Consider the following 101,323-nt stretch of genomic DNA (forward strand, 5'->3'; position numbering starts at 1 on the left):
CCCTCAACAATCACTGTTCTAGATTTAAGTTGAGCTGGATTTAACTTAAGTTTAATTTAAGCTAGATATAGCTTAAAATTTCCTTTAGATTAAGCAGGGTTTATCTTACATTAGTAAGTTTAAGCTGAATTTAGAAAAGGTTAGATTTAAGTCAAGCTGGGTTTATACTAACTTAGATTTAAGTCAAATTAGACTTTTGGCAAAATATGTTTCAGAGAATACACAACTTTAAGTAAAATCAGGATTAAGTCACATTAGTTTAGTTACAAAGGTTCAGATCAGGTCAAATTTAGGTGAAATATCTTTGTTTTTGGGTAATTAAGTGAGAACTAGAAATAAATAGGTTAGTTTTAAGATAGGACTAAAGCTTGGGTTGGGTGAGGTTAGGTTCTGGTCATCCTCACTATCATTATTTATGACCATTTTCCTTGTTGAAGATTTTATACTTCCTCTAGAGTGCCATAAAGCACATACAGTATAGCCGTCAAATGTATTTACTTAGTGGTTTTGTCATAGTTACAGATTTTATGTACAGTACTGCACAAGAACAGAAGAGCATCTACCTTCACTTTTGCAACATTGTTCTTTACAACTACTGTACTACTTTGTAATTTATCCTCTTAACTACTAAACCAGTAAACAACTTCAAGTAGTTTTTAGTAAATACTGAAAAGTGAATTTATTACTTTTCATATCAAAGAACAGATGGCAAGATACAAATTTTATATTTTCTCAAGTAAACATGTCATTTGATTATTTTATATACAATACAGCATTATTTATTAGTGGCATGGCCTTCACCTTCCTACACTGCGTCAGTTCTGTAACTCCTGTAACTCCTAAACCTTAACTACTGTCTATGGTACATCAGTGAACTGCTAAAGCTAAATGTATTTTTTTTTAAGTTGAGGAGAAAGATGCAAGCCAAGCTAAACGCTTACAAACTGACAAAGGTGGGGATGTACAAGATCAGTCAAACTTACTGAAGGGATTAAATCTACATCAAAAATCTTCGAAAAGTTTGTCATGGATACTTGACCATTGTAAATTCTTGGCAGTTGTTTCTAGTGAAGTTAATAATACAGTTCAGTAAGAAAATATTAGTTAATGTGATAAAATACTTTTGGTGCAATTTATTATGCTACACAGTTTTCATAGGTCTTAAAATTGAGCCAACACCATTCCATAAACCTGCCACTGGTTATTAACAATAAACACTACAGTACTGTACAGTCTTTCAACCAATCAGAACCTCATTGACATTAACTGTTAAATAAGCTTTTGACTGGCATATGACACTGAAGGCACAGCATTCAATGACCCTGCAACAAGGTTTATCCAGTCAAAGCAAGGCAGTAATTAATTAAACGAATTCTGATTGGTGAGCAACATCCATATCAATGCCTCAACCAGTCAGAACCTGTGTACCTCAGATAATCTACTTCTACCACTATAAAATCTACCAAAACACTCTAACTAGGTAAAACACTAGGGATACTTACAACAGTGTTTCTGTGAATAGCCAAGTACAGCACTGAGTTGTGTCCACACTGGCTATCAATACTGTTATCCTGTGTAATATTCAAGAGATCATCCTTCCTGTAAAAATTCTATCTGCAATTAAAAAAAAATCCCGACTTATAAATGTATCTAATATCAAATTCAGACACTCTCATATACTGTACACTAATAAAAGCTTATATTAAATATTTTATTACTAATAATGACTATTTGGCCTCTATATTTTTCTTCAAAAAATTCATAAAGCAATACATTATTATCTAATCTGTTGCTGGTGTTTTGCCTTCTCTCCATACGAACAAACCTACACAATTTTGGCGGAGTTTATTAGAGCGGTCTACATGTGACCAGATTAGAGATTTCATAACTTTGTCTCAGTTCGGGGGTTGTGATGCCCCAAAGAATATTTACTTCTCAACCATGAGATGTCTGCAGAAGGAACCAATCATACCACGATCCCATGGTTTGTGTTACTGTGTAATATAGAAAGACTGTGTGTGTGTAGTATACAATTCTTGGTAGCTGTCAGTGTTGAAAACAAACACCTCGAGCACAACCAATGAACAGACATTCTTGACTCTTGTCCCATCTTGAACCAAATATACAATGCACAGTATATCAAGATTGTTGCCAGTAACACCATACAGTACCATCAGTGACCTGCCAAAGCATATCATATTCCTCATCACATTACTGTAAACCTCAACATGACGAGAATGTTTACAATGGTTTCAAACGACTTTTTTCCATATTCTTTATTTGCCACTTAAGACATAACTAAGAAAAAATATTGAAACCAGTGTAGTTATCCTCCAACACTCTATATATTCTAATTGTGAATTTTTTGCATGCTTGATTCTACACTCTCAGTATATAACAATATTTCAGTACAACACACACATTTTTACCTTGGTACAGTTATAATTGTTAGTAAAAACATCATATATACAGTAGTATTGTCTTCCATGGAACTGTACAATGCATTACACGCTTTCATAAAACATCTGTAGTATAATTGTTACATTTATAAACACTTGGTAATAAATGCAGTCAGGTATGTAATGAAAAAAAATATCCAGAAAGGAGCATTCAAGCCTCATAATATCTTAAGACATCAACAACCAATGACTACTTAGAGTTCTTGTAACATCTGACAGACTTTAAAATATGGTATCAATTCCCCCTTAAAAAGAAAAAAATCAAATACACAGGGAATATTATTATCCACACAACACCCTGTACATATAATGAACTACACGATAGTTAAGAGTACAGTAATAGATTCATCTTATATACACAGAACAGATGACAATTATGAAGCAAAAAACACCTTTTAACTGTATGATACCAGAGACACTATGCAGTAAAACAAACCATCGTATCCAATGGTAGAAGCTGTCATATCCTGCAGTCCCAACGAACATCCTCACCAACTGTCATGAACAGCACAGGTATAGCAATATAAGCCAATATCATCCTATCAGGCAATAAAAGCCATTCAATCCCACAATGATAACCATCACATCCTATCCTGCAATACAAATGATCCTAACTTACAACACATCATTCTCACTCTACAGCACAAATCATTCTCTTCTGCAACACAAACCATCCTATCCTGTACTACAAACCATCCTATCCTGTACTACAAACCATCCTATCCTGCACTACAAACCATCCTATCCTGCATACAAACCATCCTATCCTGCACTACAAACCATCCTATCCTGTACTACAAACCATCCTATCCTGTACTACAAACCATCCTATCCTGCATTACAAACCATCCTATCCTGCATTACAAACCATCCTATCCTGTACTACAAACCATCTCTGATTACAAACCATCCTATCCTGATTACAAACCATCCTACCCTGTACTACAAACCATCCTATCCTGATTACAAACCATCCTATCCTGATTACAAACCATCCTATCCTGTACTACAAACCATCCTATCCTGTACTACAAACCATCCTATCCTGATTACAAAACCATCCTATCCTGTACTACAAACCATCCTATCCTGCATTACAAACCATCCTATCCTGCACACAACCATCCTATCACCTGTTAAACCATCTATCCTGTACTACAAACCATCCTATCCTGCATTACAAACCATCCTATCCTGCATTACATACCATCCTATCCTGTACTACAAACCATCCTATCCTGATTACAAACCATCCTATCCTGATTACAAACCATCCTATCCTGATTACAAACCATCCTATCCTGATTACAAACCATCCTATCCTGACTACAAACCATCCTATCCTGAATACAAACCATCCTACCCTGTACTACAAACCATCCTACCCTTACTACAAACCATCCTACCCTGTACTACAAACCATCCTATCCTGATTACAAACCATCCTATCCTGATTACAAACCATCCTATCCTGTACTACAAACCATCCTATCCTGAATACAAACCATCCTACCCTGTACTACAAACCATCCTACCCTGTACTACAAACCATCCTATCCTGATTACAAACCATCCTACCCTGTACTACAAACCATCCTATCCTGTACTACAAACCATCCTATCCTGATTACAAACCATCCTATCCCACAATTCCTAATACTGTACTTCACACAACCTAACCTCCTCTCTCAGACTTCAGAAACTTTCAAATGACCAGAAGCCAACACTGCATATTCAGAATCTTGAAGATTTTTCAGTTAAAAGTGAGTACTGTACAGTGTGTATCAATAAACAGACACACAAACATGTTCACATACCAGTAATACTGTACATACAGACACACATACATATGCACACACAAAAACAGGCATATATCTCAATGTATAAATGGACACACACACACACACACACACACACACACACACACATCCATGCACAAATGTACAGTATGCCTGCACACACATGTATGTAAGTATGTATACCTGTACATACAAACATACAGGTGACTGACTAAGAATGAATATGGTTGAAAATGACATTCCTAAAGCTGATGACTCATTACAGTACTATACAGGCTGGCGGCCCTGACCAGACAGCGAACATAGACTCTGTAATGGTGGAGATAAATGACTCCTCGGGTGTGGCAACAAGTGACTCAGAAATAGTCTCCAGAATACTGAGTCAGAAACAGTAGTGAGTTGAGTACATGATAGAGGCTTAGGAACTCAAGAATAGTGACTTAAGTATTGTCTCTCAAATACTGTATATAGTCAGAAAATGACCCAATAATAGGGACTCAAGAACAATGAGTCAGGAATATTGACTCAGGAATGGTGATATATGAATAGTGACTCATGACTAGTGACTCAAAAAGAGTGACTTAGGAACAGTGACTCAAGGATAATGGCTCAAAAATTATGACCAAAGAAAAAATAACACCAAACAAGTGACTCAAACACTGACTCAACAGGGATGACTCAGAGAAACAGCTTAGTCATATTGTTGTGACTCACATGAAGAAATGAGTAAACAATGACTCATGGCAAAAGACTCACATGACTCACAAGAAGCACTACATGGCAAGTGACTCACACAGGCTAAGTCAGAACAAGGTAAAGTCAGCTTCCGACTCAAAATTTAACTTTTGCCAAATGACTGAGACAAAAATATAACCAATGTGATTGAAGCAAAATATATATAAGGATTACTATACACTCTTTTGTTAACACTTTGTAAACATGAGACCGAGTTCAGAAAAATACTAAAGTTGATAAACAAGTGACTATGTTTGGGAGTGTCTCCATAAAGCCACTGTTAGTGTCCAACTTTCAACAAGTGATCAAGTAAAACCATTGCTTGTGTTTAATGTATAACAACTGACTGGATAAAGACACTGTTTATGTATAATTTGCAACAAAAAGCTTTATACATTAGATCCATATTACAGAGCTGTGAGGTGCCATGGTTATTCCTACCAAGAGATTACAAGGAACAATAATTCTGTATTATTTTTAACCTGTACAAACAGATACAATACTGTAGTTAATTACTTATGTTCGACTTGCAAAAAGCAGATGCAAAGATCCACATCTAACATATATTTTACAAACAGGAACTACAAAGAACCAGAGTCAATATGATTTTTTCTCAAACTGTACAATCAAAGGTAAGATGAAATTCGTAGCCACAGACTATTTACAACAAGTAAAAAAACAAAAACGATAGAGGAAGAAAAGACTAGTACAGTAAACTAATGGGGAGAATTTTGATTATCTCTTCTTGATTCTAACTTTTTGTTCCAAAGTGATAAAAAAAAAACTTGTGATCATCATGGAGGAAGATGGACCCAGAAATTCACCCGTCACAGATATTTCAATGCAGTCACTGTTGGGTTCTACTTTGTAAAGAACCTTGATTCTCGGGTTGTGTAAAGGACCTCCACTATAGATGGGTTCTACTAGACTGTGTAAAGAACCATAATTACTGGGTGAAGGTGTTCAACCTCTGATGGGTCCTAAACTGGTTATTGCAATTTAAGGAAAAGAACACTAGTATTGAAATTGCGAGGTCATTCTCCTTGTATCATCAAAAGACAAATTAACTTCTGCTGACGGGTCATTTTTGAGTGAAAATCATTACCTGATCTTCCTCCCCCTCATGTCCCACTCTGGTATACCCTCCCATGCCCCACTCCCTCCCATGTCCCACTCCCTCCCTCCCATATACCACTACCTATACATATCCCTCCCCTCCCATATCCCACTCCCCCATCCCCACTCCCCCAAACCCCACTCCCCTATACACCATTACCTTAAGCCCACAGTATTTCTTTAGTTCCTTCTTTCCACGCCTCCTTTAGGAAGAACTCAATAATAAACACAAATCTTGAAGCAATGGAGAAGGTGTTTTTGATCGCCTGGGAACACCCTACACATGGAAGGAGGTCTCTGGGGGCGCTGGCCTGGGCGTTGGCCGAGGCAGGGACCGTGCCCCTCCAGAGAGACTTCTGCCGATGGTAGCATGGGCGATGGGTCGTGATGGGTGGGTGTAGGCATGGGCGTACTGCTGGTCAGTGGGCGCCGGGAGTGGGCGGGGGAGCGGGGCGCGACCTCAGACCTGCTCATATTTGGCCCTGTTGATGTTGCGGGCAAGGCAGCAAGCCAAGATCACCCCCACAAACTGTCCACAGAAAAGGAAATCTTTAATCACCAGAAAATATAGTTGTCTGGAACATCATAAATTAAATATAAGAATCTAGGTTCCATCTGACTTCCATTTTACAACAGACTTCTCTAAAGGTAAAACTGAACATTGTAATTATAGAAACATTTACCAGCTAATGTAAGCAAAAGCTCTTGTATCACTTGAACATGGTTATTGAAAGAGGCAAATTTCAACATTATTATAAGAACTTCAAAAACCTAATGTATAATAAATTTCTCATATCTATAATGAATACATTTATCACAAGAACATTAAACAGATAAAAACCGTTTCTCTGGTAGCTCAGGTGCCCTAAAGAACACCTGCACACTGACTCACCTGGAAGCTAGCAAAGCATAGGGAGCTGATGAGGATGACACCCATGCTAGACTCTAGGAAGTGCACCACAGTTGAGTAGCAGCCCTGCAGGGTATATATACTGTTGTATGGGACATACTTTGGTAGGAGGGAGGTAGAGTGGAATAGAGGGAGGGGATGATAAAGGGAGCAATTAACCCGTACACAATTAATACCAGTAGTTGATATGAAGGTAGTGAACATGTGCGCACCAAGATATTTGAGGACGGTAGAAGACTGCATGTGACAATATGCAGCCATAATAATAACAATTAATAATAATAAAATAATGATAATAATAATAAATAAAGTTGTCATTCAGGTTTACACCTACCTGAGGGTGAAGGGCAATACATGAGTTATCCTGAACCTCCCTACAGCAGGAGGCTGGGTAGGGAGGGTCGTGGTTCTGGCCGTAGGGCATAGCCACCCAGTCGCTCGCATTCTGTATCCCACAACACTGAAGCTGAAAAGAAATTGTCATATTAATTGGTGATCAAAGAAGCCACCTTATTGTGATGAAGTGTTTAAAAGCTTGTTGGTGACTGACATCTGCTTCTTGGGGACTTAAGGATGGAACTTTGTATTGTTCAGGGAGATAAATCTGCAACATAAGAAAATGAAAATCAATTGGAATTTTATTGGGCTTCACAGAGTTGTTACTTTTTCTTTACAATATGTAATCACGCTGTGGGTGTATCAGACTCCTCATAGTTGCAGTGTGAATCAGAAAGCATCCCTTCCTCTCCCCTTCATTATATTATTTTTTTTTTACTTTCAGCGTCATTGTAAGGAGTGAGCCTTCTTCTATTACCAGGCAGATAATTATCATAGAGATTGTCAACCAGGGATATTATAGAAGAATGGAAATGTTCTGGACTCACCATATTCTGGAGGCTGTTGACAGCGCTACTCATAGTGGGTGATCTCTCGTACTCGGTGAAGGCCCTGGTGAGCCCGTCCTCATAGCCTGTCTTCAGGTGCTTCCTGTAGGCCCAAGTGCTCACCCCAGATCCCACCATGATCACGAAGATCACCAACAGGAAGGCCGCATACTGATGAACAGGGAGGGGGATTAGTGATATCATAGATACAGGTTAAAATACAGTGCAGGTTACATGATAGAGTTCCTAGTGTGCAGAACAAGGAGTTATTGAAGTCATAGATATAGGTCATATGGTAGGCCTCCAATTGATGAAACTGTCTAAGAATCAGTGACTGTCATAGGTAGAAGTTAAAAGAATTGGTCATTTGTGTTTACCAGATAGAGGCCGCATACTGATGACAGGAGACATGGGCGGCCCATGATGGGCCAAAATTAAATCCCTGAATCCTGAGTTTTCATGCTAAAGCCAAGAAGAATAAGTTAGGTTGTGTTCGGAGTTAGTGAGGTTACTTTGTGGTAGGGGGTTGGCCTAGAATTACTCAGGCTAGGCTAGGTTGATGATGGGTACATCACTAATGTTAGGGATTAATTACATTAGGTCAGGTTAGGGGTTGATCAGATTAGGCTACGTATGTTAGGTGTAGGTTATGGTTGAGTTTGGTAAAATTAAGCTAGGTTTGGGGACGGCTAAACTAAGTACGAATATATTTAATACAGGTACATAAATTCAGTGAAATTCACTTTGGTTAAGGCCCAGGTCACGGTTCTAGCAAGTCCCAACAATACACAGACTTACAATAGCAGGTCATATGGGAAGGCCTCGGACTGAAAGAACGGGTCAAGGGTCATGGGAATTGTGAGAGGTCAAGGTCAGGGTCAATAGCAAATAGAGTTCTTCCCCCAACAAAAAAACAAAACACAGACAAACAGACTCACGATGTAGAGGAGTACAGGCTGGCCTTTCGCGGTGCAGCAACAAGCCAGCAGCCCAAGCAGGAGCATGAGGCCTCCTGTAGCCACCAGGACATAGGGTGCTGTGGCAGAGAACTCAGGTGACACCTCCACATACTTGTACACCTCCACCTTCACCAGGATCCCCGCCGCCACCATCAATGCTCCCATTATCTGTCAGGAGACACTATTAGTGGTATGGCACAGAGAGAGAGAGAGAGAGAGAGACAGAGAGAGAGAGAGAGAGAGACAGAGAGAGAGAGAGAGAGGGTTCTTGCCTCCCCCCTCGGTCTCCCCCATCTAGGTATTGCCCTGCACCGACCTAGTACCAGTTAATTACCGGATATGTGATCTGTATTGACCCTGGGATGGAAACAAGGTCAAAGTTTTCTTCCTCTTCATTAAAAGTGTAATTATAAGAGAGAGAGACAGTGCGTGTGTGTGTTTTATATTAAACGTGACGGAAGGAAGGAATCTCTCTCTCTCTCTCTCTCTCTCTCTCTCTCTCTCTCTCTCTCTTTCTCTGGGTGTGTATATTTGTAGCTAACTTTGTGTGTATACTTCTCCAGACCATCAATTACGCACATAATTAGGCAAGTATTGTAGACAATATGACATTTTCACCTGAAATTTCAATATCCATCGTAATGAGGGATTTAATAACGATGAATATAAGGATTCGGAAAACAGGTGCTTAAAATCTTCCCCGAAATTTCAATAACCCTATCCTATATTTAGCTTCGCATCCCAACCCGGAATTATTGATTAATATAGGAGGCTGCTGCTTGAACTTCACCCCACTGCCAGACGTACAATGAATAACTTTCTACGTTAAAATGCCCATATAAACACTTCATTGAATAATTTTCCTTTTCTAAAACAACCTTAATGTGTATAATTCAAATTCAATCTAGAAATAAACAGAAGACTTGATGATATGTATTAGTAAATTAAAATACCAGCGTTGTTTACAAACCCCTTTCCTTCACTCCATGTTTCGCGCCATTTGACGGAGAGTTTTCGCGGTTGCCGAACTGCACTGGTGATGGGAAGCAATGTTATATATAAATGACTTAATATGCGAAATGGTTGCTGAGTGTGAGAGTTCTGTAACCCTTGGGTGTGTGTATGTTATGGTCTAAGCTGGTGATCTTTACCATGTATAAATATGTCTTATATAGTCGTTGGTAACTGTTGCCCATCTAAATACCTGTACATAGAATGGTTTCCACATTCTCCTCTTCTTATTTATTTTAACATACTGTACACTTTCCTCCTCTGTTTTAATGTATGCTATCTCCTCCGAAGCAGAGTTTTAATGTCTTCTCCACCACTCTATTCTAATATTTGCCTTCTCATCCCAGGTTTAATAAATGCATATATCCACATTGGCAACACTCATCACTTGCTCCAACACACACACACACACACGAGAGAGAGGGGGTGCTTCAGGGGCAAATCACAAGATATTCAAGATTTTAAAACGTAATTAACACAGGACTAGAGGCTATCATACCTCCACAACTCTCGGGCTACCTGCGTCCACAGTCTCAGTGGCTCCTACGATGACTATTCCTGGTAAGGGAAGATTTAAGAATGCACCTAATATGGTTAACTTAAGCTAAAACACAAAATTAATATCACGCAGAGAAGTTAACTAGATACGTTTATTTACCATCAGTTATGAGACCAACTTAAACTATAGACTCAACTTTAATTAGCAGAGCAATATTAAGGTCCAGAATATTTGGGAAGAAACATTACGTTAACTTTGTCTCCTAAGGTGATATCTCAATGTAATTTATCTCCTAACTGATTTTAAGTGAACGTCTCTAGTTAAAAGTCAAAGGTTCCTACGTTAAATTTCCCTGCCGAGATTATTAAAGTTTGAACGCATCTAACATCAGGCAGCTAGTGTGACCAGGACGTCTTAACAAATACAACTGTAAACTGGGATTCTACCGTCGCTGAATTTACATTTTCTTGACTAGAGGTTGAGGGGAAAAATACACGGTACAAATCTCTGCAAATCTAGGCTCCCCGCTGAGCTATAATCGTTCATCTTGGGAACGGGTATGAGATATGGTATTAGGTGGACTTAACCCTGAGTTTATGGAGGCGGATTCACGTCTCGCGAACCATAACTGTGCGGATACCTGCCTCTGTATGATGCCTGAAACGGCCGCCTACCACGAGCATGTAATGTTGATAGTGATGATAACTGTGACGGGTGATGATGGTGATGATAGCTATGGCAAGAGTAACGATGATGATGATAACTGTAACAAGGGTAGTGATGATGATAATGATGACGATGATGATGATAACACAATGACGATATTAGTGTTAACAATATTGATATCATTCATGAGTAACTAGTACTACAATCGCCAAGACTACTACTGTTAAAAATACTTGTTATAATGAGAATACTTATGATAATGGTGGTAGTGGTGTGTGTGTGTAAAGTGCGCCGAGGGATAAAGAGGAGGAAGTGAGGGTAGGGCCTGAGGACAGAAGAGGAGCGGGAAGGGAGGAAATTAGGGGAAGGAGGGGAGAGTAAGGCGAGAGGGGAGGGAGGAATTAATGATAAGGAGGGGAGACTGAAGGAAAGGAGGGTGAGGGGACGCAGGGAGAGGAGAGTGAGTGATGGGAAAGAGAGGGAGGATGAGAGTGAAGGGTGGAAGGGTAAAGGGAGGGAAGTTGAGGAGAGGGGGGAGGGAGGTGAGAGAGTGAGGGAAGCAACAATCAAGAATGGCTCGGCCCAGCAAGGAAGGGGCGCCTCTTCCTGCCACCCAAGGACAGAAGGATATGAATGGCTCGGCCCAGCAAGGAAGGGGCGCCTCTTCCTGCCACCCAAGGACAGAAGGATATGTTGGTAGGATTATTGGATGTGTTGGTAGGATTATTCGCTTCCCTGTCAACCACCACAACCATCCATCGCCACCACCAATACCACCGCAACTACATACCACCATCATCACCATCACAAACACTCACCACCACCACCACTGTCATAACCTCAACCACCACTACTACCACCATCACCAACACCACCACTACCACCACCTTTACCATCACTACTACCACTACTATCACAATCACCACCATTACCATCACCACCACCCCTCCAATAACAATGACAAAACTACACCATTTCTATAGTTTTCCCTTACCAGAACAGTCGTCTTGTGGCAGTTTATTGACTTAATTGAATTACAGGTCCTGCAAGTTGACACAACACAGCCATTGTAAGGTGTGTGTGTGTGTGTGTGTGTGTGTGTGTGTGTGTGTGTGTGTGTGTGTGTCTTAATGACCTTCACAGTGTTGCCACGTATTAGCTTGGCGTCCGTCCAGAAAAAACAGAGATGTAGCGACGGTGTTGCCATAGAGAAGAGAGTGAATCATGACCAAAGTGAGTTGGATATATCTGTAGTGTGTGTTTTGTTTATGATAAAATGATGAAAACCTAACATGACGATGATGATGATGATGAACAACACCATACAGGATAAATTTATTACACAGAAGGTATACATGTGGGTGATGAGTGGTGATATTTTTACCAACCAGACAGGGGACAACATCACGTCCTAGAAACACCGACAATCACGAGGAATGTCTCACTGTCTTATTAAAAGAAACAAGAGAAAAAAAATAATATCTAGGTCTCTGTGTTTGTGGGCTCCCATCTTGTGATTAATTAAGGAACAACAGAAGTGATAATAAAGGTGAGATTAAAGAGAGTGTCACTGGGATGAACCTCTCTCTCCCTCTGATCAATGCACTGTACACACACACACACAGTCAGCTGATCGACGTATTGTGTCCTGTTATTCCTACTGGATTATCTGATGTATATTCTAGAGACTTCACGTTCTATCAATGTCTTGTCATTGATCGCAGGGTTCCACACACACACACACACACACACACACACACACACACACACACACACACACACACACACACACACACACACACACACACACATACACACACACACACACACACACACGTCACAACCTACTGGCAGAAACTAATTCTTGGTAGTGAAGAGCGAGAGTGTAGGCGGCGCGTGACTCTATGAATCAGTTAGTAGAATGTGGAGAACGACTACCGCAGAGTTTATTACTGCCGGTGCCTAGTGAGGTATTAACACCCTAGCACCTCACACCCTAACAAACACACGGAGCCAATAAAACCACTCGACCACTACCATCTTGCACTCCTTCCACCACCTAGCACCCCTTTCCCCCAACATAACAACTACCAACTCGAATGCACCACCACCACCAGGTAATAGGGGGTGAGGACCAGGCACCATCGACCGGTTGAGTGCCACCACTGGATCGAGCAGTGCCAAACACATATATCCTCAGTTACGTCATCATCCTTCCAAGCCTGTCACACACCTTCCACACCTGTCACACATCTTCTACACCTGTCACACATCTTCCTTCCCTGTCACAAATCTTCTACACGTGTCACACATCTTCTACACCTGTCACACACCTTCCAAACCTGTCTGTCATACACCTTCTCTACCTGTCACACGCTCCTACCTCTCACACGTTATTATCTACCTGTCACGCACCTTCCCTACCTGTTACACTTCTTCTTTGTCACACACTTCATATGACAACACACCGTGAGTTAATTACTAAATCACACCAATTTATACACACACACACACACACACACACACACACACACACACACACACACACACGCCACTTGTGAATCTGAGCCAAGTACCACACTCTTACTCCTGACCAAACTAATATCACACACTCACTCCAGATTTGAGGGGTCGAGTGTGTGGTCACGGAAGAGGGAGAGTGAGAGGAGAGTGTGAGGGAGGGAGGGAGAGGCAGAGAGAGGTAGAGTGAGAGAGAGAGAGGAAGAGTGAGTGAGGGATTAGAGGAAGAGAGAGAGAAAGCAACTCCCTCTTCCACTCTCTCGCCGTGTAAGTTGTGTTAAGGAAAGTGTGTTGGAGAGAAGTTGTTATCTTAAGCGACACGACGCGCGGGGGTCCACTACGGTCTTAAAGGGGATGATAGGGAGGGTAAGACGAAGACCCACTACTACTACTGGTGGCAGGGGTGATGGTAGTAGTGGTGGCAGGGGTGATGGTAGTAGTGGTGGCAGGGGTGGTGGTAGTAGTGGTGGCAGGGGTGGTGGTAGTAGTGGTGGCAAGGGATGATGGTAGTAGTGGTGGCAAAGGGTAGTAGTGGTGGCAGGGGTGATGGTAGTAGTGGTGGCAGGGGTGATGGTAGTAGTGGTGGCAGGGGTGGTGGTAGTAGTGGTGGCAGGGGTGATGGTAGTAGTGTTGGCAAGAGTAGTGACGGTGTAATGTTGGTGGTGGTGGAGTTGTACTTGGAATAAAAGTACAAAAACCTTCAACCTCCCTTAAAAATATATTAATTTCTTCTCGTATCCTAAAAATTCCTTTAAATCAAGTACAAGGTCCCCCCCCCTCCCCTAACCTACCCTTAAGAAATCCATAAAGTACAAGAGTGTTTAACCTACAGTAGACCTGACTCAAGGTACAGGAGGAGTGTGCAGGTTTGTTTACAAGACCATAGTTCCTGTTATGGCCGCCAGGGAGCTGTCTGTCTGGCGTATCTTCAAGGGGGAACACTCACTGCCCTGCCTGGTAGTACACACACACACACACACACACACACACACACACACACACACACAGGATAGAGGACAGCAAGGCAGCTAACTGGGGGGGGGTAACTAAAGCTGACAGCACGGGTGAGAGAACAGCTGCTGTTAATTAAAGAACCATGTCGAACACAGCAGTAACAGATCCCCTCCACACACACACCTTAACTTCCTCGACTCTACGGATAAGAGGTCAAATAAAGTATAAGAAGAGGTTAAATTAGGTCAGCAATGTCAGGAGAGGTCAAATGAGGAGGTTATGGAGAGAGAGGTTTTGGAAAGGTCGAATATGGTCAGGGATGTCAGGTTGAGGTCAAAAGAGGTCAGATGGGTAAAGTGCGGTGGTTAAAGAGGTTAAGGATGTCAAATAAGGTCAAGTAGGGTCAGCAAAGAGGCTATGAGAGATCAAGAGGGTTAAGAAGAGGTCAAATGAGTTTAGGGGGACATTAAGGAGAATTTAGGGAGAGGTCACATGAGACTAGGTCGCAATAAGTCATTATAGACCATTACAGGTCACTATAGGTCATTATAGGTTATTATTAAAATAAATACTGGGTAGACAGAAATACAAAAGAATTAAGGGAAAAATATACATCTGGTAACTCGAGGATAACAGGACACGGGGACGACCATGACGGAAGAGGGAGGTGGAGGAGGTACGATAATGATGGAGAGAGAGTAGTCCTGGTAGGGTCATAAGCGTCACAATAAGTCTCACTCGCGCGTATTTTACTCACCAACGCCAAGATTATATCCGGGTTAGTTTCCCGCCACGAAAATATTAACACTGAGAGAGTATTCCCCACCGGCCAATCAGCGAGCCGCTTACATACATACTGCAGTCTCTAAGCTAATGGACAGCCCACAGCGAGAGTACCAGCCAATCAGCAAGGCGTTTACATGCTGACAGCCAATCAGTGAGGAGCTTACGAGTGGAAAGCCAATCAGAGAGTAGTTTACACGCGCACAGACAATCAGCGAGGCGCTTACACATCCACAGCCAATCAGAGAGGCATTTACATGCGGACAGCCAATTGGCTAGGCGTTCACATATGGATACCCAATCAGAGGCGGTCGCTTACGTGTTGAGAGCCAATCACGATCTTAATAACTGTAATCCTAAAATTAAAAGCGCGGTTTACCACTGATCACAAACTCTACCGAACGATAATAACTAAGATATATTCAATAATGTATAAGAAGGCCATCAACAAACTGTACTAAGGTAACTCAAACCTCACGAGAACACACCGAGAATCCACATTATACATCTATATTACCTTAAAGACATTCTCAATCATCCTGATCAAAAGGTCAACAAACTCACGATGTATTTAAATTACTCCTTCCCAGCGGCGGCCATTTGTTACCCAGGTCATAATTATTTAATCGTGTTTGCTTCCTCGACCAATTGATGGCTGCCACTCCACATTAACCGTCTTCATTACCATACTAAGGTGATGGGGCTAATTAAACGTGGGATTTATATACCTGCCGATTACAGGTGAACTAAGGCAGATGTGTGAGAGAGAGAGAGAGAGATGGTAGTTAGTTTAAAGATGAAATAGAGGGAGATAGGGATAGCAGGAGAGAATAAAGAGATAATAAAAAGAGAGGAAAAGATTAACAAAAAATTAGGACGAACAGGAAATAACAAGAAAGGTGGCAGGGAAGACCGAAGAAGAAGTCAATGAAAGTAAAAGAAGAGAGATGGAAAGAGACAGATAAAGCGGAAACAAGATAAAGAAAGAAGTGGTCCTCGTGACGTCACCCCCCCCCCCCCCTTGAGAGACTCCAAATGACCATGTTAGTAAATCGAACATTATACCGTATGTAATATTAAGACGATATATTTTCTTTTGGGGGGGGGGGTTGATTTACGATTACAAGCAATATAAAAAGACGCATTATGATTACAACGTGATTACAGCTTTTTTTAAATGTGGGATTATGATTAGATTTAGACTACATAGATATAAATTATTTTGATTACAGCTACGATTATTTAACACACATTAATCATAATTAATTAAGATTACAAGAATATAATCAACCCCATATGTCATAAATACCACTAATACTAGTAATTAATACACAAAGCACCGCCATCACCACAACTACCATCATCAACATCACTACTATCCTCATCACCATCACCATCTCTCACCACCACTACACTACTACCATCACCAATACGACCTATCATCACTACCACAATCACCACCCGCCCGAGGAAAGAGTGACACGACCACTTTAAGGTAAGGATCCGACACGTACAAATTTCTCAAGCCTCCCTTGCCTAACCTAACCCTAACCTACTTTACCTTCCCTTATCCTACCCACACAAACGTCAATGACAAACACCAAAACACTAAACATTAGTACATGAGGTCAAGTCCCCCCCACCCCCCTCACCACACCATAACGTTCAACAGCACAATGTCCCCAAAACACGTATCGTTGACATCTTCTTTCATCATGACTTATCTACTGTGCACGCCAAGTTTGGCTACAATATGGCCTGAATTAGCCCCTGGGGAATCTTTTTTGGCTATATCTGGACACTACTGAAAATAGCACCGTTTAGCAACGGATGAAAAATAAAATACATTGGTTTTATTTCAGCCCTGGGATGGTAGATTATTTAAGGACGGTTAGGTTAGGTTCTTTTCCTCTCTGCTTGACCTTAACAATGTACCTGTACTCAGGAACTAGCAACTGTACATCCTGACTGCCACAGTTCGTCGGAGTTGACGGGTTGCTGACCGTATACCCATCCAGTCTTACTCCTAACAGTCAATATGCAGAGAAACACCCAGTCACCAGAAGGTCAACAAACATTATCACCTTTAAGACCGACTGACTGTTTGCTCTCTCTTAGACTGATTGAGTGACTGTTTGCACTTTCATAACCCGAAGAGCTTTCCGAAAGTCTCCTTTAAGTACTTAACAGTGCGAGTCATGCAGAAGGTGAGAACCAACCGAGTGTCTTAAATTAATGAAATTTTTCTTCTCTGCCACGATTTGTGAGAACCTTTAAAGCTTATGTTGGGGAGTACGTTAACAGTATACGTCAACATAACAGTATAACATCAACATAACAGTATAACGTCAACATAACAGTAATACGTCAACATAACAGTAATACGTCAACATAACAGTAATACGTCAACATAACAGTAATACGTCAACATAACAGTAATACGTCAACATAACAGTAATACGTCAACATAGCAACAGTATAACGTCAACATAACAACAGTATAACGTCAACATAACAATATTCCCTGTAATATATATAGAGCAGTGAGGGAGAGATGAAGCAAGCGTCACATATTATACACAGTGGTCGGCCCCGCGTCATAGGACCAATTGCAAGAACTGCCGAGGTGTGCACCACGTTGTGGTATCCCATAGATTGAAGATTTGAAAAAGTCAACATGGATACACACCACACCCCACACCCTACACCGCACTCTACACCCCACACACCCTACACCCCACACACTCTACACCCCACACACCCTACACCCTCCACACTGCACAACACACACACCACACACTCCATCAAAGTCACCCAGTTATTTGTGGTGCGTGAGAAGTGCACACAATGTATTATACGTATTAAGGGGGCTCATATGAAGGGGTTCAGGGTAGACACTAAACTGTTTGTGACTCACCTAGGTTGACAAAACACGTACAGTATATCTAACCATACAGGTATATATTGCATACTCTTTAGGGGTTCACAGCTGATATAAGTCATTTTTGGTTACTTACACACACACACACGCGGTACTCTCCCCCGTCAGTACGTGTGTGTTAAGTGGTTTACTCACCCAGAAGATCACGTTGAAGATCATGAGTAAAGTCTTCATGCAGGCCACAGCGGCCCTCGTCTGCAGTCGTTTACCCATCTGGCCGCCTCGTAGCAGATGGTCTGTGTGGTGAGGAGGTGGTGGTGGTTAGTGTCTCTCTCTCTCTCTCTCTACATAACTATATAAAGATAAATGTACAAATATACCCAGGACCAACACCACAGGTCTGGTCCATCACCCAGGACCAACACCACAGGTCTGGTCCATCACCCAGGACCAACACCACTGGTCTGGTCCATCACCCAGGACCAACACCACAGGTCTGGTCCATCACCCAGGACCAACACCACAGGTCTGGTCCATCACCCAGGACCAACACCACAAGTCTGGTCCATCACCCAGGACCAACACCACAGGTCTGGTCCATCACCCAGGACCAACACCACAGGTCTGGTCCAACACCCAGGACCAACACCACAGGTCTGGTCCATCACCCAGGACCAACACCACAGGTCTGGTCTGGTCCATCACCCAGACCAACACCACAAGTCTGGTCCATCACCCAGGACCAACACCACAGGTCTGGTCCATCACCCAGGACCAACACCACAGGTCTGGTCCATCACCCAGGACCAACACCACAGGTCTGGTCCATCACCCAGGACCAACACCACAGGTCTGGTCCATCACCCAGGACCAACACCACAGGTCTGGTCCATCACCCAGGACCAACACCACAGGTCTGGTCCATCACCCAGGACCAACACCACAGGTCTGGTCCATCACCCAGGACCAACACCACAGGTCTGGTCCATCACCCAGGACCAACACCACAGGTCTGGTCCATCACCCAGGACCAACACCACAGGTCTGGTCCACCTACACTACATACACACATATACAATATTAATATAACAATTATCGTGTCCATTCACACAAATAAAATAATTTCCTGTAATTAATTCTTCCAAAACAAAACACAATTATTTTTCATGACTATATTAATAACAGTGAACTGAAATATAAACTACACGATTTACACAAAATGATGGCGTAGTTTCCTAACTGTTTTCGTTGCGTTACGGTTTGGTGACGCAGTTAGTTACTTGTGTCAGTGGAATATTTAAAGTAGGAAGTGGGTTAATTAGTGTGTGGTGTTACCTAGTGTTTACCTGCTGGGGGTCGACTGAGAGCAGAGGCCAACACTCCTCCCCCGGCGACAGAGCGACGCACACTGACGCTCCTTGCAGGCTACTGGCTAGCATTCCCAGTTCCCACACCCCCCCCCCCATCTCTCTCTCTCTCTCTCTCTCTCTGCCTCCTCCACCACCACCTTCCATCATCTTCCTATTCATATTCCTCTTCTTCATTTTTTATTTATTATATTCTTCACCAACTTCCTCGTCTCCTTTACATCATCCTCCCCCTTGAACCGCCTGAAGTACCAACACCACCACCCATATAAGCGGTGGCAGCGGCAGTTAACATTACCGGGTGAAAGTTTTGAGAGAGTAAGTTTTAAAGGCGAGGATCTGAGCGAGTGGCCGCACTACTCCACCAGATGAACGAACGGACAGCTCTCCAGAATATTGACCTACGAGACACAAGCAATCCAGAGTTCAGTATACTGTACATGTCAAGGCAGTCAGCCAATCTGCTCGCTCAGTACAGTACCTCCTGTTGTTGTGGACGATAGCGAAGATATACAGACCAGGTGTAACACTAGATAATTATTATAACACAAGAGTTAAAAGGTCACCAGGAAAAAATAAAAGTTATATATATATATATATATATATATATATATATATATATATATATATATATATATATATATATATATATATATATAGGTCAAAGGTTATAGTTCAGCCACTGTTAAATGTCAGTGAGTGGCCCTAGATTCCTAAAGGGTAAGTGGGCCTAGTGGTTGAGCGGGCCTAGCGGGTGAGTGAGCCTAGCGGGTGAGTGAGCCTAGCGGGTGAGTGGGCCTATATTCCTCAAGAGTGAGTGGCCCTAGAGGGTGAGTGGGTCTAGAACAGGGGTTCTTAACCTGGGGTCCATGGATGAGCTTCAGGGGGTCCGTGAAGGTCAGATAAAAATTTTACATTTATATTCACTATACTTTGTGTATGTCATACACTGTATGAGACAATGTATTTTCAATAAAATAAAGTATATTCATTGCATGCAAAGTTGTGTTTATGTGCTTATGTGCATTTTTCTAGGGAGGCGGTCCACAGCTTTCACCAGATTCTCAAAGGGGTCCGTGACTCAAAAAAGGTTAAGAACCACTGGTCTAGAGGATGAGTAGGCCTAGCTGGTGAGAGGGCCGGAGTGCGCTGTCTCTAGCTCCTGTCATCTTATACCTGAAGAAGGAGAAGAAAAGTTTTAGAAGCCAACGCTACCTTCACCAACACCCTGACTCAGTAATGTACCCGCTGGAGGAGACGACCACCTCTCGCCTCAGTCCTCCTTTGTTTACAGGTACTGATACAAGAACTAGAAAGGATACAGTAACTATCACAAGAACAACAATAATAATAATAATAATGATAATAATAATAATCACTGTCATCAACGATCAAAACAACAGGACTTCGACTCATAAAACAACAGAACACCGACTCACATATAAAGCGAGTTGAACAAAAGCCAAATTGATTTTTTATTGAGCTGTGAAGAGGAAGGAGACAGTCTGAAGTGTAAATTACCTGAGAGAGAGAGAGAGAGAGAGAGAGAGAGAGAGAGAGAGAGAGAGAGAGAGAGAGAGAGAGAGAGCTCTGTTGAAACAGCATAGGAGGAGGAAGTGATCAAGGGCATACAAATGAGAAGAAAAATGTAGAAAAACGTAAAACAGACTAATGCTTATATTGTGGACACTGAAAGAGGGTAAATAATCCTAAATAAATTGATAAATACACGAAATAAAAAAATAAGGAAGTGGAAAGAGAACGCAAGGAAAGTGTAATAAAAAAACGAGAGGAAAATAAAGATTCCAGAATAGATAGGAAGACAGGGGTGAAGTTTTTAAGAGATACGATATAAAAACTGACCCACTGAGACTAATCGTCCTCACTAGATGGAAATGATTGTCAGGTGGAATAATTTGTTGTGTTTACAGTCTCAGTGAACTTTATGATAAACAAATTACTTAAGTGAGATATCCAACGCCATATATGACCATCCTTACCTCTCGTGGGTCTTCGTGTTGAGCGCTGACACACACATGCAGCCAGCCAGTGGGTAGACGGGGCGAGCTGTAGTGGTTTTATTTGTTTCCTGCATAAAGTATTGAAGGAAAATAAACGTTAATGAAAAGGAAACAGCAAAATACGGAAAATATATCGAGTTCAAACACTGGTTGACTTTACTGATCAAGACGAGTACTACCACTTGGTGATGATGCATTTTTAACCTTTTCCTTTTCATTATCAGATTTTTATTCCCGGTTAAACACTTTCTTTACACAACAATTAGTCCCTAGTTTTAGCTTGAGGTCTGAGTTAATGTACTCATAGTTACATCTATAAAATAATATAATAAAAAAGGTAAAAGAATCTAAGAGAGAGAAATGGCGGAGATAACAGTAATTAAAGATAAGGAGGGACTATTTTCGTGCCAAGGCGAGGACGAGCAAAAGATAAGAGTCTCCCTTTGAAAATCTATTATGTTGAAAGAAAACGTACCTGCAGAGGCGACGAAAACGTTGGATGATATCAAACTGGAAATGGAGGAAAGAGTGACCAAAATTTTCCATTGCTATGTTTTGCAGCACGGACAGGCAGGCAGGACGAGGGTAGACAAAAATGCAAATTCACTGGTCAGTTAAAGAATATGAGTTAATAACAGGTAATATAAATAAATAAAATCAATATAGGTGTAGAGTAAAGATCAGGCACCCCAGCTTATTTCACCTGATAATTAAACACCCAAACCCAATCTACTGTTAGGTTACAATCGGTCAAAAACACAGACAAAGACAGTCATAAAAATAGTCACAAAAATACACAAGTACAGTGACAAAACATACACACACAGCCACAAACAGGAACGAATACAGTTGTAAACATACACAAACATTCAGACACCTCAACACATTCACAAACATTTAAGTCACACACACACAGTGATAGACAGACAGGGTCCTGCCGTACATCATCCCCAACATCCCGGAAGTGCGTCGAGCAGCGGTACAAGCAGGAACCCGCCACCACCACCACCAGCATCCTCCTCTCCCCGGCACTTCCCTCCTTCACCCTCTACCCAGTCAACCATCTCCTGGCGGTGTTTCCCCTTCTCTCTCTCCTGATATATAAGGTATAAACGATAATGTGAATAACAGAGGATGATGATGAGAGCTGTCATCCCGATGTTATCCTGATCATGCGCAGACGAGACCAAATCCGGATGAGGAGATGCCAGGGGTGGACTACACACGTCCTTTTTTCCTAACTCAATGGGTGATTGTCCTTGCGTTTACGGGAGTCACATTTTAATAATTTATGAAATTATGAATATAGATAAACTCTTGTTTCAGATGCACGATTATACACGTAAGTGAGAGACACCCGGGCTTTAAAAATGATAGTTTGGATGTCCGTGAGAATCTAGCAACGCCGTAAGAGGTGACGGGTCGATACTGGGCACCAAGGAGGAACAACACAGCAGTCAAGAGAGAGATCAACTGTTTTCCTCGTTGTATTGCCCATCCATCCTCAGATACTATATTGTCTTTTACGGTTGGGAAATACATAACATGAGGTCAGTCCTTCACAAGACAACAAGAGCTTAAACACAAGACCAAGCTTAAGAATGACAGATGGAGAATAACGGGAACATGATGTAACTCTATACACTGCTTCGCTCCCGCTAATCTTGAGGTCAATTGACACGTATATAGGTAACCAGACAACACAAAGCTTTCGCCTGACGTCAACAATTACTATACATCTCGTCCTAATCTATGGTACTATTTTGGTCTGCTTTCTCCTCACAGTTTGGGTTCACGTGTACAGATCGGGTAACGTAAGTCGCTGTGTGGTGTGGAGTACCTCAACTTAATCACGCATGTCGATGATGCCGCCACTTCCTCCCCTGGGACCTTTATCACCTCCTCCTCCCCTGGGACCTTTATCACCTCCTCCTCCTCCCCTGGGACCTTTACCTCCTCCTCCTCCTCCCCCGGGACCTTTATCACCTCCTCCTCCCCTGGGACCTTTATCACCTCCTCCCCTGGGACCATCTCCTCTTCCCCTGGGACAATTATCGCCTCCTCCTCCCCTGGGACCTTTATCACTCCTCCTCCCCTGGGACCTTTATCACCTCCTCCTCCCCTGGGACCTTTTATCACCTCCTCCTCCCCTGGGACCTTTATCACCTCCTCCTCCCCTGGGACCTTTATCACCTCCTCCCCTGGGACCTTTATCATCTCACCTCCTCCCCTGGGACCTTTACCTCCTCCTCCTCCTCCTCCCCCGGGACCTTTATCACCTCCTTCCCCCCCTGGGACCTTTATCATCTCCTCCTCCTCCTCCGGACCTTTATCACCTCCTTTCTCCCCTGGGACCTTTATCATCTCCTCTTCCCCTGGGACAATTATCACCTCCTCCCCTGGGACCTTTATCACCTCCTCCTCCCTGGGACCTTTATCACCTCCTCCTCCCTGGGACCTTTATCACCTCCTCCTCCCCGGGACCTTTATCACCTCCTCCTCCCCCGGGACCTTTATCACCTCCTCCTCCCCTGGGACCTTTATCACCTCCTTCTCCCCTGGGACCTTTATCACCTCCTTCTCCCCTGGGACCTTTATCATCTCCCCTAGGAACTTTCTCACCTCCTCCTCCCTGGGACCTTTCTCACCTCCTCCTCCTCCTTTGGAGCATCTCTCATAATTATAATAATAATAATAATAATAATAATAATAATAATAATAATAATAATAATAATAATAATAGCAAAAATAATATATGTAAAAAACAAGACAAAAATTTTTTTTTTATAACTTCAATGCTCAGATCTTTCATAAAATAGATTATTTCATTGTGTAAATTTGCAATCTGACAAATACTTTGCTGTAACTAAAATTACTTGGGATAGCAACATGCCCACAATTTCCCACAAGAATCTGCCACAATATAGATTCATTCCAAAACTTAAACCATTGAATTTAATCACAGACTTATTATGGGCAGACATATGAACTGATGGACACCAGAGAGATGGTTTCCTCATAACAAGTCAACCAGTAACAGGTTCTGGTAGCTCTCCCACAACTCCCTTGGGTGCCTTACATGTTTCACGTCAATTTCCGTCCTTTCAACAAAAACAATCAAAAGTATGATGAAAATTGAACATAAAAGACTTTCAGCTAGTGACTTTTGACAAAAAGTAAAACAAATTTATTCTCCTTTATTTTATTACCAGATATTCTCAACAAAAGCTAACATAATATTTTTTATCTATACAATCAGTTCATTTATATATATATACACTTCATCTATGTACACACAATCATCCACCTCTTTAGTTAATTTACAACATGTGCCTACCCAGGTGAGTGGAAGCTCATATATCTACAGCTAAGTGACACTCCAGCAGGAATGACATAGGATGAAATGGCTAAAATCATGTTGTGGAATAGATGAAAATATTTTGTCTTCACTTCAGCACCATTCATTCAATTAACATCTTTGTCATCAGCCACGAAGTAATACACAAAGAAAGTATGATATACTGTATAATATAACTAATTAACTTATGTAGACTAACACATATTAAACCCTTACGTTCAAGATTCTCCTTTTCCAAATACTGTACGTATAATGATATACCGTACCGTACATATAAAGATTACATTATCATCAATTTCTACACAATCAATCATGAATTATATGACCCAGTAATTATTATTTCGTGTAAAATAAGTATTAATAAATAATTCTTGGAAATTCTATTTTAGATAAGAAATAAGAATTGTTGCCCATCTTACAGTAAGAGCAGTGCATCATACGTGCTGGACCTGCAACAACTAGCTATGTGCTCTATAATACCAGGATTTGTAAAATGCATGATGATTTTTACCTTATTTCCTAGTTTAATCTTCTTCACAAGTGGCTCAAGTAGAAATGCATGTGCATACCCACAAAGTCAATATTGTTTTATGGTTAACTGTATTCCTAAGAGTTATCACAATTTTTTCTGTATTTATAAGTTTTACATTATGCTATAAAGCTACTTTTTGGCAGACTTAAGACTGAAATACAGTTCACATTCTTAATACTGGACATAAGGTCATGCATCTGAGCCCCAGAATTACAAATTAACTTTGTTACTTGTCTTCTATACTAACTGTAGGTCCCATTATTGTGTCCACTTCTCAGTATGTGGTGTATGCTTTCCCAGCACATTAACCTTTGACTCCTTATGTTCTTTTGGAAACAATAGCAATTAAGACCTATGAAATGGATCTTAACACAGCTTCAAATGCATAGACAGTAACTAAATGTCTTTTGTAAATGTTTACTTAACACCTAACTTAAGTGAAAACTTTAGTAACTTATAAATTTAAAGCAGTACACAAAAGAGCAGTATTAACTTGCTATTCAATTACAATAACTACAAGTAAGCCAAAGTTGAATGAAATACCACATTACCCAATATAGTAACATGGTCATTTACAATAAATTTTTTCTATTTCATGAGAATGTAAAACAAGGCTAAATTACACAGCATGTGACAGTGATATTTGGCAGAGATATGTTGCTTGATCACTGGGAAGTACACCATGAGTGAAAAAGTATTGACATACATGTACAATGACAGTTGATATGAGAGATGGAGAAACTCACTATGTTGGCAAGATTACTCAAGGAAACATATGCTATGAGGTGGTCCATGAGAGTCAGTAGATGATGTAAAGTTTGTATGATATGAGATCAAAGCAAGGTAGTCAAAGATGTATAATAAAGGAAAAGAAACGTAAGAATTTGGGGTAGATTGATCAAGCATCCGAGTGAAAAATATAATGTGCAGAAATTTGGAGGAAACATACAGTATACTGATAAGCTAGCATACTAATGTACTGGATTTCCTGATAAAGAGATTACATAAGTATATAACTTTTTGTACATCAGTGTGTGTGTTTATGGATAATTAATAAAATATGTAATGCATAATGATTCTTTTTAGTTTACAACTACAGGCTACAGGTACCTAGAAACATTGAAATTCAGTTTAACATAAAAATATAGAGAATGACTGGCAACAAATGATGGGAGAGTCTGTTTTACCCTTAATTCCAGCCATCTGGTGCCAGCAGCCAGATATATATAGACTATCCCTAAGTGAGTAATGTAGCAGAAAGTGGCTGGGAAGAGAAAATCCTTTATGCTTTCACACATATATGTAGGTTTCAATTTAATGTGAGGTCGAGTCAAGAGGCAAAGTGGGTGACCTGATCTGAATAAAACCTGTATGTCATGGGCTAGAAATCCAAATTTTTGACTGAATTATGGCACCTTGGAACATAAGAGAGACAAGAACTGGAGGAGAACTTTTAACCTGAGATTCTGTAAAGGTTCAACAGTAACAGTGGCACAATCACAGCTCTGCTTATGGTGGCAATAAAGTTACAGGGCTGCCTAAATCTTCCAAATCACCTTTCCTTTCTTTTCTGACCAAATTTAAGAAAACAACACCCAGATAACTTAATAATACCAGAAAACACCAGAATATTTTTACCACAACTTTTATCATATAATTTAAACTCTAACTTTCACTTTGTCTATTAAAATACCTGTAATATATTTTTGTGATTAACTATACACATAAATACCCTATACTGTATATACACTATGGTATTTTACTTTACTCTCTCAAAATAAATATTATTTCTTATCGAGCAGTGAAGTAGTGATCTCAGTGATAAGAGTGTATCAAAATAAAATGTCTATCAATATTTTCAAGATGCTGTTTGTTAAAGATATCAAAGGAGAAAATCTGTTAAGAGAGGATGATGTAAGTAAAGTGACATGATACTGCAAACAATGAATAAATAATCATGATGAATGATGCTACTGGAGATAGTTGATCAAGTGACTAACTCACCAATGTGGCTGATGTAAAGCGTCCGCATGAAATATTGATCCCATTATGTAATTAGAGGTATTTTTATACTAAAATTAAAGCCCATTTACAGCCCGCAAAATTGAACTGGGTGTGAAATATTTAATTTGCCAACTTAGTGGTGCCTCAGGCCTCTATGCCTGAGATTTCCTCACGGCCAGTTGTTTACCTGCATCCTGAGGCCGTTGTATTGGCTTCTATCACATTCTGATTACAGAAAAAATCACAAACTGCAATACTAGTGGAATTTTTTTCGATTAGAACAACCACCATGGATCCCAAGAACAGGCTTACATCATTGCCCTGCTGGATGAAAAAGTCCCTCTGAGAGAAACCCAGGATGAGGCACAGTAAAAGTTAGGACTGAGATATGCGGAATACAATTTCCCTGCCAATTCTGTTCCACCTCGTAAATCATTTACTAGGAGACCCAGAAAGGCCTCCAAGGTCACTCACATGCTCAAGAGATGAGAAATGATGTAGAGTCTGACAATGTCTTCTGTCGAAATGAAGAAAGCCAACCACAACCTCCTTCGGGATGTCAGAGCAAACTGTTCAACACTAACTGCAAAAAGTGCTGTCGTGCATCCAAAAAAACTAATCCTCACAAAATGTTTGAGTGCTGCAGTGGCCTGGGAACTCACTGGACCTAAACCTGATAGAGAATGTATGGAATCAGATGAAAAACATCACCAGCACCTCACCTGCAGAGGAGTTCAAGCAGATCTGCACAATGGAAAGGGGTTATGATTATTTCCTAACACTTGCTGTTAAAATCAAAGGGAAGCATGAACAAAAAATATTAAATAATATAAATTCAATGTTTGCAAGTATTTTATTTAAACTTAACTTATGTTTTTGTTAAATGTCATGGATACAGGTTACAATGATGATGATGAAGACATTGTACTCTATGGAAAATGTGTACTGGTACATGAAGGCAAATGGATTTAAGGGTTGCATAGGTGAGGGGCAGGTTAAGTGAGTGACTGTGAGTGATCTTCAGCAGGTGCAAGTGATCTTTAGCAGGTGCAAGTGATCTTTTAGCAGGTGCAAGTGACTTTTTAGCAGGTGCAAGTGATCTTTAGTGGTGTGCAAGTGATTCTTAGCAGCTGTGAGTGATCTTCAGCAGGTGTGAGTGATCTTTAGCAGGTGCAGGATCTTCAGCTGTGAGTGATCTTCAGCAGCTGTGAGTGATCTTCAGCAGGTGTGAGTGATCTTTAGCAGGTGCAAGTGATCTTCAGCAGCTGTGAGTGATCTTTAGCAGCTGTGAGTGATCTTCAGCAGCTGTGAGTGATCTTCAGCAGGTGTGAGTGATCTTTAGCAGGTGCAAGTGATCTTTAGCAGATGTGGAGTGATCTTTAGCAGATGTGGAGTGATCTTTAGCAGCTGTGCGATCTTCAGCAGGTGTGAGTGATCTTTAGCAGCTGTGAGTGATCTTCAGCAGGTGTGAAAGCGCATCTCAGCAGGTGCAAGTGATCTTTAGCAAGTGTGGAGTGATCTTTCAGCAGGTGAAGTATCCCTCAGCAGATGTGGGAGTGATCTTCAGCAGGTGTGTGTAAGTGATTCTCTGCGAGGTGTGGAATGATCTTCAGCAGATGGAGTGATCTTCAGCAGGTGTGAGTGATGCCAGAAGGTGGAGTGATCTTCAGTGGATGTGGAGTGATCTTCAACAGGTGTGATTGGATCTTCAGCAGGTGTGAGTGATCTTCAGAAGGTGGAGGATCTTCAGTAGGTGTGAGTGATCTTCAGCAGGTGTGAGTGATCTTTAGCAGATGTGGAGTGATCTTCAGGAGGTGTGGAGTGATCTTCAGGAGGTGTGGAATGATCTTCAGCAGATGTGGAGTGATCTTCAGCAGGTGTGAGTGATCTTCAGAAGGTGTGGAGTGATCTTCAGTGGATGTGGAGTGATTTTCAGCAGGTGTGAGTGATCTTCAGCAGGTGTGGAGTGATCTTCAACAGTTGTATAGCAGGTATACATGACATTTTCTCACATGTGCTGTAACCTTGATGCTAGCCATTCTTATACAGTAACCGTCATGTGTGTATGTGTGTGTGTGTTTGCATGTGTGTGTGTTTGCGTGTGTGTGTGTTTGCGTGTGTGTGTGTGTGTGTTTGCGTGTGTGTGCGTTTGCACGTGTGTGTTTGCGTGTGTGTGCAGTAAACTCCCAGGTCATCACAGAGAGATAATTATAAGCCTAGACAAACTGATATAATTTTACATCACAGCCATGCAAAGGAATATGGAATATTCTCTCATACCAATTGCAGTTCATATTATAAATTCTAAAATTTCATAAATCAGCCTAAAATGAATGTGTTTCCTTAATAACAGTTATACAGTATAGAAACAAAAAGTTATATAAATAATAAGATAAATGAATACATTCTTGGTACATAATACAATATAATCCCAAAAGTTAAAATTTTTCCCTACAATTTTCTAAAAGCTTAACAATGCATTAAAAATATATATTTGAAGGCAAGCATCTGATGATTAATATACAGTGTAATTTATATATACTGTACGTAAAATTTAGCGTGTATGAGATCTCTTAAAATTATATTCATTACATCTGAAATCATCAAATTATATATAAAAAAATTGCAGATAACTATACATATTGTTCTCTGCTGTAGCATAACATAAAACCTTGTAAACAATACATGAATGTATGAATGCAATAAAACATAACAGCAACAGATTCACGATGAACGTAAATGTGATACATAAAGTTAATTTCCACAACCAACAGCCAACTTCCGAAACATATTCCTGTGGCACGATAAAACAGTCCAAACGGTCCTGCAACTTGTTTACCAAAGTAATAGTACTCTGAGTTTGCATTACCGAACAGAAAAAATTTAACCCTTTTCTTTCATTTTTTTAACAAAACAGGGTTCTCCGGGGAAATGAACTAATACGACGATTTACGATATATAACTCATAAATACAGATCACTAGACGACTGTACTAATCTTTGATGCAGTCTAATAACTCTTGAAATGGTGACCCTGGAGTTGCCACAGCCTGAAACACTGCTTCAAACTTTGCTTTCTGATCCTCTGTTGCTAAACTTTGGCGAAAATGAGAAGCAGAGAGACAGAATATCTGAATGTCACGCGAATCCAGTTTACCCATACGTGCCTGAACAGATGGAAAAGCTGCTCTAAGCCATCTATTACTTGAGGCAGCAATGAAGAAACAAGTGAGACACCAAACTGCAAGGGAGGTGGGGCTACGCTGTGTGAAGTTGCTAAGTGACAGAAGAACCCATTCCTGTACTAAACCTTCCCCACTCTCACTGATAGCCCCCTCAAACACCTGGAAGAGAGTCGATGCTAGTAAATGAGGGTGTGGCTGATGGCTGGAAATATACTCTGTGATAACTTTATTCAGGATCTGACTAGCAGGAAGGACATCTAATAGACAAGGTCCAAGCAGACCAGCAATGACACCAGCTTCATGGGGGTAACCAACCCTAATTCTGTCAAAAAAGATTGATAGCTTCTCCATCACAAGTAAGAGCGTTTCTGGATCAGATGCCGTGTCATCTTGTGCAAGAGCTGTATTTCTCACATTGGCATAGAGTGCAGTGATGAACAGTGGCAAGGCAGCAAGAGAAGTGGAAGGTGAACCATTAAGAACTAAATCCATTACTAGTTTGAATATGACTTCTACCGTGTTGCTGGAGAGCTGCTGCACTAACACCAGCCTCTCTACTCCTTTCAGAACTTGATGCAGGAGACGTGGAGTAGTGGAAGAAGTGGCTGCTGTTGATAGTGCCATGTGGAGTGCAGTGGAGGGTAAAGTGGGGTCTGGCAGGGTCTCATAATGCTCTACCAAATACACCCACACCTCCCATACAGCCACCTCATGACTCTCACACTCTCGACTCTTTCTGTAAAGGTAAAATTATCTCAAATCTCAATGGTATAAACAACTTCCCATCCCTAAATAACAGAAAGCATATACTTATAAATTTATCTGATGCCTCACTTACCCATCATTGTACTTAAGAATATAATTAGCAGCAAGTATGATGAGGGGTGGGCTCTCCTCTGGGGGGCCTTGAAGAAGGTACAGTAGGCCCTGGACGGCACAGGTACGCACAGACACCTGTCCACTCTTTAGTCCACTCTCCACTATATGTATCACACCTTCACTTAGTGACGAGCTCACCTCCTAAAAATTACAAAAGATGACCCATTGGTATATGAATAATGCTTACAAAATATTGTATAAACACATAATGATATTATATATAAAGAAAGGACTACAAAATACTTATAAAAAGTTTTTTAAATTTAAATTTGTTGTACTTTTGTGGCTGCTGCAGAAGGACACCAGATTAATTGCCTTTACCTTTCAGCATGACACTGGCATGATACTGGCCTACTCTGAGGGCATGATCTTGTCCATTCATACTCCAGCTACATTGACCAAGAATTAAATGCCGGCAATCTGAGATTAAATATATTTGGGGGATGGAAATGTTGCTGAACTCCATAACAAAACACATATGTTACAGTGGTCTGAGTATGAGTGACAGCAAATAGTGGAAGATTTAATTTCCTCTTGCTTCCTGACTCCCTGCATGTCATGCAAGTTTGGTTTTATCAGTAGGTGTGTATGTATGTAATCATATCATTGATAATCACTTGGAAAGATATCAAAACCAGCACTACATCCCCCTCCCTCTGCAGAACTCATTGATAAAGCCAATAAGCAATATTTTCAACTACTGAAGCTGAAAGTGCTTTTGCTCAATCACTGGTTTTCAGCCAGTGGCACTTCTTGTTACAAATTCTCTCTGAATCCCTTGTAATTTTCAAGTGGTTTTGAAAATTGGGTGCATACAATCATCCTTAAAAGGCTACAGTACTGTAATTTATATATCCATCCATCAGTCACTTAAAACCCATACTTCTCACCTGCTTGGCCAATCTAAGAGTTGCCAGAGCTTTACAAGTGGCCAGAATGATGTACTGCTGGGTGATGTGGTCTTCAATGGGGTGGAGTGTGTGTAGAGGTAACAGAGACTCAAGGACCCAGTGGTGGTGAGCACTTGAGCAGAACAAGTCACATAAACAACTCACTGATTTCACTACCTCAGCCACTACTGATGCACACAGGCCACTCTGGAGAAAAGATAATTATGTCAGGATTAAATTTTTACAAAGTTCCCTACACCAAGCTAAAACATGTAAATATTGCATTACAATTGATATGAATTGAGTACAAATATTACATGAAAAGTGTACAATTCAAGTTAATATATCTGCAGAACTATTGTAGCATAATTAGAATAGTTAGTTTCTCTTTATCAAATTATTTCTCCTCACACCATACAGTATCCTGCTACATAATATGTTTATCCAATATAATATCAAAATCAATACATCCATTGAAAATAAAATTATTTTTTAAATAAATTTTCAAGTACAATACGTAATATACCTACAAACAGTCTACAATATATGATTTACCTGGGGCCGCAGCCATGATGAGTACAGGTAGTGGAGGAAGTGAAGACATGACTGGACATCAAGACCACAACTTGCCAGCTGTCGTTCTCTTATTTCAAATTCATAACAACCTAAAAATTGAGAGGAGCATTTACATTAAAAGAACAAGATTACTAAACACCATCATCATCATCTTACAGCCATTTTCCACACTTGTATGGGTTAGCCTTAATTACCTGATGGCAGCTGTTGGGTAAAACTAATTCAAACAGACATAAATGTAATGGGATATACAGTACAGTACAGTGATGCTGCTATTTGCATGAACTGTAAAAGGATGGGAAAACAACACTCTTACCAGTGTGTAAGATTGTGTCTGGAGATTCTGGTGGTTCTGCATGACTGTTGAGAGCTGTAACTAAATACTCAACAGACACCTGACTAAGCTGATATAATGGAGTCTGACGAGGTCCTCCTTTGATCAAGTGTTGTACTTCTCGTAGTTTTTCATGAAGACGTGACATTATCTCCTGAAGTTTCCGACCGGACCTGAAAAAAATTCAATAGTGAATTAAGGTTGGGTGTGAGGTCATGCCTCTTTATATATATATATATAAAGGAAATACTTGTAAAGATGGTTCAGAAAATGATGGAATAACATTAAACAAGCAAGGAAAATGAATACTGAAAGGCACATGACACCAGTGGCATGGATGAACTTCTGTGACTCTTTGAAGAAGGAAGATGGTGTAAACAAAGGCACTAGACATGAGGAGAGAGATGAGGGATGGGAGAGTGAGGACCAAGGGTGGTACAGTGAGGACCAGCTTACAGTGAAGACTGTGCTGCTTGGGAAGTTTGCAATGAGAGTAGACTTGGTATACTTTACAAGAATGATAGTAAATGGAACCTACTGAATTTGATCATAGCATAACTAGCATATTTTAGGTACAGTTACCTCCAGGTGTGTTGTCACCCCTTACAGTCACACTACTCATGTGGCTAGGAACTGATTTATACACTTGTTTCCTAAGAACAGCCCTATCAATCAGTTCCCTAGCCGAACGAGTAGAGTGATGTTGCCACATTAGCAAGGGAGGCACAGTTGGGAGGACAACAGGATTAGTGAAATTGTGTGAAATGTGAAGAGACAGTGGTACAAGGAAGACAAACTTCCCAAGATGTCCATTGAATCAAGAGAGAACAAGTAAGGGCTGTAACAGATCCAGTGAAAGTAAAAGAAAATTATAAACAGAAAGTTTAGGTCAATTAAAAGAAGAAGTATTCAAATAAATCAACATACATATTTCTATCTTCAATTGACACCAACAACTATGCACTTACTTAGAAGTCAGATAGTGTGGAGGTTTATCTCTTGGGATACTTAGTAAATGGCCACTGTGGGAATTGCCAGGCATAGGCAGCAAGAGAGTCTGGACCAACAGCGCGGTGATTCCTCGAACAGCCAATGACAGGCTCTGTAAATGAATCAACCATTATGCCTTCCTTTAGGTGCCAATAATGGAAGCAGAGTTACTACACAGATCTGAAAATTACAATGTCCAATGTGTGGGTTGAGACGAGTATGATCGTCCCTCCGTAAATCACCTTAAATTTGTTCTGCAATGTTCGAGAATCATCTAGTTAATAATGTTGAAGTGCTTGGCATCTCTCCAGGCAGGAGGGAAAAGAATGTCTATGTTGCCACTGTTACAAAAAACAACCAAAAGAGTTGTGGAAAATCTGTTTTAATGTTAATTTTTATACAAAAAGTAAACTTCTTCTAATCCAGACTAATGGAGTGGAAGGCCTGTCCAGTTTTGCCAAAATTCTGGGTTGGGTGGGGGCTTGTATCGTCTATATTGCAAGGTAGAAAATATGAGAGGAAGGAGGATTTATGACTCAAGCTACCTAAGAACACCAGACCTACTGTACATTATTTGCAATGAGCAGTGCCAAATTTAAGGGTGTTCACAGTTTGTGGCCAAACAGGGCCTCTGCATTTTCTCAGCATCCAACTTCCAATATAGAAAAGAAAATGTAAAAGCTAGCTTCTGAAGTTATCATAATGTCACTAGTTAGTTAATGTTTCTATTCTTGTATGGAGTTGGCAACCTTTGGGGGGAGGAAGTGTACTGTATATAAGCTAGGATACACTGTTGATTACTCAGAGGTTTAAAGTAAAAATAAATTCTCCATGTGGGCGAGTTATTAAAATTAAGCAACATAACCTAACATAAACTACACAGGGCCCCCACAGGTCTAAAACTGGTGCTGACAATGAGTGAGGGGATACAGGAGGCATATACCGGTACCAGTAATTACCAGATTAATGAAAGGCAGTTCCTCTGTTGGAGTGTTCTCACTTGGGGTAGAATTTAGCACCGACAAGAGTGCCATCCAGGTCTCTTCAAACTGTTGTCGACCAATCCAACCAAACAACTCCGTTCTGGAAATAAAAAAAAACAATAAGGGGAAAAAAATATATATATATTATTTGAACACTACTCTTGAAACTTAATTAAACTGAGCATTTTATGAGTATAGGAAGTTGCCAATGTCAGCCTTAGAAAGAGAGAGAAACGTACACAATGAAGTGCTAAAGCAGATTCATTGCTGAAGTTTATATAGATAAAAACAAAATGTTAGGAAGAAAGGCTAGTCATGGAACAAGAGGCCCAAGAGACCTCCAGACTCATCTAGGATAACATACACTGATGTCAAACCAAATTTTGAGTGGGAACCATTCAAAAACAATTCTCACAATTCTAATAAGTTTCAGCAAAATTAAGTCGACAGTTTTGGACAAAAGGCATTCACAGGATTTTCTGTTTTTAGTATTGGTAATCATCTCTTAAGTTGTATGATAGCATTGGGTACAGTTTTGAAAGAGAACCATTGAAGGAACATGTCTGTAAAGCTTCAGCAAAAGTGAACAAGTATTTTTTGAGAGATAGATAAAAAAGAGAGAAAAAAAGTGACAAATTTATGGACATATGAAGGAGCGATTTATTGACAATCAACCACAGCAATGATGCACCTAAGAGCAGAAAGATGTAAGTGATATCAATATGAATTGCCAGACTTTTGGAGTATAATTCTGTGTGGACCACTTTTTAGTCAACTTGGGAAAGGGTATACAGTGCAGTACAGTTTACTGAAATTTGCTAACAATGGCATTAATTATACAATAATCAATAAAATGCTGACCTGAATACAAACTGTTTCAGAACATCTGTTTCCTGTAGCAGTTCTACCGGGATGGGTGGTAGAGTTGTACCATGCTCTCCAGAGAACTGAAAAGTCCAACCTAGTGTCCAGATGTCTGGGGGTATTCGCACAACACTGTTCACCACTGGCATACGCCCTAAGCCCATCACAATGCCTCTGTGAACACAGTACAGAAAAGAATTCTGAAATAACATATGGAGAGAATTTGTGAGTTTTATTGTTCAGTGAATCTAAATTTCTGTTAAAAAATTAAGAATTTCATTATTTAAAAATAAATATACTGTATATGTAAACAATTAGCACCTCTGGTTGTCCACACCCAGGTCCCAGACAGCTGTCTGAGACCTGGGTGTGGACAGACTACTCTAACCCATCAGGACCACAGTGGTGGGCTACAAGTGAGTAGTTAAGGTGGGGTAGACTTTGAGCCCATCGTGGTCCAGTCGATAAGCTGCCTGACCACCAGCCGTGGTGACCTGGGTTTGAACCCGGCAACCAAAGGTGTAAATTGATTAAATTGATTTACCTGTGTACATTACAGGTTATGATATAAAGAAGTACTGTACCTGTGTTATAAGAGTAGAACAAATTATTAGTTAAGATGAAAAATAATGTAATGCAAATCAAATTGAGTAATGTACAGTAATTCTATATTTGTAACACAATAATCTAACCTAATGGGCTGAGCAATACAAGTTGGAAGATCACGTTGGTTGCCAGCCTCCAGCCACGACACAAGTTGCATGAGTCTCCTACATGCAACCAAAAGGCTGCTCTCTCCTCCATTTAAACACTGAGTCAAGCTCGTAGGAAGACTGCAAAAGAATAAGGAAAAACTTAAAAAATATCCACTGGAGTAACTCATATTCTTTTACCCTTCCTGTAATGACAAAACCATGTTTTCCTATTTCATACAAGTAATCAGATTACTGTATTTATGTAATAATAATATGATTGTAGCTTAGTGGTAGAAAGTTTACCTTGAAACATAAAGACAAGTGTTCAGTTCTGGGGTGGACTGAAGGTCTTGTGAACTAACTCTTGTACATTTTGCAGTAAAGACAGTACTGTATTGTACATTAGTTGATGTGTTTGCTGATGGTAGTTTGTCTAGGTGCTCTATGTTAAGAATCAGGGAATCAGCAACTACCCTGCAATGGCTTACAAGAAGGAGGAAAAACACTATTCTTTCAGTTTATCTCAAGAGTACTGGTGTTATTTCTCTCAATATAATTCCTTATTAACTTTCTAAACGAGTAATGTATCCACTCAGCTGAACACCATGTTGACCATACCTTGGGAGTGCCCGTGGCTTGATGAGATGAGAGGCAGCTGTGTGTAGGGCAGCCACCATAGAGCACACATATGATGTCCTATCAGGCAGACCCAATAAGCCAGCCAATGTGCCACAACGTAATACAGCATCTACACAGTTTAGGCACAGGCTGGCTACTTCAACACTCACACCGCCAAGCCACACCTGCCAGTGCAGGTACTGGAAAAAAAGTAGCACGTGTTTTAAGATCAAGTTATAATGAAACAAAACTGATCTTACAAGTACAGTATTTGTTTCTTTACATTACTCTACAATTAAATTACAACAAAAGCAGTAAGAACAGTAGTAAATACCTTCAACACAAAAGTGAACACCTACAGTCCAGTACTTAATAATGCCTCAGAGTACATTTATAACTGGTTACATCACAAGCCTAAAAACTTATGCAACAAATTTCATACTTTTACAATCCACGGTTATTTCTATTAATGTTTTCATTCATAAAACTGAAAATTATATGTGGTGTTTTAGGGAACTGAAGATAATGATAAAATGAAGACTAAGTCAAATATGAGAGACACTGCATTTCAAGGTAATTAACATGAAACTCTTCCTAACTTTATATCATATGTACAGTATTCCACTTGACTCACCTCCATAGCCAAAAGGGCAAACCTCAGTAAGTGCTCTGAGTTATCTGGTAGGACTTGGGCTCCCCAGGGAAGACGGGTCATGGAAGTGAGGTACTCTACCACGGCAGGGGCCAGGGTATCCACTACACTGCCGATGCCGTCGTCCCCAGAGAGCAACTTACACACTCGCTCGCTGTACTTATTTCCCCCGCCTGTAAATAATTTTATATTGAAAAAAAATCATAAAATTCCATTACAGAACAGGTATATCTATTAATCAAAGTCTGGTAACTAACAACAAACCTTCCCCCTTTCCTAGAAGGCCACTACAGTACAGTACAGAACCAGTACTATCAGTTGGTAAAAGTGTTTTAGTCATGTCACTGATCACTCAATTCCTCAATTCTGGTGTTATATACAGTATATATCTACAACTTTAATATAATAAGAAGATATCTTTACTTTTCCATCATTCATTGTGCTGAAGAAATGTTTTACAATAAATAGATCTCATGTAAAAATTATGATAATTTCTTACAACTGTCAAAACAACAAAAGCTAAGTAGATCAGTTCAGATGCTACACCTACAAGCAACTGTAACTTTTAACCATAAAAGACAGTTTTTAGTCTAATGTACTATACCTGGGGTGAAGGTGTGATGTGGGCGTGGCAAAGATCCTGCCACCTGGGCGAGGTGCTGAAGTAAGATCACTTTGCTGGCAGTGTACAAAGGAGCTTCTCCAGTACCACTCCCACTACTACACTCCTCACTGTCAGCAGTCTCCACAGAGCTGCTACAGTCACCCCAGTCTCTGTTGGCCTGTCATTTTAAATTAAATTAATCATATCATCATTAATGGTATATAAAGTATCCTCTTATCAAAACTGTTGCAATACATGGGTAAAGTGTGCTACTAAACATAGAAAATTATAACCTGAGTTAAATTGTCCTCAAAAGTCTACACCTTAAGCCTCCATATGCAAGTGTTGGTGAATCTGTCAATGAGATATAAAATACTATACCTGTAGTGTTGTGGTGAGTCCAAGTCTGAGGGTGTGTGTCAGTAAGGCGGTGTTAAAGGTCTTCCCGGACATAATGTTGATTATTTCACTATACTCCAGTTGACTCAGCAGCTGGCCACACTCCAGTCCACCTCCTTCTCCCTGCATACATCTGGAAGAGAGAAATATTATGATCCTCCATTAAAATGAATATTATCAGGAATAAAATAATCTGATGAGGAAGCTCAATACATCCCATAACAAATACTGTATATCACTTTTCTTTATTTCATTTTTTCTTTAGTGTGTCTGTAAGAGCATCATTATGCTGTACTGAGTTCTCTCACAGGTGGGACTAATGATATCTTTTTATAAGTTTCCAATAAACATGATTGACCGATTATTATATATGAATGAAAATTATAACAGGTATAAGAGAGGAAGGTCATTCATGCACGCACACACTCATGCAAACACACACACATATGCAAATAAAAAAAGGGGGGGGGGGTGCAGGGCTGGTTGTAATATCACTTGTCTAAATCTGAGAGGAGTAAAACAGTAAAACTAGTCACCTGTTCCTAACAAGCTGGAGGTACCAGGTGAGATCCAGTCGAGTGGTGGCAGTAGGACTGTGGTGTGGCTGACTGGGTAGAGAGGTGTCACCACCCTGGGGAACAGTGATGCCATGAACTTGCCCCAAAAGTTGTTGTAGGAGCCCAAACATTTGTCCATACCTACAAACACCAAAATTATATAATTAAATTCAGCCCCAAAAAGCAATTACAGTTAAAAGATAATTATAAATTATGTAACCTGGGGGTAAATTTTCATACCTTTTCACTATTACAAAATCCCCAGAGCAAACAGAAGAAATGGAATAATGTAACTACAAAATAATTACTACAGGCAAGGAGTGACTTCATCAATTCATCAGATACAAATGTCTTTCCTCAGTAGGATTATTGTACTTGGGTATCCAGAGAATTTTTGAGGGTAGAGTCAAGTATTATATACCCAAGGCTATTCACTTACCGTTTCTCAAGATTATTCTCTTTCATGTAACTAACTATCTTGGTGAGGTCTTCTAGTGGGAGCTGAACGACAACTTGTCCAGGTGCCATTGCTAGTAGAAGCTGCAATCGGCGAGTGGCCAATGCACAAGCAGCACGAGTCACTACCATGTATGGCAGTGCTAACAACCGCTCTACCACAAAGGTTATCAGTGCACCAGATTGAGAGATGTGAACTCCTGTCACCAATGATATGATGTGTCCGCCATACTCTGCCTGAAAGTAAGTATAAACTTGGCTTAATCTTTTCACATCCTATAAACTACTGCCCCCCTAAAATGCCTATAGAAGTTAATCATAATAAGAACAACTTGATCATCTATAAAGTTTCATATTTTCCTTCTAAACTATTAATCTCCTTACTTTTTAAAAATATAATAATTCAGAAAAATTGGTTAACATAATGTTAAGACAAATTAGTAGCCATTTTACCTTTTGCACGTATTCACAGCGTGCGTGGATAGCTTGGATAAGGAGCGCCGACGCTGCTGGTGATGCATGGATGGACTGAATAAGTGAATGAATGGGTGGCTCCATGTGGAGGATAACCACATCACTTATGTGTTGTACAACAAGCCAAGTTAACCACTCTCCTTCCTGCATGTGCCGTACCTGTCACATCAAAAATTAATAACCGTAATATTCTGGAGGAGTTACAATTTATAAATGCCATAAACAGTATACAAATAACTGGTGACCTAATAAGAGGTGACGATTGCCCCAAACAATAATGCAATGCTAAATTACGGACGACACCGATCAAACTCCCGCAATTTGAAAAAGATAAAGTAATAAGGCAGATATGTTTTGTCAATAAACAAAATAAAGTAAAACTTACCACAAATTCAGAGAACACAAGTAGTCCACATCTCCTTAAAAATTCTAATGACAAGCAACTGGACGGTCCACTTGCTTCACTCACAATAGGACTACTGCAAAGAGCAACATATAAATTCTTTTAGTCTTTTAAATAAATAAAAATTCAGTAGACTAAGGGGAGAAGGTGGGAGGGGAGGTTAAAGTGTTTGGGGCCCAGGAATGCCGCCATTTTTCCCACAACAATCAACTTATGTTTGATTTGCATGAATCTGGTGTACACATGGTTTCCAAAAACATAACCCCCACATAAAAATAATGGCCACTTTAAATGAATGATACTGTATAGGAATATAATAGCCCCAGAGATACGACTCATGATAACGGCAAATTTTTAGGTTGCCTCGTCGTCTTATCGGTCTTTTCAATGTGCAATACGACACGCACCTGACGCTAGTGACAGACTTTCTCTGGCACGTTCTGAGGACTCGGGTCCACAGGTTCTGGGACGTGAGATCAAGACAGGTGAGCAGCTTGCACCAGAGCAGTGTAAGCGGGGCATACCAGCCAGAGACAAACAGCAGTGCTTCACTAATTTCTTCTGTTAATTCAATTTCTCTGCTACAAATATCCTTGAGAGAGGTGATCACTTCCCTCCACTGACCTAGTAACAATAAGAATACATGATGTTAGGCTCAGTCTGTGTTGTTTGGAACTCTGTTTAATTTAACCGAAATATATCATATAAAAGTGTTAAAATTACAGTTTATCTCTGAAAGTTCATGAGTTGAATGTTCATAAGTAGAGGTGCTCCTGTACTTTTACAACCTGCTTTGATCTTACAGGATGTAAGAGGCAGCAGGCAGTCCTGGAATTTGTTTCAGTGACTACAAAGGTCATATTCAATTCTGAATGAATGATAAATATACACTAACATAAACAACAATTACAGCAACTCTCAATAATAATAATAATAATAATAATAATAATAATAATAATAATAATAATAATAATAATAATACTAATAATAATAAGACACAGACCTGAGAGTGTTAGGTGCAGGAGGGTGAGCAGCAGGTGGTGTGAGAGGTGAACCAGCATGTCTGGGGAATGTTGCCCACCTCCACTTTCTGATGCCAGTCCACTGTTGAGCAGTGTGAGCCGCACACTCCTGATCTCACTAACACTAACACGAACAACTTCTAATAAGAATCTGTAAGGAAACCATTAACTAACACTCAAAATTATGGATTTTAAAATAAACAAAGAAAAAATTCAAGCACCTGTGGAAAGTCTTACTCTATACAAGAACAAACTAAGCCAAAAATAAAGGTATGAAAAACATATGAAGTGTTAAAGAAGAGACAAGTATAAAAGTTTACTGATACAGTATAGCAGATTTGTGGGTTTTATTATACAGTACAGTATTTCAGTGCAGACGCTTTACGTGCATGCAACAGATATAGAAATGTCATAGATATTGCACAAGCCATGGATTGATATAGAAACTGGGTACAAAGTAATGCAGGGGTAAAGATTAAGCCAGAAATGTCTATAAACCTGTTAACAGCAAACAGTACATGAACTGTGTATAAAGGAAGGAGTGAAGCTGAAAGGCACAAAAGGAGCTATTTCCTCCCTCTACTAATGGCATACTAAATATTTCTGGTCATAAATTATGAAACATTTCTAATATTTCATAGAGAAACAATGCATTACCTGGCCATGGCAACCTGGGGAAGAGTTTCTGGCTGGGTGACGTTAAGAGGATCTCGGAAACCTGCCGACGTATCGGGAACTTGATGCTGTAAGGAATCTGGCCCTAAGGAACCCCCCTGAAGCACAATCTCTGCTGCTAGGTCACCATGTACATAGTCCATACTTAGACCTAATTCTTCTAAGCGTGCCAAGACCAGCTCCGGGGTAGAGTGAGTAATGAGGGCACGAAGAAGCAGCAAAATACTGCCCACCCATCTCTCTACACCCAGTGTCGTCTCCTGCAGATGGCAATTAATGAAGTAAATATCTTGTTACTGATGTTGTTTATCGTTTTTTCCAACTTTTACAAGCTTTTCTACTGTGGCACAGGTGGAAGAAATCAAAACCAAACACACACTCTCCTTTCCTTTGCCTATTCTTCCCATCAATCAGCTACTTACAGCAGCTTAACTCAGGAAGAACACTTGAGATTTCTCAACATATAATCTCAATATTTTCACAAGCAGGATGACCCAACAGAAATGCTGATGCCTCATGTAAAGAGCACCACATCCATCAAAATTTCAATAAGTGTTAGATCATGATCTATGATAACTAATATGATTAATCTCATTGACAAGACTAAATACAGTAAACAAATATAAATTGTCCCCCTCCCTGCCCTTTCCAACTACAGCTTAAAGTAATGTGAAATCAAGAGTTGTACAGAATCTCCTTTATTTGCTGCGGTATCTTCTCTTCAACTGCTCTAGCACACAAGTTTTCCTATGGTGACGATTGACCTACGCTGCTTCCTACATCAATTAACACAAACAGTATAAATCTATCATGAAACATCTGATACATTTCTACAGCTCATAAATATGTTGTTTTGTCATATAATGGGTTATAAGAAAAGGGTAACAGGAGTTTTTTTCTTTTGTGTTTTTCAGCTATGGTACAGTATATCCAATCTGGCATTATTCATTATCTAGTTTATAATAGTTTTAAGGAAGGTTCAGTGGTCCTAATGACAAGAGCATCACAAATTATTGGACACCTACCTGAACATACACTTACAGGCAGACATTTATTAATATGAATAACTCTTCTTTTTTCAGTGTTTATTTCCAGCATATACTTTGAATATCTGGGTACAGTATTTACACAGACCTACACCTCTCTCACAATCACTGTCCTCATTTTACACTTTTAATCTATTTCTTCATCTATTCCTCACTCACTTTCTCCCCTTGGGCTTTACTTCAATAGAAAAAACTGAACAATCACCCAAATTCTCCTAATTGAGCCTTATCACTTTAATATCATTCTTTAGTCAATTCCCTTAACCATTTTGTTGGGTCATTGAATATCCTTTTTTTTTCCCTTGCTTCCATATTATCTATTATCCCACAAACTAGCTCATCCCAATACCCTGATGACAGTGACCATATCTGCACTGAACATATGTTTCAGCTAGAGATTTTGAAGACAGAGATACCAATCAAATAACATGATAAACTTGCATCATTCTGAATAATTGCAAAACTTCTTACAAATTGACACATTGCTTATTAATCATAACAAAGCATATTAATACACATATGTACATGAAGCACTTGTATTGCATTCCTCACCAGTTCACAAGGAGATGTGAAGAGAGCCTTCAGTACACAGTCCACAGGTCGGTACACACTGGCACAAACTCCATGCATCACTTCTTCTACTGCAGCGAGGGAATCCTGCCAAAATAAAAATGTAAATAAAATATGTTCTTTAAAAAGTAATAAACAAAAGAGCATACATTTTAACCCTTTGGAAACACTGTTCAACTGCAGTGAAATGTATCAATAACACTGATTAACATGGTGTTCAGCATTTCTCCATGTCTGTTACGACTCACCACTTCACTGTAGCGTTCCTCAACATTGCCTCTCCCACGTGGTAGACAAAAGACATAGTAAATGTTGTCATACAGTGACGAGCACAGCACCACACCCATAAACCATTACTCGCCACCACCCACGCTGTGATCCATTTATCTCTTTGTCTTCATTTTTACTTTGTTTTTACAGTTATTTAGATAATTTATGGATGTTATAATGAAAATATATTTTTTTAAATGTGTGCTATTTATCAGAAAGAATAAATGAAGATATATTATGATAATATACTTTGTACTGTTTATTATCCTATTCTTCCTCTCCTCCACCTCCCCTCAGAGCAAGGGACAGCCATTAATACTCAGAATGAAAGAGAAAAATCTTATCTTTGTAGGACTCTGAGCTAAATGTAATTTACTGAACCATATCTACGAAAGAATTTATGACTTGTGTTAAGATGGGCAACCTGTGTTACCTCAGAATCAAGATTGACTTGCAGCTTGGACAGGAGAGGAAGCAGCGTATCAATCACTTGCCGAGACAACTTTCTCCAGCGCTCTCGGTTAGCTTCCATTGTTGCACCTAACACCAGGGAGATAAGGCGAAGAACCTGCCAATATAAAAATAGGATTGATTTTAAAATGCATAGAAAAGAATTAAGCCATCATCAATTATCCATTAGCTATATTTACAAAGACTCCCATTATAAAACTGAGATACCTGTACTGTATGTACTTAAAAACAAGGGGAAGAAGAGTCTTCAAATGCCACAAAAAACATGCTTTTTAAGATAATTTTTGGTGTACAGTAACCAAGAAAATACAAACACTGACACTACCTGGTGATAGTGAGCAAGCCTGAGAAGCATGGAGCAGAGGACTTCTCGCTGAGTATCAAGCTCCCGCTGATCCGCCATGCTTGTTGTACTCCTTACCAGGAAAAGGTCCTCCACTAGTGGTTGTAAGGCTAATATACCTGTCAAGAAAAATAGTATTGTAATAGGGTACTTGTCTATACATGGATAATGTAATAATAATAATAATTAATGGTTTATTGAAAGAGCATAGCAGCCGAAAGGCTGAAAATATGCAGTTACATAATTGAGGAATGGGTCTCTTGATTTACAAATACCTTGTAATATACAAGCAACATAAGAGATACAAATATGATATATAATAACTAGGTGGTGAGAGACTCAAACTACAGGGCATTTCAACATAGTGACAGTGCAAAAAGTAAGATTGACTGAGAGTGAATACACTGGTTGATTACAAGTTATTGATAATTTTTACAATGGTTGGGACTGGGCTGTTCTTATAGCGATCAGTTCGTGCTCGTAAGGGCTGGATGCGGTTGTGGTGTCGAACAGCAATTCTCGGGCTAGGGATCTCAGGTGGTAGTAGGAGCCGGTGTCGAGGATGGTGCAGAAGCTTCTCACCAAATTTGCAGATGAGGTCGTGGTGATGGTCAGTGAGAGCCGAGAGGGTCAGTGTGTTGAGCGCTTCTTGATATGTGGAGTAGGAAGGGGAGAGAATAATCTTGCATGCCCTCTTTTGCACTTTTTCTGGGTGTTTACGTTGTGTGGCATTTAGGAAGGAAGACCAGGTAGGGGAGGCATAGGTGAGCTTGGGAAGTATGAATATTGAGTAAACAATGAGGAGCTCGGGTGCAGGAACTCCGAGGGACATGAGTCAGCGGAGGAGGTGGAGACGGAAACTGGAGAATTTGACAACTTCACTGATGTGTGGTTTCCAATTTAGTTTCTTGTCTATGGTGATGCCGAGGAGCTTAGTGGAATCTACAGCCTGGAGTGTGTTGGGGCCTAAAGCAATGGAAGGGGGTGGGACAACGCCGGAGGAGAGGTTGATGTGCATAACCATGGTCTTGGTATGGTTGATGGTGACGTGGTTGTTGGTGGCCCAATTTTGGAGATTGTTCAATAAATCCTGAAGGGTGGTATAGTCGGGAGCAGAATTGCTGACGCTGATTCCAATGGTGGAGTCGTCGACATATTTCCAGCGAGCAGGTGTTTCTCTTAGTACATGTGTGCGTGTGTGTGTGTGTGTTAGATGCAGAGTACCAAACCTTTAAAGAGATCTCAGGAAAATGCTCATGTACTATAATGGCAAATTATGAGAAACACAATAAAGGATGTGGTATATTTCAAAACACAAATGCAAGTTATAGCAAATTTTGAAATACCCCCAAAAAAGATATGGTAAGTTTGAAACAAAGATCTATATGAAATATTAAAGCTAAACTTGGTGTATTTTGAAATACAAATTCTGGATATGTTATATTATTAAATTAATATAAAAGGTACGGTATACATTGATGTAAACTACATGCTACTGTACTCTCTGAAATGCAAATAAATCTTCCTGTACACCTTGACATAAAAGTCACTGAGTATATTTCAGACCTACAGTAACAAATGATAGACACATTACCAGTGAGGGAGTAAAACTCACAATGTGACAGAGGAGGTTGACCGCTGGCCATGAGACCATCACAGAGCTGGATGATCTTGGGAACCCCAATTATGCTTTTGCTGTGGTGCCGTTCATATGATAGGAGCACAAGAAACCTAAACATGGAAGGAATCAGCTCCTCTGCCTGCCTGAAACAACCACCCAAGAATACTCTGTTAAGACAACTGTTATTACAACAATAAGTTTAGGCTGAAAGTGTTTTTATAATTACAGTAACATAAAAAGAATTACATTTGTAAAGTCATGAAATGGGTGCGGTAAATATATAGTATATTGATAAGGCGAGTGAAACGATGACAGAAACTTGAGGGCAACAAGAGATATCCTGCAATAACTTTAAAGGTAAGAGAACGGTTCACTGGTGATGACTAAGGATAATACAGAGAAGGAAGAGGCTGCACAAAAGAAAAATCTTATAAAGACAAATTGTGAAGACATATTTGGGAAAGTAAAAAAAATACTTAATGCATTTCTGGATATAGTGAGAGAATTATAAGATATAATTGCATGCAAATATTAATAAGCATTGACTCCTAATGGCACGTGTTGAAGCATTAGGAAGGAAAACAGTGATGTAAGTACAAAACTGTACCAGCTGTCACCTTAGTTGTTCAGTACAAGGTAAGGTAAAGTGTGAGATGAGAGTAAGATATGTATCAGTAAATGACCCTACTTAAGTTTTCTTTTATTACAACCTCTATTGTTATATATTCTTCAAACTTTGTGAATCTATTACATCCTATTTGGTTAATAATGGTAGAAGGATGAAAGGTAGATGACAAACAGAGATGTCAGGAATAGAATACTTCATTATATACAGACAAAATACATCTGCTAACAAATGTTTAAAGAGAAGGAACTTACTTGATTTGTCCCTCTTCAATGTATTCAAACTGCTTGATAACATAACCTATAAATATCTGATCAGAATCCAGGAGGCAGTAATTGACCCGGATTTGCACCAAATGGATCAGCAGCTGCAGGACTGACCTCTGCATGATAACATCACTTGACACAGTATACAGCTGAAGAAAAGCAACAATTACTATTTGAAGATAATGAAAATCAACACAAGTTTGATATACGTATCAGCAATAAAACCATTACACAACAATAAAAAAATATTTATCTAATATAATGTACAGTACAGTATATTGAAAAATATATACAGGTGTCCCTCATCTATATTGAGGGAAGTGTTCCAAGAAAAGACTTGGTACTGAAGATATTTTGGGGATAAAGCACACTGTACAGGTGCAAACCTCAGCACAGTATACAGTAATCTAAACTTGAGTGGTAACAAGTTGCATATATATGTGAAACAGCTTCTTGTGAAGGCAGTAGAGTATACATGAGGGGAAACTGTACAGTATATGAAAAAACCTTCAAACTCACCTTTAAGGCTTTGATGACCAGCGGCTCAAACAGTCTTATGTAAGAGCTTAATGATGACTTGTCATTGCCACGTCCTAGTGTTTTAAAGACGCTGGTGCTCCCTTTACGTTGTAGACTTAAACTAGAAATATAATGGACATCTGCTAAGAAACCATAACAATGAAAACTGTGAACAGTCATCATGTTTTAATAAGTTCCAAAGTTCATGTATTTTGTAAACTACATAAACATTAAGTTGTAAGCTAAGTCATGTTACAGATATATAATAATCACTAAGAAACTGGTAATAGCATCAAACTGTCATTATATTCCTTAAACATGCATCAACCATCTATCATCACTCACCTAATGGGGTCACTATCCTTCCTGGACATAGCCATTGCACTTAAGTCATTCTCCAGTTCAGACAGTGGGATATTGAAACACAGATGATGGAGGCCAGTATTACCAGGTTCTTCTGTTGTTCTCTTAGTTATAGGACCAGCTGCATCCACCGACACATGAGGCAGTGGGTCTGACACTTTATGGTACAGCTGATCTAAGAGAGCCATGACATTTGAACCAAACAAGCACTTCAGGAGCTGAAAAAATACCACACAAAATAATCAGATACATTGTAACACAATGTTTAAAAATATCCATTACACAGCAATTGTGAACATTTCTCTAGCTGTAAACTACCACAAATAATCTGGCAGATTTGTCCAACTGGCAAATTATTTCAGTCCAGCAGTAGTAAAATCACAATGCTTCTACACTACACTACACCTCACAATTAATTTTTTCAATTTTTTTTTACATTATCTATCACTGAGTTTCAGTCTTAGTGGAGGGACCGAGGCACCCTGACAATATTTAATGCCATCAATGTTCAAACATTTGTCCCCAAACTTTACCTGAATTTTTGCCAATGTAAGTGATGTTATATTAATAGCATCCTCATTTTAAATGGTAAAGGTATCAGGTAGCCACATATTATAGGCCAATAAACTTACTTGCTGGCCACACTGCACTGTAAGTGTTGGAAGAAGTGTTGTTACGACTTTCAAATACTGAAGCATCTCATCAGCGAGTTTCCCAAATTCTACCATCGATGCTACTTCCAAGAGTCTCCCCAGGCTGGTGAGAGCTACTCGGAGCAGCCCACACAGTTTTTCTGTTGTGTTATCCTCCAAGGACATCTGCCAAACAAAAAATATCATTATTTCCATTAATTGCCTCATTCTTCCTTGGTAGTCCCTTATATATCTTCTTTATATACGTATTTTACTGTGTTAATATATCACCTTAAGTCTGCCTATATGACTGCATTACCATTTCTCTCTCACACATCCAAACTTCCCCAGTTCATTATTAATAATAAAAATTTTGCTCAGTAAGTTTTTCACAGCAATTACTCTCTTGTCTGAATGTTCAGTTGCATTACATCAACCTTAACTGGCCCATTTAATGATTATTATCAATGTTCCACACATCAGACAGTCACCTATGTCTTAAAATTCTTGTGGGAACAGACTAACGAACATTGACTGCAACCTCTGAGAGTAATTTCTTAATTTAGAAATAAGAATTATAAGGTACTAAAAGTTACTTAACATTTATGATTGATATTTAAGTCATGGGATAACACAGGCAAAATGCATAATAATAATCAATGAATGCAACATCAACCAAGGATAAACTAATATTTAAACCTATAGTGTGACTTGGTAAATGAGTAAATACCTGTATTTCTTACCTTATAATTTGTGTAGGCATTTTTTAACACATCATACATCTTTATATATTCTGGTAGGTACGAGAATGCTCCAATAGTGCCAGATTTCAATGCCTTCCTCTCCTTTTCTTCACTGTCTGTAGCAAGAAGGATTTTAGATTACAAACCACACATCTGAATTCATTTACAGTACACAAAAAAATACCTGAAACTACTACAGAGAGAAAACGAGGTGACAGATCCCACCTTACCGCACTCAACCAAACTTGTATTTCAGTTTTCTTCAAATTTTCAAATCCAAACACTCTCAATACTTATTGTTATCCATTTATTCTTACTACAGTACACAGAGTGACTCACAAAGATGTACATACATTAAATTGCAAGGTGTATTCCTTGGACAATTCTAAACCACAATGTATATATATATATATATATATAAATTTACATTCACCAAATACTGAAAATTATCAGGTGTATTGTCAAAAGAGAAGGGTACTTGCTGCTATATACAGTAGACAAGCCTGATACAATAATACTAACCTGCTTTTTCTCCATTGCTGGGTGAATGTGTGCGGTTCTTGTCCCCAGTGGAGTCACCTCGGGATCTTCTCTGTAGATACATACCGTAAGATTCAGGAAACACAGAATAGGAAGACAAAAGTTTGAAGGAGAACTAAGACAATGATAAAACAAATTGTTGAAAAATGTCATAAAGTGCCTTCTAAATGTGTGCACAAAAATTAAGAATGAGGGTAGGTTAGTGATAAACTCACCTTGATAGGAGAAAGTGTTGACTGTGGAGCAAGAGGGGAGAGGTTTGGTCGTGTTCCAGGTATGATGTCCTCCAGCACGTGAGTGTACACACATAATATACGTAAAATGTGCTGCACCACAGCCTCAGCCACAGCAGTTATCTGTTAACCAAGCAGCAACAGTTAATTTAAGTCAAATTTATGTGACAGTTCATATAAGACAATCAAATAGCACAATGGTCAATATAGGAAAACAAAATATTGCTCAATTACTGATACGAATACAGTCTAAAAAACTTGAGGCATAAGATAGTTCCTAAGAGAGAGTCAGCCCTGCCAAGCACAGGTATTACAAGTTACAACTGCTTTTGACTATACGGTATTGTATTTGTGGGAAACAAACAACAAATTTAGAGTGAGAAGTTATTAGCTTTAATAAAAGTACATAAACTAAGCTAATGAAATGTGGTGGTAATTATTTAAAAAAAAAAAAAAAACTTGTCTATTACCTGTGATGATCCTAGAAATGACCACGGCATCTTAGCTCCCACAATGTCTTCTCGGCCTTGTCTTAACACATCAACAGCAATTCCTAAACAACAGATTCTTCATTAACACCTACAGTACTGTATATACACTGGAACATCTCACTATATGACTATAACTTGCTAAAACACCATATTTCAAGATTCATAAATAAGCACCACAGAATGTATCAAGGTTTATTCAGTCATAAAAATATTTTCTGGCAACATATTATATCCTTTGATAATGTCTGTAGTAAAGAATACAATTACCTGCAAGAATGTTTGAAGCTATAGTGAGAATATTCTGCTGTACACTGAGGTCCCCAGCAATTGGAGATTCCCCAGCCAGAGAGAGGACGTGTGTGATGAGTCCAACATGCATATTACCTTCACTGGGGGAAAAAAATTCTTTGGTTAGGTTATCACTTTTATAACTTTGAGATATGTGTAAAATTGAATGCCTTTATCAAATCCAGTTTATGTAAATTAAAGTTAAAGATGCAGCACATGATAGCAGCAACACATGTTGATGTAGATAAGACTGTGTGTGTGTGTCCTGTACTAAAAAGTTTCCAGTTTTAAGACAGAAGACATTTAATTCCTGAATGTCAAGAAGTATCTACAGTAGATGTGTACAAAGAACAAAAGATGAAACTGAGAGAGTTTACTATAGATTGCTGACAGTCGGTGAAGTAATGAACAAATCAACTAAGCTGAAACGAGTTATATGTGATATGAATTTTACCTGAACATCAGCCAGTAAAGCAGAGGTAAAATAGTGATAAGAAAATTAATGATAAAGTATGTCAGTTGAGCTACTAAGAATATTGTAGAGTCCTTAATAATAAAGAAGTACCTACCTTGCTGGCAGAGAAGTTATGTGACAACCCCAGGCTGCTGGGTAGAGGGCAGGAGGGTACTTCTCACTCAGCTGTGACAAAGCCTCTATACACCCCAGCTGTTAAGGTTAAATTGACAAGCAATGATACTAAAGAGTTTTTCAAAGAATGCTATCTTATGTACCATTAAACAAAGCTATTTTTCCAGTAATGCTGTTAATACATATGTTCTTGTTCCTTTTCATTAGGAATTCTTGCTGCTTCCATTGTTTGGGGAAAAAGTCTTAAAAGAGGTCACCTCTCACACACAAGATCCAATCCTTGACCCTCGCTCGTCCTCTCTACATACAGTACAGTACTCCCATTCAACTCACTAACTACAGCAGATGTTCACTATAGAATGGTTATTTGCAAAGCTACTTTATATACCACTTATATCCACAGCCGCTAATGTTATTTCAGAATATTTCAAAAGCTGAGGATATTGCCAGTTCCTCTTTGTTACACACTTCCATATTCCACTCAATGAATCTCATTAATTCAATAATGCTCCAAGCATCCAGTACCTCAAGCATCCAGTACCTCAAGCATCCAGTACCTCTATACCAGTAACAAAATTTCAATAACATTTAGAATACTGTACACAGAAAACTCTCATAAAACCCAAAACAAAAAATCTTATAAAAGACAAACAAAATTATAAACAATATGGATCCCACAACAAAATTCACAGGTTTTATCGGTGCTTTGACATGGTATTGTGGCAGCTTTACATAAAAGTCAACTATAATGCATGATACAAACCATCAAGAATTTGCTGTTGGTACTCATAAGATGGGTTGTGAAGGCATAGATGAGGCGTGAGAGAGATAGTGACACCTTTGAGTTCTGGGCATCTGACATCCCTGGACCATGACTGAAAAAGAGTGAATTGTATGTGCAAGAATGAACCTTTAATACACAGTAGTGTCTAGAAGTTTTGATTTGCAAACGAGAAATTTTAAAGTTCATTTTACAACAATATTAATGTGCGATGTTGGAGGCTTAAATATACATATGAAAAACATGTCGTCATATGTAACATTGTAATGCTTTACTAGGTTACAGTAATATTAAAACTGTGTAATAAAAAATGGAATGAATGTGATTTCATTAACCACTTGAAAAATAACCGCATAAATCAATAATTCCCCCAACCCCCAGTTGTTTGTGACCAAAAATACCTACAAATATTTTTTCCTGCAACAAATCAAGTTGTTTTAACACGAGAATACAAACCTCTACCGACTGCTTACCTTTCAATAAGATTACTATATCTCTCGGAAAAGAGACGATAGAGTGGTGCAACTGGCAAAGAGGGGAGGCCCCTAGAGGACCAGTGCTGAAGTGATTGAGGATTATTTCCGAGGTCCTCTCTGTCACCTTTGAGACGGCCACTATGTACAAGACTGGAAGCCACTTTATGAATCAGGTCACCAGTGCTCATTATCTCAGGTACTAACCTGAATCAGGAAATTAAACACATCAAGACTCATCAAAAAATTAGTAAAAACTACCTGTCTTAAGCGAAGAGATAATTTTGTCCACAAAACCATATTGTATATTGCGACCCCTTCCACTTCTTTCTCGAAGAAAATCATACGTGAACCACCATTCCTTTCTTCATACAAATTCCCATAGTGCTTTCACTCATAAGTACCCCAACAATTTCAGACCTGTACATCAAATTTACTTTCAATTGTCTGTTACTTCTCACGAACCAGTGTTACATTACACTTAACTTACTTGACACAGGCTGATGCGGCTGCTGAACGAGCTCTGGGGTCTTGATCTGCTAAGAGAGGAATCAGAACTGCCGTTAACACACGATGAGAGAACCTGTCAGCCGGCCTGAGTGGGATGGAATTGCCAGTAGTGGTATAGCTGCTGTTGCTCTCAACATGATCTGTATAGCTCAGAGGCAGCCCAGACAGCAGGTCACACAATTCCACCTGAAATTTAATTTACTCTCAAAACACAACAATACAAAAGTTCATAATACAGGTATGTACTGTATGTCAAAATTTTCAAGGCACTTTTGGAAATGCTGTACATCCTCTAAATACACAACTTAACACTAGCACACTGTGGAAAACTTACTTTTACCAACCAATAAGGGTTTGACGCCGTGTTTACTAAATGAGGCAAGACGGAGAGTATGACGGCTGCGTGCAAAGAATGGAGTAGCTCGCCCAGACATAACCCCAGACCTCCAACAGCTCCACGTGCCGTTACGCTTGACTCATTTCCAAGCAACTGGTGCGAGAAAGATTATCAACTTATAAACTCTTAATATATTTCCAGATTGCAATTTAAGAATATCATTGTACCTGTACAATCACCCACAAAAGTCCCGTTGCCTCTCCTCCTGAATCACGAATCCCGAGATTCAGACCCGTGAACCAGAACCAGTTGACAGTGATGCATTTTTCTGTCCATAAATGCTTCAGATTCGCAAGTTTGAATCTTGGGGTTTGTGGTTCAGGAGGAGAGGCGACAGGACTTTCGTGGGTGACTGCACTTCAATGTTCTTAATAACTAAATATCAGTGCCATCTTATTCATCATCACTGCGTTTGGAAAATTTTCCACCGTTGCATAGGTACAAAAGGTGTACAAAGACTTGTCAGTCAATAAGAAATTAAACAAAAATGCAACTGAATTTTTTTTAGTAAACAAAACAACTCTACAATGAAACTATAACTATATATTCTTTTTCTTGGTCAGTAGCATTAAATAGTATTACAGAGTATTTACTGCTGCTTACTGGTCTATGAAAAAGTATCACCTTTATCAATAAACATCAACTACCTTTAACATCTCTCCAACTTAAAAAAACAAATAAAAATGGATTTGTTCTTTTCAAAATCTTTATACAGTTCTGCCAAATTCATACTAACCTTACAAAGGACTTCAAGCAGTGAAGATAAGGCCAATCCTGGCCTACCAAAGTCATTGTATTGACCACATCCATGGACAAGACTAGCACGTATGAACTGTCCAATAACAGTGCCCACACTTGTTCCAAGCTGAGGATCGGAATGACTATGAAACCTCAAAATGTCATCGATATGTTGCTGAAGCTCTGAAAGAAAAACAAATATTGAGCTTGTTATATTCTGCTCTGCCTGCACATAAATGATGTATAACTATCAAGGGATTTCAGTATCAAGCAGTTAAAGAACAGCAAGTACTGTACTGTAGCTATGTATACTAACTAACTGGGCCCTGTTACCCATGAAACCCCTACAGGGTCTCATCACCACCCCTAGTAATAAGTCACTCACTAGTCTAACCACCAGTTGTTAGTAATGTTCAACCTCACTAAAGCTAATAGCCAATTTGGGCTCACCACATAGAATAACTCATTTGCCAATCTCACTAACTACACCTAAGTCACCAATCACATCACCAGTGTCACAATGCTCCTGTAACCTATAACTAGCACTAATAAACTACTTACCAGATTCACCAGTTGCATCAGTAAAGAGCGGCTCTGCCATCAGCGAGGGCATCACCGTCACAGCCAACCCCACACAGTTGAGAGCCAGCACCTTAACACTGACTCGCACCGTGCGATCAGGAATTAACGACCCAACATGCCCAGAGAGAAGGAATGAGGAAGTGAGATATCTTACGAGATACCTCACAGGAAGATCTTCACCCAAGAAAGAGCCAATTAAGCCCCCTGCCTGCAAATTAGAGAAAAATGTGAGATGGGCTGAAAATGAAGTTTTCCTATGACTAGAATGAATCTAACACCTTGGTATGTTTATCCACATATTTAAGAGAGACGAGGGATGCAGAAGGTACCACTAGATGCAGCAACTCTCAGAGTTATCAAGGATTTACTGTAATCCCAAAGACCATGTGCAGGCCAGTGAGGGTCCGTAGTTGTAAAACCTCCATTTAATGAATCACATAAAGACGTGAAATCTCCATCTAACAGATTATATGGAGATAAAAGTCCGTTATAGGGAGGTTACACTGTAATAAAATAGTAGCTTAATGAAACTGCTTAAAACTACACAAGAGAAATTGTGTTTCGGCACAATTGCATATTAATCTTCACCCACTGTCTCCCCAACTAAACCTGTCCTTGGTATCTCCCTGATGAACCTACATTTACTACACTGTTTGTTTTAGACCTTTTCCTTTACACTCGTCTCTGTAAAATCCTTACACGTGCATCAAAATGTCACAACTTAAAACCAGATGAGGACACACCTTATCAATGGAATGTTGTTTGTCTTCCAGAGACTTATTCTGAGCATGAGATGATATGTGGTAAATGTGTTTCCTTTTGTCCCGCTCAACACAACGCTTCTCTCCGTTTAAATTCATCTCTCCTCTACCAAAGAGCACCGAGGTGTCTGAAACATAAGGTCATATAAAAATACAACAAGTGGAGTGCATGAGGCAGATCCCCCATTGTCAAATCAATTTAATGAACAAAGGGGAGTGATGAAATAGTTAAGTCACAGCAGAATTCTTAAATACCATTGTGTGAAACTAAATTATTGAAATGAGAGTTTATGGTAGACATCCAGGGATTACAAGATTAGTAAAAATTAAGTCGTGATGGCCAGCTGTGCACCTCACCTGTCAGTTTACCAATTTCAATGCTGGAGTACAAAGCACTAACATTTTCTTCAGTCAGGTCTTCAGTAACGTCAGTCTGCTGTGCGTCAATGCTTCCTCCACCTCCTTTATCATCTTCTTCTTTCGTACTCTCCTCAAAGTCAATTTTCCCATCGGGAGTATCCAGATCCATACTGACCTTCCCACTGCCACCATCAAGGTCCAAATCTTCCTCAAACAACGATGGAGCAACACTCACTTGACCTGAAAATAATCATGAAAACTAAATCTCAAAACATAATGATATGGGTAAACCTGAAGCTTTACAACCATAACAACTCTCCATGTCATTCAACCTAAATGAGTACCCGGTATTCCTATCATGCCCTCCATGCAGTATGAAATATACAGAAGAAAAGATCCAAAAGTCTAGGTGGTGAAGCTGTACAGCATATGTCTATAAAGAACCTAATAATTTTAATGTTATTTTTATTTTTTTAATCTATACATGCAGGGTAACAGTACTGGTATATGGTTTTTAAAAGAGTCTTGTAATGTTCATAAACAGATTAATATACATGAGGACCTCCACTCACTGGACACTCTAGATGACAGCACGTTGGCTCGAGGGTCAGCCAAGATCCTGGATCTGTTAATGCCCTCAGGAGCAATGAGAGTCAGAAGAAGGGCTACAGGTGGGTTCTGGAGCAATGTCTGCAACACAATTATCACAAATAATAGAGCTCTAATACAAAACAATAATTCATACTTATAGTCTAAAATTAAAAAAAAAGAGAATCAATATAGCAAAACAATTATGACCCATTACTAAATTGTGAAAGACTTTTGTGCATTTACTGAAAATGTGGCTTCTTATAATGATGTCACTGATTCATGGCAAATAGTTTGGCCTTATTTAAATAAACTCGAGAGACCCCTCCTGGTTGTCACACATTCTTCCTTAATATAACTCTGCAAAAACCTGAATTATAATTCTCTTTATCCTTTCACCCTCTCCTTCACCTCAGATCTGTGTAATAAGAAGAACTAGCTAAGAATAAAGGTCAAAGGACTCATACTACAGTAACACCACTAAATACATTTGGACCCCAAATATGATGATGATGTGAAACAATTTATGCTATGAAACATTATACTGTACTGTACTGTACATACAGGCTCATTAAACAATGTGAAAACTCACCTGAAGTGTTTCTAAACTTGCAGTCACTATATTGTGGTCTGAATGTGCACTATAATGTAGACATAACTCATACACCTGTGAAAGACATAAAACAAATATACAAAACCACCACTTTTTTATCAATTATAGACATCTTCCTTGAAACTGTAAGCCATTTAGAGTATTTTCACACTAATGTAAAATTTCAACATAATTAATTAGCTCCCTCCTCACACTGTTTGCATTTATATGACCAAAAACGAATGTTTTAAACCTCTCACTATGCTGGATATATAACATTAATCTCCACAAATCTTTTTCTTATTATTGATCTAACTTCAATATTTTAAAATATCAAAAAGTAATCCAGTTTCAGTATCTATAACTATCTATGAACTGAAGTGTTTACCTGAAGCATTTGGTCATACGTGACAGTATACTCTGCAGGGTGTAGATGACTGGTGTGCTGAGGGTGCTGTGTATCTGAGGGGATAATAGGAGCACAAAGTTCCCCTATGTGAGGTACCAATGAGCGTAGGCACAAGAGGCATCCTAAAATCTGGCTTGTTGGTATATCTTCTTGGATTGGCACCATAATCTGAAGAATAGTGCTGAGCAGCCAGCCGAGGAACATTGGTGGCTTACGAGAGTGACGGCAGAGAACTGTGAGAGACGTCACGGCTGATCTGCGGACAGCCGAGGAGGTGTGGCTGAGATTGGGAAGGAATGCCTTTAGAAGATTCTTGATTTCATTATCGTTGGTGAAATGACCAAGGGTTGGCATAATTTTTTCAAGGGAAACAGCAAGTGTTTCTAGCAAGGGTTCTTCTGGCCGGCGAGCCATTCGTGTCACATACGGTAGGAGGTTTTGAACATACGCTCGACCTTTCTGGGGCCTGAAAAATTTATAATAAAATGTTAATATATTTTTGTATTATTGTAATTATATCTCTCTGGCAAACCTTAAATACCTCAATCTCTCTAAAATATTAATGCAGAATAATGTCTCAAGGAGGTGTTATGGAACTGTTAACACAACTGTAAACAAAATTAAGATGCAAAATGAAAAGTTGTTTACAATATGAATTATAGTATTTCAATAATGGCATTAATAACCTTATACCTCAAAACAAGAATTTCTCGAAGAGAAAAAAAAGTAAACATTTACAGAAAACTAATTAAAAATCCACAAATTGAGGATTAATGATGAACCCATACCTAATATGATGACACAGTGCAGCAAACCTTGAGAGTGCAGCTCTCAAGCTCCTAACTGACCCATTCTTCTTGATTTCCTTGTACAGTTCAACCTGGATTTTGCCCAATTGAGTCTCTGATAAGCTCTGCAAAGAAGTGAATGCTTAGTTAAATTGGCATGTGGAGGATTGGGTGATTCATTACTTGGGTCCCAGTCCTAACCTAACTTAACCTAATCTAACCATTAAGATTTGAGACTCAATCATGAAGATTAGGTTAGGCTGTGACCTAACCATATGAGCTCCAACTGGAGTCATGTAGCAGCAACTATCTTCAACAATTGACAGACCAGCTACTGAGCAGACAAGTATCAAGGAGGATAATTACTGTATAAGAAATGGGAGGTCATACAGGACAGACATTAGTTTATGTATAGCACATAGTACAACTACTACAGTACTACATATACAGGCTACATGAATAATACCTAATCCTCAAACTTCCCTTTTACAACCAGTTCATTAGTATGAGCATGCCATTACATAATTGACTGTATACTGTACTGTACTACATAGTAGCTACATCTGGCATCATAACAGTTTTAGTCAGATGATGTTGCTTTAACTTAAACAGACTTACACAGATATTTTAAAAATCATGTTATAAATTATAGAGAAAATACATAAAGTACCATATATATAATTGTAACTATTGTATTGTATAGTTAAAAAATTACAAAAACTACTGGTGTATTTTGCCTCCTCAATAAACTTAAAAACTCCATCTTCTGGGAATGAGCCATCTACTCCTATAACTAATGATAGGTGGCAGTTACTATCCCCTCCCCAAGTCCCCCCTAGACTAGGACACTCGACCAGCAAGGCATCCCATAAATTTGCCCTTTTCTTCACTCTCTCCCTGGATACTGTACAGGCTGCTGCACATTAGAACACAGTAGTTCATGAGTCATAGACTGTCTTTCACATCAAGAACTATTACTGTACCCTGAATATGAAAATACCAAAATTTCAAAGAGCATATTTTAACTTTAAAGGTAAATTGACAAAAAATTACAAATTTTACCCAAGGGTTCATAAAGTGATTCAACATTGACTTACTCTAATAACTCTGTTGAGAGATTCATTGGCATTCATCCTGACATCTGGATCAGAATCAGCTGTCAGAAGCAGTAGGGTCTCTATGCCCACTGACAGCAGCTTCTGGATTTCTGTAGGTTTTGCCCCAACAAGGGCATCAGCTATGACAGAACATGTTGCAGCTTTCTCTTTGCTACTCAACACTTGATCTTTTTTACTGTCATGGAATATAAAAAGAACTTTCATGAAATATAAGTAAATGTATTAATCTCAAATAATTCAAAGAAAAGTTATACCACGAATAAAGCATTCCATAGATTAATAAGCTAGTTACTCATAATTAGTAACGATTTTGTTTTAACAATTAATACTGTAAATAGCACAGTCTTCTGCATTGGATGGTCAGAGTCATATACTGTATGTTCCTACATCTATCACCACATGGTCAGTCTGATTGAATTTATTTTTCACTTAAAAAGCATAACCATGGGGATTACTTGACCCTTCTTATCCAAAACCGAAGTACCTCCTGTACTGTACCTCACTGGCATTATTTTATAACTTGAAATTTGGAATTTAATCATCATCAACCTTTTATAGCCATTTTCCACACTTGTGTGGGTTAGCCACAGTTACCTGATGGCAGCTTTCCATACTGCAGTCTCTCTTGTCAACTTTTTAAACCAATGTAATTTCTTACACCCTCTCCCTAAGGCATTATAATCTTGAATACTTTTCAAATTTATCACAAACTCTTTCTCTCTCAATATTTTATAGTTATAACTTACCTGAGCAGTCCTTGGCTCTGCTGTGATATTGATGAAGCTAATGACGCCATAGTTCTTGAGTGTTCTGGAGGACGCTGTTCACCTGCCTGGGCCCCGGCACTTGAAATTACTGAAGGATTTCCGACATTTGTACCATTGCCTCCCTGAGACAGTTTTACTGCCTCAAAGGCACGAATCAATTTCTCAAGGGCCGCCATACTTTTCCTTAGGTCCTTGGAATGAAATCAAAAGTTGTCAGTACATTACAGTTTCCTGAAATTTTGAACCAGTGTAAAATTATACTGTAGCTACATAAATACTCCATAAACACTTTGATACTTAATCATTTCTGACAACAGAGACAAACAAAAAGTTCTTTAAGCCCAGAGTTTGGGTTCTTCATTACTTGTTTTCCCAGGAACAATTCAGTCCTTTAATTTCTGCCCTGATGACAACACCAAACTTGTCAGTCTACTGCATATTTAAGTTTTCATTCATATTTGTTCTTGTTCCTCTAACAGATACGTGTTCAGTATATTAATACATAAAAGGAAACATCTCTATAAAGATGATCACACATACCTATTAGCAACCTTATCCTCCACCTTCTATAAACATAACTCAGTTTGACATGAAGTATCTAAAGACATCACCAATGTTACCTAAAACATTATCATTCCACGAAAATATTTGAAGGTTTTTGAAGTGATGAGAGAGGTTAACACAGAGCTGTGAACCATGAAGGGTAAACAATCTCCTCTACATGTTATCACCAACTCATATATCCTATCGTAAACAGTCTCTTGTGGCTATATCTCCTCCTAGATAAACTCCAGATGAATGTCCGTTAACAGGAGTACCTAGGGAAATTGGTCCCAGGTGTATAATAATAAGAGGTAATGGTGAAGAAGCCCGGGCAGGTTGGTGGTGTGGCTCACTTGTTGTGGTCCACACTTGTCAATAGGGACGACTACACTTTCCGTCACATAGTCTTCAATTCCGTATATTATTACTTAAAAAACATTTATATACAACCTAAATTGAAATTATTAATACTTTACGATTTTTCAGTACATCAAACAATCTCTATTTCTTTAATAATGAGTAAATGAGAGGAAAATACTGCTGGTATTTTTCTATCGGAATGACGATCACTTGTGTCACATGATAGTAAAGAACGGGAAGTTGGTGTTAATATTCACTTTTAACTGTCTTACAAACATAATTTTAACACCATCAAAATTCAGGCAGAACTAAATATATTTACCATTTGTTTTATATTCTTATAATGACTTTAAACTTGACAAAATGGCATTAAATAGAAGATTATTGTACCCGTTTTCCTTGGTTGTCTATTGATCCCCAGGCAGTCCCAAGATGGCCAGTCAGGTGATCGGGTCGGTGGTTCTCCTCTCCTTACTCTCCTCAGGTTTGTAACGCCTTTCTCCACCAAATAATATATAACTTTATTATGTAAAGATTAGAAGTGCGTGTAGTGGTTGATAAAAGACTCAAACAAAGTATAATATCGATAATTTCACCTATCCCACACTGACCCCAAGCAACACTGGTGGCTCAGGTCAGGTATGAAACCCATTTCTGGACCATTTTATCAGGAAATAAAGGAGAATATCTTACAGGAATGGACGCCACAGCATAATGTAGGGTTAAGTGAAAACGTAAACCGCAGTTATAGCAAGTAAATGAAATTCCGTCCTTCATTTTCAGTGGTGGTGGCTACATTATGCTATGGCCTGTTTTAACAGCAATTGATATATACAGTAGTTCTGTAGGCTTAATAATAGTAGTGGCAAAGGAGATGACTTGTGTGGGATAGAGGCCTTCAGCGTGATGTAGACAATCAAGTTGACAGTTTGAAGTCTACAAGTTGAACCGGTCCCACTAATTACCCAAATGTAGCCACAATGAAGTCAAATGATGGTCATACAAGTGTAAATCGGGCTGTGAATCACTTCTCGATTAGTATTTGGTATCATAGTCACAAAAAATTGGTAAACTTAATTTAATCTGAGTTAGGTTAGGTTAGGTACATGCACTCGAGCTATTAACTCGGATTAAATTAAGTTTACCAATTTTTTGTGACTTCGTGACACCAATTACTAGTCGAGAAGTGATTGGCAGTTCGATTTATTCTTGTAGGACCATCATTTGATTTCATTGTGGCTACATTTGGGTTCATTTGGGTAATTAGTCGGACTCAGTTGAACAATAGAAGCACAACTAGTAGAATAAATTTCAGTGTCACAAATACTATACAGTACACACTAGTATAAGACAATTTGGGTGGACAACAAAACTGAAATATTAAAAAGAATGATCATAGATTATTGTACTACAGGTATTGTATATTATTTCCTGTACGAGTTTCCCTCTCTGCTCTCCCCTTAGTACTGTATACCCAAAGGCATGCCTGTGTAGCTCTTCTGGCTCAGTAAAACACATCTTAACTCGTCATGTAACATAAAGAAGATTTCCGTTATTTTAAAACCTTGTCGTGTTGTAGTATTCAAGGTCTCTTCTTAAAATATTCAGCTTATCCTTTAGTTTTAATGTACTAGTAAGAATATCTTATTTTCTGCTTGCAGTTTACTGTGGAGAGCTAACTGTGGCGTTCTCCCCACCAACGGTGAGGTTTGGTTCTGGGGGGATCCTGCGTGCCACTGACCTAGATGATGTTTTAGCTGCCTCCCTCGGTTATACTCCTGCCCAGGTAAATATTATCGGCTGAAAGGATGATGGTTGTTGGTGAGGTATGATAGATTGATATCTTTCTTTTTTTTCTTTTTTTCTCATTTATGAAAATCCAAAGTTACAAAATTTTTTCCCAAATTATCCATAACATTGTTAGAGACAGAGGTCCTGACACTGGCACCACATGGCTTCCTGTAATGGACCTGGTCAGATTATGAAGACTAATAAATAAAAACCAACATACTGCACTGTATCATGGGTGGTTAACTAAGCTGTAAATAAAATATAAGTACAGGCATAGACCCTTAAAAAAAATTTGTAGCCCACTCGTTTGCCTAGACTTGCATTTCACGATCTGGAGATCAAGTATCACTAAAGGATATTTGTTGCACAGAATTGATAGACAAGAATTACTTGTTTATATAAATATTTATTTACCAATATATTTTTCATGGTAGTGTATCTACATTTTTTCTTCCTCAGTCGTCCCCATGGAAAGGGTTAACCATCACATCACCATTTTCTGCACCTACCGCAGCTGTGGTAGTGGAGATTCATGGTGGTGGTGCCAGCATCAGGCAGGAAGGTTCAACATATGGCTTGAAAGAAGACACATCCATAGATGACGTCTTCCACAGACTTAAAAGTGTGTATGGTTCCAGAGCTCAGAGGCACACGCTCTTTAAACGTATCATCATTACCGACAGGTGAGTCTGGGTTGATGATGCATACAGTCGACCCTCGTTAATTCGGACCCCTTTAATCTGGATTTTGGATAATTCGGACAAAATCTGAAGGAATTTTTTTTTTTTTTTTTGTGGGAATATTACCTACGCAGACCTTAAGCTAAAATGCTGGTCCACCCACTGCTGGGATAAAACACCAGCATCTTTTTGGTTAAATGTAACATCTCCACCACTAGTGTGGGGGGGGGGGGATGCAACTTTTAGCTTCAGACATGAAAAATATTTACCATTTACTGCCAGTAAACAATGGAAATGTAAAATATGTACCAATTAGTAATGAAAAGTTGTGCAGTTCCTTCAGCAAATGAAGCTCACCAACTTACAATAGGCTAAATTACCTTACAACGTGTTTTCAGTAGTCTATGTTGAAGTTCTTAGCACAGGCTAACTTATCATATACGGAATCACAGTTCTCATTGATCTACAAAAAATACCGGTAATAAAAACCTTTTTGATATTTCACACTTAATATAATACCCGGTAATCTACTTCAACCTCCTATTGTTTACAACGACGCATGACGCACCACCAGCTGTTGAGTATCGGCTAGACGGTACACGTGTTTTTCGAATCTTTTTCAGTTAAAAAACTGTTACATCACACGTATATTTTACCTAAACTTCGCCTGAATGAATATATTCTCGGAAATAAACAGTAGTTTTGCTGAAACGTGATGTATTTCAATGTAAAATAGGATAAAATACATGACGAAAATGAAAGACTTTACCTAAGCTTCCGATGTTCTTGAGATGTTATTCGTTTTTTTACTAGTTTTCGGTTAAAATACTGTTATATTACAATGATATTCTATTCATACTGTGCTTGATATAATACATTCACGGAAATGTAATATTTTTGCTGAAATGACGTACGTATTACAGTGGAAAGTGGGATAAAATCGTGACAAAAACAATGACTTTGAAATATAATGCAATATTAACCCCTAAATCGGTTAATTCAGACAATCGGCTAAAACGGACACCCTTCCCCCCTATTAGTCCGAATTAACGAGGGTCGACTGTATTCTCATCGAGATTCTTAGTATTCAGCAGCTTGTGGGTTACACCACCTGGTTTATTTGGTGCAAGTTCACGAAATGGTTATTCCACCACCAGTAAGCACACTTGATATTATTGTCGTGCATGATAGGGTTAATGTATATACAGTACAATGAGATGCCAGTCCTGCACTCTAGCTGAGAAATGAACTTAGGACCAATGTTCCCTCTACCTCTAAGCTCTGTGGCCACGCAACAGTCATTCAAGTGCTGCACACATGTTTTTCAGCTGTCCATAAAATCAGCAGCAATAGTGACATCTCTTTTCCATATTAAATGAGCATCTTAAAAAGCACAACTTGTTAATTCTTCTTTGATTTTTATCTATCTATTTTTGCATATCTATATTAACTTTAAAGCAAAAATATTATACGGTAACCTCCCCATTAGCCAGAATCCATGGTTCCCGGAACTCTCCAATAGCTGGAATGGATTTTGAGCCTTCCGGGAAAAATTCTTCATTCCAGGCATGAGAAAAAATTTTCTGGCAGTTCCCAAAGATTATCTTGTGTATTTGCAATGTGTACAGTGGTGTTTGTGTAAATGAATACAGCTCTGTGCATGTGCTTGCAAGACGTGTAGCTTAGACTCTGGGAAAACTTCTTCCAGTACCCTGAATAATTCCAGGGGTGATAAATTTGTCCAACACCCAGAAGAGCTCTGTACCAATTGTTCCAGATAACAGGGATATCACTATTATACTGTACAGTTTTTTTGTTCCTAGTGGTGGCACACATTCACACATTACCTTCATATTGGTTCACGCTGACAAATTTATTTCACACTGTGATGTAAAGAAAAATGAAAAAAAACTTTCTTAGGATTCTTTGTGAGGCTATTGCTCTCCTCAGAAGCACTCAATACTCAGCTATTCATGACCACCAACACCTGGTCAGCATTATCTGAAGTTTACTCGGGGCAAACAATATTTACCAAACTTTATACCCTTTCCACGCTAACCTGACCCATAAGCCCCGCCCTTTGTCTATAGCTACAAATAGCTGATTGGTTCCCCTGAGCGTTTTACCTACCCCCAGATTGCGCTTATTTATATCGACCTTTTATGATAAATATTTAAAGTTTTCTAACAGCCTCTCTGAGGTGCTAATGCCTTGAAATCATCTGCATTTTGATATAGTTCATATATTTAACATTATTTTAGATAATAACAGGTCTGCTTACCAATTGTGAACACATTTAATTTGAATTTTCTATGAACCAATCAGCTGTTAGTATAGAAGAGGAGCGTGGCTTATGGGCCAGGTTAGTGTCGAAATACAGTAATACCTCCGTTAGCCAGAACAATTGGTGCAGAGCACTTCCTGGAATGAGAGATTTCCAGGTAACGAGACGACTCTCTCAAAGCCGAAAAAAAAATCCCTCATCCCCGGAATTAGCCAGGTTATGGAAAAATGTTCTCGGAAGTTCCAGAATTGCCCATTACATCACCTCTCAAGCCCGGAAAAAACATCCCCATCCCGGAATTTTCCAGGTACCGGGAAATTTTTCCGGAAAATGTGCCTCTCGGATAATCGTTCCAGGTATGAGGGATTCTGGCTAACGGAGATATTACTGTACTATAGTTATGTCACACACACAATTGCAGGGTTTCAATTGTTTCTCTTACTTTGACAATACAACATAATATATATATATATATATATATATATATATATATATATATATATACACAGTGGGGTATGCTATAACGAATGGATTCTATTACGAATATTCCTATAACGAACGGTTTTACCTATAAAATTGAGAATGCTATAACGAACGAAACTCCTACAACAAATTTTTTTTTCTTTTGTTTTTTTTACTAATTTATTGTTTTTTATTTTAAGTATTAATTATATTCTTTATTTCAGGGGTTTAGATGCATATTTATGCACTTTTTTACAATTTTTTTCAATTTTATATTATATTTTTCAGTGTTAAGTGGTTGTATTTGGGGGCCTGGAACGGATTAATCCTATAACGAACGAATGCTATAACGAACAAGGTTCTAGAACCAATTAGATTCGTTATAGCATACCCCAATGTATGTATGTATGTATATATATATATATATATATATATATATATATATATATATATATATATATATATATATATATATATATATATATATATATATATATCATGTAAATATAATGTATATATATATATATATATATATATATATATATATATATATATATATATATATATATATATATATATATATATATATCGTTTCTTCTCTACTGATTTTTTATTATTTTTGGGGTGGTTCTTTATTATTATTATTTCAGTGTTATTATTATCATTATTATTTTATTTTTAATTTTGTATTTTTATTATAAATTCTATTTACTTTGAATTATTTTTACTACATTTTCGCCCCCAGGCCCTGATGTGGGTCAGTGACCTGTGCCTGGGTGGGCTAATACCCGTTTAAAAAAATGTAGACACTCGGCTGCGTCGACCTTTCATTCCTTACAATGTAAGACTGCAGAAGCTAATTTTTACATGTACAGTGCTAACTTGTATTTCTCTGGGCTGGTTATGGAACCAAACCGTGTGCTTTGGAGGTCTTATATACTGAACTAAGTATCAGTGTTTAATCAAAATATTTTAAAATAATTTTCTTGCTCACAGGTCAGGGGATGACCGCATTCAACACTCCATTCCTGCAACCAAAGTTCTCAACAGCAGTCTAGAACCAGATGGAACTTTCCTCAGTGAGATGTCTGCCCTTTTCCTCACTGCTCAGTTAGTACGTACAGCCATATTTTATTCTTGACACAAATTGCTTTGGGTGAGCACTAGTAAATGTTTTGATGTGTGTATGCAGGGTTGGTTAGATCTCTCAAACAGATACTGAATATTCTTGGTTAGTCACTTAAGATAGCCATCTCTCCCGTCTTGAACAAGTTTGCAAGATTTCTGTACTCAAGTTTTGAGTTTAGTGGGTTTTCCCATGTCTCTCATTTATAGGGTCTCCTTTCATGATGAGAGAAATGAGCATAATGAACTACCTGTACAGGGAAGCAAACCATATTGCCCTAGTTGGCAGCTTAATGCAGGCGACCCAAAAAAATTATCTCGTGCAACATTGTTCATAATATTAAGCTTTCATCACTGCAAAGGTTTCAGTTCCTCTGAAGCATCTGTTACTGAATATGCATTAGTCAAACCTGAGTTTGTTGAATCAAATGTGTCCTGGTGTGAGGTGCATTAATTCCTACAATACTGTACTGTACATACATGTTTCTCCCACACCACCTACTGTATGCTAAGTCTGGGCTTGTGATCATATGCGCTAGTTCCATCATCACCCCTCTTAAGTTATCAGAATGAATTGTATCCAACATATCAATATAAAAGTCTTGGTTTTGGGCAGCAACACTGAAGGTGTTCTCTCTTCTGTGATGGGATACTGGTCGCCAGTTGATGAAAAAGTTACCTATTCATATGACAAACTCGAGTGTTGCCGACAAGAGATTTACAACCCCCAGTTGATTGTATTAATGTGCACATATTAGTTTCTGACCTCCAAACATGCAGTGTACAGAATAAAAAAGGGTCGTGAGTCCTCATAATTGTTTCCAGCATTATAGTGTCATATTCTTTGTAATATTAACTGTACTATTTCTGTCTTTAACAGGCTGAGGAAATATCAACAGCCCCACATGGAGGTCAGGATGTCATTTTCCTAGAGGTGGACTCTCTGTCACAGGTGGTGAAGACGTATGGTCTTGGTTCTCCCCAGGTACTGTACCGTATGTCCTGTGCAAAAGTTCCTCTACATATATAGGGTGGTTTTTTTTTCACTCTTTTCACCATATACAAACACAGTACAGGGGCCCCAAATTCGCGGGAGTTACGTTCTCAAAATGGCTGTGAATCGCCAAATCTGCAAATAACATTTACTGGGGGGGGGGGCATTTTTACTTGTGCACAAAGAAATGCATATTCCCTTTATGTGTTGCCCTTAGGACAATTATTTCTTTTACCTGTATTGTGTATATGTGTGTATAGACACACATACAAATAAATAATAATGCAAAAATACTCGCACAAATAGTCAGATTTTTTTTTTTTTTTTAATGTGACGGTCTACCCTCAAGTGCATGCTTTAATAAAGAATTGTTGTTTAAGACAAATTATTGGAAGAATAAGTAATACTAGAGTGGTGTATGAGGTGAAAAATGACTGAGTTGCCCAAAGATGTTTCATGAGGTCACCAAAGTAATTACAATGTTTACAAGTCAACTTTTAGTATTAATCACATGAGCTTGGCATTACAAATCAACAATGTCTTCATAAATATACCATATCTATGAATAAATTACACTTTCATATGTGTGTATTTATCTTATTTTTTAATGACAGGTGGTTGAAGCATGTGACATCCTGCGGACCGAGTTGGCAAAAGTGACCGACTACATGCGTCGTTTATACAAAGATCGTGTGTTGGTTGTCTCGGCCACTGTTGACCAGTTAGAAAAAATCACACGTAGCACTCGCTCCATCGTACAGCAGTTTGAGGTACTTGTCTGAAGGGTTAACTCAGCTTGTGGTGAGTGCTGGTTCAACACACACACTGCAGCAAGTACTTCCCCGCCAACCCTCCTTTACTTTAGGACTGAACAAGAATATTTTAGATTGGCAGTCTGGAGCAGTACCATTTCATATAATACTGTACAGTTATAGGTAATTATTATTTGACAAATATAGTGGGCATTTGTTGGAATTGCAACTCACTTTTCATGTGTTCAATGTTTGTTTTTCAGGATTCCGCTCTGAACATTGCTACTGAGTACTCATCAAACTACCCTGCAATCTTTAACATTATTCTCTGGCTGAGTATTATTCTATTCCTCGCTGTTCTTGCCACATCAGTAGCAATGGCTACAATGGATCCTGGTCGTGACTCCATCATCTACCGCATGACAAACCCACGCATGAAGAAGGACAACTGAGCTTCTTTAATGCTAGAATATCCATTTCATGTTCATTGGTGCGTATTTTGAGCACAAAAACAAGATCGCTTGATGCAAGTGTTTTTCTGAAAGTTAACGGTTCAACTCTTTAAAGGATAAGTTTTTGGATGAAATATAATTTCTTTAATATCTAAAGGAAATTTGACTTGAGCCGTCAGTATTAAGCACAAAAGCAGCTTATTCATATATGTGGGGTAAATAATAGTAATTTTTTGTTGAGAGGGAGAGGTGAGAGGACACACTTTACACAGAAAAAATATTGTATAATTATGATAACCATAATGTGCAGTACATCATATAACTCTGGTAGATGCATTGCAAGTTCATTGAAGAACAGCTTTATGTAAAGAAACATTAAAATCAATCATTCTCAACACTGTACCATTGTGAACATATTGGCCCCTTGTAATGGTCACGTATTTGTGAAACTTGTTGTCTAGGACATCATTTTGAGAGCAACTTTAGTAGAATAAATTTATTTTATTTGGCCCATAATTCCTTAGTGGTAATGGTAAATATTGAGAACAATAATGTATTCATGTTAATGGCTTAATAACAATGCACAGTTTTGCAGTTAAGAATAATTATCATGTTATATCGTAGCTGTTTTTTGGCTCTTTCAGATAGATATATTCCCAGTCATACTATATTTATTCTGTTGAAAATTTTCAGTAAATAATCATTAAATGACACAGAGCCTGCATATTTTGTCCTTACTTTGTGTCATGCTGCACTCTTGTTGAAATAGTCAATGTGTTTTGTTATATTGTACAGTACAGTGGAATATTAAACTGATAATATCTGTGACATTCCATGGGAACTTTGTAGATACTGTATTATGATTTAGACAATTTTGGCGCAGCATTTCAAAAGTTGTTAGGTATTCTCTTGTATATTTTAATACTTCTGTATATATTGTGTAAAAGGTGGATTAAAATTGTATTGTACAACTGTATATTTTTTTTTCACCAAGGTTCAGAAGCATTGAGCCCTAACACTGAGGACTGGGATCCATTCAACTAATCACATTGAAGGGAGAGACCCATTCCAATGAAACTTAGGTGGGTTACAGTGGTCTAACTATGGGAGTAAAGGCATTACAATGGTCATCTATATTGGGGAATGACTGTTGATGGGTTTACATTCATTAGGATGAAGTTACTATAGATGGGTTACAATGGTCTGCCCAGAAAGGTTGGATCAGACCAGTTATGATCGTCTTAATGTAGGAAGCCATGACCGAGGAGGGTGCAATGGTGTAAGCAGTAACTAGAGTACATGGCTCACAATGGTGAACTAGAAAGGAGAAACTAAAGGAAGATTATAATATGGATTGACATTAGACAACTGAGGTTTGCCGACAGTTGAAAATAAAATGAGCAATCGACTGTGGCAAGGTGTGGTAATTTGTGAGATGTGGGTCTGGAATGAAAGTGCAATCACCAAGGTCAGGTGCCAGACAGTAGTTATGAAATATATAATGATTGAGGAAGTGTAGCATTAATGGAATCCAAGAAATAGGCAGTGACAAACCAGGATGTGTAAGGTTGTGAAATCCATATACTGTACTGTACTGTATTCATGTAAGTATCGAACATATTTCAGTACTACAGTATTTGCCAGGGGACAAAACAGATGTATTAAGCTTTATAAAACAAAAAATGCAAGTCTAAATGGAAAAATGTTTCAGACGAATAATATTGATTATAACCTCCCCCCTCCCATAACATCTTGCTTCAGTTCGTATTCTTACAAAAGTTTCCTGACTAATTCGTAGGTCACACAAATATTTAACAATTTGGAAGAAGCTGGAAAACATTACTGTACCTCTGTTAAATGTTTTAAATGAAGAACAGCAACTACATGAGTGACACTGTACCACCCAAAGTACACTCACCATGATGACCATACAGGGTCACCAGGTCAGGTCATAAAGTACAGTAATGCCACTTTGGAGTCTCATTTAATATTGTACCTGTATATAATTTTATATGCAGTACAGAATATGTACATATATTATCCATTGCTGTTAGAGGAGCAAATGGTAATAAATTAGAAGCTTTTCATTTGGCTAACGAATGCCCAACCATGTAACGAGCCAATCAGTAGCAACGAAAATAAAAATGAATGATGACACAAATTTAATATGAAAAATATTCCATTACTCCAGAGACTCCACACAGAGCTGCCTGCCATAGCAACCATAGTTTCACATCTAACTTGGTGCTCTTCTGTAAATTAATCTGATCAATGGTTAATTCAGAGTTCATCAACCAATTTAATGAAGAAAAAAGCAGACAAGAGGATGAGTCCAGAATTAAGATGTACAGACCTAAGAGATCAATACTAGAGAAGGCCTCTAAATAATTGTATGAAGCAGACAACACCGAGAGAGCTGTTCAAGAAAGCACTGAGTCATTGTATCATTCCCAGCCTGATATTACCTCCATGACAATCCTACTCTGTCAGCTGTTACATCACCCTCACTTTTAAGGAGATCTACATAACATTTTGGGAGAAATGAAACTTTTCCTAAATCTAATTTATTTCTAACTTTATTTATTTTTGAAAGGCTTAAGTAAAAACGTCTACCCTTCACTAACAACCCCACTCACCCACACCCCTTCACTAACAACCTCACTCACCCACACCCCTTCACTAACAACCCCACTCACCCACACCCCTTCACTAACAACCCCACTCACCCACACCCTTTCACTAACAACCCAACTCTTCCACACCCCACTCACCCACACCCTTCACTAACAACCCCACCACCCCCACTAACAACCCCACACACCCACACCCCTTCACAACCCCACTCACCCACCGCCCTTCACTAACAACCCCATCACCACACCCTTCACTAACAACCCCACCTCACCACACCTTCCACAACCCCACTCACCCACACCCCTCTTCACTAACAACCCCACTCACCCACACCCCTTCACTAACAACCCCACCTACCCACACCCCTTCACTAACAACCCCACTCACCCACCCCTTCACTAACAACCCTACCTACCCACACCCTTCACTAACAACCCACTACCCACACCCCTTCACTAACAACCCCACTCACCCACACCCCTTCACTTCAACAACCCCACTCACCCACACCCCTTCATCAACAACCCACTCACCCACACACCTTCACTAACAACCCACTCACCCACACCTTCACTAACAACCCTCACCCACACCCCTTCACTAACAACCCCACTCACCCACCTCACTAATAACCCCACTTCACCCACATCCTTCACTAACAACCCCACCACCACACCCCTTACTAACAACCCTCACCCACACCTTCACTAACAACCCCACTCACCCACACCCCTTCACTAACAACCCCACTCACCCACACCCCTTCACTAACCACCCCACTCACCCCATCAACTGGCAATGACCCTTCAGTGTTTCCGAGAAGCACTCGGTTTCAGTGTCAACACAAGCTCTGGCAATTTTCTTATACTTTTTCCGTGAAGTAATTTATCATTTGCAGAAAATCGTGTCACTTGACCTGGTGAAGGCCATACTCGTTGTGTCTGGAGTGTGAGCGTTGTCTACGGTTATGCCATCTCTTCAATCTTTATCATGCGTCTTTATCTTTCTCTGAAGTTAGGTTAGATAACTCCATTCCCATTATTTGTGAGGGATATAAGAGGTATTGAAACCTTCAAGAAAGGAAAAGAGGCAGTGTGGGAAGACGTACACACATCCCTCCCTTGAGTTAAACCCATCCATCACCGCCACAAAATGTCTTACTGGTTGGACAGGGACATGTTACGATAACGAACATTTTCTATCAAGAAAAATCATGTTCGTGGTTGTCATGGTCGTCGCTATCATACTTCTTTACCTTTAGACTATATCGTTTATATTTCGCCAACTCTTCATTTAGTTAAGGTAAGGTGCTCAGTGTAACTCTGCCGTTGCGTTTTGTGGTTTAGTTCCGGTCAGCCAGTTACGTGTAGGGCTTACACATCATCATGAGTGTGAACCCAAGGTGGTGATGCTGCTCTCCTAAAACTGAATTTGTCTGAATCAATATTTTAAGTCGACTAATAAGCTAACATGATTGAGCGTAGTGAGGGTTAGTTAGTTAGTTAGTTTAAAGGTAGTAGGTGGCTATCAAACAGGGAGGTACTACCACCTGGGAAGATATTGGAAGTATAATGTGTTGTCTAATGGTAGACCCTGCTGCCATATGTGACCAAGTCCCAGGTTCCTCATCTGACTTTCTGCCTCATTTACACTCAATTGCAGGGTTTCAATTGTTTCTCTAACTTTGATAACACAAAATACATATATTGTTTCTCACTATTAATCTGTTTATTTTATTATTTTTTTTAGTTATGGTCCTTCATTATTACAGGTATTATTATTATTACTATATGTTTATTTAATATTTGTTCATTTTTTATTAATTTTTAAATTATTATTATTATTATTATTATTATTATATTATTATTATTATTATTATTTTTATTATTATTATTATTATTATTATTATTATTATAATTTCGCTCCCAGGCCCTGATGTGGGTCATTGACCTGTGCCCGGGTGGGCTAATCCCCATAATAATAATAAAAAAATTAGTTGACAGTGAAGACGGCGGCCATCACAATACGTGTGCACTGCTTAAAGTATATCAAGCAGAGCACATATTTGCTTCACTAAATTCCAACAACCTTTTAGCCAAAGAGTGGCATTCACACTCAAGGAGTAGTTTATTGAGGACGTGTCACCCCACCAATGACGTCAGAGGATAGCCCACGAGATGCACTTAATCTCATTCAGAGTGGGTGTGTGGTGAAGTGTGAACCAACCAGACTGTGGGAACATAAAGGGATAATGACCTTCGTAGAACAACTGTCAAGTTGTGCCTGAACCATGGGTCATCGCCGCAGAACTCACCAGCTAAAATAACCACGTACAGTACAGTATGTCTGCTTGTAATAAATTATTTGTTTTTACTTTTTGTCTTTTCCTTTCTCACTTTCTCTTACACTTTAGCTCTCCCTTTATGATAGTTGTGGATGACAACACTACCGGTGCTACTATAGCCTGAGGTCTACAGGATAGGCTATTTAAGTCAAGTTAGCCTAGGTTAGGTCAGGTTAAGGTTAAGTTAAGTAAGGCTAGGAAGGTTAGGTTAGGTAAGGCTAGGGAAGGCTACGTAAGGCTAGGGAAGGTTAGGTAAGGTTAGGTTTGGTTAGAGTTAGACTAAATATATCTTTGTAGACCGCACGCTATAGTGGCACCACACTACCCCCCCAACTACTGCAGGTAGGGCCTCAACCACCCAATTAACTCTCCTACTTGACAGCACTTCAACGAGGCAACAGGACACCCGAGCCAGACACTCATCTCCCGAACAGGAAAATTATAAACTTATAGGAACGATCTGTGTTGTGTTGTGTTGTGTTGTAGCTCTGGAACACTAGAGTTTCTTAAGAAGAGGAGAGTGAGGGAAGCAGCTGTCACCGGATGGACCTATGTCTCACACAACTCCTCTCACCATCTGGCCCCACCGGAACCCACCAAGGGACCTCCAACTGGGCCACCTACAGTACAGTCACCACCCCCCCCCCCAGAAGATTTAATTCAAGTCGTCTCTAGTCCCTTCGCTCCTCCTGTCAAGATCCCAATAAACAATCTTGGATGCCTCAGACGCATTTCTTCTGAGTTAGAGCGAGAGGTTCAAGGTCTCCCTGTTGTACTGACCTAGCGTGTTTACATTAGAAGCGGCTCCCCAGGTAATATATGCTGTAATTACTTACCACGCTCAACTACAGTATGTGAACGTTAACGAGGATGATGGACCTTTGAGTAGAGTGATTGTAGGTCAACTGTCACAGGAGGACGACTCCCATCTCAGGGTACCAACAACCGGCACACAGTCGGTGGGGGTAGAGTGTACTAAATGACTGAAGACTTACCCGACATTCACCCCCAAAACACCACGAGCCAACACTAAGAGACAGCAGCTTCACTTCCTCTACAAGGTCAAAACGAGAGGACTATGGACGCACTACTTCAGGCCCAGAGAGTGTATGTGAGAAACAACCATCTCTTATTCTGGACTATTCCGGAGACGTAATCGATGAGTTACTTCGTTTATATCGCCTGTTGGGGGGCTTCAACCCTCACTTCACAATACGGAAAACCCCCGCGTCTGCACATTACAGAACACAGGATAGGCAGACATCCTGTGTGTGTGTGTGTTTGAGTTGCCGAGCAGTTGAGTGACGTAGTACCAGACTACCAGCCACTCCCCGCCGTCTCTGTACCCTAGTTATCTTACTTGGTCTATGGACTCCTCCTTGTTCAATTATGGTCAGGCTCAAGGTCCACACCGAAAGCCTCAACGTTTTGATGAGTTGTTCATTGAGTGTCAAACTCGAAGACCACTGTCAAGGCTCTCAATGAGCTGCCTCAAGTGTGATCCTGGGGCATGTGAGGCACGATAGGTGGGGCAGTCACTCTTGTCAATCACACTGCAGAGGAGCGTGTTAGACCCACTCATTTGGGATGAGATAATGTGGATGATTCTCTGAGTGACTTAAAACTATTAACTTCTGACAACACGTGACTGAGACACCAAGTGCTGTGGCTGCAAGTCTGATGGCGTCCATTGTGTGAGTTTTTACCACAAGAAAGAGAACCGCCGCCACAATAATTGACCTCTAACTACTCCATGACCCAACAACCTTATACAGTACTACTGTTCCTAAACATGTACTGAATTATTGTTATCTGACACGTCTTAATCTTAAATCCTCACCATGGTGTGTGGTACCTGTTCTATTCTTGTAATGAGGCACTAAGTTAAAGGCAAGAAAACCAAATACACGATCATTAGAGGCGCAGCCATTATCATCTTACGCTTGTTTGAAGATGGCTGTGCTCAATGTATTTCCATTACCTTCACCCAGTAAACAATATATGACTTATTACTTGAATTTTTTAATCACATAATGTGACAGACCATTTCTGTTCCCCAAGTTATGTAAAGTCATTTTGGTGTTCAGCGATGGCGGCCATATTGGATTTCTGGCTGCAGGTGCCGGCAGATCGTGAACTAGACATGTCCCAACGTATCAGGCACGTAAGTTAGCAACAATTTAAACTAAGTTTGTCATTCTACGCCTTACTTGATCCAGTGATCCAGTGTTTCCCGTGATCACTGAGCAGACACCTAGCAACATCAGTTCGACTGTGGTCACGGTAACTGATAATATTCGATCATTCTTGTTATTTACGCATCTTGTTAGCCAATTATTTTTATATAAACAGAGTCGTTAACAAAGAAGATATAAGACGATCCAATTAACAGTGGCACGAGCGGAAAAACTTCCGGTGGCTGTTCTAACCTTATAGGGAGCTCGAGTGGGCCTGTGTTGGGCATCCTGTTGTCACGTCGTCCTGCCGGGGGGGACCTTCCCTCCCTCTCCGACGCGCGTCCTATCAACCAAACTGCATCTATATCACAAAACATTTCTTTTATTCATATATTATCCGTTTAATGTGTTATATAATAGTTACTGCTGAGTGAAGGCGTCATTCTTGAGTACTTGGGATATTATGTTACAGCGCTGTACGGTACTATAACCAGCGATGTATTACTGGGCGTTAAGTCTGAAACAAAATGTACTACGTGACATCTTGGTCTGCCCAGTGTTTCTCTAGTCGCCCTTTTATTGTTAGCTTTATCGTCTCTGATGAATATAATAGTTCCTGGATCACCTGAAAATTAGGCGCCCCAGCTTATTTCACCTGATGATTACACACCCTCACCTAGCAACCGAGATAGATAGCGTTAGGGTGTTTAATTATAAGGTGAAATAAGGTATGTGTCTGGCTACCTTGTTATTAGTGTGTACCCCCGCTGTATACACTCCCTGGGTAACATAATACATATCGATAAGGTGTAAATAAACATCCCCTGTGACGACTCTCACTCACTGCCGTACACAGGTCTGGATATAGAAGCTTTACAAACAAGAGACGAGGTTCACACAGTTTAGTCCCAGCCTCGTGAGAGAGAACGTGAGAAGCGTGACACTCACACGAGAACATCATCATCTTAAGGTTATACGGTGTGTGTGTGTTGTAGATCACGTCGGTGTTGTCTGTGGGTTTTTTACATGTGTCATTCTTACTGGATGAGTACTTCTCTAGGTTAGGTTAGGTTAGGTTAGGTTAGGTTAGGTTAGGTTAGGTTAGGTTAGGTTAGGACGTATAAAGAGGTGTGATAGATCTGGGGCTTTGGTTTACGAGGTCGTGGTCCCCCAGTAAGGGTGAAGTCCTCGTGGTCAGGTGTGACTTGACGGTGCCTCCCTCACTCCTGCCGGGTGCAGTATGGGGCGGGAGAGGGGAGGTGAGAGGAGGAGAGAAAGAGGGGGGCGGGGAGGGGAGGTGAGAGATAGGGAGAGGGAGGAGGGGAGTTAACTCTATTTTCTCTCCCCAAATTGTACCATGATCACTTCACACCAGAGGCCAGCAAGACCACTGACGATCAGAAGTCAGTGTGAAAAAATTTCCTCCACTGTACAATCCAGGTTTATTACGGCAGGTGAGAGAGGAAGGTCATGACACTGATTGTTTTAGTCAACACACTTGAACTCATACGTCTAAATGGGTGTTGTTACCGTTCATAATACAGTTATTATAGGAGGCTATATATTTATTCCAACGACGCTGATATTACTCAAAACACAACACTAAAACAACAACAATAACAGGTGGGTTAACTGCACTATAACAACAACAACAACACCAACAACAACACTGGTTTAACTGCATTATAAATACTCGTAAGAACATGACGTCACGATCAGGTTCTCACGCATAGCGAAGGTCGAGGTCAAGTGAAAAAGGGAAAATCCCCTTTGTTATAATTTTCCCAGATGGGGAGGCGAGAGAGTGGTAGTGGGTGGTAGACTGTCGTAACGCTCATTCATAGAGGCACCGGCCACACCTCGGCACTGAGTGAACCATAACTTTTCCGTTTGTGACAGTAAGCGTTGTAAACAAACAGCGAATAATCATACGAGCTTAATACAACAATAGTGCATGACGTAACATTAACAGTGTGAAAAATAGTATAAAAACCGAGTATAATAGGATAGTATATGTAAACAAAGCACAATAACATATATATATATATATATATATATATATATATATATATATATATATATATATATATATATATATATATATATATATATATATTGTATATATATATATATATGACAACACAAGTAACGAACGAAAATTTATCACAAATATATATACCATCACTAATAAAACAACAGCGGATAACTTAAAAATAAATAAATTAATATAAGTAAATAATGTTATGTGACAAGGGTCTTCGAGGCAGCATCAGTCTTGAGAACAGATTAGTGGTGACGAGAAACGCTCTCTGGTGGACTGCCTGCTGGGAGTGTAGGACAAAAGTCCCCTAGGACAAAAGCCCCAAGAACAAAACCCCCTAGGACAAAAGCCCCAAGAACAAAAGCCCCCTAGGACAAAAGCCCCCTAGAACCAAACAAAGCCCCAAGAACAAAAGCCCCCAAGAACAAAAAGCCCCTAGGACAAAAAAGCCCAAGAACAAAAAAGCCCTAAGAACAAAGCCCCCTAGGACAAAAGCCCCTAGGGACAAAAGCCCCAAGAACAAAAGCCCCTAGGACAAAAGGACAAAAAAAACCTCCCTAGACAAAAGCCCTAGACAAAAAGCCCCAGACAAAAGCCCCAAGAACAAAGCCCCCTAGGACAAAGCCCCCTAGGACAAAAAGCCCCAAAAAAGCCCCAAAAAAAGCCCCCTAGGACAAAAGCCCTAGGACAAAAGCCCCAGAACAAAAAAGCCCTCAGGACAAAAGCCCCAAGAACAAAAGCCCCTTAGGACAACAGCCCCTAGGACAAAAAGCCCCCTAGACAAAAAGCCCCCTAGACAAAAAAGCCCCAAGAACAAAAAGCCCCTAGGACAAAGTTAGACAAAAAGCCCCAAGAACAAAAGCCCCTAGACAAAAAAGGGAAAAAGCCCCCAGGACAAAAGCCCCCTAGGGAAAAAAAAAGCCCCCTAGGAAAAAAGCCCCCTAGGACAAAAGCCCCCTCGGACAAAAGCCTACCAGGAGAAATAATAAAAAATAAAATAATGATTTTATTTTTTTAGTTTATGAACTCTTCTCTAACCTAACCTAACCTAACCTAACCTAACTTAACTTAACCTAACCTTCGAAAATTCTGCTGTAGTTATTAAGAAGTATACAAGGAATGTTTATTAAATCTGCAATAACGTGTGTGTTTTGTCTACTGGGGTAATTACTCCCCTGACATTGAGTGACCTCACTGGGCCCTCGGGTCACCTCAGTAAATACAGAATGAACATGAAGGTAAAATATGTCGTTTTTTTTCTTTTCTATTTATTTAATAATGTTCTATATCAAAATTGAAAGAGTTATAACATTCTAATTAGTTAAGTTGTAATAATTTCATATTTAAATCTATATATTTTTAATATTTCTAATGACCCTCTCTTTAACATAAAAACAGGGAGCTTCTGTCCCATTTTGCACTTTTACTGAGGGTCTTTTGTCCTAGGGGGCTTTTGTCCGGGCCCCGCCTGCTGGTGTACGTATAATGAATGTAGAGAAAGAGGAGGGAGAAGAGGAAGAAGAAGGGGAGGAAGAGGAGAAATAGGATGATGATGATGAGGAGGAAGAGGATGAGGCCATAAGGTTAGGTTAGGTTAGTTAATCTTTAGAAGAAATAAAGTGTGGGACAATTCATCAGATGATCAGTATGTGTGTGCGTGTGTAAGGGCAAGTTGTCTTTTATAAGGTTCAGCAGGCAGGGACGTGTGGTATCCCCAGGTTATAACAGAGAGGCTTCACCCCCCCCCCCTACGACATTGTTAGAGACATGACAGTACTCAGCCTTACAAAACATCTGGTGTACTGTGAACGTTACGTACACAACTTTACCTCAAACACGATGTCTTTGTGCTGTTTTTTCCCTCCTCTTGGATTACCAGCTGCTTGGGTGTGGAGTGGGGGGTGGTGAGTGGTGTGAGGGAGGTAGGGGTGGAGTGAGGGTGGGTGAGTGTGGTGTGAGGGAGAGGTAGGGTATGGAGTGGAGGGGGGTGAGTGTGGTGTGAGGGAGAGGTAGGGTGTGGAGTGAGGGGGAGGAAGGGTGTGGAGTGTGATGGAGAATGGGTGTGGACTGTGGAGTGAGGGGGGAAGGGTATGGAGAGTGACTAAGGATGTGGAGTGTAAGGGTGTGGAATGACGGGGGGAAGAGTGCGTCACATTATGGGAAAAACAGTATTGACTTTCCACACGTGTGATGCAGGAGTGCGTATGGTAAGTCACGTCTGGTAATGTTGATTCTGTGTACCAGGAGCCAGCAGGCGCCTACGTAACGCCGCCCTGAACAGGATAATGAGGATAACTTTTGAGGCAATACATCAACAAGTGAAGTAAATCTTGTTAAACTTACTTGCTTACCTAATTTCTGGGGTGTGGCGGTGGCCGGGTGGATACTGCATTCGCCTCGTTTCCTCAGGGTCGCTGGCTCGTGCACAAGGCCCCTACGTCACCCAGCTGTGGAAGGGATACAGTACTTTACAACCGAGGAAACTAAAGGCGGTCGAGTATACAGTGTCGCCCACCTGCCTCATCCTGTACCGAAAAATGTTAGGTTAGGTTAGGTTAGGTTAGGTTAGGTTAGGTTAGGTTAGGTTAGGTTGGGTTGGATTAGTTTAAGCTAGCTTTAGGTTAGTGTTAAATAATCAGATTAAATAACCTGGGGTGCCTAATCTTCATGTAATCTGATGACGAAATTATCAAAACAAGAAACGTAGTGATGAAGTCAGTCACTTACGTAGAATTATTCCTGACGCCCAGTTCTCAAACTCTCTGACTGACGCCCAGTTCTCAAACTCTCTGACTGACGCACAGTTCTCAAACTCTCTGACTGACGCACAGTTCGCCAAACACATAACAGCTAATTTACTTAAACAAACAACAAAGTCCTTCTAATTCTTTGTGGGATTTTGTGATGTACTTGTTCATGAGACAGATTTTGAGACGATTTTCTTGTTCATGAAAGACTGTCATGAGGTACAGGCCATGTTGAAGGAGGCCAGGCCATGAGGGCCACACAAGGACGCAGACCAACACAGGTGTGGACCACCGTGTGTCAGAAACTGTTTTACATAATCATGTTTCCACACACACACACACACACACACACACACACACACACACACACACACACACACACACACACACACACAGGCGTAAAAATGTTATACTCAGACGAGATAAGAGATGGTAACCTAAAGGAACGTTGTGATATAAATAGAAATAGGAATTACCTGCCCCAGACGTCAGCACCTGAGGGGGGGGGTGGGGGCGACCAACAAGGAACCGCTACAAACGTCTTCCTCCCCAAGGACCAATTCCTCGAAGGCTTCACTACCATACATCTCCATGATCCCAGAATTCCCCTGACACAATATCCTCTTGCGGTTCACCTAATAAATTCGTTAGTGTTCATTCATTCCTTCAACAAATATTATGTCACACACTCTATCTGGAACCCCGAAAAGTCCCAAATCATTCCAGGATGGGGGGCGGGGGGTGCTCGAGGCCCTCCTCGTGACGTAGGGAAAGGTCAAAGATCGTGCAGAACAAAAGAGTATGTTTGCAGAGCTGTGATGTAAAGCTATCAGCGTGTGTGCTCAAGCGGGGACTCTTGTGTACTCAGGCGAGGACTCTCAAGAACCTCTCGTTGGGTGGGGTGGGTGGGGGTGGGGCCAGGACAAACACCACAACGCCTGATAAACTTGAGGACTCACTGTTGATATATGGGCAAGGTATTGTATGAGGGACGGGGTCAACTGGCTCCTATATCTGCCACGACGTGGGTGTTGCCTCAAGGTCAACACCCACCAAGGCATAGTCAATAATTGAGATTGAAAGTAGATGTCAAGGCGATCAATGATGCAACTTTCCTTTATTTCTTCACATATATAAAAAACAGTTAACGTAAGGTCTACCACAAGGAACCCGCCCGACCACTAAACCTTCCCCCAGACACGAGCTATACAAACATCGTCAAGCATTTCACAAGCGAAACAGGACCTAGGAAGCTCGCTAGCATTAAGGTGTCTGTCTGATGGAGAAGAGAGCAAGAGAGGGTGTTGGCCAATCGACTTTTTTCCCCCATATTGGCCGTCAGTGAGAGGCGAACCTCACCAGAAGGTTGGTCCTCATCACCCCACAAGGTGAAGTATGTGAGTGGAGGTGACACAAGAGCAAGTTTAATCACTAAGTTTGGTTATGAAATATGAATACAATATCGTTATGCGTATGTATCCGTAGACTGTACAGTAGGAAGCGTTAATTAACAAAGTTGGCAGAACACGCATCAGGAAGTACACTATATAGTCAACAAACCCGGGGCGCTATAACTGTTCTCCACACATCTTGCCCAACAACTTGTCAATGTCGTTGATTAGTTGCGGACAGAACAATGACATTTACGAGCAATGTGGTTGCTTCATTTAACCATTTCCTTTTTTCTAATATCTGTGATACCGAAGTACAATACCGATCTCTCCATCCGCTCACCCCACCTGTCTCCTAAAAGGTCATTCGTGGGGCCACACAACACTGACACGGAACTGCGATGATATATATATATATATATATATATATATATATATATATATATATATATATATATATATATATATATATATATATATATATATATATATATATATATATATATATAGGCAGAGAGGCTGCAATATTAAAAGAACGACAGCTTGCATGTACTGCACGTGTGCTTGTATGCAATTGCATGTGTGTGTGTGTGTGTGTTGTGCGTGTGTGCGTGTGTGTGTGTGTGTGTGAAACACAAAACACACCATCTTGCATGTACAGGCCGACGTGTGAGGCTGCTGGTGTTCATTAATTGGCTGGCATCGCGTTCGTCACCAGCCTCGTGCCCAGAATGCTGATGCAGCCAGCGTGTAGTGTGTGCCGGGGAACATGGTAAGTAAGTCTTGTTCGGTTCGGTTTACAACAAAATTCCCCCAACTTGGCCTCATGTAAAACGTTCCTAAACAATATCCGGAGTTTGTCATACGATTCCCACTAACTTGGTCTATTGTACCCCATACATGTTGTCTTCTACAACATACCTGCCAAATACTTCCACATACCTGCCAATACTTCCACATACCTGCCAAATAATACAATATACCTGCCAAATACTTCCACACACCTGCCAATACTACCACATACCTGCCAAATAATACAATATACCTGCCAAATAATACAACATACCTGCCAAATACTACCACATACCTGCCAAATACTACCACATACCTGCCAAATACTTCCACATACCTGCCAAATAATACAATATACCTGCCAAATACTTCCACACACCTGCCAATACTACCACATACCTGCCAAATACTACAACATACCTGGTAATACATACCTGCCAAATACTACAACATACCTGCCAAATACTACCACATACCTGCCAAATGCTACCACATACTGCAAATACTGCCATACCTGCCAAATACAAAGCATACCTGCCAAATACTACCCATACCTGCAAATACTACCACATACCCAAATACTACCACATACCTGCCAAATAACATACCTGCAAATACTACAACACTTGCCAAATACTACCACATACTGCCAAATACTACCACCTTAAATACTACCACATACCTGCCAAATACAACATACCTGCCAAATACTACAACATACCTGCCAAATACTACCACATACCTGCCAAATACTACCACATACCTGCCAAAATACTACCACATACCTGCCAAATACAACATACCACCAAATACTACAACATACCTGCCAAATACTACCACATACCTGCCAAATACTACCACATACCTGCAAATACTGCCACATACCTGCAAATACAACATACCTGCCAAAGCTACAACATATACCTGCCAAATACTACAACATAACTGCTTAAATACTACAACATACCTGCAAATATTACAACATACCTGCCAAATACTACAACATACTGCAAATACTACACATACCTACCAAATACTACCACATACCTGGCAAATACTACCACATACCTGCCAAATACTACCACATACCGCAAATACTACAACATACCAAATACTACAACATACCTGCCAAATACTACCATACCTGCCAAATACTACAACATACCTGCCAAATACAACATACCCTGCCAAATACTACAACATACCTGCCAAATACTACCAACATACCTGGCAAATACTACAACATACCTGGCAAATACTACAACATACCTGGCAAATACTACAACATACCTGGCAAATATTACAACATACCTGCCAAATACAACATACCTGCCAAATACTACAACATACCTGCCAAATACTACAACATACCTGCCAAATACTACTACAACATACCTGCCAAATACTACAACATACCTGCCAAATACTACAACATACCTGGCAAATACTCCCACATACCTACCAAATACTACCACATACCTGGCAAATACTACCACATACCTGGCAAATGCTACCACATACCTGCCCAAATACTACCACATACCTGCCAAATATAACCATGTGAGCGTGGGTTGGGAATGTTGGACAGGAAAGGAGGGAGGGTGAGGTGGGAGGGGAAGTAAGTGAACTGTTCCAGGCAGGACCAGCGAACGTATGGTGGCCGGAAGGGGGGGTATGCAAATTAGATATCCTACCATTCTACCAACTGAGATTATTATTGTACAAACACACACTAGACAATTTGGGCATACACACATACATACAGTGATTAACTCACACACACACACACACACACACACACACACATACATACACACACACACACACACACACACACACACACACACACACACACACACACATACATACATACACACACACACACACACACACACACACACACACACACACACATTACACACATTATGGAGTAACACACACAAACACATGAAGCAACATATACAAACACATCGAATAATAGAGTAACACACACACCATGTGTTTATTTTTTCATGTAAACACAAGTTTGACCTCTCTCTCTCTCTCTCTCTCTCTCTCTCTCTCTCTCGGTGTATGGCCACGACCCGTTTATAGAGGTTACTACTGTAAGGTTCACTACAGGAAGGTGAGACTTGTTCTATTTTGTTCCTAATATCTTGGCCTTAATACTCCATGTGCTGATTTACCACCAGTCAATTATAAATTTGTTCCAAGATTATTCATCATATATCAAGTGTTTAATTCCAAATCCGTTCCTAATATATTCCACGAATATTCCAAGTATGGTCCAAGAGCATTCCTAATATATTCCTAGTGTAGTCCAAGAGCGTTCCTAATATATTCCTAGTGTAGTCCAAGAGCATTCCTAATATATTCCTAGTGTAGTCCAAGAGCATTCCTAATATATTCCTAGTGTAGTCCAAGAGCATTCCTAATATATTCCTAGTGTAGTCCAAGAGCATTCCTAATATATTCCTAGTGTAGTCCAAGAGCATTCCTAATATATTCCGAGTGTAGTCCAAGAGCATTCCTAATATATTCCTAGTGTAGTCCAAGTATATTCCTAGCATTCAACTGTTATTTTAATTCAAGTACTGTATTTTATTGTTGTTTTTTTATGAATTATTGTTGTATTCTTAGGCTACTGTATTACAGAAGAACACTTTACTGTCGTCTGGTGCAATGTGTGTGTGTTTGTGTGTGACCGTTCGTGTGTGTGTGTGTGTGTGTGTGTGTGTGTGTGTGTGTGTGTGTGTGTGTGTGTGTGTGTGTACATGAACCACAGACAACAGTACACTGACTAACACCAAACTCCCAGAATCACAACATCTCTGTTGAAAAGTTGCCTCCCCACGTCAGCACCCCGCCCACACACACCCACGGCTATAGCAAGACCCCACGCCCTACCCGGTACTGGTGGTGGTGTGTACAAGTAGGAAGAGGGTGATCTGAGGGGGTGGGGGGGAGGGGGGACAATTATCTGATCTGTGAGAGAGAGAGAGAGAGAGAGAGAGAGAGAGAGAGAGAGAGAGAGAGAGAGAGAGAGAGAGAGAGAGAGAGAGAGGTGTGTTACCTTATAAAAAAACTTTCCCTCCACAACAGAAGATGGCAAAGACGAAAAATATTTGATAAAGAGAACAGGGGAGACAGAAGAGACAAGAACAGCAACAAACAACAACAATAACAAACAAACAATAACAACAACAACTCTTATAAAAAATACGATATATTTTAGTGGTTCATTAACAGCAGAAAATAGACTCTTGTTAACTTGTGGTTCGGGTCCGTCTGGTGGAGCATTATGGCCGAACTCTGCCCTATCAAGTTCCTTTAATAAAAAACAACCAACCAAAGTGTGTACCAGCACATCCGGCGGTGTTATCACCACACAACTACCTTTGAACTGATTACTGTATTAATAACTGACAGGAGAACGGGGTAGTGAAGACAGGTTTGGTGAGTATTAATGTCAAACACAAAGTAATTGATGGCGGATACGACCAACAGGGTGAGGATTCGGCCCTGTGAATGGCTGGATTTTCACTGACGTCAGAGTTTGTGTCGTCAGACTTGTGACGTCATAAACCTGCTACGTAGTCCAAATCATTGGCCAAATCATTGACTAGTTTGACGTCACAGTTACTCTCCTGATACCCATGATTGGCCAGATCTGTCACTGGTTTGCCTTGTGACGACATAGCAGTTCCCAGTGTAACAATGTTTATGTATCTATTAGTGTGTGTGACTGTGTGTGATGGTACATTTATGTACGTTTATGCAATTATGTGTTTTGTTACTGTACGTGTGTGTGTGTTCCGGTAATCTGAGGTTATATTTACACTTAGGTTAATTACATTTGGCCAATAAGTGTTAGAGCTGCACACAACTCAACCCTGTGAGACGTCAAGTTCAATGATTTATGACTATTATCAACCAACGTAAACTGTTTAAGTATTGAGGACTTGCCGTCTTTAACAACCATTTAACAATAAGGTTATGTCTGCCACGACCACACATAACTAACAACCACCACCACCAAAAACAACAACAATTCTCAAGTGTTGATACAAATGGTTCCACAGAGACCACGAAATTATCCTAATATTAGTGTTAACTGTGTTGGTGGTAGGTGTGTGTTGGTGGTAGGTGTGTGTTGGTGGTAGGTGTGTGTTGGTGGTAGGTGTGTGTTGGTGGTAGGTGTGTGTTGGTGGTAGGTGTGTTGGTGGTAGGTGTGTGTTGGTGGTAGGTGTGTGTTGGTGGTAGGTGTGTTGGTGGTAGGTGTGTGTTGGTGGTAGGTGTGTGTTGGTGGGAGGTGTGTGTTGGTGGGAGGTGTGGTGGTGGAGGTGTGTGTTGGTGGTAGGTGTGTGTTGGTGGGAGGTGTGTGTTGGTGGGAGGTGTGTGGGTGGTAGGTGTGTGTTGGTGGTAGGTGTGTGTTGGTGGGAGGTGTGTGTTGGTGGGAGGTGTGTGTTGGTGGTAGGTGTGTGTTGGTGGTAGGTGTGTGTTGGTGGGAGGTGTGTGTTGGTGGGAGGTGTGTGTTGGTGGGAGGTGTGTGTTGGTGGTGATTAACAGGACAGCTGCCGCTCTCCCTCACCCCATACTCTCCTTGAGGAGGTCCTGACATCACCCACCACGAGAGGCTCTAAATCCCTTGGGCGTGGAAGGGGGGAGGAGGAGGGTGGCTGGCTATTATGAAAGACAATGAAGGGAGACATAGATGAGAGTGGTGTGGTTACTGAAGGGAAGGTCAAGCGGGTGGACAAAGAGCAAGGGAAAGTAGGGAAGGATGACTGGGTGGATGGAGTGTGTGAATGAAAGGAGCGGAGAGAAAGGGAGGAAAGTCCCAGGGCACGACTGTTATTACCAGTCTCTTTGTACAGGACTCTCTCTCTCCTCCCCACCCATCCCCCACACCATCTCACCCGGATGCCACCCCCATACACCCTTGTCAGCCTTGACCGCAAGTATTGCATTATGGAGGCGGCGGCCGCTCATGGAAATACTTGGGGCCGTTATGTAAGACGGGCTAAGCTGAAGCTATGGGCGAGGCTTTACTGATAAGTGGGACAAAATCGAGGAATCCAGTAGCGTTAATTATTTCCTCGGGTGTGATGTCGTGTACAGTTATAGCGCCGTAACTGTGTACTGCATGGCGTCACAAGCCTGCATGAGTCAGCACTGACTATTGTTGGTGTTATAATGGACAGTATTCAAGATCAAGGAGTGTAGTGCATCTTTTACTTTTACCCTCTTAGCCACTGATCAGCTCGTTAGCCGCTTGGGCGGTCAGTCACGTCTCTGTTACGCACTGTTTGTTGGTAAGTACCGGGCATGCACCGGCTCCTGAATGTATCTGAACCTGCTATAGTGTTGGTCAAGTCTGGTCTTGAAAAGCTCACACTCGGTGCCGTCACAACACTCTCTGGCAGGTTGTGCCACGAGTTCACAACTCTCACTCCGAAAAAGTTTGTACCGACAAATTTCTGGACTTGTGGCTTCTTTAACCTCAAGTTGTGGCCTCTAGTGGGGCGAGCATCCGCCAGCTCCAGGTATGGACACTCGACTGAGTAGTGCTCTCCGAGATGTTTATAAACTTCTATTAAGTCGCCCCTTACCCGTCTATAGTATAAGTTAGGCAATTGCAGGAGTTCTAATCTTTCTGGGTAACTGAGGTGCCGTAGTGGAGGCACCAGTCTGATGTAACACAAGAGGACACAAACAAACACAAATCTCCTGGCTCAAGTATTTCCCGCAGAACATTACACCTCACCTGACCTGCAACACAGGCCCGCCTCGTGACCACACCACACCACACAGGTATACGTCTAAGACAAGAATTTCCTAAAAAAGTTTCCGTTCTCGCCTGTAATAACCTCATTATCCTCTCCGACTACCACCTTCCTCTCACAAGTATTGATCAACTCATCTACACACGCGTGGTCGTCGCTATTTCCCATGCTGCTATTTATTATATAACTTACTTTAATCTTTCTTACTAAGGTTCCCATTATGACAGCCAGCCAGGTAGACATACGCACGAAACCCCTGCGAGAGTTATTTCCACCAACACAATAAACTACTGGATACCAGCCACCACCTCAGTAATAACAAGGTGGGGCTAAGGTAAAGGTTAGCTAATGTCTGGATAATCTATATTATTTAGCCGCAGAGATTTTAAGTACAAGTTGTACTTTCTTTGAACCAACTTATCCCCTTTCTTTCAAAATTTACAAGAGAACAATTCCTCACAGCACGGGAACCTACCATCACAATAATCACAAGGTAGAGAGCCAAGGTTAGACGGGTTACTTTTGGCTAATCTATATTATTTGGCTGGTGAAATTTTGAGTAAAAGTTCGACTTTCTTTGAAGCAGCTGACCCTTAATTCCAAAATTCCCACCAGACAATTTCCCATTCTATACAAACCTAACATCAAAATAATCAGAAGGTTAAGTTAAGGTTAGATTAAGGTTATAGTTAATCAATATTATTTCGGTGGGAGGTTCTGGGTATTAGTTTTTGGCCTCAGTTACAAGATATATCAGAGGAAATGCCCCAATTTTTCTCTATTGGCTGTTGTTTAGTGTAAGGAACTATTGAAGAGTACGTGCTCAAGAGACCTTAGTTGGCGGAAAACAGTTAAACATTATACTGTATATAGGGTAAACAACGACGGATGGCACTAGGAAAACTAGTCACGGGTCACGAGTCACCAAATCCGGCATCCTCTTTTTTCCAACACAGCCACACTATTTCCTGAATGATTTAATGCTTTTCTCAGTATTTTTTATGATTAACTGTTTTCTTTTTACATTTATCGTAAATGAAACATGTCTAATTTCCTCTAAACCACAAAAAGCGAAATAACATAAAGTAATAAAAATAAGAGTGTAAAAAACATGTGTTCCTATCTCGCCAATTTGATATGAATTAAAAAAAAATAAATAAGCCCCGTTTCCTCTTCCAAATCTCTCCCTAATGAAAAAGTTCTGACCCCATCGAAAATCCAACAAAACCAAAAGACTTTATCATAATTTAACATCATAACCAAAGAGACAGATAAATGTTTGTCTGTATAGAATATTTCCCTTTGCATATACGAGTAAAAGCATCTGATGAATAAGACATTAAAACACATTATCAAAGATTTCGTTTATCAATTATTTTGTCCTCGAATTGCAGACACGAAAAATGCCTCGAGAATGAAGACAAACTAGAACGTGGGAAAGGAAATAGAGTCGAAATTACATCGACCCAACCAGCTGTGTTCTTTACGTCAGTAGTTAAGGCGAGAAGTAATTTAACGTAAGAGACTCTTTATGAATCCAGCAGCAGACCTTAAGAGGGTGTGGAGCTGTTGTGTTTTAATTGTTTGGGAAAGACCAGTTGTGTGTGTGTGGGTGACCTAATGTGCGATGTTTAATAAACCCTGGTAGTTGAAGCACCCTGGTCTGTCTGTCTGATGCTTGTCTTGCGTTTGTCTCTCTCTGTTTGGAGCTGTCTGTCTGCTCCTGTAACTGACTATATATAGAGTCTTGTTCAGCTCAATCTCAGCGTGTGTGTGGGCAGGGGGGAGGGTGTGTTTCCGGGTGTGTGGCAGCTTATTTATGTACTACATGTGTGTAAATGTCAGCATATATGTAGTGTGTGTGTGTGGTGTTTATGTACGTGATCGGATGTACTGTATATATTCGGCGAACGACAAGATGTTTTGTCCGGATGAAGAGGGGCAAGCGGGAGTGTCGCAACGCGGACTGTCAAGTGTCAACAACATAATGCAGGGGAGGGGGGGGGGAGCCTTAAACTAATACTGTATACACTTTTATTTGGAACTTCATACGTCATAATTCACAATAATAATAATATTAATTCTAACAAAAACAATAATAATGAATAGACGAAGAATGATAAGAGGAAGTGAGGCTTACAAAGAATTTAATAAGGAAAAAGAAAAAGAAAAAACTAGTCAAGTCAAAAAAGATTACATATAAAGAGGATATGTGAGGAGATAGATGGTGATGATGACATATTTAGAGAGAGAGAGAGAGAGAACGCCACCGCCGTCTCCTCACATGTCTCTCTCTCATCATCTCACCATCTCCGGGACGCACTCTTGCCTCAATCAGGGTTATGACATACTAGATAACAAACTGTTTCAAAATGCCTACTTCAAAAGTCTAAACCCAGAGAGCGGGAACCACGAAAATAATAACCGCAGATAAACCCTAATAAAATGAGGATAACGGATGATGATTAAACCGCAGATGAACCATAATAAAACGAGGATAACGGATGATAAAACGAAATAAAAAAATAAAAACATGAACTACGAATGATAAAATGGAGTCAGGGAGAGGATACGCCGCTGATAGTGCTTTAAAGACTAACGATGTTTTTTTTAATTAAAAGATAAGATAAAAATAATAATTACAGTCGTTAGTATTAGTTATAACGACAATAATAACAAGGGGTTACGTGCCACTAATATAAGGCACCTCGTTTATAGATGCAATTCTTTTTAGGTTGGTTGTTTAACATGTATACGTTGTCAGTATTTGTTCTACCAATATTAAGTACGCTGCACTTGCTGGTGTTGAATTTCATTTGCCATTTTACTGACCACTCCTGCAATTTATTTAAATCCTCCTGCAGTGCATTTGCATCCTGCCCTGAATTAATCTGCCGCCCTATTTTGGTGTCATCCGCAAACTTGTTTATGTCACTGCTGATCCCAGTATCTAGATCGTTTATATAGATTATGAACAGGAGTGGGCCCAGTACTGACCCCTGGAGAACCCGACTGGTTACACGGCCCCACTCAGATCTAACACCATCTACGCTGACCCTCTGCGTTCTATCGGTGAGCCATGATTTTATCCAATTTAAAACTTTCCCTCGATACCATGAGCCTCAACTTTTCTCAGAAGCCTCTGATGTGGTACTCTGTCAAACGCTTTGCTAAAGTCTAAGTAAATAACATCGTAATTATCGTCATTATCTACTACCTCGAAGACATCACCCACATGAATCTGATATATATATATATATATATATATATATATATATATATATTTTATTGTTCATGCCCGCATCTCTAGTTGCCTCTGGAAGATGCCCTTGAATAGTGACGAAAGCTAAGGTGCCCCGTTGTTTCTCTCCCCGTGTGATTTTATCAAGATTTATCTTATCCACGTTTCTGTCAGGATCTATATATATATATATATATATATATATATATATATATATATATATATATATATATATATATGGTGTATTTCTTTGTGTATGAACCTCTGTCCTACGTGGCAGTGAGAAGTGATACCACCCTCAGTGTCAAGACCTGACTGAATTACTCACAATAGGCAAACTGTACTACAAGCTTAGTCAATAAATTTGTTAAAAAAAATTTCCTCGTCCTTCTCTTCTTCGTCTCCTCCTCATTGTTATTCGTCTTCTGCATTTTCTTCTCTTCCTCCTCCTCCTCCTCCTCCTTTTTCTTCTCCATCTTCTCCTCTATCTCCTCCTCCTTTTTCTCCTCCTCCTCCATCTCCTCCTTCCGGTATGGTGTGAGAGAGCATCTGGCAGTTGAGTCTCACTTACGCTCTCCCCTCCGACAACCAATGACGTCATCTCGACCCCTCACCTACAAAATTATGACGTCAATTACTCACTCCCATATATGGTGACGTCATCTTCACTTTCCATTGTGACGTCATTCTCTTGTGTTTATATACGAAGAGATGGAGATTTTTTGCGCACGGAGAGAGAGAGAGAGAGAGAGAGAGAGAGAGAGAGACATATTAAACTTGATATATAAATGCAAATTTCTTTTATTTTTAGGTGACAATCTCAAGTTCACAACCTTTTAAACTCTCCATTGTGTTCCAACGTGTGTGTTTAGCGTGGGTGTGTCACGTGTTAGTGCACTTTCGTAATGAGTCAGTCAGTGTGTCCTCTTGTTCCGCCTTAATACAAGTTGTATGGCTTCCCTCCCTTACCATATTTATGTATATCAACTCCACTATAAAGTATGTATATACTTATATTATAATGCAACAACAACAACAAAAATAAATAAATAAAAAATAAAATCAATAAATATGGAAATGATAACCTCGGTAACATGTTATTACCACCAAGCTACGTGTACTGTTCCTTGAGATAAATGTACAGGTGCAGCTCTGGCCCTCAACTGGCTCAGCCATGTTAATACTGTTATTATTATCCACTCTGTATCTGTGTTCTTCTGGCTAAATAAACTGTTTCAATATCTCTCTCTCTCTCTCACACACACACACACACACACACACACACACACACACACACACACACACACACACACACCACACACACACACACACACCCCCTCTCCTCCACACTGGATATTACAAGGAGGTTTTCCCTGCAGCCGGATTAGGTTCTTCATAGCTCTCCTTCCCTCCCTCTGCGCTTTTTGGATGCTCACGTGAAGAGGAACAGGCCGCCACCTCCTCCTCTTGTCCCTCTTCCTGCACCTCCTTCCTGCACCCCTCTTCCTGCACCTCCTCCTCCTGCCCTAGATGTTTGCCATGTGAGAATAGGCCGCCACCTCCTCCTCCTCTTGTCCCCTCTTCCCTGCACCTCCTCTTCCTGCACCCCCTCTTCCTGCACCCTCTTGCTGCACCTCCTCTTCCCCACCTCCCTCTTCCTGCACCTCCTCCTCCTGCCCCAGGTGATGGAGAGGAACAGGTCGCCACTCCTCCTCCTCTTGTCCCTCTTCCTGCACCTCTTCCTGCACCCCCTCTTCCTGTACCCCCTCTTGCTGCTTCCTGCACCTCTTCCTGCACCCCCTCTTCCTGTACCCCCTCTTGCTGCACCTCCTCTTCCTGCACCTCCTCTTCCTGCACCTCCTCCTCCTGCCCCAGATGCCTACGTGGAGAGGAACAGGTCGCCGCCTCCTCCCCTTTCCGGCCAACTCATCACGTCTTCGCCTTAAGCCAGGCGGAGAGGTAGGGAATACCACGTCTCTCTCTCTCTCTCTCTCTCTCTCTCTCTCTCTCTCTTTTACTCCTTTATCTCACTTCTCCCTCTTTACTTTATTCTCTTTCTTTTCTTCCATTCCTCCCTTCGTCTCTCCCTCCATTTCAAATGGTCATTACACAACAGTACAGCTCCTGGTATATACTGGTACAGACAAGTCAAAACCATCCACAACCTGTCAAAAATCGCCCACACCTGTCAAAATCCGCCCACACCCGTCAAAACCCCACCCACACCTGTCGAACTATCACATTTGTATCAAACAAGTGAACTTTTCTAAGTAGTTCAGTTAATTCTACTTTTACTTTGAAATTAAGTAAGAAAATACTGTCAGTTTCTCACGGTGTATGTAGACAGACAGACAGACAGACAGACAGACAGACAGACACAGATAGAGATGGATACAAAAAATAAATAGATAGCGAGATAGATGTGTAGTTAGACAAGCGGGCACAGATACACACACACACACATACACACACATACATACACACACATACATACACACACATACATACACACACACCAATGTATGTAATAAGTCATTTATGTCCAATGTATATTTTCAGCCTTCGGGCTGCAGAATTTTTTCAATAAACCGTTAATTATTATTATTATTATTATTACACACACATACACACATACATACATACATACATACATACATACATACATACATACATACACACATACAGAACTCAAATACAGAAAGATCTTATAAAGTATCAAAACAATTTTAACAGTAAGTGGATTTAACCAAGGGGCAGGATAGATTAGGTTAGGTTAGGTTAGGACACGCCAAAATGCTGTTATAATGAGTTAATAATCTTATAATATAATAATTTGTAGACAGAATCAGCAGTAAGTGATGTCACCTCTTTCAACATGACGAAACTCTAGTGCTGGTGGGAAGACTCGCTGCCTCACCTTACATGAGAGAGTTAGCGGGTGTGGCAGCTGCAGTTACTAGGAAAATACTGTATTTATTATATCATAGTTAAGGGAAAGCCACATTCTCACCAGGTTCCTATAGTGAGACCTCTATTTACCGGACTTTATAGGTAGGAAAGCCCATTATATCGAGAGTCCGTTAGATGTGAAACCTCTATTTACCGAAATATGTGAAAGAGGAGAGTCAACGAATTAGGAACAGTCACTCAAAAACCTCTCTGTACCTGGGGTGATCGATGAATCCCACAACGAGCACTGCGCCTCCTGTTGTCTCGGTAGGGTCGTCAAAATCCTTCGTCTTTTGTGTCATATTTCTTCAACACAATTTTGTGTAGGTAGTCTTTTGAGTGACTGTGGTGTTGAAACATCAACTAGGAGACACAGGTTCGTCGTAAAGCGGTGTGAGTAACCAGAGACCAGGGCAACACCGGGACTACCCCGGGGTGTAACGCTGTACACGACCCCCTTGGGAGCGGAAGGGCGAACGCCGCGCAGTAGGTTAGTGGACAGAGGTTTTCAGTACCTCAGGCAATGTTCATACGGCCGCCACCCCTGTGAAGATGACATCTCTCACGTCCACCACTGTCGCCGCCTCCCTGCAGATTGGTGCTGGCGGCTGCAGTAGTGGAGTGGTGGTAATAGTAGTAGTAGTAGTCTTTCTACTGCCACCACCACTATCATCACTACTACAAACATCCTCATTACGACCACTACTACTACTACCAGTACTATCACAACACAACCACCACAACTATACGTATATTACTATCACCACCACCATCTACCCCCCCCCCTTAAGGTGCACACTTTCACTTTGTAATCCTTCAAGCAGACACCAGCAGCCTCTACAATATACGTATACGGCTACATGTGCGGGGAAACCCATATGTGTGTGTGTGTGTGTGTGTGTGTGTGTGTGTGTGTGTGTGTGTGTGTGTGTGTGTGTGTGTGTGTGTGTGTGTGTTATTTCCACGAAGAGTCACTCGGGTATATTCGTCTTTATTCCACCAAGGTTAAGTTAGGAGGAACCATTGTCGCTAAATATAGCCAAGCAAAAAATTATAAACACACACACACACCTTCTCTGACCACAGTCATGCAAGCACACACATACCCACAGATACACACACTCTGATACACAAACACACACACAGGCACATACATACACACGTACACCTTGGTTGTTTAGTGAGTTAATACTGGCAGTGTTCAGTGTGGTGCATGTTTACCTGTGGTGATGTAGAAGACACGTGCCCCTGGCGGCTACCTGCACCACCATGACACCTACCACTACTACCTGCACCACCATGACACACTACTACTACCTGCACCCACCATGACACCTACCACTACTACCTGCACCACCATGACACCTACCACTACTACCTGCACCACCACCACCATGACACCTACCACTACTACCTGCACCACCACCACCATGACACCTACCACTACTACCTGCACCACCACCACCATGACACCTACCACTCCCTCCTACTACCACCATCTCACCACCACAACCTCCACCAATTAACCTACCAACCTCACCACTATTTTCTCAAACAACAACCACTACCACCACCACTACTACCAAGGTTGTCGCCCAACTTGCCAACTGCACTTTCACTCACACACACTCAAGATAATTGGGTGATTAGGTCAAATAAGCTGGGGTAGTTAATATTCAGGTGATCAAGTATGTGTTAGTTCATCACATTCAAAACTACGCAGAGAAAATGGGCGGAAGACAAAATTTATGATAAGAATTAAACTTTCACACATTAAAAAAGGAAAAAAAATGAAAGGAAAGACCAAAAAAAATTCTAGGAAAAAACACAAAAAAATCACGAAAAACCCAATAAATCAAGAAAAAAATAAAGAAAAAACAAATAAAGAAAAAATAAAACACGACAAATTATAAAACACCAACCATCGTGTATTAAAAAAGACTAAACATGAGAAGTTGAGAACCTTGGTGCATGTATTAACAGCTACATAAAACAATAGACTGTCTAAAACCCCCAATAACCTTCACGACTCTGCTTCACCACACATACATGTTTTATTCTGGTGTTTTTCCCACACACACACACACACACACAAAGATTAATCCCCACAGTGTCTGTTCTCACCTGACTTCCCTCACCCCCCCTTCACTTACTCACCTGGAGGGGGATTTCTAACTTGAGTCTGTATTCATCAAGCGCTATCCATGTGTTTTGTATGTATGTATGTATAAGAACATAAGAATGGAGGAAACTGCAGCGGGCCTATTGGCCCATACTGGGCAGTCCCGTTTACACCCAACCCCTATTGCTCATATAAGCATCCAACCTATGTTTGAAGCTATCCAGCGTATTCGAGTTAATGATGATATTTGGTAACTTGTTCCATTCATCCACTACTGTTTCCAAACCAGTGTTTACCTATTTCACGCCTAAATCTAAATTTGTCTAATTTAAAACCATTGTTACGAGTTCGCTCCTGTATGTATGTATGTATGTATGTATGTATGTATGTATGTATATGTATGTGTATGTATGTATGTATGTATGTATGTATGTATGTATACATCAGTGTGCTGGAATACATTCAGCACCTGACCCACACACCTGGCTGGCCTCGGTGCAGGGACGTGAGCTGACTCGTAGAGAGATAAATCATGCGAGGATATTTGGTGTGTGTGTGTGTGTGTGTGTGTGTGTGCGTTCTTTCAGCCACCTTCTCAGCTTCTACTTCCTCCATTGTCAATATTGCTAAACTTTTAATACTCACCTAACCTAACCTAACCTAACCTAACCTAACCTAACCTAACCTACCTCACCGTCTAGTGTCAGTAATCTCCACTATAAATCACTCACCTTAAAATAATCTTAACTTTATAATTATAGTATTTCCTGCTTATGTCGTCAAGTTTTATCAGGGTGTCTAGACGGTGTTGTGACGCAGGTAGTGTAAATATCCGGTGAGGAGGGTGGGGGGGGGGGATGCTCTCATCAACACTCCTATCAGTTATTTTGAACACTTTCCGCCCCGCTGTTGCTACTGACCTACCCGGGGATCTCTCTGCTCTTCCGTTGAGATAACACTAATGACAAGGATAAGAAGTGAAAATAATAGCAACAATAATAATAACAACAAAAACAATACTACTTCTAATACTACTGCTACTACTACTACTACTACTACTACTACTAATTTACAGTGTATTTCACAGAATTGGATATACAGTGCAGTACATACTATTAGCTCCAAGAACACACAATAAACTTGGTATTTTACAAGACCAATTACAATAAAACGTGTGTGCGTGTGTGTGTGTGTGTGTGTGTGTGTGTGTGTGTGTGTGTGTGAAACGAATTGAGTCTGATTTACGACTAACAGAAACCAGAAAAAAATTTAATTTGCGTGTAACTTTTATTTCCGCGTAATATAGCATTAAATAAGAATTAACACCATGTAAACAGTAACATAAATTATAAAAATGATAAATTATACCTGAGATTATATACACATTAACAGACTCAGGTAAGTCATAAATGGTTACTAATGTTGAGTTTTTGGCCTTCTCCATCTTGTTTATGTGAGCCTGGCAGACGGGCCGACCGACTGTGTGTTCAGGCAAGTTGGATTCCTCTTAAATCTTAACTAACACCTAACAAATTCACACCTTAATACAGTGGCCAAGTGACTATAGAACTTCTTGGAGCAATGAATCCTTGGAGTAATGAATCCTCGGAGCAATGAACCCTCGGAGCAATGAACCCCCGAAGCAATGAACCCTCAAAGCAATGAACCCCCGAAGCAATGAATCCCCGAAGCAATGAACCCCCGAAGCAATGAACCCCCGAAGCAACGAACCCTCGAAGCAATAAACCCCTGAAGCAATGAACCCTCGAATCAATGAACCTTCGAAGCAATGAACCCTCGAATCAACCAACCATCGGAATAGAAAGTCGTAACTGACATAATGCTGAACTTTCTTGCAGGATTACGATCTGATGCTCACCGTCACCGTGACTCTGAGGAAATTGTAATAAGATGGGTGTTCCTGTCGGTGCCTCTTACTAAAACTGGCGTGTCTTAAGCCGTCCCGACCTCCACCACCCGCTCTCTAATTTCCTGATGGAGGGTCGACAAGCGTGATGAGATAAACGTGGTAATATTTCATTGATGTGTCTAGAGGGAAGTGATTGGAAGTGTGGTTGGTCTGATTCGTTGATAAAGTTTTAGCTTTTTTTTCGCTCGATTGTTTCAATGTTTCGTTCACTCGTGTAGCGTTTTCATTTAATTGTTTCACTGTTTCGTTCAGGCGTTGACTGTGATAACTTTTTCTTCGACTTTTAACTCCCACTATTATGTGCGTGTATGCGTGTATAAATTTATGTATATTCGTATATAACTGTGCATATGTGTGTGTGTGTGTGTTTATCTTTAAATCTATCTCTTTTAAAACAGTCTATAAAGTTTATATGAAATTCATATAAACACTAAAAAACAAAAAAACAAAATTGCTCGCCCTTCACCTCGAGTACAAGGTTGACGTTATCTACCAAACGACTCATTATTCCCGCCTCGTAAACTGCGCGGAGTAGGTAA

General features: G+C 40.0%; 3 protein-coding genes across 4 annotated transcripts; 1 reads left to right on the forward strand and 2 right to left on the reverse strand.

The window, feature by feature from the left end:
- Positions 1 to 6,245: 6,245 nt before the first annotated feature.
- LOC121854240 (tetraspanin-7-like) lies at positions 6,246 to 19,600 on the reverse strand. 2 transcript variants are annotated; one of them, XM_042348761.1, is made up of 7 exons: positions 19,512 to 19,600; positions 18,372 to 18,472; positions 8,842 to 9,030; positions 7,904 to 8,074; positions 7,354 to 7,485; positions 7,002 to 7,085; positions 6,246 to 6,638 (listed from the first exon to the last, which is right to left on the reverse strand). In XM_042348761.1, exons 2-7 carry the CDS (start codon positions 18,447 to 18,449, stop codon positions 6,570 to 6,572), a joined length of 723 nt encoding a protein of 240 aa, XP_042204695.1. In that variant the 5' UTR covers positions 18,450 to 18,472; positions 19,512 to 19,600; the 3' UTR covers positions 6,246 to 6,569. The 2 variants fall into 2 exon arrangements, with proteins under 2 accessions (XP_042204695.1, XP_042204694.1); XM_042348760.1 differs by having other exon boundaries at positions 19,523 to 19,588.
- A 9,793-nt stretch (positions 19,601 to 29,393) lies between these two features.
- Positions 29,394 to 62,128, reverse strand: LOC121854395 (huntingtin-like). Its single transcript, XM_042349056.1, has 49 exons — positions 62,006 to 62,128; positions 61,167 to 61,378; positions 60,400 to 60,595; positions 59,303 to 59,427; positions 58,494 to 58,980; positions 58,106 to 58,180; positions 57,498 to 57,615; positions 56,923 to 57,165; positions 56,548 to 56,693; positions 55,784 to 56,012; positions 55,221 to 55,405; positions 54,422 to 54,577; positions 54,068 to 54,273; positions 53,578 to 53,784; positions 53,087 to 53,198; positions 52,304 to 52,401; positions 51,714 to 51,835; positions 51,426 to 51,508; positions 50,938 to 51,078; positions 50,705 to 50,774; positions 50,183 to 50,298; positions 49,440 to 49,625; positions 48,790 to 49,025; positions 48,445 to 48,565; positions 47,914 to 48,074; positions 47,029 to 47,177; positions 45,396 to 45,532; positions 45,033 to 45,167; positions 44,312 to 44,416; positions 42,696 to 42,973; positions 42,020 to 42,189; positions 41,424 to 41,640; positions 40,999 to 41,092; positions 40,593 to 40,772; positions 40,123 to 40,376; positions 39,663 to 39,824; positions 39,109 to 39,259; positions 38,728 to 38,905; positions 38,106 to 38,296; positions 37,472 to 37,671; positions 36,851 to 36,991; positions 36,156 to 36,332; positions 35,271 to 35,394; positions 34,290 to 34,423; positions 33,304 to 33,494; positions 32,967 to 33,076; positions 32,412 to 32,618; positions 31,481 to 31,662; positions 29,394 to 31,378 (listed from the first exon to the last, which is right to left on the reverse strand). Exons 2-49 carry the CDS (start codon positions 61,361 to 61,363, stop codon positions 30,451 to 30,453), a joined length of 8,811 nt encoding a protein of 2,936 aa, XP_042204990.1. The 5' UTR covers positions 61,364 to 61,378; positions 62,006 to 62,128; the 3' UTR covers positions 29,394 to 30,450.
- Positions 62,129 to 62,478: 350 nt separating this feature from the next.
- On the forward strand, positions 62,479 to 71,601 carry LOC121854396 (renin receptor-like). Its single transcript, XM_042349057.1, has 7 exons — positions 62,479 to 62,574; positions 63,752 to 63,876; positions 64,341 to 64,564; positions 68,304 to 68,421; positions 69,313 to 69,417; positions 70,041 to 70,196; positions 70,442 to 71,601. The coding sequence occupies exons 1-7, from the start codon at positions 62,523 to 62,525 to the stop codon at positions 70,628 to 70,630; spliced, it is 969 nt and encodes a 322-aa protein (XP_042204991.1). The 5' UTR covers positions 62,479 to 62,522; the 3' UTR covers positions 70,631 to 71,601.
- The last annotated feature ends 29,722 nt before the right edge of the window (positions 71,602 to 101,323 follow it).

Source organism: Homarus americanus, unplaced genomic scaffold (assembly GCF_018991925.1).
Source record: "Homarus americanus isolate GMGI-L3 unplaced genomic scaffold, GMGI_Hamer_2.0 scaffold54443, whole genome shotgun sequence".
In the NCBI taxonomy this organism is placed as follows: domain Eukaryota; kingdom Metazoa; phylum Arthropoda; class Malacostraca; order Decapoda; family Nephropidae; genus Homarus; species Homarus americanus.

What these genes read in the sequence shown, in the direction of transcription:
- LOC121854240 (XM_042348761.1), bottom strand. Translation starts at nt 18,449, where the DNA reads ATGGGTAAACGACTGCAGACGAGGGCCGCTGTGGCCTGCATGAAGACT. An exon ending in AGCCTGTACTCCTCTACATC is followed by an intron (nt 8,075 to 8,841) that starts GTGAGTCTGTTT and finishes CCTGTTCATCAG; the next exon opens with TATGCGGCCTTCCTGTTGGT. An exon ending in GTATTGCCCTTCACCCTCAG is followed by an intron (nt 7,086 to 7,353) that starts GTAGGTGTAAAC and finishes TATACCCTGCAG; the next exon opens with GGCTGCTACTCAACTGTGGT.
- LOC121854395 (XM_042349056.1), bottom strand. Translation starts at nt 61,363, where the DNA reads ATGGCGGCCCTTGAGAAATTGATTCGTGCCTTTGAGGCAGTAAAACTG. An exon ending in CTCCAGCTTGTTAGGAACAG is followed by an intron (nt 39,260 to 39,662) that starts GTGACTAGTTTT and finishes TCTCTCTTCCAG; the next exon opens with ATGTATGCAGGGAGAAGGAG. An exon ending in CTGAAACAGTTTGTATTCAG is followed by an intron (nt 35,395 to 36,155) that starts GTCAGCATTTTA and finishes TTTTATTTCCAG; the next exon opens with AACGGAGTTGTTTGGTTGGA.
- LOC121854396 (XM_042349057.1), top strand. Translation starts at nt 62,523, where the DNA reads ATGGCCAGTCAGGTGATCGGGTCGGTGGTTCTCCTCTCCTTACTCTCC. An exon ending in CCTCTCCTTACTCTCCTCAG is followed by an intron (nt 62,575 to 63,751) that starts GTTTGTAACGCC and finishes TTCTGCTTGCAG; the next exon opens with TTTACTGTGGAGAGCTAACT. An exon ending in TTTTCCTCACTGCTCAGTTA is followed by an intron (nt 68,422 to 69,312) that starts GTACGTACAGCC and finishes TGTCTTTAACAG; the next exon opens with GCTGAGGAAATATCAACAGC.